We start from the raw sequence: 135,854 nt of genomic DNA, 5'->3' as shown, positions 1-135,854 counted from the left end.
GTACTTCAGTTTGGAAAAAGTGTGTGATGTTGATTCACATTTAAAAAAAAATAATAAAATTTACAAGTGTCAGAGTTAGAAATTGTAATACTAATTTTAATCTGATCTTAAATTCAACATAATGTTTTATTTGCTTCCTCAGTTGCTGCCAGTTCTTTTAACTTTTCAAAACAGAAATTTAGTTCTGCCCTCAGCTGCGATGTAAGAAATTAATTACAGAGTAGGTTCTAGTATTTCAACAGTAGGAGAGAGATGAGTAGTAAGACTTAATCTGAATTTGTTTTGATAGCATGTTCAAAAATGTCAGGTGAAGTGAGGTAATAATTGCGTTTAAAATATTTTGTAGCTCCAACAGTCTGCCCTTCAGCTTATTCTCTGTAAGCCAAGCCATTTAGTAAATTTGGCTTGCCTGTGACACACAGTTTATTCCAGAGGTCCTCTGTGATGTACATTTTGGTAATAAAAGGCCTTGTCCAGAAGCTGGCAGGAACACTGTGTTTACTGTCAAATATGGAATTGAAATAGATGCCAAACTCCTTTTATGTGTACTGTGATAGTTGCATAGCTTGCTTTACCTACATTAAGCTAACTTATTAGGTATCCTGTTGTACGGGAACCATAAACCCAGATTTTTTTCAGAAGAAACAGAATAACCCTCTTTAATTGAATGCCAGGTTATTTTATATTTTAACAAAATGCAGCACAGTTTATGTCAGTTGGAAGATGTAACAGTATTGCTGCGAGAGGAAAGCGCCAAATAAACATAAATAGTTAGATTGCCTTGGTGTTCAGCATCACTAGAATACAATATTAAGTACTGGCATCAGCAAAAATAAAAAGTACAAGAGTTTCAGGTTGGTTCAGAAAAGGTCTGCAAAAAAGAATCACTATCTGGAGAACATCTGTGTCTTACAGTGATACACTTAAAAATTTCAGTCTTTGTCAGAGGAGGTTGAAGGTAGCTTGAATATAGTCTCTGAATTCTTGAAACAAAATGCTGCTGCTAGTTTCTTTTTCAGGAGGTCCTAATGGGGTGTAAATAATTGAAAGTTGAATATAAGAAAAATCTATATAAAGTACCATTGAAAGAACTTAGAAAGGATTCTTCACTGCTTTGCATATTAAGAATGTTATAATTCATAAGGTGTTCTGTGTCTTTAGCAGAAGACATTCTAGAGATCTAGAAGAAATTCTAGAGATCATTAAAATGCTTTGTTCTTTTCTTAATCTTTTGATCTGTCCCAATTTCATAGGTGGCAAGCTGCTTTTGTATAGCCATGGGTTTATAGCCCTGCTCACAAGTCTGCCTTTATCAGTGCAGTATCTATTTTTCAATCCTTATTTTTAGAAATAATTATTTACGTTACTGTTATGGTCACACAGTATGATTCATGATAAAAGTGTTGTTAAACCTGTGCATTTCTTTCAGTTCAGACCTTGAAGTTGTGACAATCACAAGCAAAGGCTGTGTGCTAAGTTTATATATCACTGTAACCAACACCTAATGCTGAAATTTTGGGTGTGTACCGTGTTCAGAAATTGTCATTTTAATATTTTTTGTTTGTTTGATAAAGGAGTTCTAATGTGGTGGTAGGCTCTTGCAGTTCTGATATTGAAGAGCCCTGCAGGCATTCTAGCTTTTATTTCATCAGTTACTGCCTTCCTTTCTGGAATTATTATAAACCTGAATTCTCAATAGTACTTTTAAAAGCGGGGGGGTTTTTCCACTCTGCATCTTGCCTGGTGAAGTAGAGGAGATTCATCCAACACTTCACTTCTCTCTACTCATTTCCTTGCTTTGTTTCCTAGAGCCTCAAGGAGTGCTTGCTTGTCTAGCTTAAAGTGCACATCCAAGTCTCTCATCCTGCTTACTTCCATGTTCCTAGTCTCCTGTCTTTGCTGGGCGAAGCCCGAGGAAAAGAGCTGTGCTCTGTTGAACTTTGTGATTAATACCGGTTGGAATCATAAGGATTTTTTCCAGGATTTAATTGGTTGTATTAAACCTTTCCCCTGTTTGTTGTGTTCCTAGCATTGAGCTCAGTGCTTGTTAGAAATAGGAGCGTTCTGTGGATACCAAAATTGTAGCCCTGACTCTTTCTAAAACAGTCCATTTGCACACTCATTGGTTGTAAGCGCTTGAGTTCTCGCTGGTTCTAAAATAATTCTAACTCGGCTGTATCTGATGCCGAAATCTAGTTTTTCTTGCCCAGCATACCTCACCTCAGACCTGGAAGCTGCCGGAATGCTGTGTGTGAATGCCCCTCCTTAAAAAGCACAGGAAGGAGGTGGCAGTGAAGTCTTTCAGGAGCTAAAAGGCGTAAGTATTGCTTTAGGCACGTCCAAGCCTCCAGCCAACATAACGATGTTCCAGTTCTTCAGTGGAATTGGAAAAAAAAAGATCCAGAGGAACAAAACTAGAATATTTATGATGTTACTGTTTTGATGGAAAATAGTTCTGCTACCAGGGAGATAGTTACCTCTTGCGAAACTCCAGTGTTTGAACTGTGAAGGAGGGTTAACGTGCTTTACTGAGTATGCCAAGAGTCAGGATCCTGAAAATGCGTTTAAAGGCTTTTTCCATGCCAAGGCACGAGGTCAGGGACTACTGCTATCATTGTGCCTTACGGGGTGAGGTATTTCTTACTCTGCTGTAGGTTTTAATGTCATCCCCTGTTGCAGAAGACACGGAAGCTGCTGCGCTTAAGCCTCAGGAAGAACATTAAGGAGAAACACATTCCAAGAAATACACCTAAACAAATTTTTACAGGAACCTACTGTTTTAAAAATGTTTAGGTTAACAGCTGTTGTAGCTCAAGTCAAGTTTACACCTTTTCCCTAAGGCTTCTTTGGTTCTGTTTATTTTTGTTCCTTTACATATATGTGTTCTCTAGGTTGTTGTGGGGGTTTTTAAAAGACATTTACTTCTGTCTGAGTAATTTTTATAAAACAGAAAATTGAAGTGTAACGGACTGTCCAGTGCACAGACCAAAGGTGGAGGACAGAAAGTTTTTAAGTTAAGTAAGTTAACTTGCAGAGTAGAGGAGAGAGAAGAGAACCTTTGTGGACTTTAAAGAACAGATATGATTACAAAGCTCCCCAAAATATTTCAGAGAGTTTTTTTGACTAACCTTTTAGTTGCATTGTACTTAAATAAATCCAAGCCACTGAAACTAGTGCTTCACTTCTTTGCAAGAAATCGGTTTGGATTGACTTGTTTAAGAAGAGGAGGATGGTCTTCCAGCAGAAGTCCAACGAGTAGAATGGAAGCAGTTTGTTTTCTGATTTTGGCATTGTCATGGGCATCAAATAGTTAGATAAGAAAACTGTGCTTCCATTTTCTAGAAAAGGTAGAAAATATACATAACAGTGAACAATGCTAGCAAGGTTCGCTGGTGAAAGAGACTCTATAAAAATACAGACTACAAAGTAGATCAAGATCTTTTTAGTCTGGGAATTCTGTTATGCTTTACTAATTGACTTTTACACTGTCTTGCTTTAAAGTCGAATTTGCGTACACCTTGCAAAATCGTTAAGGTTAAATTACCGTTACCTCATTGCTTTATATCCATAGGTGGTTATACTAAAAAAACCCAACTGAACAGTCCTTATAGCTTAATAAAATACATCAGCAATTTCTAACCTACAGGGTTTTTTAGAAATCATATATAGCTGTGGTGCTTGCAGTCTGAACACTTCAGATGTTGGTAGTATCTGAGAAGGAAAAAGAAAATCTGACAACTGAAAAACTTAATTTACTTTGAAGTGAAAGTACATCACAAAGTCGAGCAAAATGTGAAAAATAACATAGAGTGAAAATTTTACTTGACTGTAAGATGGTCCAAGCTTTTGTCACTGCTACTCCATTTCTTCCCCCTGAAGTCCTCAGAAATTTTAAGATGGGAAAGATAACCTAAGTTGTGCCCAAACTTTTAAAATGCAAGTTAAATTTAAATTTTCATATTGAAGATTTTCTCCTTTGGATTGTAAAGAGGGGTCCTTCTTTAGATTGTGTTACATTTCACATAGTCTTAGTCCCTTTTTTGATACGTGTGGGGTGTTTTTCTGAACTAAAGAGATGACGTGTAGAATAATACTGCTGTCTTCAAGGGGAGCTGTACCTCATGGAATCTGTCTATTTTAACTGTAGATCTACTCTATAGCCCCTTCTCTTAAATAATTATAACTGAGACTCCCAGAAATATAAAAATACTTGCCTTCCAAAAGAAGTGTGCTTGGTTCTCTGTCCCAGAGAAAACAACTTGATATTGGAGGTTGCTCTGTCAAGGCTGTGACCGTCCAAGAGTCCTCTTCTGTAATTTCAATCTTGAAAAGCTTATTTTTTTTAGCCAATGCTTATATTTTGATACGTCTCCTAACAGCTGAAGGAAGCCCTAGCAAAGGTTCCACCTAATCACGTTGGAAAACCTTTACTGAAGAAACAACTGGGACCAGCTCACTGGGTCAGTAGTTGCAGGTGTTAGAGCCCGTTTCCCTTTTTCAGGTACATAAAAGTATTGATCTTGATTCTGTGTGTAATGTTGCAAGATGATTTTTCTCATCTCTTTCTGAAGATAAGACAATTTCTTGCAGTATTTTACCTATATGTTGGTACAGTAAGTGTTCAGCAACTGACAAGATCTTGGGTTCGTTAATCTGTATGTCCAGATGCAGGCAAAAGTTTTCCAAAATAAAGGAGATTTACGGTGGTGGTGCTGACCTGCATGCTTGTGCAGTAGCTTAAGCCTTCCTCTCCTGCTCCTTGCCAGCACTGTCTGTGTGACCTAGCCTTGCTGAGATGGTGTCACATCCCCTCCTGTGGCTTCTTTCCAGCTAACCTGTGGGTCTCCCCATTGGTTCCTCGTCTCTTTCTGTCCTGCTGGAGTAGCCTGCTTCCTTCATAGCCTCTTCTCCAAGAAGCAGTGAGTGTGCAGGTGGAAGGGGGAGAGGCTGTACACCCAGGTGGCAGAGGCACAATCATCTCCAGCTGGGTTTTGTCACCTGCTCTTCTAGAATGATGGTGCCTGGGTTAGATACTGCTGCTGCACCAGCACAAAGCTATGGCTACTGCTGTGAGACTGCGAGTCTCTCTTGTGTCTCTTGCTTAAGGTTGAAGCTCTTCTGCTCCCAACAGTCGGCTTCCTTCAGTGCTTGTATTGAGGCTGAAAGTGGGCCCTGTTCTAAGTTCTTGGCCCCTTTAAAACTCTCGGTGGCGATACCTGCAGCGCGCTTGGAGGGGATCAAAGTACAAGAGCTGGAAGTTGGGTCGTGACGACGTCTTGGAAATTGGCGGTACTTAAGTAGAGAATATGCTGATAACAGGAGCGCAAAAAGCATACCTTGAGATTAGACACGTTGAGTTGGCCTTGGTGGTCTTACCTTTGGAGAGAAACAGGGTGCAGCAGTCTGTGCAGCAAACTGCATCATCAGTGATGAAGGTTGTTGTGCTGCTCCTTCTCCCGAGCCCCCCAAAACCCACAAGTACTATTACATTTTGGCCCCACGTAGCAAACCCAGTACCCACCAAGGGCTTACTTCTCTTGTGGGTGGCTCTGTCAGATGAAGCACGCTGGGTGAGTTGTGGTGGGTGGGTTTTATTTTTTGTAACGTGGGGTGGTCTTTCCTTCTATAGTGTAGATTCTTTGGAGAGCCTGTGGTAGAAGCTGGTGTTGAAAACGGTGCGAGCCGCATTGACGTCTGTGGAGAACCCCAGGTACGTGACCGTAGAAAAATGCTACCTTCTATCAAAGAGCTGTTAAAGGGGTATTTGTGTAGTATTTTTTCTGCTAACGTTGCTGAGCGTGAAGACAAATTTTGCCTCCTGCTCTGCTGGTTTACGATGCATTACTTGTTTTTAAGTACATTAATGTGTATTAGTTGGATAGTTTTCTTACTTGGAGACAAGAGCCTCTCGGGTTCTCTCTGGAAATCCAAAATGCTTGAGTTCTGCTTCGAGTCTGGGTTGTGATTCTACATGGGAATTTTGTGCAGGCCACCTTTCTTTGCACTGCTGTGATACTTTCATGCCGTAAAACAGGAGTAGTATGTATCTGTCTTAAAGATGCTTGTAAGTGTTTTGAAGTATGCGGGGTGCTGTGATAAGACAGTAAAGCGCTGATGGCTCATATTGGGTGTGGCCGAGTACAGAGTTCTGCTTAAAATACTTGTTCTGACTGTGTTTTAGTTTCTGGAAGGAATGTGCCTGAAATACAATGAAAAAGCTGCGGAAAAGGGAGCGTATGTCATTGGAAGCTGTGGCTTTGACTCTATACCAGCTGATATGGGAGTACTGTGCACCAGAGACAAGTTGAAAGGTGACTTATTTAAGTGTGACCTTATGCGGAAAAAGAAGTGCAGACCATGCTTTCATCTGGCTTCCCAAAGCAGCAATGCTTATGTGGAGACTCCTTCAGTCTCTCTTTTTGCCTGCCTTTACCAGCTGATCAGTTTCGACCAAACCTGGTAAATAAAAATTGAGAAGTAAATCATATTCCCATTAGCTTGGAGAAGATTGGTCATTAGGTGAAGGAGGGATTCAAGGTAATGCTGCTCGCTGAGAGAACAGAACCTGCAGCTGTCAGCAGCAGGCTGTTGAGCCAGGCTGTGGACATCCCTAGGCAAGGCTCAGCGCACTGCCCCTTGTGCAGTGCGGATCTTGTAGGGAAAAGACAGTGGGGACAGGAAGGCTGCGGGAGAGGGATTGGAAATTAGTGGGTGATCCGGTTTCCTAGGTTTTCTTTCTCTACTGGAAGCCCTGAGAAGCCATTGTCTGAGTGTAAGTAGACAGCCAGTGCCGTGCCGTGCCTTTGTCTTAAAGAGCAGCCAGACAGTAACTGAAAGAGGATAAATATATTTGAGGGAAGATGCGAGATGATTCCATTCTGTGCAAATAGTACTTGCTCCCAATCTCAAATGCGGATACTTCGTTCGTCAGGTCTGACTTGCAGTTGGAAGGGCTGATGAAAGCATCCGAATGTTTTGCTTTTATGTACCGTTAGAAGTGCTATGAAGTGGGATTGCTTTACGTTGGAGCGTGTCATCAGCTTTCAGTTTAATAAAACTCAATCTGGATCTGATTGAAGGGAGAGGAGAGGCGTGGAAATGAGGATCTGGTTGTTCGCGGGGTTATAATTTGATGTCGGATACTTGATTTGAAGAAAGATGTCTTTTATATCTTCCTGTTTGGCCTTTAGGGTATTACCAGCTGTCTGTCCAGTTGCTTGCTATATTGACATTTGCCCCCACAAGTACAGTCTTAATGCTCTCAGAAGGAACTGAGCAAAGCAAAACAAAGCGGAATTTGGAGGAGTTGTTTTGTTTTGCTATTCATCACAACTAAGCATGCTTTGCAAAACACAAGCTATGCTAAACTTAAAGGTTTTAGGCTATCTTGTGTGTTTGGAGGTTTGGGGGAGGGGGTTGGGGGGGTGGTTTGTTTGGTTTGGGTTTTTTTGTAGTTAAGGTCTACCAAAATCTGTAAGTCCATCTCAGTTTTCACAGCCTACGTCATCCTTAATTTTGAAACTTGGAGGAAAACTGAATATGGCTCTTAATATTCCTTTCCTTTATTTTTTTTTTTGGTGTGTATTATTTTTATTATGTCATTAAGTGGATAAGACAAATGAAAAATGTAGCGAGTAAAGCTAATATTGGTGACGCTTCTTGAAGTACTTTATGTAAGAAGTTTGATACTTGCTAACTAAAAGAGCTGTGGAACTTAATCGTAGTTTATTTTACTTTGAGGTAAAGATGTGACTCTGCCTTTTCAACTAACAGTGTCAGTGGCCTGCTGTTTGAGTCTACCAGAGTGTACTCTGGCTTTGTGAACTAATGACTGTATATGCCAAGTCATGTTTTCTCCTCCCTTAAAGGTACCTTAACTGCTGTTGAAAGTTTCCTGAAGGTGAAATCTGGGCCTGAGGTTGGTTGGTTTACGCCTTCTTGGAAACTGAGAGGTATTTGTGGTGACTTCACTGTAGCCCATTAGAATAACTGTTGTTACATTAATTCAGACCAAGGAACAAGCTGGCAGGTCTTTGGTGATGGCTCTAAGAACTTTAGGAGCTAACAGAAGTATGCCGAGCAAACACGCTTTTGTAAGGTTCGTTTGCATAGGCTGTCTACCTAAAGTTTGCTGTGTTAAGCCATTTCAGGAAATAATATTTGCAGAGATGTCGGAAGGATTCATACATAAATAAACTGTAACAGATACATAGTGTGTTGCCAGTAATCCTAGTGTTTGGCCGTTTGGTGGGTTTTTTTGCTTGCTTGCTTGTTTTGTTTGGGGGGTATGTTTCAAGGTACATGTATTAGCATTACAGGCATTAAAGTATAATAATTGCAACAAGGTGTAATGTATGTAATAACTGTAAGGTCATTATTGAAATAATGCAACGATGACCCAAACCAAGACAGTGTTGGTGCCCAGCAATGGAACATACTGCTTCTCCTGTCCTGTCCTGAGCACCCATATTGCCAGATGGGGCCCAAGTCATAGCCTGTTCTTATGAGCATTGGGAGGAGAGGAGGAAGTGCGTGGATTGGGAGAGTAATATCTGTCTGTTAAAGGACAGGGAATAGTAGTTAATGAGAGTGTATAAATCTGTATGTTGGGTATAAAGGTGGTTTAAGTATGTAGGATAAGTTGTAAGTGCTGGTAAGAAGGGATTTAGTAACGAGAATTAAATACAATGGGGCAGTTTTTTATATATATAGAAAAATAAATATAAAATCTTCTCTGTATTAACTTCCGTGGGACCTGAGCATGACACAAATGGTATGGCGTAAGGGGTGGAGATTGCATTGGGTCTGGCTGAGATGGAGTTAATTTTCCCCGTAGCAGCCCTCATCGTGCTGTGCTCTGTACTGGTGCTAGAAAGGTGCTGATAACACACCAGCGTTCTGGCTGCTGCTAAGCAGTGCTCGCACAGCATCAAGGCTGGCTCTCCAATATTTCCCCCCGCCCTCACCCAGTAGTCTGGGGGTGGGCAAGATTCTGGGAGGGGACACAGCCAGGGTAGTGACCCAAACTGACGAAAGGCGTATTCCGTACCATATGATGTCTGCTCGGTGATAAAAGCTACGAGAAAGGAGGAGGGGTGGGGGGCATGTGTTAGTACAAGGTTTGCCTCCTGGAGCAACTGCTCTGTGTCCTGAAGCCCTGCTTCCCGGGAAGTGGCTGGACATCGCCTGCTGATGGGAAGTAGAGAATAAAGCTTTTGTTTTCCTTTGCTTCTGCATGCGGCCTTTGCTTTTGCTTTAGTAAACCGCCTTGATCTTGACCTATGAGGGGTTTTTTCCCATATGATTTTCTCCTCTCCCTGTCCTACTGAGGAGGGAAGTGATAGAGCGGCTTGGTGGGCACCTGGCATTCAGCCAAGGTCAATCCACCGCATTTCAATGTACTTTTATGCGTGTAATCGTAATACATCTATGTAATAATGTGTAATATATGTAATAATTGTAAGGTCATTATTAAAATAATACATGAAACCTTCAGATGCTGAATTAACTACGGTTTCATGGTATGTTGCCAGGGCTCTTGTGCACATGATGGGACCTGGAAGTCAGCGGTTTATGGCCTTGCGGATCAAGACAACCTGAGGAAGCTTCGAAAAAAGATAGGATATGCCCCTGTTCCAGTAGTTGGTGCAAAACTTAGAAGCAGGTATAAGAAGCGTAAGACGTGAAACACGCTGTCTTCTAACAGCTCCAGTATTCACTACATAGGTTGGCAACATATTGCTTTGCTAAATACTAAAAAGATGCATTTAGGACTTCAGTGTAATATGAATGGATAGATACTCATCTAGTAGAATTGAAGATAAGTTCAGTTTTACTGATTTGTTCCTATTTTACTGAAAAAAAAGAGAACATGTCCCAGCATTTACGGGCTCTCAAAGTTAACTTGTTCTAAGAGACTTTTGTTGACATGGCAAACTTTTGTGTTTGATTTCAGAAGCGATTGGTAGGAGGAAAAAAGAAATGTGAGGAGAGTATTATTTTGATTATCAAATTCATCCTCGCTGTAGTGCATGGGATTTTGAGTTGAGCCAGGGATAAATTTGGAATGGTTTGCTTTCAGTGGAAGGAGGTGAAGTCATAGAAATGCTTGAGGAAAAAGCCAGTATGGGTAGGGCTGTTATGATCTGTTTCTTTCAGCACGCGTGAACATGTGAACATTTTTTCTGACTTTCTTTTTTCCATTGGCAGAGGACTTGTGTTTTACAATCAGGAATTCAAAGAGTACTCCATTCGATTCATGGGATCTGATGGTTCCGTTGTGAAACGGTCTCAGTGTTACTTGCACACAGAGTTGCAGGAAACACCTGTAAGTTACTGGTTTTGGTATACTATGTCCTTAGTAGCATTTTCAGCGCATCTTTCCTTTATGTGATAACTGTTCTTAGTGCAGATCTGCGTAGTAGGGCTTCTGCAGTTAGGTAAATAGTAACGAACTGCGATGTGCTTCTGCTTCTGTAAAGAAGGAGGCTGGTGCTGTTGGTCTCCTTTGCAAGCTGTTTGACCTGATGTGGTCCAGGTTCTTCTGGGTGCACGGGCCTCTTTCATACTACTCGATGCTCTGCCTGATGAGCTTGCTTATTGCTGCTAGCATAATAGATACGAGAGTCTCTCGTAGGGTTCTTATGCTATCTGATTTCTGGGCCTGTATTTGTAGGGAATGGAAGCCTTGAGTCACGGAAATATTTGAAAGGTAGGCTTCCTTATTTTGGGGAATGATGAATACGTTAAATTCTGTTCCTGTGCAGAGGCTTTTCTTGTTTTAATCAGTGGAGCTTCTAAAAGCATTGTAATTGTAGTCTGTGCAACTATGGTCAGGTCAGGTCAGTGTAGTAAACATTCTGATAAAGAATTCGTATGCTGCTCATTTGTATCTGGAGACGTCTTTGATGCTTGGGTCTCTGGTGTGCAGAGTAAAGGCAAGGTGAAGCGGTGGTCGTGTTTAGTTTTTGTTTTCCATGGTTTCCTGAGAGGAGACCAGCCCCAACAACGTATAGAACAGCTGTGCAGAATCACAGGCATCAGTTAAGAGATGAAGGTGAGACAGTGCTCTGAAAATATACTTGGAAACTACTCATGAGAAAGGCTTCCCATTGCTATTCCAAAATTCTAAAGGAAGGCGTCAGTTTGTCTTAAACTAAAGCAGTAAGGGGAGGAAAGGAAGATCTTGGGAAAGCAGCCTGGAATTGGATACCAAAATGCACCTTTCTTTAAAGTGTTCCACTCTTGTTTACCATGCTCGCTCCCTCGCCATTCTGTAGTTACACTGTCTTCTCATAATGAATTACAAAGTGAAGCATTATTCAGAGAGTTGCTTAGAACCAAGACAATTGTCTAAGGCCCGATTTAAACAGCTATCTATTGTATCAAGCAGTTGCATCCTAATGTGGGGGGGTAGATTCATTTTTACAAATGAACTGATGCAAAAATTTTAATGTAAATTCTACCACTGGAAATATGGTTTTGCCTCAGGTGCAGTATGGCGCTTATGTGAACATAGGTGGTCTTGGCTCTGTTATCAAGCTGATGTTTGCTGGCATTTTATTTCTTCTTCTTGTGAAGTTGAGCTTTGGAAGAAAACTTCTGACAAAAGTAAGTGTTCAGAACACAAAAGAATTAAGTGTTTGGATATTTTTTCCCCCTCTAGTTTACTGTTGTTTGTTTGGTTTTTTCCCCTGTTCTTATATAGTACCCGGAATTTTTCTCTGCTGGATTCTTCACAAAGAAAGGACCAACCCAGAAACAGGTAGCTGACTGTTTTCCATCACAATTACTGAATAGATTTGTTATGATAATGGTGGACTAGTAATCTAGAGTCAGCTGCTTAGTCCCAAAGAAATAATTTCTAAATGCACATTGTGTGTGCCTGTTCAGTTAGCTTTGAATATTTAAATCATCATGCCTTCTGCTATTAGACATCAGAGTATGTGCAACTCATACCAGGAGAAAATGGGTCATGTTGCTGGGTCTGATGTATTTACAGGGATGGCTCACAGCACTCACATCTGTCAACGGTGATGACAGGGGGAGACTGAGTAGTACAAACCCAGGACTGAAAGCCCTGAGAGAATAAATGGACTTTAGGACAGTAACAGTTCCAACAAAGGGGAAGTGATTACAAATTTAGATGAGATTGTACCTTTTAAGCAATAACTCCCAATAACTCTTCTCATATTTAGATAGATGATAGTATTTGTGGCATAATAGACACCTGTATTTACTACTTGTGCTTGCCTGATAGAAGTGAGTTACTGTTTTGGTGGCCACGTTTGTCTTGTCCACTACAGATGGATGGAACCTCTTTTACAATGACTTTTTTTGGCGAGGGTTACAGTGAGGGGCAAGACCCCCAGTATGGCAAACCAAATGTCAAGATCTGCACTGAAGTGAAAGGACCAGGTATGTATGTCAGTAGCAGCTTACTGCTTTTGCCTTACATTCCCTGCTTGAAAAGAAGTTTATGGTTCCACTGCTACTCACCCTTGAGGAGCGCTTGCAGCATGGACAAAGTCAGCAGCCTTTACAGAGTATTACCTTGGATAGTAGCATTCACAGCCACTTCATTTGCTGCCTTGTCATTCGCTTTCCTTCTGACTTTCCCTGTTCCAATTTTTCATTTTTGCAGAGTAGAGCAGTTAAAGGGAGAGTGCTTTAAGGTTAGTTTTCAGTTGTTGCAGCCTGGACTTACTACTTGTTTATTTCCAGTCCCCTGTGAGTGAACGGAAGCAGATCTGGCATAGTATCATTTCTAGCCATAACATACCTGTGTTCAGGTCATTCCTTTGAGGGGAGGTGACACCTGAAGTCAAGTTTGGAGACAGCAAGAATGTGCATTCAGAAAGGAGTTAATGAAGCATAGCTTCTTTAAATAACTGCTGAATGCAACAGTCTCACAGCAAAAGTCTGAATTTAAGCACAGAATGGGGAAAGCTCTTGCTGTAATGGAGAGCCCTCTCTCACCTGTGAGGTGATTGCTCATGCTTGTTGTGTGGTTATAGGCCTGTAGTTGAAGCAGTATTTGTCCAGATTAGATCTTAAGGACTTCACCAGCTACTTGGGATGGTTACAAGGTAAAAAAGCTGTTCTTAAATGGGGAAGGCTGTTTTGTTGCCAAAGAGATTATTCTTCAGCACGCTGTGGGTAAGAGCGAGATTACATTCTACATTTCAACACGCTGTACATTGTTTGTTTGGGGTTTTTTGTTTTGTTTTTTTTTGTTTGTTTGTTTGTTTGTCAGAGCCTGGCTATGTTGCTATACCAATTGCAATGGTTCAAGCAGCTGTATCTCTTCTGGAGGATGCAGCTTGTCTGCCTAAACGGTAAGTACTTTCCCATGCAGAACAGCTTGATCTCCCCTAAAACTACTATATGTGTATGTTTCTCTTGGAAACTACAGATCTCATAACCCTGTGGATTTTTGTCTTGCCTCACCCAAATGGCTGTGCAAGGGAGATAACTTCACACACTTTGCTTTTGCTTTATTAAACCACCTTGATCTTGACCTATGAGGGGTTTTTTTCCATATGATTTTCTCCTCTCCCTGTCCTACTGAGGAGGGAAGTGACAGAGCTGCTTGGTGGGCACCTGGCATTCAGCCAAGGTCAGTCCACCGCATTTCAGTATACTTCTATGCGTGTAATCGTAATACACCTATGTAATAACGTGTAATATATGTAATAATTGTAAGGTCATTATAAAAATAATACGTGAAACCTTCAGATACTGATTCACAGCCATTTACTCTTCATCTGCCTTTCAGTTTGAAAAGATGTAGTCATACATAGAAATGCTTTTGCTGCATCTGTTGCATCAGTGTCTGCATTTCCAGTTAATGGAATGGTTTCTCTTGAGTTTGCTGGCTGCAGAAACGAACCTATGAATATAACCAGCTTGCTAAATTCTGCACACGCTCTCCTGTGGGAGAGAGTGGCTTTTTCTTTCTCAGGCAGTGAAATACATCCTTGACTTAAAAATAAATAAAAGGTCTCACTCACTCACTGTACCACTACTGTTTTTCTCTTTTGATTTTCATTAACAGGGGTGGTGTATATTCTCCAGGAGCTGCTTTCTCCAAAACAAAACCGATCGATCGCCTCAACAAACGTGGTGTTGAGTTCTCTGTTATTAGCAAGCCTGAACTCTGAAGTCAAAACATAACTGTATGAACTAACCCCTTTCCTGGGTCTAACTCCAATAAAACTCATTTGGCTGTAAAAGCCTAATCATAAAATGGTTTCAGTGTGCTATTGTTTACAGCAGAAACAGAAGAAAAATGGAGTTAAAAGTTACAGTACTATTTGCTATAGCGAGCAAGCCCATGAAGGGGCTTGAGTTTTAGTTCCCAAGCATATTAAATCAGTGACTTATTGGGTACTAGTTCTAGAATTTTCTTTGATCTCTTCTAGCTAAATTTTAAGCTACTACTTAAGAGAACCACTATGGCATCTGCTTCACAATCAGCCACAGCCTTCTTGCTTGGCCCCAGTCTGCAACTATTAAAAGCAGGCAGGCCCTGGATAACAAGTGCCTTAGCAGATGAAACAACTAGTTACTCCTCATGCCTGTTTGGGAGGGGCGCTATTGCTTTGTGGTGTTCTTGCTTTCAAAGCCCTAGTGCCCATAGTGAAATAAAAGAGTAGTTGTTGTTTCTCAGAGCTTAAGGAACAGTTTTGTCTCCTTTTTCCCCCTGGGTTATTATAGAGACCAGGTGACTCTGTACTGTTGTCATAAGGTATGTTGACTTTCATTCTTACTAGCTTGCCTGTAGTGACTTGCACTAAAATAGAAGAGAAAGCACAAAGAGTAGGGTTTGTCAATGAGACCGTCATCAGCAACACGGCAGTTCTTCTCCCCATGGTGGCCAGCGGTGCCAGGGCTGGGAGGCCTGAGTGGCCCTACAAGCTGGTGGTGGTTCAGGGTTTTTCTGGGTGGGGTGTTTGGTGGTGGTGGTTGTTGGGGGTGTTTTTGTTGTTGTAGCTAAGGTCTACCAAAACCGGTTAAGTCCATCTCGGTTTTTACATTCTACATCATCCTTTATTTTGAAACTTGGAGGAAAACGGAATATGGCTCTTAATAGTATTTTCCTTTTGGTTGATTACTTGCATTATGTCATTAACTAGGTAAGACAAATGAAAACTGTAATGAGTAAAGCTAATATTGGTGACCCTTACTGAAGTACTTTACATAAGAAATTTTCCTCCTAAAGTTCTGAAAATTACTCTTTTGAGATAGAAAAAATCTCTTCATCTCCCACAGCTGCATCACATTCACCATCTCTATTACCAGGCAAATCCCATGCAACTGTTGCTCTGTAGTATCACAGCTGTATTGAAGATTGAGATCACAACTATTCTGTTCAGGTAGGCAAAGCCAAAAAGATCAGCACCAAGAAGATTGGTCAGTTATGTCCTTACATGAAAAGAGTCTGATGGCAGTGAATGGAAAGACAGTTTAAGACAAGTAAAATTCCTACAAAAAGCCATCACTGAATTTGATGGAGACTGAGATTGCTTAACTGGCCTCGCTTAGGTTGTCATTCCCTTAAATGGATTAAGAAACATATACATTCTTGCTTGTGGGCACGCAAGTCAAACTCTACAGAGCCATTGAGCACTTAAATAATGAGACGGTTAAGCTACAAATTGCATCTCTAACGGCTTAAGTATATTGAGAAGTCCAATGTTAACTTACTTTGTTCCCTGCAATAAACACGAGTGTATTTCAGAAAGCTATGGGACAATGTGCGTACTGCAGTTAACTTAGAACTAAACTTCCCCTCTTCAAGACTGTTCCCAACGTCCTGCTTCCAAAAGGATTCTACATACGCTTGTGCTGTTGGTGCTCATACAAATCACACACCTACCTCCTCACCTTTCTCTCTCTGTGTATTGAAGTTGCAGTCGTAGTACCAAAATACAAGCAATCAGTCATTCACTAAGAATTCACGATTTAGGCTGGATTGAAACCAAGTTCAACAGCAACGCGCACCACACCAATGACTGCTGTGGGATAAGCCTGCTCTTGGACCTTGCCAGGTCAGAGTCACAGCCAAGGAGTGAGTGACCTGAACGAACAAGCCACATCAGTGACCGTAACTTGCATTTTTCCCACTACCTCACAGATTGGTCATCCACACAGCACAGTGCATTGGAAAATGCATTGCATTTTAGGAACAGCTTTAATTCAAAAGGAACTGCGGTACATTTATCTCCAGGCTTATCAAAGAGACTCATGATCTTGACTGCTTTGGTGAAAACAAGCATTCCTGGAATGGAAACCTGGAAGTTTTGCATAGAAGACAAAAGTACAAAGAGAATAGGAAACAAATGCTGTCTTATTACTTGAAATCCTATTCTCTCTTCATATTTTCAGATTGGCCTAGACTAATAGGTTACAAGTATTGCCTAACAACTCACAAGAAACTATGGACCGGTTTCTGCCTGTAGCTTGGTTTTTTCCCCACCAGAAATCAACACCTAGGCTATTTCTGATTAGTTACATGGGAACCGATGAAATTCCAGGAAATAAATGTATTGCACTGACAACCCTGAGAGTTATCTGCGCCTTTATTTACACACTAGGCATGTTCTTGTAATACGATCCATTACAGATCTTATTATTGCAGCACATTTTGATGGGTTTCTCTCTTCTAGCATCAAAGGACTGCCAGCAGGTCCTTGGGGGAAGGCCTCCTCCCCTGTGCTCTCCTCCAATACTAATCGTCTCTTTCTGCCCCGACGTCCTGTTCCTACTGTAGTCCTGGGTGTGCTTGATTCCTCGTTTGGCTGGGCAGCTCTTTGCTCAGGAGCATCCGTTTTTTCTAGTTTAGCATGTGGGACTCCTCTTATTCTTCTCTCAGGAGTATCAAGGATTCCCACTTTCCCACCTGCACACATGTCTTCCTGAGCAGAGGGAGATTCTGTGTCTGCCAGGAGATTTTGTGCCTGCTTCCTGGCCCTTCTTCCCGGAGTGACGGGAAGTTTGAATTCTGTTTGAGGAAGCGATGATTTAGACAGATCAAGGTCAGAATTTTCTGAATCTTCTGATGAACTCATCTTTCTTCTTCTGCCTCTTTTAGCTGGCACCGGTAAAAGGTGTTGCGCACTAGGCTGCACCTCTTGATCCTTGACAATATTTTGCATAAATTGTAAATTAACGCTTTTCAGTTTTCTTGTACTTCTGCTGGGACTGACTGACGTTTTTATCTTATGACCAGTGTCAATCTGGCCAGTGTCTTGACCTCCCGCTGAACTTTTCCCTCCTCTAGTCCTTTGGGAAGTAGCAGAAGCGATAATGCTACCTTCAGCAAGAGAAGTTTCCTCATTAGCCTCTCCCAAGAGTTCAGCTGCAGCTTCCTTTGCTCTCCTTAATCTTCTTCTTGGAGTAGCGGCTACGGACTGTGTAGGGAGGGACAATGTTCGTCCATCAGAAAGACTGCTTTCTACTTTTTCTGCACTACTTGGTTTAGGCTTCCTGCCTTTCCTAGGAGTAACAGGTATCACAAGCATTTGCTCCTCTTGAGCATTTTCTTCTGTTTGAAGACTAGAAGTCTCAGGCGCTTCTTTTGTTTGCCTGGTATTTCTCCTAGGAGACAGTGCAAACAGACCTGGTTTGCCTGTCTTCAGTAGCTGCTGAGTGCCTGCCGATGGAGCACTTAGACTTCTACTCAGCTGTCCCCTTGTACGTGTTCTAGGAGCGATGCCGTGCTCTACTTGACGTACGCTGGTTTCGTCTTCCACTCCTTCTGGCACAGTTCTTAAGGGAGCTTTTGCCTTCTGGAATCCAGTTACCTTTTTACCTGTGGTTTCATGAATAGATTGTTCTACAACTTCAGATGTAAATTCTTTACTTCTTGTGTCTTTGATTGCATCCAGTAAGTTCTCAGCAATAGCTGCCTTAATGGGTTCAGGCACATACGGGAGCGACTCTGCCATATTTTGAGATGCCTGATAACTAGTTACAGTGGACACCGAGTTGGTAACATGTTCTTGGGTTTCAGTATTTCCTAAACTGTTGACAGGTTTTTCCTCTGTTGTTGTGCCAGCTGCTTTAGAAGCATCTACTAATGTAGGGTCTCCCATCTCTGCTTCACCTTCTTCTCCTTCCAAGACTAAAGTAGAATTACTCTGGGATAGAAAAAGCTCTCCATCTCCCTCAGCTGCATCACATTCGCCATCTCTGTTATCAGGCAAATGACATGCAAGCTGTTGCTCTGTAGTATCATGGCTGTACTGAAGATTGCCTGAGGGATGTATTTCACTATATGGTGATGTTTCAGGTGCTGCTTCTGAGGTTTGTGCCTTAACCGCACCATCTTCAATAACCTAAAGTTAAAAAATGTCTCTTAATGCATTATCAGTTACCAAACAGACTAACTTCAGGCTGAGCTAGATGAAGCTGAGGACAGTGAAATGCTGCTTTTCCTTTCAGATCGCCACCAAACGTAAAGTTAGAAACATACAAGGTACTCTCTACTACAGATAAAAGTTTATGCGTCTAAGGGACAGAGAACAGAGTATTCCGTGTATACAATCACATGCTCCATTTCTGATACTTCTGTTCCTGACTAACGATTTGCCACCCCCCGTGAACAAAGTGAGCAGTTTTACAATACAAGCTGTATACCCAGCTGGCAGCAATCATCACATTGCAGTACTTTCCGGACTGACTACAAATCCACACAGAGTGACCGACTCTGCATCTAACGAACGGGGCAAAGTACAACGATGTCCCCCAAGCTTAAAGTTTCGGTCATCATAGTTGTCACCGCAACACTTGTAGTCAAACTGGCCAGGTATCACATCGCACAACTCAACACCGCACTTTAAGGAATCACTTGGATTGCAGGAGACAACACATAGATTCTAAGTACCTCCCTCTCAGCCTTTGTAGCTCCCCATACTGAGCAATTATTCTCTCCTGCTAGAGCCACATGAGACACTCAAGCTTTTATGTTGAGAACAAAAGTAGTCTCTGTTATGTATTTCAAGTGACTCAGATGGCCAAGATAATTTAATCAACGCGTGAAGACCTTTGCCCAACCCTCTAAGTTACAGTGCTAGCCGAAGAGGGCAGAAGGAAGAAGCCACTCAGCGGGAGCCTCCATAGAATCTGCTTATTTTCTTGCCTCCTGCCTTGTCAAAAGTTGCTAAAGCATCATCTTTTATCGTATTCTTAAACAGTTGTTCAACCCTAAACAAGACCCGAACGACATGCAGGAGACCTCGCATAGGACCATGCTGGTTTCAGCAGCCCAAGGATATGCAAATTTTCAAAGTCCTCAAACACTATTGTAATTAGCCTGGCAGAGAAGGGGAAGATGCGGGCAGATTTCTCCTCCCTAGGCTGGCTCCCCAAGGAGAAAAGGTAAACAGTGTAATCATTAACAGTCTCCAGGCGATGGCACCCCAAGTACGGAGATGCCCCCCATAGGCGGGCTCGCCGAGGAAAAAAGCTAAAAGCTGTAATTACTAATAGTTTCCGATGGATGGCTCCCGAAGTATGAAGGTGACGGCAATACCGAGTACAAATACCAGACTAGTTTCACGACCACCAGCAATTCTACCCTGTCATAAGCCGGCGTTACGAAGTACAACAGGGTAACTCCAGCCCGGTTCCCACCGGCCATTAACAGCACGGCAGGGAGCACAGACCGCAAGCGAGGTATTAGCGCAAATTTGAGAACAAGTGCATGTAGTTGCGCAACACGCATCTAGCAACGTGCCACGCTTCAAAGCTAAATTCGAGAAACACTAGTCATAGAATCGTAGAATCGTAGAATCATTTAGGTTGGAAAAGACCATCAAGATCATCGAGTCCAACCATTAACCATGCCCACTAAACCATGTCCTGAAGTACCCTGTCCACTCGCTTTTTGAATATCTCCAGGGATGGTGACTCAACCACTTCCCTGGGCAGCACAGTTCAATGTTTGACAACCCTCTCAGTCTGCATAAACTTTCCTTTTATGCTTATAAATCTACGACCAAGACAGTAGGAAGTAGTTTGTCCTAAATTCAGTGAAGGTAGACAAGCCAAAAAGACACCTTTACGTATAGCTCAGTAAGAACCAGTCATAACGAAAACAGGAAAACCTTCACTCTACTGCTACAGGAATGGCTGCAGCAGCTTTGTGACCGTCTCACATGCCGGCTCCCTTCTTCCCATCACAAATTTTCCATTTACTCCCATAAGGGCGTGATTTATGTATTCCCAAGTCTATAATCATCTTCTCTAGAGCATTGTCCTAAACCCCAAAGCCGAGACGAGCTACGCAAGCGACTGCCTATTCAACTTCATCTGAAATCTGGGACACTGAAAAGCATCTTCTGTTGCTTGAGACCAATCTAGTTGTGCTATGCCTACCTTTCAGTTTGTATTTCACTCTAACTATTACTAATTCCTGTGAGAACAACCCTACAGGAAATCGACAGCATACTCTATATGCTACTTAGAGGACATCCACAATGAATCCAAATCACTCCTCGGCCCCAGCAGAAGTGAGAACAATGGGGACAACCTGCGACAACTGAGGAATCTCCGGCTCTGATTTTCAGCCCTTGTGAACAACCTTTTAAAATTCATATTTTACAAAGTTGAGATGTTAAAACCCCCACATTTTCACACACACACAAAAAGAGTTTTAGGTAGCTGGAAATATCTTGACACTGAAATTAACTCATTACTGGGAATTCTCTTTATGTTAATAAGGAACAAATAGCAAAGGACCTAAGCACCCAAATCATTCTGAAAATGAGTTTGGTTCCCACGTCATTTTGTCATTTGCTAAACGGCCTCCGGTATTGAAAAGCTGCGCTCCCCAACTTTTCTTATTGTCTTCAACATTAAAAACTATTTCTTTTTTTAAGTCAAATAAGAAACATTTACATTCTAGCAAACCAAATGAAGGCATGGTGATTTTAAAGAATATTTAGGCGGGTTTTAGCACTCCTACAGCTCTCAAAGGCCCAAGTCTTGGCAGGTTCTATTCTGTGTTCTAGGTACAGCAAATGCATAGGAGAAAAACCTATCTGCCCTTACCCAACGAGGTTTGGACTTGTGTTACCCAGCTAAAGAAACTGAGACGGTTTTGCGTGCCTTCTAATTGTCAGTTAGACAGGACTGTCCTCAATTTGCAAGGTGTTTTCTCTTTTGTAGAAAATGGGAAAATAGTTTACTTACATTAATTTCCTCAGTTTTAGGAAGATTGTTACAAACAGTTACTTCTTCCTGTGGAAGAGGAACGTTTCCTTCATCTTCAGCTGCTTCTGGGTTACGTTCTTCAGGTAAATCCACACACTTCCCCTCAAGGCAATTTTCTGAATGAGTACTGACCACATCCTCGCTGTCAAGGGTACGTATCACAGCTGGAAGAGATTTATATGATTTTAACTTAACTGCTCTACAAATGAGATGCGTTTAAGCAACAGGAAGTAACAGAGGGAGCAGGAGCCAAGAATACAGTTCTCCATCCTGCCACATACATCGGGCTTTCCCCAAACGCTAGAAACCAGAACCATCTACCTGGTAGCTAGTTATTCTTCACAGCCGGAATAGTGAGGGATGCATCATCTTTCAAAATAGTAACTCAAGCAGCAGATCCCATAGCACACAAATTAGTAGTGGTGTACAACACCGAAATAAACACTGATCTCTCCTTCTAATATTTTACATTCTACCAGTGTTCTCAGTACCTTTATCCAGAACAGGAACATTGGCTATGCATTTTCTACAAGGACTTTCTCTGAGGAGGGTATTCTTCTCTCTACGGTTTAATGAAAGGTAGCAGTAACATGCTAGTACTACTTCAGTCTGAGACGCCTGTAGCGCTATGGCAAACTGCACGTTTTACTTGAGGCGTTCAGCTACCTTAACTCACATAACATCTCCCACATACTGTTACGTACATTCACCCTCTGCCTGCAGGGATTCAGAAAGCTGTGGGTTTGTTGCAACTGGTATGGCTTTTTCTGCTGATGAAGAGGACATTTTGGACTCCTGCTGGTTTGCTTCACTGCATGAACAGAAAGAGAGAAATCCATCATAAAGCTTCAAAACAAACCTTGAAGAGCTTTACAAATTACTTTCTCACTGTAAAGTCTTCAAGTTTCCAAACAGAAAAAAATTAAGAAAAATTAGAAATTCCTTTACCAACACATCGACATTCAATTCCCGACTCATCTTGTGCAACGAATCAAGTACTTAACATTCTTCCCAGCTATCTCACACTGGATAATAACATAACAACAGAGTTGTATTAAAGAATAATATATTATTTGTCTTCTGTAGAAAGAGTGCAGCTGCCATACTCGAGGTCTAGAAGCAACTGAACAAAAGTGTGTGCCACTGTAAGTTACCACGTGAAATTAAGGGTTATTTCATCGCTAACGTCTCTCACTAAGCAGTTGCAGCTTTTCAAGTACCTGGTGAGAAAACTGCTTCCCTTTCCAGAAACAAATAGATGCTAATTGACCACACACAGAAAATAGAAATTAAGTGTATAAAATACTGCCAGAAAGTATTCAAGCCGCACAATAAACCCACTAAAGTTACAGGAATCTCAGGTGTAATTTTCACCGACATAACATTCCGACAAAAGCAGGGCTTCTCTTCACAGTATCTGCTTAGTAGCCCCCTCAAACTGTAGAAAGGTGCATACAGCCTGCTGAATGAAGTCCTCAGCCCACTACTTTGGGGTCTGCAATGATTTGAGAAAAAAGGCTCAAAGTGACAGCTCGTCAATTTCACTTCTATTCACACCACATTAGTTCTGTCCACAGACAGAAAGGGACAGGAAACCTGTTGTATTTAAGAACACAGGACAGAACCAATACCAGCTCAAAAATCATAGTTTTCAAACACAGGAAAGCCAGCAGTCACACGTTGTGTGAACCTAAAGGTGTCTCGATTTCATAAACTTACCCTTCACTTGCAGTCCCAGAAGTAGCAGCCTCAGCAGCTTGAAACAACCATTTACCATCCTCAGGAAGGGTAAGACGTTCAGCATTTGATTCTTCCACAAATCCTACAAAAACAGACAGATGGGTGACTTCCCTGTTGCACTTAACATCATTTCTTTTAAAATGCTCATATGATTTTCAAGAGAGCCGGCAACGCATTTCACCTAGGATGGTGACCTAACAAAATAACGCTACCAAGACTTCAAATGCACAGAAGGTCTGAATTCTTCTTTCCAGTAAAAGAAGAAGTCTGACGCGTAATTTCCGTCAAGAAAACAGCATGGCCATTGACATTCTGTTTACAAACTCAACTTGATATGTTACTGACCTAATACATAAAAACCTCAGGAAACATCCCTCCTTCTTAAAATCGGGTCATAAGTTTTTCTTATTTCTCTTTGGATATTTAACTCATCCCAGCAATGCTTCTTTCCTCTCTTGATTTCGTTTGCCCTCTTCTACAAGAATGCATCTAAGGTCGTCTCCCGTTCTTTTCTCTAGCGATTGACTGGTGCTGTTGAAACCCAACTGCTTGCTAGCCTGTTTTTCTCTCAACAGGCCAAATTTTAGAAACACCCTCCTCCTTTTCTTCTTTGTTTCTGCCGTCTGCTTCCTCCAGATCCAACAATTACCTTTGCAGACAGTACGCAGGACTGGGATAATTTTGCTAGCTCAGGCCAAACAAGAGCTATACTGACTGCCCTCTAACGCTTCCAGAGTACTGAAATTGTACAGAACTCTTTGTACCATAGTCCGGCAATGACAAACTTTCTTCATAAGGTTATTCTTTAATGATTAGGACCTCATCATTGTTTTTAAGGAAAAGCACCCTTGATTTCTTGTCCAAACACAGGGCAGCTAAAATCAGACAGGCAAATGTTTTGACCTGTCTTACTAGAAACACTCAGACCTGGAGAACCCCAGGTCTGAATTCCCATATACACGGAGCCCCTGTCTGGGCACTCCTCTTATTGAAAAAGAAGAGGAGCTGAGGAACTTCAGGAGCAGCAGTCACTCTCCAGGATCCTCCGGAATCATCTCGGGCTTAGGACTGAATCAGGCTGCATATGATGCACTGATACCGGAGTACACGCTCCCCACTACAAACTGTTTCGAGACCTCGGACGCAGAACTCCGACACTTGCATACCTCTCCCAGGAATAGCAAACTTCTGTTATAAGGAGCTGAGCGGACTGAGCTCTGTTTGTCCAATCCTGACTGTAGCTGTGTTTACACATCTTCTCCCTGTTCCTGCACTACTGTCATTCCCAGCTCTTCATCACTGCTCACCACCTAGTGAGTGACATCTCTTCTAACCTGCCAGCAGACCTGCTCATATGAACACATCCTCAGCAGCTGCACTGGCTTGAATGAGTTGAATGGAGCTCAATTACCAAAGACCAGCTGAAATAGGTTTGGAAAAGGCTGCATAAGCTGTTGAGCCAGCAAAAGGAGCAAGCATAGCTGTAATGAGAAGCAGATACACAAGCAGACTCACTTCCCAAAGAAAACTATTTAACTGAGCACTAACGAGGGGGGTAAAAAAACAAAAGAACAACAAAAAATTACCTATCTAGTCAAAGCACGCCATACGCTAAACGTGCTGTAAAAAAACCTGCAGCCTACAGAAGTACCCCTAAAACAGAACCAGAAGCCTAAGTTTTCAACTTGTACCCCTCTCAAAACTCCCACAAGTCACTGCTGCCTCTCCGCTGCAATTACACACAAGAAGTGCCCGCCAAAAGCAGTATACATTCAGAATGTCCACGAGACCTAAAAAAGGACTCAAAACACAGTGGCAAGTTTAAAAGCCTAGGACAAGGAAGTGCCTGGGACATTTGTGAATGCTCATCATGGACTGTTGCACCCATCAGTAATTTAGCCTTTTGAAGACATCTGAGAAATGCAGAAGCTTACGTTATCATACCAGGAAACATACCAGCTGCTTTTCTTAGTTCTGATGAATCTGGTTGTTCCATCGGGAAGGGTTTCTCTTCAACTATTTCACTGTCTTCCTCCTTCTCCAGTTCTTCAAAATCGGCAGTTTCTTCAGTGGAAGAATTAGCTGGATTAACAGCTATAAAGATGACTTCATCTTCAAAATCGCCAGGTGATTTTGCATCATGATACTCCAAAGCAGCTTGGTCTGACCTGGCAGAGAAGTTACTCTTTTCTTTGCTGACATCCATTTTCTCCAAACCATCTCCAGACTCTTCTACTTCAGCACCATCTTCCTCGGGATTGCTCAGAGGAAACAGAGTTGGTTCATCTCTACTTTCCTCCACCACTCCGTGATGATGCTCAGATGAAACTCCAGATGGTGCTTTATTATCTTCCGTCACCTTTATTTTTTAAAAAGAAAGTTCACAATCAAGATCACACATATACTTTTTGTCAAAGCCAGACAAAAAAAAGAACAAATATATACCAATATTTGTCAGTTTTACAAGTGTCACCTCAAGCAAGGTGCTACAAAATTAGTTCTCCTTCTAGCGCTATCTTGGCTTTTAAAGCGGAGTGTAAAAACCAATCACACTGTTGACTGCTTATTGAGTTTCCACAGCCTTGGAGAATTAAGATGAAGTGGGCCTTGTAAGTGCGTGCTTACCCTGTCATCTCAAGGCTGTTCATTGGGTTCACTACTGTGTTTTCAAGAAGAGGGAGCTTTGCATACCTAAAATCGTAACTCCAAGATTTCTCTTTTTTTATGCTTGCCTTTTCAGCTTGTATGCACTACTAACATATTTTAGCGTTCACTATGCCTGTGGCGTGGAACAAGGAAATTAATCCGGCCACGCTGCACTATTACTAAGAACTTCCTACAGGAGAGAGAGCCTCTTCTTACAGTTGAGTAGCTCTTTCTAACAGGCAATAACAGGTACGATAAAAACAGGTTAAGACAATTTGTTAGCACAGGTGCGGAAAGCTCCTACAGGTAGATACTAGCACATGCCCCCATCCGTTTGGTACGTTACTCTGGCAACTCCATGACGAGCTGAATCAGGGAAGCCACCCGACAGAACAAAAGGAGGAGCAGAAGGGGGCAACTTCCAGGTGGACAGACTTCATTTGACAACTATACGAATGCTATCGCTGGTGCAAGGCAAGAAGCAAAACCGAGAACTTTAGGGCTAGAGAAGAGACAGCCATACAGCTCTCTTCATCGGCAGTCTATTTTTACCATAACTTAAGGAAACCCAGTCCTTGCAAAAAGAGAGACTGAAAGTAAATGCAGCTCATGACTTTTGTTGCTTTCAGAGGTGTTTCGTTCACAAAGCTTAACGAACCCAAACAACTGACTCAATCTGTATTCCTTACCTTCCTGCCATACCACCGTTTCGAAAGGTATAGCGGGAAGCTGCACACATGCAATCTGGAACAACCACAGCGCCTAGCGATGCTGCAGTAAAAACCACCAAGGTCCCTGGTATTTGTTATGAATATGTTCCTGCAGGCAGGTGATGTTACAGAAGGTCTAACATAACCTTTTTTGACCAAATTCAAGTCTGCCGTTCTGATTTGCTATTCCAGTTCTCAATATAAGGAGTTTTGGAAAACTTGAAAAAACCTAAATCAAATCACAGTCTGTAAAGCCTTTAACTATAAAGATCACTAACTACAGGCCAGCTTACCCCAACAGTCCATTTTGCATTCAAGTTCTCTTCCCTGAAAGATATTCTGTGCTCCTTTGCTTGTAGAGGAGGAGTAACTGATTGTCCTGGAGATGCAGAAGGAGTTGCTAGGGGTGTAGTGTGAAGGCTGGATCTGAGCATAGACTGAGGAGTAAACGCAGGAAAACCAGAAGCAGCTGTGGCCAAAACTTTAGCTCCCTATGAAAAAAAATAATAATTTAAGACCTGCTAAATCTTCAAAAGAGAAGACTTCACTTGTCAAAAGTATTAGTTCAAATTAAACTGACTTTGTACCAGCAGAGAGGACAAAGATTAGCCTCTGCACTGCTCTTTTTCCAAAGGGACAAAAAACTTAATGGTATAAAAACCATGCGTTTTATGTTTCTTATGACTCTTTTGGCTTCTTTCTTCTTCTTTTTTTTTTTAATTAATGCAACATAAAATGTTAGTGTTCAAATTAATTTTCTGAAGAAACAAGGATATGGCATCTTCTTGTCTGCAATGCTATCTCCCATCCCAGTAACTTTTGCCATATCTACACTGCTCTTCTACAAGGCATACAGCTTCAAATGCTACCCCAGATACAGCAACTGAAAACACTGCCATGAGAAATGGCAATCGGCAAAGCAACAGCGATACCTTCTTTCTTCTCTGATTAATCAATCCACGCACTGGACTGAATGAAGTGACACTGCTGTAAACATACCTACACATCTTCATCTAGAAGCGTTCAGGTCTCCTTACGTCAGCTCAGAAAAGATTTTACAGTATTGAATGGGTTTAAAAGGAAGAGAATGAAACCAGCTTAACGATATGGACAATAGTTAGTAAGAAGAAAAAGGTTATAATTCAGAGAGATCACTACTATTCTGTTCAGGTAGGCAAAGGCAAAAAGAGCAGCACCAAGAAGATTGATTGGTCAGTTGTTATTTCCTTACATGAGGAGAGTTTGATGGCGGTGAATGGAAAGAGAGTTTAACACAAGCATCAATACGTAGAATCCCTGCAAAAAGCCATCACTGAATTTGACAGAGACTGACATCGCTTAACTGGCATCCCTTACGTTGTCATTCCCTTAAGTGGATTAAGAAACGGAAGCATATACATTCTTGCTTGTAGGCATGCAAGTCAAACTCCACAGAGCTATTGAGCACTTAAACAATGAGATGGTTAAGCTACAAATTGCATCTCTAAGGATCTATGTGTACTGAGAAGTCCAATTTATAACCTACACTCGTTTTTATTGCATGGAGCAAAGTATTTCACGAAGCTATGGGACAATGTGCGTACGGCAGTTAACTTAGAACTAAACTTTCCCTCTTCAAGACTGTTCCCAACTTTGTCCTGCTTCCAAAAGGATTCTACGTCCAATAACCACACGCATGCTGAAAATATTCCACAGTCTGAATCCAACAGGGTCTGTGTTAAATACTGTGGTGGTTTCATGTGAAACAAAGTTTACAGGCTTTTGGTTCGGTTGGTTGATCCTGTTTTTTAAAACACAAACCTTAACCACAAGAGGTGTCTCCAGTAAATTCAGCTCTGATGCTCCTGAAAAATTCTTTTGTGAGATGGAACCAAGCATATTTGGTTTCAGCGGGCTGGGTGCCATGAATGAAGTAGAAGCGCTGCATGGTGACTGCCAGCTATCACCCTGTGCTGCAGAACTTGAAGGAACAGGACGAACCACCAAATCCAGCGATCTGTGAAGAGACACAATTGAAACTGTGAACATAAATAAATACCTGAAATAAAATCATGCTGCGCTCAAGACATCTGAGGTGATACTTAACAAAGACATTCAAGGAACAAGAAATACAGGTGAACCCTCACTGCTGGGCTGATGTATCAGGCCCATGAACAAGTTACAGGCCTTCTCTTGTTTTTTCATTATTTCGTGACATGTCACACTTAATTTCCTAAATCCCTGCCATCTGAGGCAAGAGTAATGCAATTTTACGTGGCACAAGTGATGTGTAATTCTCATGTCAGAAGAAAATTCCTCTGCATTTCACTGCTGGGGCCACTTCAAATTCTCCACTTAGTTGTGTCCCCAAGCTGACCTTTTCTTTAACAGGTACAAAGCTAAATTTTGTTAACGGGTGTCCCAACAAATGCATCGGGCAGCTCCGCATCAGGGAGAGGACGTGCTATGACTGGTGGTTCTGTAGCTCTAGGCCTAGAATTAGACGGAAAATGTAACTGACTTTCACTCCCCTCAAGTCCAAACGTACCAGAATTCAAGTTTCACCTTGAATATACCACCTCTAGGAAAATCATCTGACAACTGCTAGCTTCTTTTTTGCTCTTTATAATTCTGCCTGGTTTTGAGTAAAAAAAAACAAAACAAAAGGCAGAAACGAAGCAGAAACTGGGCCCAAAGTGGTAAAAGATTACTATTTGATCACACAATCAAGTCTACCAAAACCTGTACACCAACAGCTTGTTGGCAACCATGGTTTTCGTTTCAGCTACCTTAAATTCTGTAAACACATTTACTGTAATGTAAATAGATGTATTTGCACAAATGAGATTATCATAGCAGAAGAACTCTCGCTCCAAGTATTACTTACGATGAATTGATTCTCAAATGTTATATCTTGTAGGTGCAAAAAAGCCAAAGGAAGCTTTATTCAGGTGCCCCTTCCCTCCAAAACACTAACATAATTCAAGTGGATTTCTCTCTCTCTCTCTCTCTCTCTCTCCAGACACGCAGCTCAAGACTAAACTTTCTTAAAAGGCTGCTTACCTATCACGGCGTGAGCAACTGGTTTTCTGCTCATTTCCTACCCCTACTTCTCCACTTTTGGACAATATATTACTGATGAATGTTGCACTTGTATGCACATTTCCTGCATTTGCTTGTTTTGTTACTGTTGATAACGGCTTTGGTCTTGCGACTGTAAAGCAAGAGGGGAAAAAATATCAGCCTTGTGTGATCAAAGTCGTGGTCAGTTGTCCATTGTATTTCCCTCCCCTAAAAATTACCTTCTCTTGAGACCGATGAAGGCAAGTGGTAAGGCTTGGCTCTCTCTCTGGCCAGCTTCCTTTGAACTCTAGGAAGGATCTTGCCACACTGGTCCAATCTAGAACTTCTGGCAACTGCTCTCTCTCTCAAGCGAGGCTCACCATCATTCTGATGAACAAAAAGCATAAAGCAGGAAGGTAACTGATTACAAGAAGTTCATTGCACACAACTAAAGTATTAGCTCAAATTAAACTGACTTTGTACCAGCAGAGAGGACAAAGATTAGCCTCTGCACTGCTCTTTTTCCAAAGGGACAAAAAACTTAATGGTATAAAACCCATGCGTTTTATGTTTCTTATGACTCTTTTGGCTTCTTTCTTCTTCTTTTTTTTTTTAATTAATGCAACATAAAATGTTAGTGTTCAAATTAATTTTCTGAAGAAACAAGGATATGGCATCTTCTTGTCTGCAATGCTATCTCCCATCCCAGTAACTTTTGCCATATCTACACTGCTCTTCTACAAGGCATACAGCTTCAAATGCTACCCCAGATACAGCAACTGAAAACACTGCCATGAGAAATGGCAATCGGCAAAGCAACAGCGATACCTTCTTTCTTCTCTGATTAATCAATCCACGCACTGGACTGAATGGAGTGACACTGCTGTAAACATACCTACACATCTTCATCTAGAAGCGTTCAGGTCTCCTTACGTCAGCTCAGAAAAGATTTTACAGTATTGAATGGGTTTAAAAGGAAGAGAATGAAACCAGCTTAACGATATGGACAATAGTTAGTAAGAAGAAAAAGGTTATAATTCAGAGAGATCACTACTATTCTGTTCAGGTAGGCAAAGGCAAAAAGAGCAGCACCAAGAAGATTGATTGGTCAGTTGTTATTTCCTTACATGAGGAGAGTTTGATGGCGGTGAATGGAAAGAGAGTTTAACACAAGCATCAATACGTAGAATCCCTGCAAAAAGCCATCACTGAATTTGACAGAGACTGACATCGCTTAACTGGCATCCCTTACGTTGTCATTCCCTTAAGTGGATTAAGAAACGGAAGCATATACATTCTTGCTTGTAGGCATGCAAGTCAAACTCCACAGAGCTATTGAGCACTTAAACAATGAGATGGTTAAGCTACAAATTGCATCTCTAAGGATCTATGTGTACTGAGAAGTCCAATTTATAACCTACACTCGTTTTTATTGCATGGAGCAAAGTATTTCACGAAGCTATGGGACAATGTGCGTACGGCAGTTAACTTAGAACTAAACTTTCCCTCTTCAAGACTGTTCCCAACTTTGTCCTGCTTCCAAAAGGATTCTACGTCCAATAACCACACGCATGCTGAAAATATTCCACAGTCTGAATCCAACAGGGTCTGTGTTAAATACTGTGGTGGTTTCATGTGAAACAAAGTTTACAGGCTTTTGGTTCGGTTGGTTGATCCTGTTTTTTAAAACACAAACCTTAACCACAAGAGGTGTCTCCAGTAAATTCAGCTCTGATGCTCCTGAAAAATTCTTTTGTGAGATGGAACCAAGCATATTTGGTTTCAGCGGGCTGGGTGCCATGAATGAAGTAGAAGCGCTGCATGGTGACTGCCAGCTATCACCCTGTGCTGCAGAACTTGAAGGAACAGGACGAACCACCAAATCCAGCGATCTGTGAAGAGACACAATTGAAACTGTGAACATAAATAAATACCTGAAATAAAATCATGCTGCGCTCAAGACATCTGAGGTGATACTTAACAAAGACATTCAAGGAACAAGAAATACAGGTGAACCCTCACTGCTGGGCTGATGTATCAGGCCCATGAACAAGTTACAGGCCTTCTCTTGTTTTTTCATTATTTCGTGACATGTCACACTTAATTTCCTAAATCCCTGCCATCTGAGGCAAGAGTAATGCAATTTTACGTGGCACAAGTGATGTGTAATTCTCATGTCAGAAGAAAATTCCTCTGCATTTCACTGCTGGGGCCACTTCAAATTCTCCACTTAGTTGTGTCCCCAAGCTGACCTTTTCTTTAACAGGTACAAAGCTAAATTTTGTTAACGGGTGTCCCAACAAATGCATCGGGCAGCTCCGCATCAGGGAGAGGACGTGCTATGACTGGTGGTTCTGTAGCTCTAGGCCTAGAATTAGACGGAAAATGTAACTGACTTTCACTCCCCTCAAGTCCAAACGTACCAGAATTCAAGTTTCACCTTGAATATACCACCGCTAGGAAAATCATCTGACAACTGCTAGCTTCTTTTTTGCTCTTTATAATTCTGCCTGGTTTTGAGTAAAAAAAAACAAAACAAAAGGCAGAAACGAAGCAGAAACTGGGCCCAAAGTGGTAAAAGATTACTATTTGATCACACAATCAAGTCTACCAAAACCTGTACACCAACAGCTTGTTGGCAACCATGGTTTTCGTTTCAGCTACCTTAAATTCTGTAAACACATTTACTGTAATGTAAATAGATGTATTTGCACAAATGAGATTATCATAGCAGAAGAACTCTCGCTCCAAGTATTACTTACGATGAATTGATTCTCAAATGTTATATCTTGTAGGTGCAAAAAAGCCAAAGGAAGCTTTATTCAGGTGCCCCTTCCCTCCAAATCACTAACATAATTCAAGTGGATTTCTCTCTCTCTCTCTCTCTCTCCAGACACGCAGCTCAAGACTAAACTTTCTTAAAAGGCTGCTTACCTATCACGGCGTGAGCAACTGGTTTTCTGCTCATTTCCTACCCCTACTTCTCCACTTTTGGACAATATATTACTGATGAATGTTGCACTTGTATGCACATTTCCTGCATTTGCTTGTTTTGTTACTGTTGATAACGGCTTTGGTCTTGCGACTGTAAAGCAAGAGGGGAAAAAATATCAGCCTTGTGTGATCAAAGTCGTGGTCAGTTGTCCATTGTATTTCCCTCCCCTAAAAATTACCTTCTCTTGAGACCGATGAAGGCAAGTGGTAAGGCTTGGCTCTCTCTCTGGCCAGCTTCCTTTGAACTCTAGGAAGGATCTTGCCACACTGGTCCAATCTAGAACTTCTGGCAACTGCTCTCTCTCTCAAGCGAGGCTCACCATCATTCTGATGAACAAAAAGCATAAAGCAGGAAGGTAACTGATTACAAGAAGTTCATTGCACACAACTAAAGTATTAGCTCAAATTAAACTGACTTTGTACCAGCAGAGAGGACAAAGATTAGCCTCTGCACTGCTCTTTTTCCAAAGGGACAAAAAACTTAATGGTATAAAACCCATGCGTTTTATGTTTCTTATGACTCTTTTGGCTTCTTTCTTCTTCTTTTTTTTTTTAATTAATGCAACATAAAATGTTAGTGTTCAAATTAATTTTCTGAAGAAACAAGGATATGGCATCTTCTTGTCTGCAATGCTATCTCCCATCCCAGTAACTTTTGCCATATCTACACTGCTCTTCTACAAGGCATACAGCTTCAAATGCTACCCCAGATACAGCAACTGAAAACACTGCCATGAGAAATGGCAATCGGCAAAGCAACAGCGATACCTTCTTTCTTCTCTGATTAATCAATCCACGCACTGGACTGAATGAAGTGACACTGCTGTAAACATACCTACACATCTTCATCTAGAAGCGTTCAGGTCTCCTTACGTCAGCTCAGAAAAGATTTTACAGTATTGAATGGGTTTAAAAGGAAGAGAATGAAACCAGCTTAACGATATGGACAATAGTTAGTAAGAAGAAAAAGGTTATAATTCAGAGAGATCACTACTATTCTGTTCAGGTAGGCAAAGGCAAAAAGAGCAGCACCAAGAAGATTGATTGGTCAGTTGTTATTTCCTTACATGAGGAGAGTTTGATGGCGGTGAATGGAAAGAGAGTTTAACACAAGCATCAATACGTAGAATCCCTGCAAAAAGCCATCACTGAATTTGACAGAGACTGACATCGCTTAACTGGCATCCCTTACGTTGTCATTCCCTTAAGTGGATTAAGAAACGGAAGCATATACATTCTTGCTTGTAGGCATGCAAGTCAAACTCCACAGAGCTATTGAGCACTTAAACAATGAGATGGTTAAGCTACAAATTGCATCTCTAAGGATCTATGTGTACTGAGAAGTCCAATTTATAACCTACACTCGTTTTTATTGCATGGAGCAAAGTATTTCACGAAGCTATGGGACAATGTGCGTACGGCAGTTAACTTAGAACTAAACTTTCCCTCTTCAAGACTGTTCCCAACTTTGTCCTGCTTCCAAAAGGATTCTACGTCCAATAACCACACGCATGCTGAAAATATTCCACAGTCTGAATCCAACAGGGTCTGTGTTAAATACTGTGGTGGTTTCATGTGAAACAAAGTTTACAGGCTTTTGGTTCGGTTGGTTGATCCTGTTTTTTAAAACACAAACCTTAACCACAAGAGGTGTCTCCAGTAAATTCAGCTCTGATGCTCCTGAAAAATTCTTTTGTGAGATGGAACCAAGCATATTTGGTTTCAGCGGGCTGGGTGCCATGAATGAAGTAGAAGCGCTGCATGGTGACTGCCAGCTATCACCCTGTGCTGCAGAACTTGAAGGAACAGGACGAACCACCAAATCCAGCGATCTGTGAAGAGACACAATTGAAACTGTGAACATAAATAAATACCTGAAATAAAATCATGCTGCGCTCAAGACATCTGAGGTGATACTTAACAAAGACATTCAAGGAACAAGAAATACAGGTGAACCCTCACTGCTGGGCTGATGTATCAGGCCCATGAACAAGTTACAGGCCTTCTCTTGTTTTTTCATTATTTCGTGACATGTCACACTGAATTTCCTAAATCCCTGCCATCTGAGGCAAGAGTAATGCAATTTTACGTGGCACAAGTGATGTGTAATTCTCATGTCAGAAGAAAATTCCTCTGCATTTCACTGCTGGGGCCACTTCAAATTCTCCACTTTAGTTGTGTCCCCAAGCTGACCTTTTCTTTAACAGGTACAAAGCTAAATTTTGTTAACGGGTGTCCCAACAAATGCATCGGGCAGCTCCGCATCAGGGAGAGGACGTGCTATGACTGGTGGTTCTGTAGCTCTAGGCCTAGAATTAGACGGAAAATGTAACTGACTTTCACTCCCCTCAAGTCCAAACGTACCAGAATTCAAGTTTCACCTTGAATATACCACCTCTAGGAAAATCATCTGACAACTGCTAGCTTCTTTTTTGCTCTTTATAATTCTGCCTGGTTTTGAGTAAAAAAAAACAAAACAAAAGGCAGAAACGAAGCAGAAACTGGGCCCAAAGTGGTAAAAGATTACTATTTGATCACACAATCAAGTCTACCAAAACCTGTACACCAACAGCTTGTTGGCAACCATGGTTTTCGTTTCAGCTACCTTAAATTCTGTAAACACATTTACTGTAATGTAAATAGATGTATTTGCACAAATGAGATTATCATAGCAGAAGAACTCTCGCTCCAAGTATTACTTACGATGCATTGATTCTCAAATGTTATATCTTGTAGGTGCAAAAAAGCCAAAGGAAGCTTTATTCAGGTGCCCCTTCCCTCCAAAACACTAACATAATTCAAGTGGATTTCTCTCTCTCTCTCTCTCTCTCTCTCCAGACACGCAGCTCAAGACTAAACTTTCTTAAAAGGCTGCTTACCTATCACGGCGTGAGCAACTGGTTTTCTGCTCATTTCCTACCCCTACTTCATCACTTTTGGACAATATATTACTGATGAACGTTGCACTTGTACGCACATTTCCTGCATTTGCTTGTTTTGTTACTGTTGATAACGGCTTTGGTCTTGCGACTGTAAAGCAAGAGGGGAAAAAATATCAGCCTTGTGTGATCAAAGTCGTGGTCAGTTGTCCATTGTATTTCCCTCCCCTAAAAATTACCTTCTCTTGAGACCGATGAAGGCAAGTGGTAAGGCTTGGCTCTCTCTCTGGCCAGCTTCCTTTGAACTCTAGGAAGGATCTTGCCACACTGGTCCAATCTAGAACTTCTGGCAACTGCTCTCTCTCTCAAGCGAGGCTCACCATCATTCTGATGAACAAAAAGCATAAAGCAGGAAGGTAACTGATTACAAGAAGTTCATTGCACACAACTAAAGTATTAGCTCAAATTAAACTGACTTTGTACCAGCAGAGAGGACAAAGATTAGCCTCTGCACTGCTCTTTTTCCAAAGGGACAAAAAACTTAATGGTATAAAACCCATGCGTTTTATGTTTCTTATGACTCTTTTGGCTTCTTTCTTCTTCTTTTTTTTTTTAATTAATGCAACATAAAATGTTAGTGTTCAAATTAATTTTCTGAAGAAACAAGGATATGGCATCTTCTTGTCTGCAATGCTATCTCCCATCCCAGTAACTTTTGCCATATCTACACTGCTCTTCTACAAGGCATACAGCTTCAAATGCTACCCCAGATACAGCAACTGAAAACACTGCCATGAGAAATGGCAATCGGCAAAGCAACAGCGATACCTTCTTTCTTCTCTGATTAATCAATCCACGCACTGGACTGAATGGAGTGACACTGCTGTAAACATACCTACACATCTTCATCTAGAAGCGTTCAGGTCTCCTTACGTCAGCTCAGAAAAGATTTTACAGTATTGAATGGGTTTAAAAGGAAGAGAATGAAACCAGCTTAACGATATGGACAATAGTTAGTAAGAAGAAAAAGGTTATAATTCAGAGAGATCACTACTATTCTGTTCAGGTAGGCAAAGGCAAAAAGAGCAGCACCAAGAAGATTGATTGGTCAGTTGTTATTTCCTTACATGAGGAGAGTTTGATGGCGGTGAATGGAAAGAGAGTTTAACACAAGCATCAATACGTAGAATCCCTGCAAAAAGCCATCACTGAATTTGACAGAGACTGACATCGCTTAACTGGCATCCCTTACGTTGTCATTCCCTTAAGTGGATTAAGAAACGGAAGCATATACATTCTTGCTTGTAGGCATGCAAGTCAAACTCCACAGAGCTATTGAGCACTTAAACAATGAGATGGTTAAGCTACAAATTGCATCTCTAAGGATCTATGTGTACTGAGAAGTCCAATTTATAACCTACACTCGTTTTTATTGCATGGAGCAAAGTATTTCACGAAGCTATGGGACAATGTGCGTACGGCAGTTAACTTAGAACTAAACTTTCCCTCTTCAAGACTGTTCCCAACTTTGTCCTGCTTCCAAAAGGATTCTACGTCCAATAACCACACGCATGCTGAAAATATTCCACAGTCTGAATCCAACAGGGTCTGTGTTAAATACTGTGGTGGTTTCATGTGAAACAAAGTTTACAGGCTTTTGGTTCGGTTGGTTGATCCTGTTTTTTAAAACACAAACCTTAACCACAAGAGGTGTCTCCAGTAAATTCAGCTCTGATGCTCCTGAAAAATTCTTTTGTGAGATGGAACCAAGCATATTTGGTTTCAGCGGGCTGGGTGCCATGAATGAAGTAGAAGCGCTGCATGGTGACTGCCAGCTATCACCCTGTGCTGCAGAACTTGAAGGAACAGGACGAACCACCAAATCCAGCGATCTGTGAAGAGACACAATTGAAACTGTGAACATAAATAAATACCTGAAATAAAATCATGCTGCGCTCAAGACATCTGAGGTGATACTTAACAAAGACATTCAAGGAACAAGAAATACAGGTGAACCCTCACTGCTGGGCTGATGTATCAGGCCCATGAACAAGTTACAGGCCTTCTCTTGTTTTTTCATTATTTCGTGACATGTCACACTGAATTTCCTAAATCCCTGCCATCTGAGGCAAGAGTAATGCAATTTTACGTGGCACAAGTGATGTGTAATTCTCATGTCAGAAGAAAATTCCTCTGCATTTCACTGCTGGGGCCACTTCAAATTCTCCACTTTAGTTGTGTCCCCAAGCTGACCTTTTCTTTAACAGGTACAAAGCTAAATTTTGTTAACGGGTGTCCCAACAAATGCATCGGGCAGCTCCGCATCAGGGAGAGGACGTGCTATGACTGGTGGTTCTGTAGCTCTAGGCCTAGAATTAGACGGAAAATGTAACTGACTTTCACTCCCCTCAAGTCCAAACGTACCAGAATTCAAGTTTCACCTTGAATATACCACCTCTAGGAAAATCATCTGACAACTGCTAGCTTCTTTTTTGCTCTTTATAATTCTGCCTGGTTTTGAGTAAAAAAAAACAAAACAAAAGGCAGAAACGAAGCAGAAACTGGGCCCAAAGTGGTAAAAGATTACTATTTGATCACACAATCAAGTCTACCAAAACCTGTACACCAACAGCTTGTTGGCAACCATGGTTTTCGTTTCAGCTACCTTAAATTCTGTAAACACATTTACTGTAATGTAAATAGATGTATTTGCACAAATGAGATTATCATAGCAGAAGAACTCTCGCTCCAAGTATTACTTACGATGCATTGATTCTCAAATGTTATATCTTGTAGGTGCAAAAAAGCCAAAGGAAGCTTTATTCAGGTGCCCCTTCCCTCCAAAACACTAACATAATTCAAGTGGATTTCTCTCTCTCTCTCTCTCTCTCTCTCCAGACACGCAGCTCAAGACTAAACTTTCTTAAAAGGCTGCTTACCTATCACGGCGTGAGCAACTGGTTTTCTGCTCATTTCCTACCCCTACTTCATCACTTTTGGACAATATATTACTGATGAACGTTGCACTTGTACGCACATTTCCTGCATTTGCTTGTTTTGTTACTGTTGATAACGGCTTTGGTCTTGCGACTGTAAAGCAAGAGGGGAAAAAATATCAGCCTTGTGTGATCAAAGTCGTGGTCAGTTGTCCATTGTATTTCCCTCCCCTAAAAATTACCTTCTCTTGAGACCGATGAAGGCAAGTGGTAAGGCTTGGCTCTCTCTCTGGCCAGCTTCCTTTGAACTCTAGGAAGGATCTTGCCACACTGGTCCAATCTAGAACTTCTGGCAACTGCTCTCTCTCTCAAGCGAGGCTCACCATCATTCTGATGAACAAAAAGCATAAAGCAAGAAGGCAACTGATTACAAGAAGTTCATTGCACACAACTATCTCTGCTATTTCTAATTAGTGAATACATTTCCTCCACAGATACTGTACAATACCGCCACTGCACAGAGGAGCAGCAAGTTCTACTCCTCGGCACACACCAATTCCACCCGGTAATTTCAGCAAAGGGCAAGGCAGACTAGGATAAGAACAGAACCTACAACTTCTGGTTGAAACAATTCCGGCACTCGGCAGAACCTTACTCCGATCCTCTTGTTCTCACCTGCAATTTTCAAATGCCTTACGAAATAGCAGGCTTTCCCTTGTTTTTCCTGTAACACCAATGTCCGAGATGACTGAATATTCAGGACAACTGCAAATTACAGTGGACGCAATGATGTGAATATTAAAACAGGTAAGAAAAGGCTACCTACACACACCTTCTGCCTGAAGTAAAGTTTTCAAATGCAGGACCTAAACCTTCCAAGACCACTTTATAAGTGCGATCCACTGGAAAACTATGGTTCCGGAAAACAGAACATGTATCACAGATTCATAACAGAAGTTCGCCAAACGCAAAATTTGTTCTGGCTGTTTTGAGAAATAGAAGTTAGATAGGAATTTCTGTCATCAAAGGGGTAAACCAGAAGTTGCGGATTCGCAGAGCTCATGCTATACCTGGAGGAAATAAAAAGAAAACCAAACCAGCACACAGATTTTACCTGTGGATTGGCATCCAGACTGCTGTCAGCTAGAAAAATAAAGTTGTGTGCAAGATTCAAGAGATGACATACAACATACTCTTCAGGCCACAGAAAGGAGTGACACAAACAGCGTTCAGCATTCTAAACCATTATTCCTTAGATGCAAACAAACTATGTTAAGTGGAGTTGACAATGGTCTGCAACACTTAATTTATAACTTCACGCAGTAGCTTTGGAGTAGTGAAATATTTTGTTCAACTTTTAGGTTCAGCTGTAACGGAAAGTGTAGAAACTTATTCCTAGTATTTCAAAGAATGGTATAGAAAACAAAGCATTGATTTTTATTTTATTTACTACCAAAAATGGTTAGTAACACCCAACAGAAACCTGCACACTTGACAGAACTTTCATGCTTACCGTAAGATTAACGTTCATTGAACGATTCGACTGCAGCGCTGGGATATAGTTGGCACGCTGCACATGGTGGTCTAAAGGAAATCTAGGATTCCGAACAGCAGCGTCGCTCTGTAAAATCTTCTCCAAACACTCCTATGCGAAATAACACATTTCAAAAATCTGTTATGATTCTGCCTCTTCTCTTTTCAAAGAGACCATTAAGATTTTTGTCGTGTCCACACTTACTTGTTCAGTGCCTGTGAAAGGTAGCTTCAGTAAGTCTTCCATTAGTCCCATCTCCTGACAGATTTCATACACGTGTTTTAACAGCTCTTCGATGTTTAACCTGGTGGCATGTTGCTGCAACAGACCCCAGGCCTCCACCACACACCTGTAATTAAATTTTTTGAGACGTAAAGGCTTATTACTAGTATAACCAAAAAGATGCCCCCAAACTACTGTCTTCAGAGTTTAAAGGGAATTTAGGGGATGGTGATTCGTATTATTTGTTCTCCACCTTTCACAATATTTGAATGCCAAAACGGTGGGACAGGTTTCTTTACCTATTGGACAACAACACAGCGAGGAAAAGCCGCACTTCACTGCTGCTTGGCATTGCTGGCTTCATCATCTGTAGGTATCTGAGGGCTCGCCTATGCTCTCCTTGGCACATCAGGGATTGAATAATTCTCCTGTGCTGCCATGACACAGTTTTGATTGTAGCTGGATGAAAGAGCAGGGCCAGTGAATTCTGTAGAGGTTAGAGGTCAGGTGTATTACGATATGCACATGCACGCACACCACAAGAACATTCAAAAGTACCTTAAGTAAGGGTGGACGTGTCTTAAATAAACTGAGATGACTAACTACTGTAAATAAAAATTCTCAAGTATTTGCAAAAAAGAAATCCAGTTAGCCGTACAGAACAAAGCGAGTGTTTTAAAAGGAGTAGTTCACACTTTTCCAGAGTAACCAAATCTCTGTGTACAAACACCACTTTTTATAAATACATTACCAAATAATAAGCTGTTCTCCCAGACAAACAGATATATTAACTTCGTGACAGGCAAAGAACAACCTTCAGCATCAGAAAGAACATGAATTAGGTTGAACAGTCACTTCTGCAGTCTTCTGCCTCAAACCTTGCTGCTATGATCGTCGTTTTAGTATTTAAAGTACCTAAAACACTGTCTTTGAGAAAGCGCTCCATCGGTCTGCTGAAAACAACCTAAATGGATGGCTTTGAAAATTCAAGTATCAAGCATTATTAAAGTTGATTTCTTCTTTGTTTTAATCAATTTCCTGTCAAAGTGGCTAAAAGAAAATTTCAGATTATAACTTATTGCTGAACATGTCGTAGCAGTATGACAAAAGGGCTTCTAATGTTGTAGCACCTGTTATTAGCTAAGCACCGATTTTTTTAAAATCATTTTACAGATTACAGCTTTGGACTGTAGGGGATGTCTAACTGAACTGTAACGTACTTACTTCGTAATCATTGTGATCTAGAAGCCAAAAGCCTTCAACAAGCTTAACAAGTCCCCAGGGGATAGCAAAGGCAGTTGGGAAGGAGTCGATTGAAGTCTCTGTTTTATTCGGAAAGGAATGCGTGATATCTAGCAGCAAGTAAATTGTCTGACATCAAGTATCTAGTTAAGGCTAATAAATTTGGAAGACCAAACATTTATCACATCACATTTTGAAAAACACAGTGAAATCAGAATATACAAGTGGTAGGAAGCAGAAAATACTGCCGTATTAGTCTGGCCATTTTGAGCTATTATAACCTGAGGACGGTCAGGTCCTAACCACAAAACTGCATTCTGAATAAATAGCCAGAAAGAAATACTCTTTGATTTCTGTAAGGCATTCAGAAAGGTTAATTTTAGATACTTAAATACTTCCGTTGTTACAAACTCAGGCTCCCTCTTTAGTCACTGGAGCTACCAGCTGGACATTAAAAACACCTGAACATCCAATGCTTAATTATTAAAGCAAACAATTTCTACCGTTGGTTTTTTCCCTCATTTCCAGAGTATATAGGACAATGGAAATTAAGGTGTCCTTACAAGAGAACCTAGCACTGAATGATTGACACTGGATTTAAAACAGTATGCGGATCACTCATCAGTAGTGTCATTTTCTCTTTCTGACATCCGTTTTTAGGGACATATTCTAACAAGACAGCTCTGGGGTACAACCCTTTTTAAACCCCTTGCTCTCTAGGCTCCCCTCTCGGGTTAGGCAGCAAACAACAAAAAGTAATTCTGTATATTTCAGCAGCTTAAAAATTAAGTTTCTGCCCAATGACTTTTCTCTTCTCTCTCTTTCTTATTCCGTGTGCCTGCACTTCTAACAGAACAAAAGCAAGCACTGCTATCTGGGCAGGAAGACAGAAGACTTGGGCAAAAATCAGGTACCGGTCAGAAATCCTTCTGCTCTCAAGCAGCACGTATTACTGCATCATCCTAGTAAGCAGTCATTTGCTACAGACACGGGTGCTTTAAAAAATTAAAAACTGTGCTAAGTTTTGAGAAAAACCAAGGGAGATTTTTAGCTTTAACATTTCTTAGTAAACCTGTTTTCGCATGTCAGAAAAGACTTTGCAACAAATAAATCATAAAGAATCCACAGTACAAAGAAATAAAACAACGCTCCTGTCCACATCTCCATTCTAAACTAAACGTGTTCACTTGCACTGTGTTGGAAGCATAAATTCAAAAACGTTATTAAACGCGCAGGTGACAAACATTTAAGAACATTTATGTGCGTATACTGAAGGTGTAGTAAAAATAACGAGAAAGGATACAATTGCATGTTTGTAGCTTTCTTCAATGCCTTCTAGCAAATAGAGATCCAGCAGTGCCTGAAAATGAAAAATCAAAAGTTTTTTAAAAACTCCTGTCTTTCATGAATCATTGGCTTTTGGGTGGGGCTTTGGGGGGTTCGTTGCTGTTTTCAGTGAACATAACACTCACGTGTAAACTAGCAGGTGGGTATTTCCCAGTTCCTCCTTCATCTCTCCGCCACAACTTCTCAACTTGGTCTCCTAACTGGGAAACCATTCCATCAATCATCAAGCAGTCAGAATCCCATTTTCCTCTGGAACAAAAGGTAGCAAGGATTTGGAGAGTCAAACACTAATTCCAGCCTCTCAGTGTAACAGATCTCCTCCAGACAAACCAAACAAAAAAAAGCTCCCACGAGGCAAAGAAAGTGACAAACACACAAAGGCATGATTATGACTTGAAACGGCACATGAAAGGAATGTCTGAGTCAGATGAAAGATCTTTGTTAGATCATACTGAATTATTAGAGGACTTCCAAACAGACATCCTGGAAAGCTCCCCTACTAAGGGACCTTTTCGTTTTCAGGTTTTCTCTTTTGTTGTCTTGTAGTACAAAGGAAGTGTGAACTAAGTTTTTTATGTGCCAGAAATAACCACTCTCCTACTGTCTAACAGAGGAAACGCAACAGTGTCAAAATACCAGGACTATTCTTTAACGCAAGTCTAATGCCTCCCGTTGGAGTGTTCCAATACACAGCTGTGAGAAGAAGACAACACCACGGAAAGTTCAGATTTTGTTCTCAGCATCTCACTTTTGTTACTGAAAAAAAGTTGTTTTCAGAAAGCTGAGCATACAGGTGAAGTTTAGTGTCATCTTAAGCAGCATTTATGTTTCTATGCACATCCCCATTATGTTTCTATGCACAGACCATTACAACCACGGATGGGTGAACCTTTAAAAATTGCCTTCTTCACAAGTCCATCGCAATCTTTGGCTGACTGGGACACTACCCTTTCATTTCCCCATCATAAGAAGCAGAAAGAGCACACTGGAGCTTGTATGCTTCTAAGGAACACCTGAGCCGGTATGTAAGTTACTTGAGAAGTAAGCTAAGTAAGATGAACTTTAAAGTCAATAGCTACTACGCCGCAGCTTGCACCTTAACTCATCTTGCAGCATCCTCTTCTTGTTCGCGGTGCCATAGCCTAAGCTTCTTTGAGCTCTTTATTTAGTTTTCAGCACAATTTCCAAAGAAAAATCTATTATCATCCAATCCAAGGCGTATCACCTATATGCTAGTGAGCTAGCGCAGCAAAGAGAGTTCACGTTCGGCAAGTGACTTTTATCCAACAGCCAGTAGAGTGCTAGGTGGGCCAACTACATCAAACTCTGACTATCTCATTAAATCACACAAATGTACTTGTGATTTAGGCCAATACAGTTATTACCATCGCTCGCTAGTCAATAAACGAGATGAGGTTTGTTTTGTTTTTAAAACTTGCTTTCTTCTCTGTCCAAAGCACCTGTTCTGTGAACGCCGTGCTTTGCTGAACGGGAGATCGCTGACCCTCTCCTGAACACATGACCTTTTTCAGTAGTACCAAATGATACAGATTGGCTGCCGGATTAAGCACGCTACCAAGAAACGACGATGCCAACAAGTGGTACTAAGCAGAGGTATATACAAATATTGTAACACAGGAAAGTAACCTCCGTGTTCAAGAGAACGCATGCATCACTGAAGTGAAGAGGATTGCTGGCAACTGCATTAAGCAGAGCAAATACCAACTGTCGATAGCAAAGCCACTCACTGCCACTTCTCATTTCACAGTGGAAGTGTTCTCGAGTTCTCCTGTAAGGCTTACCTTGATAAACGCTCAAGTTTCTGTCGATGACCAGTGTAGTAGCTCTGAATCAGAGGGTAATTGTAGAAAGGTCTACCCAAACGCGCATCATCATCTACAGGCAATAAAGTAAAAGCAAGTTAAAGAAGCAATATCACATTTTGAAACTGAAACGTTTGACTAAAAGACAGACGATCATATGAGCTAAGCATCAAGAAGCACACAGGCAAGCCTCCAACTTTGAAAGAAGCCGATCCTCTTTCTGCCTTTGCTAAAGGAGTGGTAAGACACAAGACTCAACTCCTTCTTCTCTCAAGTGCCATTTCAAGTTTACAATTGAGGTAGCATTTAGAACACGTACTGTAAGCGGAAGCTCACTACAGAAAGGACAATTCTCAAAGGGAATGGTTTCTTAAACATGTCCTGTGAGCATTTGTGAGACAATGAAGGCTGACGATAGACTTTATAATCCACCCAAATAAAGAAGTCTTGCTGAGGTGTATTTTTTCCTCAAGCAATGAATAAAAAGTTCCAAACACGCAGGTAATGCCTTTGCTGTAAAAACAAGCATTCCCGTATTTGTTGTGTAACAGTAATTTGTTTAAAATCCCAAGTCTTTCAAGCTGTGGACACAAGCAACTCCTTCAAGTCAGAGGCTTATTGCTCTTTCTAAGGAACATCCAGGAAAGAAACTGCTTGCATTATTCTACACTATGCATTTGAAAAAAACAGGAGAATCTCCGTTTCACCAACAGAACTTCAGCACTGACAAAACATTTACAAAAACACGGCTAAGCATGTGTTCATCGGAATCACTTACTGGATAGTCTCCCGGTTACAAATGTATTACAGTTTATGCTTACCTAAACCCTCTGGAAGGAGACTGGATCGACAGAACCAGATGACCACTCGTGCATACAAAGAAAGGAGGCCAGTTACCACCTGCTTGTTTGTCAAGTCAGTAAAACCTGAAAAAAAGGCGTAAGATGATTTTTGTTATCCAATTCCTTTCATTTTTACAAAACCCCCTTCATCATCCCAAATAGAAAGAATCAAAGGAACGCGGTAGAAATCGTGGTCTTTGCATTTCTCACTCTGTAGCACCTTCTTATTTGAAGAAAAAAAAACACATTCACCACCAAAACAAAAAAGCAACCCCTACAAAGAACCAGATCCACTAAAGGTTAAAAGAAAAAAACCCTCAAGCCAGAACTATTAAATACACTCACAAATAAGACACTTGTTCTTCACGTAGCGGGGATTTTTACCGTAGCAAAGGGATAGTCTTCTTTTCCCCTCAATATGCCAAGGACAAGTGATAACATAAAAAGCTACAGAAACTCAAGTAACTTATTTCACAAGTTACTCATTTGTGCTTCCTTTGTATTTTCTAGCAATTTGCAGTACAATATTCGCATGCAATTATAAATTGCTAGCTAAGAATTAAAAGGAATCATTTGCAGCGCTACCACATCCGGTTGCTGGAATCTCCACCCAGCTGCTTACACAGCTTCTTGCTGAATGTAGCCTCCCCTACCCACTTGCATGAACTCCACAACCAACTATTTCCCTGAAATCAACGCATATTAAGTGGTAGTCCCAACTTCTCAGATTTAAGCCCCTTCTCCCAGCTAAATTTGGCTGTCTTCCAATCATCAAAACCAACAGAAGCTCATCTTTCCACACTTACAACTCAAGCATAATTCCAAATCTGAGTAAAACATACCAAAGATTTCATAGATACGATTACAAACCTTTTCCAGTAAGCTCTTGTGCTTCTGTTAGAAAACGGGTTAAGACCACGCTAAGGTTGCTCAAAAGCAACTGGCAGTGCTGAAGAGACTGTAACGTCTGCGGGTCAACAAAGTTGCGAGAGCCATCAAACAGCGGAACACCTTTTCAAGAATAAATATTACATCATTAGCCTGCAGAGCAATTTCAGAGTTTCAAAGTACGCTTAAAGAACCCCGTGCCGTACCATATACCGCCACATTCCTGAATACGCTCAACTAGAAAGAACCATTTTATGTTTGCAGAATGACTACACTAGTACTCACATATTTGGTCAAACTCATCTTTTGCATAGATCACTTTGTTCCATGTCCACTCAAGAACAAACCGTAAATTAGCAGCAGAACTTGGCTGCGCTTTAAAAAAAGAAAACAAAAAAGAAATGAATCGACAATTGCAAACTAGAAAAATAGATAACATAAGAACAACGTAAGAAATATTACCTTCAGATGCCCAGTGTTTAATGCATCCAGTCAGAAGTTCTAAAGAACCTGTCTGGACAGCAGCTGACAATACCGCTTCTAACTGCTCCTCCTAAACGTAACCGACAAAATAAACTGAGAATCTTACATGTTTTCAATATCTGAACCAGCAACAGCAAGCGTTTGTTTCTAACTGTACACTCATTCAGGCATCACACAGTCCGCTAGTACACACACAGCTAATTCCACGTTCCTTTTCTTGACTCTAGCCACAGGCTGCACTGCTTGTTGGTCTGAGAAACACGTTAAACTCTTCCTCTAACATTGCAACTTACTGAAGGCTGATTCTAACCTTTATTTGCATGCCTCTGCAGCATAGTCTCAGTTTACCGAGTTCCAATTAACTGTTTCCGGTAACATCCTCTGCTAATACCCGTCACGCATTTTGCACATAGAAGTTTGCCATCAGGAATGCGTGAAGGGGACAGAGCAAAGACAACGGTGCAACGCTTGCACGGAAACAGTGAAGCTAAGGTCAAGCAGCTTCCTAGACTCTGAAGACATGAAGCAGTTCAGACACCCAAAACTTTATCATTTTCTAAAATGACAGAAAAAGACGTGAAACATTTAAATTCTAATAGGTTTAAATTTTAGGCTGCTCAAATACTGTATTATAATGCAGTGGTAATCCTTGAGCAGGATAATGCACAGCTATGCACAGACGTGCGATTATTAAGTAGCAGCTAATTTCAGCTGGTGTTGTGATACTTCTTTCAGGTGAAATGAGCCTTCATAAAATTTTACTTTTTTCTTTTTGTTTTTTTCTTTGTTTGTTTTTTTTTTAATGTGTTTTTTTTAAAGACATTCAAAAGTAGCTTTCCCTTCTAGGCAAAATCATTACATTCAAAGCAATTTCTACCCATTAGAATACACATATGATATGTCCATCTTTTTCTGAAAATGGGTTTCAGACGAGGAAACACACCAGATACTACTTATGGTGGCAAACAAAACTCCAAACCCAGCTTCTTGACCCTAACTCTGAAATTTGTCTTACTAACTTTCAAAAGAAATCCCTGCTCAAATGCATAACAAGTCTCTGAATGATATGGCCACAATTCAGCAAAGGTTCTTAAAACGCGTCTTGATTTCCCAAGCTATTTCCAAACCGGAGCTGACATCAGAACATCCCATTTGAATGCAAGAGTCTACGTCAGGCTTGCAAAATAAGCAGTCTGTGGGCTAGGGCAGCTTGCCAAGAAACTTATTTTAGCTACCACACTGTGCAGAAGTGTTATTTGCCTTAACGCATTTCCACAAATCTGGTGAACAATCCAGTAGACAGGAAGATGAGGGCAGTGAGAAGACCGCTCTCCCCTTCCTACCAATGGCTCCACTGTGTGACGACCAGCTAGCTAATCGTTTAGCTTGGATCCTGCCTGGGTGAAGAGGGGCTGTTCATCACAAAGGCTCCGTCTCTCATGAAACTCTTCAGATGAGAGAGAAAGGTTGGTGCACTGCAAATGGAAAACCTGTGACGAGGGGGGTGGAGTCCCTATGGGGGGACAAAGCAGAGAGAAGATAGTGGGTGTCATGAGATAAAGGCGATGCAGGTGTTGCAGCAACAAGGGGGCACTCTAAGCAGAGTAAATTGGGCTACGAGGCTACAGAGGTGAAGATCTGCTTTGAGAGGCTGCAGGAAAGCCTACTGATGAAGGGAAGATGAGGGGGAGCGGTGATGAAGTTGTCGGGCAGAGCTGACAAGAGTAATTGTTTACCACAGCCCAATTCCTTGGAAGCAAGTGATCACGTCTAGTGCAGCAAGCTGATGTTTGCAACAGCTCGCATCCGAGTGAGACACCCCCATAGTCAGCTACTGCATGAACATAATGCTTTGAGAAACCGATGGGGTGAAGGTTGTTGTGAGGGAAAGATGCTTTATGTTGCGCATGACCAGCACTGCCTGCACGCTTCCTTGTGCCCATCTGTGGCACGGAATTAAGAGATGGGTCTCTCAACGCAGATCTCTTAGGGCTGCCCCCACTCAAACTCGGTAGTTTGGATTGAAGAATACTGTAACTTCTGCTAACTCAAGTCAACACCTGCATTTCAATGCAACTTGCGAATAATAGGAAAATCAGATTATCATGTCTTGTAGCCTCTACAGCCCTGTCAGACAAGATGGATGTATTTCCCCCTTGATTCCCTGATACGCACTCACCTGACTCAAACTGGATGGCTGGACATCAACGCGTCTTGGAGGCAGCAAGCCAGCTACAAGACACCTCTTGTAGCTATCATGAATGGCTTCACTTCTTAAAGGACCACATTTCTTTAAAAAATTCAAGGCCTGAAACATTAATCAAAAACTACGGATTAAGACAGCAGTGTTATCCAGTCACTAAGGTTCTGAATAATCGCTAAGAGAAATAATACAAATGTTCGCTTAAATTGTTAGAAAGCTTGCATCGGTAAGCACTACTAGGTAGAGTCTTAAAGACGGCAGCCAAACTAACCGCTACGGTTTATAAAAAATATCCTGTAAAACAAAAGGTCAGCCCTTGCAATGCTTAATTAAGTATTCTCTAGCTTCTCTGTCAATACACAGACCTTTTTTGACCCTGAACACTGACACAAAATATATTCTGTATAAGCTAAAGCTAGCACACAACTCCAAATCACGCTTTGGAAGACCCTTTCTGTGCTTGTTTGTGCACAAGTCGATTTATGTTGGAAACACTTAGTGAGCTGAAATTTAATTCAAAATTATTTGTCACAAGCTGTGCAGTGGCTTGGAAGTTTCAGTTTGGCCAAGTGCGGGAGAAAAAAAAATCATTTTTCTCAAACAGTTAAGTAATATTTCATTTTCTCCATTCTGCCCTCCTTTTTCAAGTTAATCAGGCATCAAAACCCTAACTCAAGACTATGGACGCAGTTCCACTGATGGGTAATGCAGAAGTAACAGCTTTCCCCAACTTCCACAACATTTTTGTTCTTGCTCCTACAACAGCAACGTTGTATTCCGCTCTAGACATTCAATCCCTCAGCGTGCTTCAACAGGAGACAGTGGTAGTTTTACAGTCCCAAGAGTGGACCTAAAATGTTACCATTTGCATAAAACTGGCAGGACACAATTGCCGTCATGCGTGTGGATGGGCAGGATGGGCATAAAATGATCTCCGACACTGAAAGCAGTGCAATAGAAAACAGAGGAAAGGTTCATCTCTTGCCATTCTCAATAGAGATACAGTAAAAGATCACCTCCTTCTGGAAGCCGATGCAAGTCATATGAACAACTCCGGAGTTCAGCAAGCACGTACCACCTGCAGAGACAATGAACGTTTGACAGCCTTCCATACTCTCGCACTTAGCTTATGACCAGTTTACGTTTTGTAAATAGCAGTATCTGGAAAGCTGTAACTGAGTACCCATTTTCTTCGTCAGATCACTTCCAAACTTATTTTTTTGAAAATAATTACTGCGTGTAGAAATTTTATCTCTAGTGCTAGCGAGGTGCTCTGCTCTGAGCTTCAGTTCAACCTCATTTCATTTGATGACCATCACCACTTCACAGGCTACATTACAAAAGCACCATAACCCAAACCTCAGCAGACTGTCAGGTATGTGTCACAGCATTAAACACCTTGTTAGTACAACGTAATCAAGGGTTGAGCTTGTGAGGGTTTGGGGCTTTTTGGTTTCGGATGGGTTTTGAGTGACAAACAATGAACAGGAGAACCAATAAATGGCATTTGACCTCACTTTAAGCTTATCACTATCAAAAGCAGTGAAATACCTACCAAAATTGTAGGAGCTTGGATGAAAAAACTGCTCAGGTAGTGGATGAGAAAGAGGAACTCCCCGACTTAGACTCCGCTCGTGTACCAGAATATCCAAAAGGGGGTTTGGAGAAGTCATGCTTATTACAGTATCCAGTGACCACAACGCAAAATAGGGGCAATGATGAAGGAGTTCTTCTGGCCTGAAAGCAAGCAAGTGCATGAGCTAAACACCGACTTTCAAATGATCGATTTGTAGGGATATTGAAAACAACTTAATAAAAATATACCTTAGTGAATCTGGCATGTGAGCATGATACCAGCAATTAATGTCAAATACACCCAAGTAAGCAGATGGTTTTCCCTGACCACATGTATTCACTTGCCAGCTGAAGACTGATACACTGGTGTCAGGCGATACTACTGTAAAAGACAAGACATTGTTTCTTGTTTGTAGAAAATAACGCTATAGCTGATATGTTTAAAACACCACTTCCTATTTTGGCTTAATTCTGTTATATCACTCACGAAGCACAACACTCACTGAGAATAACAAAAAAATGTACGGAATAGCAAACATCTCTGTGACAGGTTTCAGTCATACTGCCCCCTCTTCTTGTATCACTCAGCAGGCACTATTAATTTCCAGATTGGACTCAATTACAGGTTTTAAGAATAGCTCCTTTCCAGCACATTCAGAATGAACGAACACAATTATCACACAAAACAAGTACAAAAACCCCAAACCCAACAAACGGGAAATTGGAATAAAGATTTTAACATAAAACATTCACAATGTTATACTCCACTTCTCTCAATAAGTGGAATGGTTTGTCTTCTCTGGGGAGAACGCATTCTCCAGATGGAAGCAAAGGATGTGGTATATCATTTACCCTAGTAGAGTAAGGAAGGGGGCGACAGTTTGTTTGGCAAAATGTTTCTCTGTTCTCTGCTGAATTCATCATTACGTTTAGGGATCCTCACACACTTTACTACGTTTCATTGTGAACACCTGTGCCGCTTCCGTTTTGTAGCTGCTGCAAGTGCCTTTGAAGATACCAATTAATTTCATAATTCAGAAGACAGCTTCGTTGCTAGCCTCAACCCACATCCAACAGCAGCTCCTGTGTGCCTAGAACTTCACTTGAACAGATTCTGAATAAGAGCTAATTAGAAACCATCAGAGAAATTACAGGTATTTCTCCATGCCTCATGCTTCATAAAAAGGAGACAGAAAGGGGCTTTGTTGTTCTTATTTTGGTTTGGGTTTTTTTTTGTCGGGTGTGGTGGAGTGGTGGTGTGTGTTTGTTTTTAACAAGCTTTTAGGAGGCACTCTCCTCAGAAACGTGACACGAGTGGAGAAAATCCAAAGGGGTTTTTGTTAGATTTGGACACACTGTTGACAGAGGGTGGCATCACAAAAGAGATGCAAGTTGCCGCTTCAGGACTAAGTCAAAGATGATAAACAGAAGTAGCCTAGAAAGATCATGCAAGTGTCTTCTTTGTAAACATCATACATCAGTAAAGGCCAGTAAGAAGAGAGGGAAGGTGAATAATGCAGTCAAAACAAAGGGCCATGAAAGTTATCACTGCAGCGGGCTCAAAAATATGGTCAGAGCATAAGAGAAGTTGTAAACCCAGAGATGGACATTTAATTATTGCAAGATAATGAAAGACGTCGTAGGAGTTTTAACTGTGCATATGGACAAGGAAAGCTATTGCTTTAAGAACTTGCAGGTGTAGGAACCTATTAGATTTAGAGAGGAAGAAATGGACAGGCAGATCATAGAATCATAGAGTTGCTTAGGTTGGAAAAGACCTTTATGCTCATTGAGCCCAACCCTAAACCCAACTGCCAAGTCCGCCACCAAACCACGTCCCTAAGCGCCACGTCTCCCTGTCTTTTACATACCTCCAGGGATGGCGACTCACCCCCGGGCAGCCTGTTCCAATGCTTCGTAACCCAGTCAGTGAAGAAATTTTTCCTAATATCCAACCTGAACCTCCCCAGGCGCAACTTGAGGCCATTTCCTCTCGTCCTATCACTTGCTACCTGGGAGAAGAGACCAACACTACACCTCGCTACAACCTCCTTTCAGGTACTCGTAGGGAGCGGTAAGGTCTCCCCTCAGCCTCCTCTTCTCCAGGCTAAACAACCCCAGTTGCCTCAGCTGCCCCCCGTAAGACTTGTTCTCCAGACCCTTCACCAGCTCTGTTGCCCTTCTTTGGATGCACTCCAGCACCTCAATGTCTTTCTTGTAGCGAGGGGCCCAAAGCCAGGCAGCTTTCCAGCCACTCCTTCCCAAGCCTGTAGTGTTGCATGGGGTTCTTGTGACCCAAGAGCAGGACCTGGCACTTAGCCTTGATGAACCTCATACAGTTGGCCTTGGCCCATTGAGCCAGCCTGTCCAGATCCCTCCACAGAGCCTCTGTAGACCCTCAAGCAGATCAACACTCCCACCCAACTTGGTGTCATCTGCAAACTTACTGAGGGTGCACTCAATCCCCTTGTCCAGATCATTGACAGAGATATTAAACAGAACTGGCCCCAATACCCAGCCCTGGGGAACACCACTTGTGACCGGCCACCAGCTGGATGCAGATGCAGACATAGGTTGGAACAGGGAAAGAAAAATTCAGGTAACACTCCTAAGCAATGGGGAGCATCATCTTATTGTTCAAAGATGACAGCTGGAGGAATAAAACGACTGGCAAGCATCATGCAGGTGACTCCACCATACATTGCTATAGCATGTCAGCAAGCATAAAATACAACTTATTTTTTCCTTTGAAGAAGTCCCATATAACTTAAGCACCCATTTTAAATAAGCCCAACAAGCTAGTCTGTAAAGGTATTCAAGACTCACAGACTGGGGTACAGAACAGCATTCATTGCTTAGATTCCAAAACTACTTATTTTAGAATAACCAAACAGGGACATTAGAACAAACCTGCATTAACGCTATCCTCTCCGTCGACACATTTGGGAAGTTTTTCTACAGTCTGACAGCTAAGTAATTTAATATCGCTGGCCCGCCCGCTCAAGGGAAAGACTCCACCTGTGAGACCTAAACTGTATCTTTCGACACAGTATTCCAGACCCTGGGGAAAAAATAAAAGGAGAGAGAAAAGGTCATTTTGAGATAAAAACATACATTACAACTAAATACGAAAGAATGTGGATATGTATAATATAATATGCCTATTGTACTGTATATTTCCCACGAGCTTATTTCTGACGGCAAATAGAAACTATACCTGGCATGCAAGAGAATGAAGCGTCAAATAGTAACGGGCTTTGCACATTTTCAAAATTTAGCATTTCCCTAGCTAAAATTTGCTCTGAAGTATGCACAGTTCATTCTACTTTATCAAGTAACTTTGGAAATAACAGACACGTGCAGAGTAGATAGGAAAAATCTAAACCATCTCTTCGAAAAACTAGCATGAAGCCTAAGCAAAGAATCCCATTTTTATTGCAGAAGGAATAATCACCAAACACAGTTTATCATAAAAGATGTCCTGAACAGGTCCACCATGCCAAAAGACCCTTTCGTCGGATAAAGTACTACAACTCCATCAACCTCTTGGAGATGAATTTTAACCGCTAGAAATTTCAACTTTTATTCATCTAGGAAGAGCCAGTCCCTCCCAAAGTTAGGGCTGAGGGGAAGGGAAAAAAGATATCAAACCATTCCTGCCTAAGACAACTTCTGAAGCAAAACAGTGTATTTTAAGCTCTCCACTGGGGCAAGCAAATCTAAGTTAAGGAACTCCACTGCATGGAAGATGTTAAATAATGACTTTATTGACCCGTAAAATCTGAAGACAGTTTTCAAATGAGATGCACTCGTCAGACTCTGATGTGGAAGTGGAGGCTGTATACTCTATCCACCTGCAAGCATCACGTAGGACAAACGTAAAGGTGCGCTCCACGACCGTGCCTGGATGCACTAGATTTCAAGCTTTCTTTCAAGCTTCTGTGCACCCTCTTCAACGAACAAGGGTCAACAGGAGATTCCTCCTCCTTTACTCAAATTTGGCCTGGCAACTGGGAACAACTCTTAAATTTTCTGCCACGGAAGACGGACAAGAAACTTGACTCAGCCAGTCACGCAGGCAGACAGTCACGTAGTACTGACCAACCTGTGACTACAGGGAAGTATTCCGACACTCCAAGTGTCCTCTGTAGAACACAGATCCTGTACTAATGCTTCTTTTATGTTTTTTTTCCGGGGGGGGGGGGGGGGGGGGGGTTGTTTGGGGCGGGGTTTGGCAGTAGGTGTTAGCAAGACTTGGTATGAAGCTACATGTGTTAAGTGGCTCATCTGGAAGCTAGCTGAAGAACCTGACTTTTCCCCCCAGAGGTCCAGCTGTTTAGTTCTCTCTTCAACTACCTTGTGAGATTGGTTCCTGTTTCAACCTTGCACAATGCTCATCACAGGAACGCAGGAACAGCAGGGGAGTAAAATATCTCAAAGCCAGAAACTGGTGCCTGACACCTCTTAGAAGCCTGTGAATGTATTACTGGTTGCACCGTCTGTAGAGGGTTAAAAGTCTTACACTAACGACACCACAGCCTTCTCAGGTCACAAACGCAAACCACATAATTTAATCACTTTGTGTGCTTTTTTTAAAACTGGAGTTTTTAGTAGACCCATTTTTCAAAGCTGCTGAAACATTTCAACCCTCTGAGGTGAAATCTGACACTCGTCACACCTTATTCAGGAAAATAAGATGACCGAGACAAAGCATTGCCAAATAGTAAAAGGTCCCCCATTTTAACATTAAAGCGTTGAGACAGAACAAAGTAGCCACGTGAGGAATGGCTATCGACGTCTGGGTGTTCTTCCAAAGCAGCACACAGGACAAGGTATTGTCTTTGCCACTGCTAAGACTGTAGCTACAAATAACTTTTACAAGAGGATAAAGCAAAGCAGAAGTTCAAAAGTGAAACTGGAGAACGATTAAAGCATCTTTCTCCAGTCGACCTGCCCAAGTGCTTAGAGCACTACAAGAGATGCAGCAGTATAAAACATGCCCAAGAAGACTCAGCAAAAGATTGGGTTTTCAGTCACCGCTGAATTTTGATGGTAAAAATCACCCCTGACAACTTAACTGATACTCACATAGACAAAATCACTATTTTCATCTTTTCACATACATGCACGCCTTACCTCATACATGACTTGTCCTGGGGCCAAGCGTTTTCTGTCACCAAATGCTAACTGCAACAGACGTAAACTCACAACGTCACCTTCACTGAAAAAGGTAGAAATTATGACATTTGATTACAAAGCTGCTTCAGAGGCCTTGTTATCATTTTATTAGATCTAGACTGGTGTTTTCTTGCTGAAAAGAAAAACACCACTTCCCAAACCATCAGATAACTGGTCATGTGTAGCCGCTATAACACCAAGGAGGACATTTGGACACTAACAGCTTCAGGGGCAAATGCTAACCACACAATCTGAAAGCTTTAATATGTTGTATGGACTACAAATTGCTGCTTTAAAGTCAAACTTAAGAAGACTGCCACTCTGTGAACAGCTGAGCTGATTAAATAGCTTGCTGATGCTGAAAGAGAGAGATCTTTCTCCCCTTCCCTTCCCTTCCCACCAAAGTTCCAGCCCCTCTCTTGCATACACACACTGCACCCTTCCACATACGGATTTGGGTCATTAGCCCAGCAGGAAACCATTGACTTTGCTGCTGAACAGTGATCGGTCTCCGCCAGGTGAGCTGACCTGGCTCACAAAGGCTCCAAAGACCGCGCAAGTTGGCACAAGGTAATCCGCAATACTGTCACCTCCCTCCTTTAGGGGCAGCCGGCTGTCACATTGGCACGTTTAGCGCTCGGGATCTGCAGCCCCAACTACTTGTAATGGTATTTTAATCCCATGGTGCGAGTACCAAACAAATCGTGAAGCAGTCCTCAAGAAACAAAGGAAATCGTTTCAGAATGCAAGCACAAAAATATAGCCACTGTTGCTCTGCCTTCTTTCAGAAGGTAGGCACTAGTAGGTCCCTCTTCACATCTGTTAAATCCTTTAAAAATTGCATTGTAAGCTTAACACCTTCCATACCTGAGAGAATCTCCTGCACAGCTACATAAACAAAACAAATATACATGTATCAACTGTATGTGAACAAAGATACAAAAAAATTTAAATGCATTCCGTGGCTTATCGTAACTTTTTATTCACCTTTCTTGTGTAGACTGAACAGCCCACAAGTAGCAACAATGGCGAGGATCATTCTCAGGCTCCTGAAAAGTAACAGCATAGACAGGAATCCTTCCTCCTTCAAGCTGAGAGTGGTGCCTACGTGTTTGGGGGGGGCGGGGGGGGGGGAAGAAGAAAGAAAAAAAATGAAAAAAAGAAAAAGGAAAAGGGGAAAAGGTAGGAAATAAAACCCCTGTGAGCCTACGATGGGCCCTAACTGTTTGTGGAAGGGTAGAAGCATCTTCTGAGAAAAGAGCTTATCCTTCCATGCTTATCCTCAAAGTACAGAAGGTCACACTTCCATCTCAAGACAGGTGAGTCAGGGAAGCGACTGCTTTTTATGCAACAGTCAAGAGCTGAGGAAATTACTGTCCATCAAGTGCAATAACCTGGGTTTATATCCTCCTCTGCCTAGGGAGGAAGAACATAAATGATTACTTCAGCTGCCAGGCAAAAGATTGTTCCTCCTGTTCCAGCCGACTTCAATATTGAACTTAAAATGCAGCCTATCTTCTGAACAAATCTAGGACAGTGCCAAACACAAGTACTTTCTCATTTCTTCACTCGGATGCTACGTAAAGCATTTTTCCTCCAGACTTCTGAAACTTACGTGTATCTTCACAATCTATTCTTGCCACCCAATTAGTCCTCCACTGTCTATTTATGCATCCAACAGTTTCTGGTGAGTCACTGCACGTTTGCTTAAGCCAATCCCTATCTGAATTTGGTCACATATTTCACGTGCGATTGCTCCTTGGCAGATATAAAATCGTCTCTTAATTTTTCTATTGCTTATAGATTTACATGCCCCTTATCCTCATCTCCAAGTGTTCCAAGCAAATTTTCATTCACACACAACGTTGCCTCCTAGTTTGGACAAGGCTGACATGTAGGAAAGAATATCTTGTCAGGCACAGATCAGCTATTGATATTTCGTGTCTCACTAGTTTCATCCTGGACACTTTAAAGAATATTACCACCAAACCCACATTATTAACATACTTAAGCTTCACAATGTATGCCCTAATTGCAGTAACTGGTTCTGCAAAATCATTCCTAAAACCTGGTTCATCAAAATACACACATTTCCTGGCTTCACTGAACACTACTGATCGGACAAAGCGTCTTAGAAAAATGAGCTCTACCGCATCCTAAACTGCTTGACGTAACCCAAAGAAGCATGCTTTCCACAATCCCTCGAGCCACAGGCACAAGAAGGAAAACAATCCTAGTCCACTGGGGAGAAGGCGGTCCATTTAATCCATGTTTGACTTTTCATAGTTATTTCAGAAGAGGATTTCTAAACATTCCAAGATTATACCCAAAATTTCAGTCCCTAAAATGTTCTCTTTCGTGAACATGCTTCCGTAAGCAAACAATTGAGACCCCTGCACCTCCAGGCATGGCCAGGTGTAAAGGCCTACTTACTCCCTCTTCAAAGTTTTCATATTCCACAGTGACAGGCAGCCATCTGAAAAACCCACAACGAGCTGATTGCTTCTGCTTATGTAGTACAGGGTTGATATTGCTGTTCCTGAAGGATTTTGTAGTTGAAAGCAGAGATGTCTCCCTTCTCTGGTCACAGCTTCTCTTCTTTGTGGAACTTCAGCAGGAATTCTAGTGGCAACTTCTAGACCTACACACACAAAACCACGCCATGAATTAATGTGTTAGGCCATTTAGGCTGCATTTTGAACACTGATGTGACAACACATCTCATCCAATTCTACCGCCCCGGGCAAAATACCCATTTATGCAACGCTTTCTTTTGCATGTTTCCAAAGAACAGAGGAACTCTCTGATCGGACAGGTATTCTCAATCGTATTATAAAACCAGGTAAAAGCGTAACCTTCGTAGACAAATTCTTCCTGGACTCTATAATAATCACGCGTTTGGGCCTCATGATGAAGCTGTCTGAAGCGACACCAACTCCTGAAGCCACTCTTGTAATAGCCAAAACAGCGCATGCAATCCGAATATGCAAATTAGAGAATCCCGTCATCCAAAGGCACGATTTTTGACAAGTCGGATTCATTTTAACAAGCAAGCCTAAAATTTGCCCCAAGTCAATTCACAGAAGCAGAAGAACATTCCCAAGAAATAGGGCGCCTCTGACACCACTTCCTCTCAGGCAGCTGCATTGACAAAACGTGGTAAAATTCCTACACCTCACCGGCAAGCATCATAGTGACATACGGATCTTGGTGGCAGGGGGGCATTTATCACATTAGAAGGAGTATTAAGTCACTCCCGTTTTTAAGCAGGTCAGGACTACACCAAGTCAAACCGCCACCTGTAATCAGCAGTCAGAAATGCCTGCACACTAGTGTCTTCCAAGTGGGATGCATATTGTTTATACACAAGTTTTCTCACTCTCAAATTCAAGTTTAAAAACTGCAGGCTTACCCGAGGCTTGTGTTTCATTCTGATTGCAAGAGAAATCCAAACAAAGGTCCACCAGAAGTAGATGACCAACATCTGTAGCCACTGCTGCCACTCCAAAGAACCATCGCAGACTCTGATGTAGGTGCCGAGTGCTCACGCTGGGTCCTCCGTGATTAGTTATGGGTTCTATAGCAGTTACCTACAGGAAAACTGCAAGCTAGCATTTAAGCTCTTTGACAAGCTAAACAGAAATCATTCAAAAGTGAAGCCAGAATTAGCACATCAGAAACAAGAAAGTAACTACAGAGGACCATAAGACTTAAAACCAAAGCATTGTTTCCAGTTATATCAAGAAAAAAACAATATAGTGAATCTTGATGTTCTATTAACTTGCACTGATCCTTGTTTACATTCAGATAATGAGACTAGGGGACATTACATCATTGGACTTCCTGGGTTATAGAAGACAGAAAAAAAGGAGTAACATTCCACCAGCCTCTCCCATCTACACAAACACAATATTCAATAAGCAGAGATTCAAGGACTGCAAGCTGAAAGTCAATCTTTCGACAGTCCATCAGTAACTCCCTAACGGCTCTTCTTTCCTATCCTAAGTCAACATAAAAATCTGTTCTGCTCTAAAGCCACCTGCTTGCTAGTCCGAGATTCTGGGGAATGTGTCTAAGTCATTTACAGCACAACTATGGAAGTTTCAGATATTTTAAAGACACTATTTCTATCATATATAGAAATCAAGCATTTAGGAAATGTATGTTACAAACACTGGGAACAGGGGGTTTTGGTTTTTTTCTTTTTCACTCTGGCCAAAAAAAGATAGTTCTCAATGCCTTTTTGTGGCAGTGGAGAATTAGGTAACTATGTGCTCTACCATAAACTCAGAAAACTTGTTTTACCATCAGTAAGCTCAAAAGATAATGGTACCATTAAGCCCAAGAGTTCGCACCAAGGCTCTCTCGACTGGATACTCTGAAGTGACAGTCTGCACTAATGCAAGATAGAAGAAATACCGCCTGCAAAGAGACGCTCCAAAGCTTCTCCTGAAACAGGATTACGCAGCACCTGACAACGCAAAAGCTTCGTTCCTCCGATTAAAGAGTACATACCCTTCCTGGGAGAACAACTGCTTTAACCACTCTCGATATTCCAAGGTCGTACAGACAGAGAACACTTCCCTCTGCTTCTTCCAACCCAACCAGCAGTCCCGTTCTCTTCTGCCAGGAAAAATCCTTCACCACACGAATGGTGGGAGGCTTTTTCTTTACTCCACGGAAACGGTAAGCAGAGCGCCGCTCTCCCGTCACATAGTTCACTACCTCCAGTTGAGGACCACACGCCAACCATGCCAAGCCACTTCTCCCTGTAAGAGAAAAGAAAGCTAACTAAAGCAAATTTCCAACACAAGATTGCAAACAACGGAAAAATTGCAGCCACTGCCCCTTTCCTTCAATTAAAGTACCCCAAAGGGAAGACCGACTTCCCTAGTTGTGGTCAATTATTTAAAATCACCCATGGAGATCCGCCAGCACTACCTCTTAATGTTAACAACCTCATTATTTTGCACTTCTACTTGTCATTCCCGCACTGAAGGATTTTGACTGTTTGGGATGAAGATGACAACATATTGATCTAGAGTCTTCATCCCATATTCGGCTTGTTTTGGCTAGAAATCGTCTAAATACATACGGGAATACGAGTCTTAAAGCATACTTCAAAGTTAACAAATCTAAACCAATTCATTTCTAGTTTATTAATTTTACTTGACACACGCCTACTTGGGGCAGGGATTTGGATGGCAGCAAGAAATTATTGTAAAATGGGCACTGCATGAGTAAATCTAATCTTTTACACGGGCTGATGGCAGAAAGAATTTAACACATTTTCTTTCACTGAACAAACTCGGAGGAAGTATTAACTCAATTACTGCACTTTCAGTCAGGTAGATGGATTCCACCTGGTCTAACAGAAGCCTAGACAACCAGACAGGTACCCAGCTAGCTCTACTTGCGGATCGCCTAGAAAGTCAACTACCTAATCTGCTTAGCCACTTTCAGCAGCTCTCCCTGGGTACTCATCTGCACCCTGTTAAATACGTTGGAAATATGGCTGCAGCGCTTAACAGTGTTATTCTCTTCCTTTGCTGTTTGTATTCACACTAGGAAAAGACAAAGCCTCTGTAACGGGGGGGTGCCTCTGTAACGGGGGGGTGCCTCTGTAACGTTGTAGAAGAACTAGTTCAGCATGTGGTGTTACGATGGTAATAGAGCTTGAGCTGGTACAAATAAATAGGGCCCAAACCAACACTATTACTTTTTTGAAAACTGCCTTTTATTTAATTAAAAATTGAGTGACCACGACATTGAGGAAGGCCTGCTGACTCAGCATGCTTAAGTAAATTATTTGAGTAGCACAAGACTGGTGAAGGTTGCTGTAATTTCAAAGTTTAACTCTACTAGTTGTAAAGTTTTAACATCAGCATTTTTAATAGTTAAAACTTCCTTCCTTGCTGTTCTCTCGAAACCTGATGCATCTTAACAGCACCAGCCTGACACAGTCGATACTGTGACCCTGTGCTTCAGGTAACCTCCAGGCAACAAGAACTTCAGACCGAGACCAAATTTAAAGGAGAATGCTCACCTCCAGAAAACTTCCCGCGCAGCACAGAACCTAGGGTTATCTCATCTTCCCCAAGTGCCTGAGTAGTCACCTCTGGAAATTGCAGCAGACTGCTCGTTACCTGAGCAGATAGGTGTTGCATTCTTCACTGTAAATAAAGAAAAAAATGCAAAAATAGACTCATGTCAGCCATAACTGAGATTTGCTTTCTGAGATTGACAGAAGTTTCATCAGTATGCCGCAAATAATCCCTATACAGCTCCTGTAGCTCTTTTCCTTCAAAAAATGGCACTCAGGACAGTTTTTGATCTCACAGCAGAGCAAAAGGACAATGCTTTTACTTTTCTAATGCCTATGAGATCACCAACAAAAAGTGACACAGGGGTATTGATAAGGTCAATAACAGGAAAAAAACCAATACACCGAGTTCAAGTCTACTCAGATATGTAAGTCTGTAGTAAGATGCGGTCCGAGAAAAAGCGTATTTCAATTAGCGCTGCAGTAAGAGGTATGAGTTTCCATTTGTCCTTGCTCTTGATTTTGTACTTCATTATTTATTGCCAATTGTCTTCTAGTAGATTTCAGGCATCATTTGTGTCTTGTTCACTTCTTGTGTGTTTATTTTGAACTTTAAGGAATACTAAGTCCTTAACTACTTTCACTCTCAAACTCTTCCAGATAATGTACTGTTGATGTTTCCACATCACAAGCAATACAGACTTTCATAGCTCATCAGCTGGAAAGTAGTTTTCCGTACACTTATCACCTGAACGTAACACAGCACCTTAAAACACGGATTCTTTTCTACACTTAAATCCCCATATTCCTTATTCCAGTCCTTTCCTTCCTATTGCCAGTCCTTATCACATCTCTGCAGTATTTTACAAAAACTTCGAGGCCTTTCAGTTTCCACACCTCTATCGGTGCTCCACAGACAGTTCACATTTCACCATGTCAAGACAGATTTGGGGGGGACACACACACTTAAAAGCTCAGGTGACTTACAAGATTGAATAGGAGGCTAAAGAAGAGATATGCCACACACGTGGAAATACAAACTACTTTAGCTCACTACGTCTTGCAAGTTCTGTGGGTTATCGAAAAAGCCTCCGGAAGACAAGACAGGTTCAAGCATCTCTTCAAATAGCACTGCTTTCTCCATGGAGTCTCAGAAGGAAGATATTCTACGTAGCTCGCTGTTCCTGGGCGTTACACGTGCCGACCAATTCGGGCATCAAACAGAACCCTTACCCTATGCCACAAACCAGTACAGCCAGCCACTTCAATGGGCACACAAAGCCCACTGCATTAACTGTAGCACACACGTTCTCCCGCAAACAAAGTTTTATGGTTGCTCCTTGCAGCGTGCACTAATAACCTATTTTCCTTACGGCATAGGAGGTTACAGCTAGTTCTGAAGACCAGACTCTGGGAGCAACACAAAGTTATTCAAGGGAAACGCTTATAAATAATACCATTTACACAAATTGTACTTCTGTGGAGAAAGGTTATGCTCTAAAGCCTGGGCACTGGAATCTACTATATTTCAGGCCACAAGCACTCTACCTGAGAACACGTTCCAGTATCTTCTGCCAGCATGAAAACAACGAGCGCGTGAAACACAGGCAGTGTGAGCCAGGGTCCTGCACTAAGCGCAAGTCAACCCTCGGAAAAAAAGGTTGCCGATGGCAAAGCCAGTATCGCAGGGTGCTGCTGCAGCCAGCCAGCCTGACCGCCCTGCCAGCATTCACAACTAGCACAGGTCAAGTTCCAAGTGGGACAACTCATTTGCAGCACTTTTCTCGCATTTGCTTTTTGGTACTTGCCATCCTTCCACAGTGACAGCGCGATGAACTTTTGCACTGCATCCAGGGGCTCCAGAGAGTAAAAAGCCCCACAGTTTGACCAGCCTTCTGGCTCAGTTTAATTGTAATGATTTAATCAATATGTTTTATGAGTAACCCATAATACCAAATACAAATACAGATCTATTGGGGTGGTGAATAGCATCTCTCAAAGGCCTTCAACGTCCAACTGTTTTGATAGGTGCCTTCAGCAATACCGTGATGCTGAATAAGAAAGGAGGAATGACCAGAGAAGATTATCACGGGAAGAAATTTCAGAAGAGGAAGAACAAGAGTCACCCTGCGTCACCCTGCCTTTGCCACTGCCTACCTGGACAGGCCAAGAGCACAGAACCTTGCGTGGCCAAATTGCACATCAAATTTTAAGATACTCTACTGGGGAGAGTTGAGCGTAAAAACAAACTACTCGCCACCCCAAACTCCCCACCAAATCAGAAAGAATTCTTCTCTGGTGGAAAGCTCGCACCTTGACACAGTGTACTCCTGCCTACAGTACACATCAAATGTGCTTATCAGGCCCATACCACCGCTAAGAACCACCAAATATGTAGCACTCCAATGCCCGGACCGTTCATGGAACTTTAAATTTAATTCCACTGCAGTTATTAACTGCGTAGAAAAGCACGTGAAAACGCTACACCATCAGGCATGCCCAGGTTTCCTCCAGTATGCCAATGGGCATTTGAAACATTTTGTTCCTAGGCATCTGGCTTGGCAATATGGAACTAGGAAGATAAACTCCATAATAAAGCCTGAACTGTATATACAGTGACCTGGCTATTAGGATGTTTGACTTGCATCATTCTGCTAAGTTAAACCAAGGATTACTGGCAAATCCACACAGTGGGAAAATAGTTAGATAGAACCAGGTTAAAGGCATGAAGCCTCTCCTTTAAGAGAGATATCCAACGCTAACTGCACCTCTGCTCTCTTTGAAAACAACAACTACAGTCACATTCCTCCTTCTGTCTGGTAGAAAACGGACCAGTGTAAAACGCCACAGGCCTACTCCATGTTCAGGAGGAAGCCAGAATCCAACCTCCCAGCTGTATCCGACACCAAAGTGGTCTGCGCACAAGTTGCCAAAATTACCGTTCTTCTTCACCCTTGCTACTTATGACCTCTAAACACCATGAACTGTTTCCAAAGAAAGGAACATGCCACAAGTCATAGACTGATGACAGACTTCTGGATTAAAAATCCCCAGGAAAAAAAAAAAAAAAAAAAAAAGAGAGAAATTACATGTTCAAGTGGAATCACATACAGCCAAGTCAGAGTTCTGCGATGTCAGTTCTGACTGACGGTAGTCCAGGAAAATCAAAGGCCAACAATGTTACAGGCTTACTGAAGAAAAAGCTAAAAACACGCTCAGTCGCAGCTGAAGATACGGCTTCACAAGACACGTTGCCTTCACTGCCGCCGGAAGAGAGGCCTTGCTGCCGCCTCCCATCTCTCCATCTGCTCCTTTGTTCTCCTGCTGTATTCCTGTGGCTTACCTTGCACTGACTTGAGCACTTTTTAGAGCACTTTACGAGCCAGGTTAACTGCCTAAGCAGACGGGAAACGAACCCAGAAGAGGAGCTAGTTTTCCACCAGCTTAGAGAGTTAAACTGGCTGGCAGAGAGAACGAGCAAGCATGAAAGTTGGCACAAGGAAGGAGGCAGGACAGCGCGCTGGGAAGAAGGAGAGGGAATTCGTCCGTCTCCATTTGGTGGCAGTAAGCCGTTATGCTAGCTCATACACGTGTGAAACTACGCACGCAGTTTGCAAGGAGAGCTGCAGAACCCTTTCCTTTTAGAAAGGACACCACCCGAGACACAGCCAGTCAACTTTTAACTCCCTCGTGCGCGTAGAGACTCACTGTCTCACTGAGAAAGGCTGCAGCTGACAGGCGTCATTCTTTCATTCAGCCAGATGTGGAAGCTAAAGCGATTTCAGGGAAGTGCTACCTGCCGATCAGAGAACGGACAACAGTGTGCGACACGATTCAGGTCACATTTTCCAAGGAAACAGGACAAAGAGTGGGACGAAGCCAAAGAAGAAGAAACGGAAGAAAAACTAAGTTTTTTTGAGAAAAACAGCATCCACTTTGTTTAATAACGCGTAAAGATGACAATGACAGAATTTTCTGAATTATAATTAACGACTGGTTCAATGACATTTTCCCCAGAAAAGCAGGAGGCAGCTCACAAGTGCTGGAGGAGCAGTGGACGGAAAAGACACTTTCTGCACCTTAGTAGTCGGGTTCAGTGAATTTGTGCTTTGCCATATTTTACTCCTGCCGAAAGAGGATTTAGTGAGTGAGTTAGCAGGTGACTTTGTGAGTACCACAGGGTCATTTCTTTCCCACTTAGGCAGAAACACCCCCCCGCCCCGATGCTTTAGGCAACAACCCTACATTTAATCCAAGGCCTAAGTTCTAGTCTAAAAAGCCACCAGCGAAACAGAGACGGTCTGTATCGGAACTCCACAACCAGGCTTATTTCACTCAAGTGCAGCCTACAGATTCTCCTGCAGAGTTTGTGCGGATGCTCCACAAGCCCAAACCTACAGCAGAAGGCCAGGAGAAGGAAGAATTTCAGCTCTCTATCCCAACAACCCCCAACAGCTAAGACCATAGATTTGACTTCCCCTCAAATGAAAACACAAACAAAACCAACACAGCTCAGAGTTTGACACTGGAGCCAGTTTACCCAGCCACCTCCTATGGTTATTCTCTAACACGACCATACTTGCATTCAAGAGTCGAAGCCCCTGTCTAACGTGGCTAAGCTAGCAAAAGTTCCTCAAGCCCCTCCTGAACTTACGCTCTTTTTACATTGCTTGGCGTACCTGGACAGACATAGGTGCCAAGTGTCTCAGTAAAGAACACAGGCGCAGCCTTCCTAAGAGAGGGAGACAGCAGCTGACGTTTCCAGCATACCACACCGGTGTGCCATCGCCCTGGTGCTTGCCCCTCCCAGCACAAATTCTAGAATCACAGAATCACAAGGAAGAGAACTTCCAGAAGTTCTCTTCTGGAAGAAGAAGGCCTTCCAGAATCACTGGAGGCCATCTGTTCCAAGCCCCTGCTCAAGCAGGGTCACCTAGAGCAGCCTGCCCAGCACCACATCCAGACGGCTTCTGAGTATCTAGCTCTGAAACGTACTTGGACAAACAGCAACCTGACAAGCTGAACCGCAGAAACATTGGCAACACGTGCAACAGGCCCAGGCTTTTCGTGACTCTCTCCTACCAATTTAAGTATTCTCTCCACCACACAGGTGAAAAAATACCACACCAGCAAAGGCTTGTCACCATTACTTCTCTAAAACTATATCCAACAGCTTGCTAGGGAGAAGACACAGAACTAATAAGAAGCCCAATTAAGTTCATTTCACCGTCTTCAAAAAGCAAACCCTAGGCAAATCAATGCAGGAAAACGAGCTGATGCAGCAAGTGGATGAGGAGCTGTCCTCAGCAGAACAGGGTACTGCCCTGTGTGCCCAAACACCTGTGACAGCTGCCAGGCAAGACTGATGCCATCACCCAGACCGATGGGCCTAAGGCGGCACTTGAACTACCACGTTTAGCCGTACACCCTACACGGGGTTCAGCATTCCCGACAGAATGCAGCCCCTGAATTTCCCCTAGTTTTACCAAACACCATCAGCAAGCAATTACTAGAGCTGAAAGACTGACTCCACGCTTCCTTCTATTGGCAGAAGCTCCAGACCTCGAGGCCAGAAGAAATCAAGCACTTTTGTTTAAGTCAGCAACTTTGCCGCGTGATGCAGGCTTCATGCAAAAATCAAGAGACCCCCACAAAACGCGCTGGATTCCTGTAAAGCTCTGCTCCCCCCATTAAACCCAGCCCTCTTCCCACAATCAATCGCCGCTCTATGCAGAGAGCCAATTTCCCAGCTCCTCTGTTTGGCAGTTACCCATGTTGAAGCAATAAAATGGTTCGTGAAAAGCAGCTGGGAGGGGAGCAGCGTATGGCCTTTCAGTGAAGGTGTGCCTTGAACGACTTATTCATCAAGTCACCACCAGGCCCCTTCTTTCCCAGAGCAGCCCGTCATGCACTCCTTGGCTCTTACACACCGCCACCGCCTCCTACTGAGATGCTTCTCTCTGGCTAAGTCATGTGAACTTTGGTTGCTTTCAGAAACATGCCCAAAACTAAAAGGGGGGGAGGGGGTGTTGGGTTTGGGGGGTTTGGTTGTGGGGGTTTTGGTTTGTTGTTGCATTTGGTTTTTTCTTTCAGAAAGTGCAAAGAACACATCTGCCCCAAGTTCTAGGGTGTTCATCTCATGACTGGTTTTAAAGTGAAAACCTCTGGTTCTGCCTGTCAAGGACTTTGAAGCGACCCAAGCCTGAGCTGCTTTGACATGGCTCGGTACATTCACTGGCATCTTTTATTTCAGTCATGATTTCTCACAACTACAAAATGAAACCAAGAAACCGTAAGGTACTTAGAAGTAGACAGAATATTCTGTTATCTGAACTCATGCGAGATTTGCTATTATATTGTGGACCCTTAACCCAGGACTACGTTATTGCCAGTTTACCCAGGCTGAAAAGCCCCTGGAGGGTCTCGTCGGGGCATTGCTGGCAGAGAAGCGTGTGAGTAACGAGTCTTAAAATGACAAGAAGGGGAAAACATCGGAAGCAGAAGAGCAGAGGTTAAGGTATCTGGCCACGATGCCCATTACTGGGAAACTCGCCAGAGCCACTGCAGCGTGCTGGTGCTCCCACTCCTTCTGGGCTTCCTCCAGCCGGGACTCCCACGTCGCCTGCGTGCTCCAGATCTGCCATTTGTTCTCAGCCAGCAAAAACCACACCTCTTGTGAACAGCAAGACAGCTTTAACCAGAGTACCTACGTGTAAAATATCAAACCCCGTGAGAGACGAGGACCAGCAGCGAGGAAGCCATGCAGTGGGAGGCGGTCTGGCCTCTTGCAGAGCAAGCCCTTCCAACCCAAACCTCCTGGGGACCGTATGGCACGTGGGGACACAAACTCACCTCGCTGCGGAACAGCGGAGATGTTTGTTGCTGCTGTCAGCATCCTGAACTGAAAATGAAAGCTGCCATCTTCCTTGTCCTCTTCTAACCAGAAGGTGATCAACAAAACACGGCGCCCAGAGCGTGCACAGGAGCCAACCCCGGCGAATCCTCCTCAGCTCCATGCCCACCATACTTCTTCAGCGTTACAGATTACCAAAAATGCCTCCTGATAATGTTTTGGGAAGTCAAAATCTGCTTGCTATTCATAGCTGTATTTATGCTGAAATACGTACGTGTTCCATCGGCTGTTGGTCGCCCTGTGCTCCCGAGCCCAGCCAGTCTGGACAACAGTTTGTTATTTTCAGCCTGCGGTTGGTTCTCTTAGAAGCTTCTCACTGGGACTTGCATTTACCACTGCTTTGTTCCTCACCCGTTTTGCCCTTTTAAATATGGAAATACATAAAAGACAAAAAAGAAGCTGTTACCCAGACAATCCCAGCAAACGACAACGTTTCCAACCAAACGTGACTTTGGGGTTTGTTTTGTTTTGTTCTTTTCCCTGTTCGGAAATTTCCCATGTAGCTCTGGAACTTCACAAGCGAAAAAGTCTCACAGCCACTTTGCTCCTTCGGTGGAAACACCCGATGCCCTCTCTTGTACCGCTACCAGCAATCACAGCCTGGTTTGGTTTTGCCCCTGCCAGCCCACGAAAGCCCTTCTCTTCTCCAGCTAACCCTAACTTGCAGCAATGTAGCCATAGCCGCTCTGCCTCTAGTATGCGGGGCAAGATGGGATGGGATACTTCAAAACCACACCTCACCCACTCTAAGCGTGGGTACAGCAGGGAGGCAGGCAAAGCACAACTCCAGCTGCCCCTGCACGGAGCTGGCTCAGGCGTGGGGAGTTTGCTGGTCTGCGTTCATATCGGCACATGAAAGCAGTTCAGCTCTCCGCAGGACTGAACTGCTGCTGGAGACATTAAACCTTCTGCTCCTGACACCTGCGAACAGCCAGGCTGCTGCGGCTACAAGGTCACTGAGCCCTCATCCGCTTTGGGATAACGGACTGGGGTGTAAGTGCCTGACCTCTTTTTATGGGAGAGGGAATAAGAAGGCATTAGTGCTGGCGTCCCAGCAAAAGCCTGACTGAAAGGACTGCAAAGAGAGCGGTTTTCAGTCCTGAGGCCCAGGAAGCGCAGGAGGAGAGCAAAGGGGAGCAGAGAGGGAACCTTCTCCTCCAGAAGGAGCTGACGGACTGGGAAAGTGGCCGGGAAAGCAAGCTGCTCCTGGGCAGGAAGGAATAGCTCTGTGTGGTACTGTCGCTGGGCTCTGGGATTGGGAAGCAGAGGCGACAAATGCCTGGCAGCAGGCTTCACTTCTACGTTCTACGTTTCAACCACGGTTGGGCTGTGGGACCCCAAACCTCAGCTTAGTTTTAGAGGTGCTGTGTTCCTGGGAGAGGAAGGGGAGGAAAGAAGCTCAATTAAGTCACACATATGAGGGAGACCTGGAATTCTGAGGAAATAGAGTTACCTCTGTCGCACAACTTAGGTGTAAAAACATATGCCGTTCGTTAATAAGGGTAAAGAATAAGCTCTTAATGTGCCGCCCCTGCCTATGGACAGATTCACCCTTTCTTCCTTCCAAGCTGTCAGTCCCGTTGAACTGGTATCCTCTGTCATTTTGCCCAGCACCTGACCGCAATGTGCACCAAGACCAGAAAGGGGAAACTTATGAAAGCGTACCTTTCAGCATATCGTAAGGTTGACAAAGTTTCTTCGTAACAGATGTCTGCTGGACTCAACGGCCGCAATCTCTAAGCAGATGAAAAGTATTAACTGACATTAGATTTTGAAGGAGGGTTTTTAAAATAGTTTTAAACACTACCAAAAACCAGATAGGGATTAACGTGGAAAGATAGACCATTAAGTGCTCAAATAGAAAAGGAGAACCCAGGTATCTTAGCAATCTGGCCATATATTAACTCTTTCTAACACTTGTGCCAGAAGAGAAATGAGACAGAAAGGAAGATGAGAAGACAGAGGTGGTTTTTGCAAAAATTGATACTGAAGGCGCTCGAATCCTGCTAACTCTGCCTTAATGTTCTCACAAACCCAAAAAAAAAAAAAAAAAAAAAAAAAAAGGCGCAAAACCACTTTGATGGTATTTGTACAAGTAGTAATTGAGGAATCTGTCCTTCAATTTGTTCAAAACATCTTCGATGAATTACGCAAGTTAGCATTTGAAGAAACCCAGGTAAGCTGTTTTGAGAGTATCAGCATTTACAGTCAACCTTTTCACATGTGCACATTTTCTGTTCATATTCTTCCATCTTTCATTTAATTGCACTTCCTATTTAAAAACTACCTCTTCAAAGATGCTGGAGCATACAGTTAATTCACCTGAGACAAGGAAGAACCTAGGGGAGTTTCATCTCATTTAGGCATGCAACCGCTGGTGCACAGCACAAACAATAATCTCAGAATTCAGGGAAAAAAGGACTTGTTTCATAATGCTGCCTAGTTTTAGGTAGGTAAAGAACACGGCTTTTATATAAAACAGGTGCTTCTGAGTTTTATAGCTACATTTACCTAGATGTCGATAAATTTTCACAGATGTGCAGAAAACTCTTTCAGAAGAAACGGAGGTTGTATCTCTAACGTAGACAGAGATATCTCTTTTGTGCCAGCCACATTTCTGTTCCGAAAACAGAAGTGCTCTCCATTTGAGTAACGCGTTTAGTAGTGGCTAGAAGCTTTTGAGACCAGCAGAGGGGATCTCCCCTTTATGTTGCACAGGAAGCAAGGTCAACTTTTAAACTACACTCCCTTTCACCAATGTCCGAGCCGCACAATTCTATTTCAATGGGCAAAGCGGGTTATAAATTCAAGAATCAATTTACCATGATGGTCCTGCTGCTTCCCCCCTGAGCAGACTGCAGGAGTCTCGTCAGGACCAAGTCCCTGTATGGGATATGCACCGCCCTCTTTCCTGCAGCGACCTCAGCCAGAGCACTAAGGGAAAATAAAGTGAAAAGTAGAAGCATGACTATGAAAAGCAAATCTGGGGGGCTGGCGGCGGGGAAGAGGCTACCAGATTAGAAACTTCCGTATATTCATGCTTAGGCACATGCTTCAGTATGTTTGCGCTTATGGACATCTCAGGCTTTATTCATTTAAGTAACTTCATTAGCCAGACGGCAAGGAATCCTGAAAGGAGGGAAAACTATTTTTCACCTGCAGGAATTTAATTTTTACTTCACAGGAAAGGATTTTAAAAACAAACAAACAAACAAACAAACAACAAACAAAAAAGAGGAAGAAAAATACCTGGTGACATTTCCTAATGTGGTTAGACTTAGATTTACCCACCTGCCTTCCTTCAGCCTGTCTCCTGCAGGTCCTTCAGAGGATTTCTGCCTTTCGCTTCCTGCCAAGTCCGCCAGATTTGTAACTGGCTGTTTGGCGATTGCTCCATCGAGAAAAATCTGTTACAATACGGTATCAACAGCAGGAAAAATTACCAAATCCGTCGCTCAGACATTATGAAGGAAGATACAGAAAACGGTACTCCGCAGAAACGCAGAGGAAATAGGTTGTGACAGTTACCGCTATCGGAACACCTGACATACGACGAATTGCTTTAAATACGAGGACCACAAAGCAAACGACCTACCGTCTCTCAGGATTAAGCAGCAGACAAAGCCGCTCATCCCCTGCACCCGCGGAAAGGGGGTATGGAAGCACCGCTGGCTCCCAACCTCCCCCGGCTGCAAAGACGACGTCTCCCTCCCATCCCCGTCCCAGAGGAGCCCAGGACTGGCCGGGCCTGCCAGGGCTGAGCAGCTTTCGGAGCTGCCTGCGCCAGCAGCCGTGGGGAGCTGAGCTCGCGTGTGCTCCAGAGACGGGTCACGCACGTCCGGGCCAGCCGGAGCCCCCTCCTCCTCAACCAGCCCCAGCCCGGGCTCGTCCTGCGTAAGCGGCTCTGCAGACCCCTCTCCAGCTCTGTCGACAGGGGACTTCAGCGAAAACGGTAGTTCCGGTGTCAGTCTCCCGAGGAGAAGCGTTGGGGGAGCGACGACAGCAGCAAGGCCCGCTGTCCGGAGCAGAGCCGCGAGCAGTCGCCTCCCCCGGCCCGGCTGCTCTGAGGTGGTTCAGCCGCCCGTCAGCAGCAGCACCAGGCTCACCCAGCACCCCTCCGCCTGGCCGGGGGCACACACAGCGAGGACAGCAGGATTCGGGCCACGGCGACCCTCTGGGGTCACGTCTTTGCCACCGCCGCGCTGCGGCCTTCCCTCACGCGGGCTCGGGGCGGTGCCGCAGACTGCCCCGCCCTTGTGCCGTGCCCTGTGAGCTTGCTCCCTGCAGGGCTGCTGGTTAGCGCGAGCCCAGGAGTTCTGCCGAGCGCTCACGGGCAAGCAGCAGCTGCCAGAGAGAAACAGGGACCACCGTAGGTTATTTCTGGACACCAGCGAGAGATTTTCAAAGACCGCCTGTAATCTCTGGCACACAGAGGATCTTAAAGACGGAGCCAACCTGCAGGCAGGCAGTGGTTTCGGACACCTCTGCCTTCGGCGATCCCCGCTCCGAGAGCAGCAGTGGCGGGCAGCGTGCAAGCGCCGAAAAGGTGGGCTGGCAAGGCTGGCCCTGCAGCCCGGGGTGAGGCAACCCGACAGGCTCTCACCTGCTCGCTGTCGTGGAGGTGCCAATAAACAAGGGTGGGTCTAGGTAAAACAGAGCCACCCTGCGTTTTGCGTCTGCACGAACTTCCACGAGTTCCTCTGACGGTGCATCTAAGAGGACCGAGTTCATTCAGAGTGCTAAACAGCTATCCTGAACGGTGGAAACAGTGCCTGCACACTACACCTCTTCCAACTGGATGGTGACGACCCCCTGAGGCCGACGGCTGGTGGCATTCACGGTAGTCGTAGCTGCTCTTCTCATCTTATTCCCGTGTTCCATTAACCTCTCCACCTGTGCGTAAATAGCCCAGGGCACCAGCTTCAAACCGTCCACTTAAAAACCTCGCTGCTGCTCTTCTCTTACCTTGAGCCCACCAGGCTTCCTGGTTTTAGAGAGCCAAAATGTGTGACCAGCACAAGAAAAAAAACCACGTTACGCTTAGTAAGGATAGAACAAAAATTAAGATCGACTATGGCGGAGCACGGGGGAGTTGTTGGGGCTTTACCATGGTGAGAAGTTCATTCCCGGAGAGTTCCACTTGCCAGGCAAATTTAATCTGCACTGAGAGCTCACATCTGTAGACTTAAGACGTTTGCAACGTTCAGGATAAAGGCGTCATTTGCCTCTGCTTCTGTCATCGCCATTAGACAAGGAGTTTAAACAAGCTTATTCCATGAGCCGCTAAAGTGAATGAGGTCTGTCTTCCCCTGTGCTCATTTTTTTCCTGTTTTTTTCCTGCCCATTGCATCAAACCTGTCTGAAATTGGCCACGTGGCTCCAGACCAATGAGGAGGAAGGTACAGGGGAAAGTAGTTCGCAGGCAAGTGGCAAACTGCATAAACCTTAGAAGGAAAGCTAAAAATTCAGTGCTCTGACACATACACCATCTTCAAAATCCCCTCCCAGCTCAAGAGAAACAGATTACCCATTTCCAATTAGCAACAAGTCCCGTGTCTGCCAACATCAGAGACTAACGAGACGAGGAGCAGCGGGGAAAGAGAGCAGATAAAAATGCTAACTTTCTTCTTAACCCCTTTCTTCTTCACCAAGGAGCAAAATACAGAAAGAAGAGAAGTACTACAAGGGATGAAACAGCTTGGCCAGTGGCACGGCAGAGCAGCCGGGCAGCAAAAAGCAGCACAAAGGTGCTGGTTTGGGTTTTTTTGTAGTTAAGGTCTACCAAAATCTGTAAGTCCATCTCAGTTTTCACAGCCTACGTCATCCTTAATTTTGAAACTTGGAGGAAAACTGAATATGGCTCTTAATATTCCTTTCCTTTATTTTTTTTTTTGGTGTGTATTATTTTTATTATGTCATTAAGTGGATAAGACAAATGAAAAATGTAGCGAGTAAAGCTAATATTGGTGACGCTTCTTGAAGTACTTTACGTAAGAAGTTTGATACTTGCTAACTAAAAGAGCTGTGGAACTTAATCGTAGTTTATTTTACTTTGAGGTAAAGATGTGACTCTGCCTTTTCAACTAACAGTGTCAGTGGCCTGCTGTTTGAGTCTACCAGAGTGTACTCTGGCTTTGTGAACTAATGACTGTATATGCCAAGTCATGTTTTCTCCTCCCTTAAAGGTACCCTAACTGCTGTTGAAAGTTTCCTGAAGGTGAAATCTGGGCCTGAGGTTGGTTGGTTTACGCCTTCTTGGAAACTGAGAGGTATTTGTGGTGACTTCACTGTAGCCCATTAGAATAACTGTTGTTACATTAATTCAGACCAAGGAACAAGCTGGCAGTTCTTTGGTGATGGCTCTAAGAACTTTAGGAGCTAACAGAAGTATGCCGAGCAAACACGCTTTTGTAAGGTTCGTTTGCATAGGCTGTCTACCTAAAGTTTGCTGTGTTAAGCCATTTCAGGAAATAATATTTGCAGAGATGTCGGAAGGATTCATACATAAATAAACTGTAACAGATACATAGTGTGTTGCCAGTAATCCTAGTGTTTGGCCGTTTGGTGGGTTTTTTTGCTTGCTTGCTTGTTTTGTTTGGGGGGTATGTTTCAAGGTACATGTATTAGCATTACAGGCATTAAAGTATAATAATTGCAACAAGGTGTAATGTATGTAATAACTGTAAGGTCATTATTGAAATAATGCAACGATGACCCAAACCAAGACAGTGTTGGTGCCCAGCAATGGAACATACTGCTTCTCCTGTCCTGTCCTGAGCACCCATATTGCCAGATGGGGCCCAAGTCATAGCCTGTTCTTATGAGCATTGGGAGGAGAGGAGGAAGTGCGTGGATTGGGAGAGTAATATCTGTCTGTTAAAGGACAGGGAATAGTAGTTAATGAGAGTGTATAAATCTGTATGTTGGGTATAAAGGTGGTTTAAGTATGTAGGATAAGTTGTAAGTGCTGGTAAGAAGGGATTTAGTAACGAGAATTAAATACAATGGGGCAGTTTTTTATATATATAGAAAAATAAATATAAAATCTTCTCTGTATTAACTTCCGTGGGACCTGAGCATGACACAAATGGTATGGCGTAAGGGGTGGAGATTGCATTGGGTCTGGCTGAGATGGAGTTAATTTTCCCCGTAGCAGCCCTCATCGTGCTGTGCTCTGTACTGGTGCTAGAAAGGTGCTGATAACACACCAGCGTTCTGGCTGCTGCTAAGCAGTGCTCGCACAGCATCAAGGCTGGCTCTCCAATATTTCCCCCCGCCCTCACCCAGTAGTCTGGGGGTGGGCAAGATTCTGGGAGGGGACACAGCCAGGGTAGTGACCCAAACTGACGAAAGGCGTATTCCGTACCATATGATGTCTGCTCGGTGATAAAAGCTACGAGAAAGGAGGAGGGGTGGGGGGCATGTGTTAGTACAAGGTTTGCCTCCTGGAGCAACTGCTCTGTGTCCTGAAGCCCTGCTTCCCGGGAAGTGGCTGGACATCGCCTGCTGATGGGAAGTAGAGAATAAAGCTTTTGTTTTCCTTTGCTTCTGCATGCGGCCTTTGCTTTTGCTTTAGTAAACCGCCTTGATCTTGACCTATGAGGGGTTTTTTCCCATATGATTTTCTCCTCTCCCTGTCCTACTGAGGAGGGAAGTGATAGAGCGGCTTGGTGGGCACCTGGCATTCAGCCAAGGTCAATCCACCGCATTTCAATGTACTTTTATGCGTGTAATCGTAATACATCTATGTAATAATGTGTAATATATGTAATAATTGTAAGGTCATTATTAAAATAATACATGAAACCTTCAGATGCTGAATTAACTACGGTTTCATGGTATGTTGCCAGGGCTCTTGTGCACATGATGGGACCTGGAAGTCAGCGGTTTATGGCCTTGCGGATCAAGACAACCTGAGGAAGCTTCGAAAAAAGATAGGATATGCCCCTGTTCCAGTAGTTGGTGCAAAACTTAGAAGCAGGTATAAGAAGCGTAAGACGTGAAACACGCTGTCTTCTAACAGCTCCAGTATTCACTACATAGGTTGGCAACATATTGCTTTGCTAAATACTAAAAAGATGCATTTAGGACTTCAGTGTAATATGAATGGATAGATACTCATCTAGTAGAATTGAAGATAAGTTCAGTTTTACTGATTTGTTCCTATTTTACTGAAAAAAAAGAGAACATGTCCCAGCATTTACGGGCTCTCAAAGTTAACTTGTTCTAAGAGACTTTTGTTGACATGGCAAACTTTTGTGTTTGATTTCAGAAGCGATTGGTAGGAGGAAAAAAGAAATGTGAGGAGAGTATTATTTTGATTATCAAATTCATCCTCGCTGTAGTGCATGGGATTTTGAGTTGAGCCAGGGATAAATTTGGAATGGTTTGCTTTCAGTGGAAGGAGGTGAAGTCATAGAAATGCTTGAGGAAAAAGCCAGTATGGGTAGGGCTGTTATGATCTGTTTCTTTCAGCACGCGTGAACATGTGAACATTTTTTCTGACTTTCTTTTTTCCATTGGCAGAGGACTTGTGTTTTACAATCAGGAATTCAAAGAGTACTCCATTCGATTCATGGGATCTGATGGTTCCGTTGTGAAACGGTCTCAGTGTTACTTGCACACAGAGTTGCAGGAAACACCTGTAAGTTACTGGTTTTGGTATACTATGTCCTTAGTAGCATTTTCAGCGCATCTTTCCTTTATGTGATAACTGTTCTTAGTGCAGATCTGCGTAGTAGGGCTTCTGCAGTTAGGTAAATAGTAACGAACTGCGATGTGCTTCTGCTTCTGTAAAGAAGGAGGCTGGTGCTGTTGGTCTCCTTTGCAAGCTGTTTGACCTGATGTGGTCCAGGTTCTTCTGGGTGCACGGGCCTCTTTCATACTACTCGATGCTCTGCCTGATGAGCTTGCTTATTGCTGCTAGCATAATAGATACGAGAGTCTCTCGTAGGGTTCTTATGCTATCTGATTTCTGGGCCTGTATTTGTAGGGAATGGAAGCCTTGAGTCACGGAAATATTTGAAAGGTAGGCTTCCTTATTTTGGGGAATGATGAATACGTTAAATTCTGTTCCTGTGCAGAGGCTTTTCTTGTTTTAATCAGTGGAGCTTCTAAAAGCATTGTAATTGTAGTCTGTGCAACTATGGTCAGGTCAGGTCAGTGTAGTAAACATTCTGATAAAGAATTCGTATGCTGCTCATTTGTATCTGGAGACGTCTTTGATGCTTGGGTCTCTGGTGTGCAGAGTAAAGGCAAGGTGAAGCGGTGGTCGTGTTTAGTTTTTGTTTTCCATGGTTTCCTGAGAGGAGACCAGCCCCAACAACGTATAGAACAGCTGTGCAGAATCACAGGCATCAGTTAAGAGATGAAGGTGAGACAGTGCTCTGAAAATATACTTGGAAACTACTCATGAGAAAGGCTTCCCATTGCTATTCCAAAATTCTAAAGGAAGGCGTCAGTTTGTCTTAAACTAAAGCAGTAAGGGGAGGAAAGGAAGATCTTGGGAAAGCAGCCTGGAATTGGATACCAAAATGCACCTTTCTTTAAAGTGTTCCACTCTTGTTTACCATGCTCGCTCCCTCGCCATTCTGTAGTTACACTGTCTTCTCATAATGAATTACAAAGTGAAGCATTATTCAGAGAGTTGCTTAGAACCAAGACAATTGTCTAAGGCCCGATTTAAACAGCTATCTATTGTATCAAGCAGTTGCATCCTAATGTGGGGGTAGATTCATTTTTACAAATGAACTGATGCAAAAATTTTAATGTAAATTCTACCACTGGAAATATGGTTTTGCCTCAGGTGCAGTATGGCGCTTATGTGAACATAGGTGGTCTTGGCTCTGTTATCAAGCTGATGTTTGCTGGCATTTTATTTCTTCTTCTTGTGAAGTTGAGCTTTGGAAGAAAACTTCTGACAAAAGTAAGTGTTCAGAACACAAAAGAATTAAGTGTTTGGATATTTTTTCCCCCTCTAGTTTACTGTTGTTTGTTTGGTTTTTTCCCCTGTTCTTATATAGTACCCGGAATTTTTCTCTGCTGGATTCTTCACAAAGAAAGGACCAACCCAGAAACAGGTAGCTGACTGTTTTCCATCACAATTACTGAATAGATTTGTTATGATAATGGTGGACTAGTAATCTAGAGTCAGCTGCTTAGTCCCAAAGAAATAATTTCTAAATGCACATTGTGTGTGCCTGTTCAGTTAGCTTTGAATATTTAAATCATCATGCCTTCTGCTATTAGACATCAGAGTATGTGCAACTCATACCAGGAGAAAATGGGTCATGTTGCTGGGTCTGATGTATTTACAGGGATGGCTCACAGCACTCACATCTGTCAACGGTGATGACAGGGGGAGACTGAGTAGTACAAACCCAGGACTGAAAGCCCTGAGAGAATAAATGGACTTTAGGACAGTAACAGTTCCAACAAAGGGGAAGTGATTACAAATTTAGATGAGATTGTACCTTTTAAGCAATAACTCCCAATAACTCTTCTCATATTTAGATAGATGATAGTATTTGTGGCATAATAGACACCTGTATTTACTACTTGTGCTTGCCTGATAGAAGTGAGTTACTGTTTTGGTGGCCACGTTTGTCTTGTCCACTACAGATGGATGGAACCTCTTTTACAATGACTTTTTTTGGCGAGGGTTACAGTGAGGGGCAAGACCCCCAGTATGGCAAACCAAATGTCAAGATCTGCACTGAAGTGAAAGGACCAGGTATGTATGTCAGTAGCAGCTTACTGCTTTTGCCTTACATTCCCTGCTTGAAAAGAAGTTTATGGTTCCACTGCTACTCACCCTTGAGGAGCGCTTGCAGCATGGACAAAGTCAGCAGCCTTTACAGAGTATTACCTTGGATAGTAGCATTCACAGCCACTTCATTTGCTGCCTTGTCATTCGCTTTCCTTCTGACTTTCCCTGTTCCAATTTTTCATTTTTGCAGAGTAGAGCAGTTAAAGGGAGAGTGCTTTAAGGTTAGTTTTCAGTTGTTGCAGCCTGGACTTACTACTTGTTTATTTCCAGTCCCCTGTGAGTGAACGGAAGCAGATCTGGCATAGTATCATTTCTAGCCATAACATACCTGTGTTCAGGTCATTCCTTTGAGGGGAGGTGACACCTGAAGTCAAGTTTGGAGACAGCAAGAATGTGCATTCAGAAAGGAGTTAATGAAGCATAGCTTCTTTAAATAACTGCTGAATGCAACAGTCTCACAGCAAAAGTCTGAATTTAAGCACAGAATGGGGAAAGCTCTTGCTGTAATGGAGAGCCCTCTCTCACCTGTGAGGTGATCGCTCATGCTTGTTGTGTGGTTATAGGCCTGTAGTTGAAGCAGTATTTGTCCAGATTAGATCTTAAGGACTTCACCAGCTACTTGGGATGGTTACAAGGTAAAAAAGCTGTTCTTAAATGGGGAAGGCTGTTTTGTTGCCAAAGAGATTATTCTTCAGCACGCTGTGGGTAAGAGCGAGATTACATTCTACATTTCAACACGCTGTACATTGTTTGTTTGGGGTTTTTTGTTTTGTTTTTTTTGTTTGTTTGTTTGTTTGTCAGAGCCTGGCTATGTTGCTATACCAATTGCAATGGTTCAAGCAGCTGTATCTCTTCTGGAGGATGCAGCTTGTCTGCCTAAACGGTAAGTACTTTCCCATGCAGAACAGCTTGATCTCCCCTAAAACTACTATATGTGTATGTTTCTCTTGGAAACTACAGATCTCATAACCCTGTGGATTTTTGTCTTGCCTCACCCAAATGGCTGTGCAAGGGAGATAACTTCACACACTTTGCTTTTGCTTTATTAAACCACCTTGATCTTGACCTATGAGGGGTTTTTTTCCATATGATTTTCTCCTCTCCCTGTCCTACTGAGGAGGGAAGTGATAGAGCGGCTTGGTGGGCACCTGGCATTCAGCCAAGGTCAGTCCACCGCATTTCAGTATACTTCTATGCGTGTAATCGTAATACACCTATGTAATAACGTGTAATATATGTAATAATTGTAAGGTCATTATAAAAATAATACGTGAAACCTTCAGATACTGATTCACAGCCATTTACTCTTCATCTGCCTTTCAGTTTGAAAAGATGTAGTCATACGTCTTTAGAAATGCTTTTGCTGCATCTGTTGCATCAGTGTCTGCATTTCCAGTTAATGGAATGGTTTCTCTTGAGTTTGCTGGCTGCAGAAACAAACCTATGAATATAACCAGCTTGCTAAATTCTGCACACGCTCTCCTGTGGGAGAGAGTGGCTTTTTCTTTCTCAGGCAGTTATATACATCCTTGACTTATAAATAAATAAATAAATAAATGAAAGGTCTCACTCACTGTACCACTACTGTTTTTCTCTCTTGCTTTTCATTAACAGGGGTGGTGTATATTCTCCAGGAGCTGCTTTCTCCAAAACAAAACCGATCGATCGCCTCAACAAACGTGGTGTTGAGTTCTCTGTTATTAGCAAGCCTGAACTCTGAAGTCAAAACATAACTGTATGAACTAACCCCTTTCCTGGGTCTAACTCCAATAAAACTCATTTGGCTGTAAAAGCCTAATCATAAAATGGTTTCAGTGTGCTATTGTTTACAGCAGAAACAGAAGAAAAATGGAGTTAAAAGTTACAGTACTATTTGCTATAGCGAGCAAGCCCATGAAGGGGCTTGAGTTTTAGTTCCCAAGCATATTAAATCAGTGACTTATTGGGTACTAGTTCTAGAATTTTCTTTGATCTCTTCTAGCTAAGTTTTAAGCTACTACTTAAGAGAACCACTATGGCATCTGCTTCACAATCAGCCACAGCCTTCTTGCTTGGCCCCAGTCTGCAACTATTAAAAGCAGGCAGGCCCTGGATAACAAGTGCCTTAGCAGATGAAACAACTAGTTACTCCTCATGCCTGTTTGGGAGGGGCGCTATTGCTTTGTGGTGTTCTTGCTTTCAAAGCCCTAGTGCCCATAGTGAAATAAAAGAGTAGTTGTTCTTTCTCAGAGCTTAAGGAACGGTTTTGTCTCTTTTTTCCCCCTGGGTTATTATAGAGACCAGGTGACTCTGTACTGTTGTCATAAGGTATGTTGACTTTCATTCTTACTAGCTTGCCTGTAGTGACTTGCACTAAAATAGAAGAGAAAGCACAAAGAGTAGGGTTTGTCAATGAGACCGTCATCAGCAACACGGCAGTTCTTCTCCCCATGGTGGCCAGCGGTGCCAGGGCTGGGAGGCCTGAGTGGCCCTACAAGCTGGTGGTGGTTCAGGGTTTTTCTGGGTGGGGTGTTTGGTGGTGGTGGTTGTTGGGGGTGTTTTTGTTGTTGTAGCTAAGGTCTACCAAAACTGGTTAAGTCCATCTCGGTTTTTACATTCTACATCATCCTTTATTTTGAAACTTGGAGGAAAACGGAATATAGCTCTTAATAGTATTTTCCTTTTGGTTGATCACTTGCATTATGTCATTAACTAGGTAAGACAAATGAAAAATGTAATGAGTAAAGCTAATATTGGTGACCCTTACTGAAGTACTTTACATAAGAAATTTTCCTCCTAAAGTTCTGAAAATTACTCTTTTGAGATAGAAAAAATCTCTTCATCTCCCACAGCTGCATCACATTCACCATCTCTATTACCAGGCAAATCCCATGCAACTGTTGCTCTGTAGTATCACAGCTGTATTGAAGATTGAGATCACAACTATTCTGTTCAGGTAGGCAAAGCCAAAAAGATCAGCACCAAGAAGATTGGTCAGTTATGTCCTTACATGAGAAGAGTCTGATGGCAGTGAATGGAAAGACCGTTTAAGACAAGTAAAATTCCTACAAAAAGCCATCACTGAATTTGATGGAGACTGAGATTGCTTAACTGGCCTCGCTTAGGTTGTCATTCCCTTAAGTGGATTAAGAAACATATACATTCTTGCTTGTGGGCACGCAAGTCAAACTCTACAGAGCCATTGAGCACTTAAATAATGAGATGGTTAAGCTACAAATTGCATCTCTAACGGCTTAAGTATATTGAGAAGTCCAATGTTAACTTACTTTGTTCCCTGCAATAAACACGAGTGTATTTCAGAAAGCTATGGGACAATGTGCGTACTGCAGTTAACTTAGAACTAAACTTCCCCTCTTCAAGACTGTTCCCAACGTCCTGCTTCCAGAAGGATTCTACATATGCTTGTGCTGTTGGTGCTCATAGAAATCGCACACCTACCTCCTCACCTTTCTCTCTCTGTGTATTGAAGTTGCAGTCGTAGTACCAAAATACAAGCAATCAGTCATTCACTAAGAATTCACGATTTAGGCTGGATTGAAACCAAGTTCAACAGCAACGCGCACCACACCAATGACTGCTGTGGGATAAGCCTGCTCTTGGACCTTGCCAGGTCAGAGTCACAGCCAAGGAGTGAGTGACCTGAACGAACAAGCCACATCAGTGACTGTAACTTGCATTTTTCCCACTACCTCACAGATTGGTCATCCGCACAGCACAGTGCATTGGAAAATGCATTGCATTTTAGGAACAGCTTTAATTCAAAAGGAACTGCGGTACATTTATCTCCAGGCTTATCAAAGAGACTCATGATCTTGACTGCTTTGGTGAAAAAAGCATTCCTGGAATGGAAACCTGGAAGTTTTGCATAGAAGGCAAAAGTAAAAGAGAATAGGAAACAAATGCTGTCTTATTACTTGAAATCCTATTCTCTCTTTGTATTTTCAGATTGGCCTAGACTAATAGGTTACAAGTATTGCCTAACAACTCACAAGAAACTATGGACTGGTTTCTGCCTGTAGCTTGTTTTTTTCCCCACCAGAAATCAACACCTAAGCTATTTCTGATTAGTTACATGGGAACCGATGAATTTCCAGCAAATAAATGTATTGCACTGACAACCCTGAGAGTTACCTCCGGCTTTATTTACACACTAGGCATGTTCTTGTAATACGATCCATTACAGATCTTATTATTGCAGCACATTTTGATGGGTTTCTCTCTTCTAGCATCAAAGGACTGCCAGCAGGTCCTTGGGGGACGGCCTCCTCCCCTGTGCTCTCCTCCAATACTAATCGTCTCTTTCTGCCCCGACGTCCTGTTCCTACTGTAGTCGTGGGTGTGCTTGATTCCTGGTTTGGCTGGGCAGCTCTTTGGTCAGGAGCATCCGTTTTTTCTAGTTTAGCAGGTGGGACTCCTCTTATTCTCCTCTTAGGAGTATCAAGGATTCCCACTTTCCCACCTGCACACATGTCTTCCTGAGCAGAGAGAGATTCTGTGTCTGCCAGGAGATTTTGTGCCCGCTTCCTGGCCCTTCTTCTCGGAGTGATGGGAAGTTTGAATTCTGTTTGAGGAAGCGATGATTTAGACAGATCAAGGTCAGAATTTTCTGAAACTTCTGATGAACTCATTTTTCTTCTTCTGCCTCTTTTAGCTGGCACCGGTAAAAGGAGTTGGGCACTAGGCTGCACCTCTTGATCTTTGACAATATTTTGCATAAATTGTAAATTAACGCTTTTCAGTTTTCTTGCACTTCTGCTGGGACTGACTGACGTTTTTATCTTATGACCAGTGTCAGTCTGGCCAGTTTCTTGACCTCCTGCTGAACTTTTCCCTCCTCTAGTCCTTTGGGAAGTAGCAGAAGCGATAATGCTACCTTCAGCAAGAGAAGTTTCCTCGTTAGCCTCTCCCAAGAGTTCAGCTGCAGCTTCCTTCGCTCTCCTTAATCTTCTTGGAGTAGCGGCTCCGGACTGTGTAGGGAGGGACAATGTTCGTCCATCAGAAAGACTGCTTTCTACTTTTTCTGCACTACTTGGTTTAGGCTTCCTGCCTCTCCTAGGAGTAACAGGCATCACAAGCATTTGCTCCTCTTGAGCATTTTCTTCTGTTTGAAGACTAGAAGTCTCAGGTGCTTCTTTTGTTCGCCTGGTACTTCTCCTTGGAGACAGTGCAAACAGACCTGGTTTGCCTGTCTTCAGTAGCTGCTGAGTGCCTGCCGATGGAGTACTTAGACTTCTACTCAGCTGTCCCCTTGCACGTGTTCTAGGAGCAATGCCGTACTCTACTTGACGTACGCTGGTTTCGTCTTCCACTCCTTCTGGCACAGTTCTTAAGGGAGCTTTTGCCTTCTGGAATCCAGTTACCTTTTTACCTGTGGTTTCATGAATAGATTGTTCTACAACTTCAGATGTAAATTCTTTACTTCTTGTGTCTTTGATTGCATCCAGTATGTTCTCAGCAATAGCTGCCTTAATGGGTTCAGGCACATACGGGAGCGGCTCTGCAATATTTTGAGATGCCCGATCACTAGTTACAGTGGACACTGAGTTGGTAACATGCTCTTGGGTTTCAGTATTTCCTAAACTGTTGACAGGTTTTTCCTCTGTTGTTGTGCCAGCTGCTTTAGAAGCATCTACTAATGTAGGGTCTCCCACCTCTGCTTCACCTTCTTCTCCTTCCAAGACTAAAGTAGAATTACTCTGAGATGGAAAAAGCTCTCCATCTCCCTCAGCTGCATCACATTCACCATCTCTGTTATCAGGCAAATGACATGCAAGCTGTTGCTCTGTAGTATCATGGCTGTACTGAAGATTGCCTGAGGGATGTAGTTCACTATATGGTGATGTTTCAGGTGCTGCTTCCGAGGCTTGTGCCTTAACCGCACCATCTTCAATAACCTGAAGTTAAAAAATGTCTCTTAATGCATTATCAGTTACCAAACAGACTAACTTCAGGCTGAGCTAGATGAAGCTAAGGACAGTGAAATGCTGCTTTTCCTTTCAGATCGCCACCAAACGTAAAGTTAGAAACATACAAGGTACTCTCTACTACAGATAAAAGTTTATGCGTCTAAGGGACAGAGAACAGAGTATTCCGTGTATGGAATCACATGCTCCATTTCTGATACTTCTGTTCCTGACTAACGATTTGCCACCCCCCGTGAACAAAGTGACCAGTTTTACAATACAAGCTGTATACCCAGCTGGCAGTAATCATCACATTGCAGTACTTTCCGGACTGACTACAAATCCACACAGAGTGACCGACTCTACATCTAACGGGGTAAAGTACAACGATGTCCCCCAAGCTTAAAGTTTCGGTCATCATAGTTGTCACCGCAACACTTAGTCAAACTGGCCAGGTATCACATCGCACAACTCAACACCGCACTTTAAGGAATCACTTGGATTGCAGGAGACAACACATAGATTCTAAATACCTCCCTCTCAGCCTTTGTAGCTCCCCATACTGAGCAATTATTCTCTCCTGCTAGAGCCACATGAGACACTCAAGCTTTTATGTTGAGAACAAAAGTAGTCTCTGTTATGTATTTCAAGTGACTCAGATGGCCAAGATAATTTAATCAACGCGTGAAGACCTTTGCCCAACCCTCTAAGTCACAGTGCTAGCCAAAGAGGGCAGAAGGAAGAAGCCACTCAGCGGGAGCCTCCATAGAATCTGCTTATTTTCTTGCCTCCTGCCTTGTCAAAAGTTGCTAAAGCATCATCTTTTATCGTATTCTTAAACAGTTGTTCAACCCTAAACAAGACCCGAACGACATGCAGGAGACCTCGCATAGGACCATGCTGGTTTCAGCAGCCCAAGGATATGCAAATTTTCAAAGTCCTCAAACACTATTGTAATTAGCCTGGCAGAGAAGGGGAAGATGCGGGCAGATTTCTCCTCCCTAGGCTGGCTCCCCAAGGAGAAAAGGTAAACAGTGTAATCATTAACAGTCTCCAGGCGATGGCACCCCAAGTACGGAGATGGCCCCCATAGGCGGGCTCGCCGAGGAAAAAAGCTAAAAGCTGTAATTACTAATAGTTGCTGATGGATGGCTCCCGAAGTACGAAGGTGACGGCAATACCGAGTACAAATACCAGACTAGTTTCACGACCACCAGCAATTCTACCCTGTCATAAGCCGGCGTTACAAAGTACAACAACAGGGCAACTCCAGCCCGGTTCCCACCGGCCATTAACAGCACGGCAGGGAGCACAGACCGCAAGCGAGGTATTAGCGCAAATTTGAGAACAAGTGCATGTAGTTGCGCAACACGCATCTAGCAACGTGCCACGCTTCAAAGCTAAATTCGAGAAACACTAGTCATAGAATCATAGAATCGTAGAATCATTTAGGTTGGAAAAGACCTTCAAGATCATCGAGTCCAACCATTAACCATGCCCACTAAACCATGTCCTGAAGTACCCCGTCCACTCGCTTTTTGAATATCTCCAGGGGTGGTGACTCAACCACTTCCCTGGGCAGCACATTTCAATGTTTGACAACCCTCTCAGTCTGCATAAACTTTCCTTTTATGCTTATAAATCTGCAACCAAGACAGTAGTAAGTAGTTTGTCCTAAATTCAGTGAAGGTAGACAAGCCAAAAAGACATGTTTACGTATAACTCAGTAAGAACCAGTCGTAACGAAAGCAGGAAAACCTTCACTCTACTGCTACAGGAATGACTGCAGCAGCTTTGTGACCGTCTCACATGCCGGCTCCCTTCTTCCCATCCCAAATTTTCCATTTACTCCCATAAGGGCGTGATTTATGTATTCCCAAGTCTATAATCATCTTCTCTAGAGCATTGTCCTAAACCCCAAAGCCGAGACGAGCTACGTAGGCGACTGCCTATTCAACTTCATCTGAAATCTGGGACACCGAAAAGCATCTTCTGTTGCTGAAGACCAATCTATTTGTGCTACGCCTACCTTTCAGTTTGTATTTCACTCTAACTATTCCTAATTCCTGTGAGTACAACCCTACAGGAAATCGACAGCATACTCTATATGCTACTTAGAGGACATCCACAATGAATCCAAATCACTCCTCGGCCCCAGCAGAAGTGAGAACAATGGGGACAACCTGCGACAACTGAGGAATCTCCGGCTCTGATTTTCAGCCCTTGTGAACAACCTTTTAAAATTCATATTTTACAAAGTTGAGATGTTAAAACCCCCACATTTTCACACACACACAAAAAGAGTTTTAGGTAGCTGGAAATATCTTGACACTGAAATTAACTCATTACTGGGAGTTCTCTTTGTGTTAATAAGGAACAAATAGCAAAGGACCTAAGCACCCAAATCATTCTGAAAATGAGTTTGGTTCCCACGTCATTTTGTCATTTGGTAAACGGCCTCCGGTATTGAAAAGCTGTGCTCCCCAACTTTTCTTATTGTCTTCAACATTAAAACTATTTCTTTTTTTAAGTCAAATAAGAAACATTTACAGTCTAGCAAACCAAATGAAGGCATGGTGATTTTAAAGAATATTTAGGCCGTTTTTGGCACTCCTACAGCTCTCAAAGGCCCAAGTCTTGGCAGGTTCTATTCTGTGTTATAGGTACAGCAAATGCATAGGAGAAAAACCTATCTGCCCTTACCCAACGAGGTTTGGACTTGTGTTCCCCAGCTAAAGAAACTGAGAGGGTTTTGTGTGCCTTCTAATTGTCGGTTAGACAGGACTGTCCTCAATTTGCAAGGTATTTTCTCTTTTGTAGAAAATGGGAAAATAGTTTACTTACATTAATTTCCTCAGTTTTAGGAAGATTGTTACAAACAGTTACTTCTTCCTGTGGAAAAGGAACGTTTCCTTCATCTTCAGCTGCTTCTGGGTTACGTTCTTCAGGTAAATCCACACACTTCCCCTCAAGGCAATTTTCTGAATGAGTACTGACCACATCCTCGCTGTCAAGGGTACGTATCACAGCTGGAAGAGATTTATATGATTTTAACTTAACTGCTCTACAAATGAGATGCGTTTAAGCAACAGGAAGTAACAGAGGGAGCAGGAGCCAAGAATACGGTTCTCCATCCTGCCACATACATCGGGCTTTCCCCAAACGCTAGAAACCAGAACCATCTACCTGGCAGCTAGTTATTCTTCACAGCCGGAATACTGAGGCATGCATCATCTTTCAAAATAGTAACTCAAGCAGCAGATCCCATAGCACACAAGTTAGTAGTGGTGTACAACACCGAAATAAATACTGATCTCTCCTTCTAATATTTTACATTCTACCAGTGTTCTCAGTACCTTTATCCAGAACAGGAACATTGGCTATGCATTTTCTACAAGGACTTTCTCTGAGGAGGGTATTCTTCCCTCTACGGTTTAATGAAAGGTAGCAGTAACATGCTAGTACTACTTCAGTCTGAGACGCCTGTAGCGCTATGGCAAACTGCACGTTTTACTTGAGGCGTTCAGCTACCTTAACTCACATAACATCTCCCACATACTGTACGTACATTCACCCTCTGCCTGCAGGGATTCAGAAAGCTGTGGGTTTGTTGCAACTGGTATGGCTTTTTCTGCTGATGAAGAGGACATTTTGGACTCCTGCTGGTTTGCTTCACTGCATGAACAGAAAGAGAGAAATACATCATAAAGCTTCAAAACAAACCTTGAAGAGCTTTACAAATTACTTTCTCACTGTAAAGTCTTCAAGTTTCCAAACAGAAAAAAATTAAGAAAAATTAGAAATTCCTTTACCAACACATCGACATTCAATTCCCGACTCATCTTGTGCAACGAATCAAGTACTTAACATTCTTCCCAGCTACCTCACACTGGATAATAACATAACAACAGAGTTGTATTAAAGAATAATATATTATTTGTCTTCTGTAGAAAGAGCGCAACTGCCATACTCGAGGTCTAGAACCAACAGAACAAAAGTGTGTGCCACTGTAAGTTACCACTTGAAATTAAGGGTTATTTCATCGCTAACATCTCTCACTAAGCAGTTGCAGCTTTTCAAGTACCTGGTGAGAAAACTGCTTCCCTTTCCAGAAACAAATAGATGCTAATTGACCACACACAGAAAATAGAAATTAAGTGTATAAAATACTGCCAGAAAGTATTCAAGCCGCGCAATAAACCCACTAAAGTTACAGGAATCTCAGGTGTAATTTTCACCGACATAACATTCCGACAAAAGCAGGGCTTCTCTTCACAGTATCTGCTTAGTAGCCCCCTCAAACTGTAGAAAGGTGCATACAGCCTGCTGAATGAAGTCCTCAGCCCACTACTTTGGGGTCTGCAATGATTTGAGAAAAAAGGCTCAAAGTGACAGCTCGTCAATTTCACTTCTATTCACGCCACATTAGTTCTGTCCACAGACAGAAAGGAACAGGAAACCTGTTGTATTTAAGAACACAGGACAGAACCAATACCAGCTCAAAAATCATAGTTTTCAAACACAGGAAAGCCAGCAGTCACATGTTGTGTGAACCTAAAGGTGTTATCTATTTCCTAAACTTACCCTTCACTTGCAGTCCCAGAAGTAGCAGCCTCAGCAGCTTGAAACAACCATTTACCATCCTCAGGAAGGGTAAGACGTTCAGCATTTGATTCTTCCACAAATCCTACAAAAACAGACAGATGGGTGACTTCCCTGTTGCACTTAACATCATTTCTTTTAAAATGCTCATATGATTTTCAAGAGAGCCGGTAACGCATTTCACCTAGGATGGTGACCTAACAAAATAATGCTACCAAGACTTCAGATGCACAGAAGGTCTGAATTCTTCTTTCCAGTAAAAGAAGAAGTCTGACGCGTAATTTCCGTCAAGAAAACAGCATGGCCATTGACATTCTGTTTACAAACTCAACTTGATATGTTACTGACCTAATACATAAAAACCTCAGGAAACATCCCTCCTTCTTAAAATCGGGTCATAAGTTTTTCTTATTTCTCTTTGGATATTTAACTAATCCCAGCAATGCTTCTTTCCTCTCTTGATTTCGTTTCCCCTCTTCTACAAGAATGCATCTAAGGTCGTCTCCCGTTCTTTTCTCTAGCGATTGACTGGTGCTGTTGAAACCCAACTGCTTGCTAGCCTGTTTTTCTCTCAACAGGCCAAATTTTAGAAACACCCTCCTCCTTTTCTTCTTTGTTTCTGCTGTCTGCTTCCTGCAGATCCAACAATTACCTTTGCAGACAGTACGCAGGACTGGGATAACTTTGCTAGCTCAGGCCAAACAAGAGCTATACTGACTGCCCTCTAACGCTTCCAGAGTACTGAAATTGTACAGAACTCTTTGTACCATAGTCCGGCAATGACAAACTTTCTTCATAAGGTTATTCTTTAATGATTAGGACCTCATCATTGTTTTTAAGGAAAAGCGCCCTTGATTTCTTGTCCAAACACAGGGCAGCTAAAATCAGACAGGCAAATGTTTTGACCTGTCTTACTAGAAACACTCAGACCTGGAGAACCCCAGGTCTGAATTCCCATGTACACGGAGCCCCTGTCTGGGCACTCCTCTTATTGAAAAAGAAGAGGAGCTGAGGAACTTCAGTAGCAGCAGTCACTCTCCAGGATCCTCCAGAATCATCTCGGGCTTAGGACTGAATCAGGCTGCATATGATGCACTGATACCGGAGTACACGCTCCCCACTACAAACTGTTTCGAGACCTCGGACGCAGAACTCCGACACTTGCATACCTCTCCCAGGAATAGCAAACTTTTGTTATAAGGAGCTGAGCGGACTGAGCTCTGTTTGTCCAATCCTGACTGTAGCTGTGTTTACACATCTTCTCCCTGTTCCTGCACTACTGTCATTCCCAGCTCTTCATCACTGCTCACCACCTAGTGAGTGACATCTCTTCTAACCTGCCAGCAGACCTGCTCATATGAACACATCCTCAGCAGCCGCACTGGCTTGAATGAGTTGAATGGAGCTGAATTACCAAAGACCAGCTGAAATAGGTTTGGAAAAGGCTGCATAAGCCGTTGAGCCAGCAAAAGGAGCAAGCATAGCTGTAATGAGAAGCAGATACACAAGCAGACTCACTTCCCAAAGAAAACTATTTAACTGAGCACTAACGAGGGGGGTAAAAAAACAAAAGAACAACAAAAAATTACCTATCTAGTCAAAGCACGCCATACGCTAAACGTGCTGTAAAAAAACCTGCAGCCTACAGAAGTACCCCTAAAACAGAACCAGAAGCCTAAGTTTTCAACTTGTACCCCTCTCAAAACTCCCACAAGTCACTGCTGCCTCTCCGCTGCAATTACACACAAGAAGTGCCTGCCAAAAGCAGTATACATTCAGAATGTCCACGAGACCTAAAAAAGGACTCAAAACACAGTGGCAAGTTTAAAAGCCTAGGACAAGGAAGTGCCTGGGACATTTGTGAATGCTCATCATGGACTGTTGCACCCATCAGTAATTTAGCCTTTTGAAGACATCCGAGAAATGCAGAAGCTTAGGTTATCATACCAGGAAACATACCAGCTGCTTTTCTTAGTTCTGAGGAATCTGGTTGTTCCATTGGGAAGGGTTTCTCTTCAACTATTTCACTGTCTTCCTCCTTCTCCAGTTCTTCAAAATCGGCAGTTTCTTCAGTGGAAGAATTAGCTGGATTAGCAGCTATAAAGATGACTTCATCTTCAAAATCGCCAGGTGATTTTGCATCATGATACTCCAAAGCAGCTTGGTCCGACCTGGCAGAGAAGTTACTGTTTTCTTTGCTGACATCCTTTTTCTCCAAACCATCTCCAGACTCTTCCACTTCAGCACCATCTTCCTCGGGATTGCTCAGAGGAAACAGAGTTGGTTCATCTCTACTTTCAGACCAAGCATCCTCCACCACTCCGTGATGATGCTCAGATGAAACTCCAGATGGTGCTTTATTATCTTCCGTTACCTTTATTTTTTAAAAAGAAAGTTCACAATCAAGATCACACATATGCTTTTTGTCAAAGCAAGACAAAAATAGAACAAATATATACCAATATTTGTCAGTTTTCCTTAAGCAGGGCGCTACAAAATTAGTTCTCATTCGAGCACTATCTTAGCTTTTAAAGCAGAGTGTAAAAACCAGTCACACTGTTGACTGCTTATTGAGTTTCCACAGCCTTGGGGAATTAAGATGAAGTGGGCCTTGCAAGTGCTTGCTTACCCTGTCATCTCAAGGCTGTTCATTGGGTTCACTACTGTGTTTTCAAGAAGAGGGAGCTTTGCATACCTAAAATCGTAACTCCAAGATTTCTCTTTTTTTATGCTTGCCTTTTCAGCTTGTATGCACTACTAACATATTTTAGCGTTCACTATGCCTGTGGCGTGGAACAAGGAAATTAATCCGGCCACGCTGCACTATTACTAAGAACTTCCTACAGGAGAGAGAGCCTCTTCTTACAGTTGAGTAGCTCTTTCTAACAGGCAATAACAGGTACGATAAAAACAGGTTAAGACAGGAAAGCTCCTACAGGTAGATACTAGCACATGCCCCCATCCGTTTGGTACGTTACTTTGGCAACCGCATGACGAGCTGAATCAGGGAAGCCACCTGACAGAACAAAAGGAGGAGCAGAAGGGGGCAACTTCCAGGTGGACAGACTTCATTTGACAACTATACGAATGCTATCGCTGGTGCAAGGCAAGAAGCAAAACCGAGAACTTTAGGGCTAGAGAAGAGACAGCCATACAGCTCTCTTCATCGGCAGTCTATTTGTACCATAACTTAAGGAAACCCAGTCCTTGCAAAAAGAGAGACTGAAAGTAAATGCGGCTCATGACTTTTGCTGCTTTCAGAGGTGTTTCCTTCACAAAGCTTAACGAACCCAAACAACTGACTCAATCTGTATTCCTTACCTTCCTGCCATACCACCATTTCAAAAGGTATAGCGGGAAGCTGCACACATGCAATTTGGAACAATCACAGTGCCTAGCGATGCTGGAGTAAAAACCACCAAGGTCCCTGGTATTTGTTATGAATATCTTCCTGCAGGCAGGTGATGTTACAGAAGGTCTAACATAACCTTTTTTGACCAAATCAAGTCTGCCGTTCTGATTTGCTATTCCAGTTCTCAATATAAGGAGTTTTGGAAAACTTGAAAAACACTAAATCAAATCACAGTCTCTAAAGCCTTTAACTATAAAGATCACTAACTACAGGCCAGCTTACCCCAACAGTCCATTTGGCATTCAAGTTCTCTTCCCTGAAAGATACTCTACGCTCCTTTGCTCGTAGAGGAGGAGGTAGAGATTGTCCTGGAGATGCAGAAGGAGTTGCTTGGGGTGTAGTGCGAACGCTGGATCTGAGAATAGACCGAGGAGTAAACGCAGGAAGACCAGAAGCAGCTGTGGCCAAAACTTTAGATCTCTATGAAAAGAAATAAAAATATTTAATTGAAGACCTGTTAAATCTTCAAAACAGAAGACTTCACTTGTCAAAAGTATTAGTTCAAATTAAACTGAGTTTGTACCAGCAGAGAGGACAAAGTTTATCCTCTGCACTGCTCTTTTTCCAAAGGGACAAAAAACTTAATGGTATAAAACCCAGGCGTTTTATGTTTCTTATGACTCTTTTGGCTTCTTTCTTCTTTTTTTTTTTCTTTTTTGTTAATGCAACATAAAATGTTAGTGTTCAAATTAATTTTCTGAAGAAACAAGGATATGGCATCTTGTCGTCTGCAATGCTATCTCCCATCCCAGTAATTTTTGCCACAGCTACACTGCTCTTCTACAAGGCATACAACTTCAAATGATACCCCAGATACAGCAACTGAAAACACTGCCATGAGAAATGGCAATCGGCAAAGCAACAGCGATACCTTCTTTCTTCTCTGATTAATCAATCCACGCACTGGACTGAATGAAGTGACACTGCTGTAAACATACCTACACATCTTCATCTAGAAGCGTTCAGGTCTCCTTACGTCAGCTCAGAAAAGATTTTACAGTATTGAATGGGTTTAAAAGGAAGAGAATGAAACCAGCTTAACGATATGGACAATAGTTAGTAAGAAGAAAAAGGTTATAATTCAGAGAGATCACTACTATTCTGTTCAGGTAGGCAAAGGCAAAAAGAGCAGCACCAAGAAGATTGGTCCGTCGTTATTTCCTTACATGAGGAGAGTTTGATGGCGGTGAATGGAAAGAGAGTTTAACACAAGCATCAATACGTAGAATCCCTGCAAAAAGCCATCACTGAATTTGACAGAGACTGACATCGCTTAACTGGCATCACTTACGTTGTCATTCCCTTAAGAAACGGAAGCATATACATTCTTGCTTGTAGGCATGCAAGTCAAACTCCACAGAGCTATTGAGCACTTAAACAATGAGATGGTTAAGCTACAGATTGCATCTCTAAGGATCTATGTGTACTGAGAAGTCCATTTTTTAACTTACACTCGTTTTATTGCATGGAACAAAGTATTCACAAAGCTATGGGACAATGTGCGTACAGCAGTTAACTTAGAACTAAACTTTCCCTCTTCAAGGCTGTTCCCAACTTTGTCCTGCTTCCAAAAGGATTCTACGTCCAATAACCACACGCATGCTGAAAATATTCCACAGTCTGAATCCAACCGGGTTTGTGTTAAATACTGTGGTGGTTTCATGTTAAACAAAGCTTACAGGCTTTTGCTTCGGTTGGTTGATCCTGTTTTTTAAAACACAAACCTTAACCACAAGAGGTGTCTCCAGTAAATTCAGCTCCGATACTCTTGAAAAATTCTTTTGTGAGATGGAACCAAGCATATTTGGTTTCAGCGGGCTGGGTGCCATGAATGAAGTAGAAGCGCTGCATGGTGACTGCCAGCTACCACCCTGTGCTGCAGAACTTGAAGGAACAGGATAAACCAGTGAATCCAGCAATCTGTGAAGATACACAATTGAAAATATCAACATATAATAAAATAAATGAAATAAAATCACGCTGCGCTCAAGACATCTGAGGTGATACATAACAAAAACATTCAAGGAACAAGAAATACAGGTGAACCCTCACTGCTGGGCTGATGTATCAGGCCCATGAACAAGTTACAGGCCTTCTCTTGCTTTTTCATTATTTCGTGACATGTCACACTGAATTTCCTAAATCCCTGCCATCTGAGGCAAGAGTAATGCAATTTTACGTGGCACAAGTGATGTAGTTCTCACGTCAGAAGAAAATTCCTCTGCATTTCACTGCTGGGGCCACTTCAAATTCTCCACTTAGTTGTGTCCCCAAGCCGACCTTTTCTTTAACAGGTACAAAGCTAAATTTTGTTAACGGGTGTCCCAACAAACGCATCGGGCAACTCTGCATCAGGGAGAGGACGTGCTATGACTGGTGGTTCTGTAGCTCTAGGCCTAGAATTGAAAGGAAAATGTAACTGACTTTCACTCCCCTCAAGTCCAAACGTACCAGAATTCAAGTTTCACCTTGAATATACCACCTCTAGGAAAACCATCTGACAACTGCTAGCTTCTTTTTTGCTCTTTATAATTCTGCCTGGTTTTGAGTTAAAAAAAAAAACAAAACGGCAGAAACGAAGCAGAAACTGGGCACAAAGTGGTAAAAGATTACTATTTGATCACACAATCAAGTCTACCAAAACCTGTACACCAATAGCTTGTTGGCAATCACGGTTTTCATTTCAGCTACCTTAAATTCTGTAAACACATTTACTGTAATGTCAATAGATGTATTTGCATAAATGAGATTATCATAGCAGAAGAACTCTCGCTCCAAGTATTACTTACGATGAATTGATTCTTAAATGTTATATCTTGTAGGTGCAAAAAAGCCAAAGAAAGCTTTATTCAGGTGCCCCTTCCCTCCAAAACACTAACATAATTCAAGTGGATTTCTCTCTCTCTCTCTCTCTCTCTCTCTCCCCCTCCAAACACGCAGCTCAAGACTAAACTTTGTTAAAAGGCTGCTTACCTATCACGGCGTGAGCAACTGGTTTTCTGCTCACTTCCTACCCCTACTTCTCTAATTTTTGCCAATACATTACTGATGAACGTATGCACATTTCCTGCACATGCTTGTTTTGTTACTGTTGATAACGGCTTTGGTCCTGCGACTGTAAAGCAAGAGGGGAAAAAATATCAGCCTTGTGTGATCAAAGTCGTGGTCAGTTGTCCATTGTATTTCCCTCCCCTAAAAATTACCTTCTCTTGAGACCGATGAAGGCAAGTGGTAAGGCTTGGCTCTCCCTACGGCCAGCTTCCTTTGAACTCTAGGAAGGATCTTGCCATATTGGTCCAATGTAGAATTTCTGGCAACTGCTCTCTCGCTCAAGGGAGGCTCACCATCATTCTGATGATCAAAAAGCATAAAGAAAGAAGGTAACTGATTACAAGAAGTTCATTGCACACAACTAAAGTATTAGTTCAAATTAAACTGAGTTTGTACCAGCAGAGAGGACAAAGTTTAGCCTCTGCACTGCTCTTTTTCCAAATGGACAAAAAACTTAATGGTATAAAAACCATGCGTTTTATGTTTCTTATGACTCTTTTGGCTTCTTTCTTCTTTTTTTTTTCTTTTTTATTAATGCAACATAAAACATTAGTGTTCAAATTAATTTCCTGAAGAAACAAGGATATGGCATCTTCTTGTCTGCAATGCTATCTCCCATCCCAGTAACTTTTGCCATATCTACACTGCTCTTCTACAAGGCATACAGCTTCAAATGCTACCCCAGATACAGCAACTGAAAACACTGCCATGAGAAATGGCAATCGGCAAAGCAACAGCGATACCTTCTTTCTTCTCTGATTAATCAATCCACGCACTGGACTGAATGAAGTGACACTGCTGTAAACATACCTACACATCTTCATCTAGAAGCGTTCAGGTCTCCTTACGTCAGCTCAGAAAAGATTTTACAGTATTGAATGGGTTTAAAAGGAAGAGAATGAAACCAGCTTAACGATATGGACAATAGTTAGTAAGAAGAAAAAGGTTATAATTCAGAGAGATCACTACTATTCTGTTCAGGTAGGCAAAGGCAAAAAGAGCAGCACCAAGAAGATGGGTCCGTCGTTATTTCCTTACATGAGGAGAGTTTGATGGCGGTGAATGGAAAGAGAGTTTAACACAAGCATCAATACGTAGAATCCCTGCAAAAAGCCATCACTGAATTTGACAGAGACTGACATCGCTTAACTGGCATCCCTTACGTTGTCATTCCCTTAAGTGGATTAAGAAACGGAAGCATATACATTCTTGCTTGTAGGCATGCAAGTCAAACTCCACAGAGCTATTGAGCACTTAAACAATGAGATGGTTAAGCTACAGATTGCATCTCTAAGGATCTATGTGTACTGAGAAGTCCATTTTTTAACTTACACTCGTTTTATTGCATGGAACAAAGTATTCACAAAGCTATGGGACAATGTGCGTACAGCAGTTAACTTAGAACTAAACTTTCCCTCTTCAAGGCTGTTCCCAACTTTGTCCTGCTTCCAAAAGGATTCTACGTCCAATAACCACACGCATGCTGAAAATATTCCACAGTCTGAATCCAACCGGGTTTGTGTTAAATACTGTGGTGGTTTCATGTTAAACAAAGCTTACAGGCTTTTGCTTCGGTTGGTTGATCCTGTTTTTTAAAACACAAACCTTAACCACAAGAGGTGTCTCCAGTAAATTCAGCTCCGATGCTCTTGAAAAATTCTTTTGTGAGATGGAACCAAGCATATTTGGTTTCAGCGGGCTGGGTGCCATGAATGAAGTAGAAGCGCTGCATGGTGACTGCCAGCTACCACCCTGTGCTGCAGAACTTGAAGGAACAGGATAAACCAGCGAATCCAGCAATCTGTGAAGATACACAATTGAAAATATCAACATATAATAAAATAAATGAAATAAAATCACGCTGCGCTCAAGACATCTGAGGTGATACATAACAAAAACATTCAAGGAACAAGAAATACAGGTGAACCCTCACTGCTGGGCTGATGTATCAGGCCCATGAACAAGTTACAGGCCTTCTCTTGCTTTTTCATTATTTCGTGACATGTCACACTGAATTTCCTAAATCCCTGCCATCTGAGGCAAGAGTAATGCAATTTTACGTGGCACAAGTGATGTAGTTCTCACGTCAGAAGAAAATTCCTCTGCATTTCACTGCTGGGGCCACTTCAAATTCTCCACTTGGTTGTGTCCCCAAGCTGACCTTTCTTTAACAGGTACAAAGCTAAATTTTGTTAACGGGTGTCCCAACAAATGCATCGGGCAGCTCTGCATCAGGGAGAGGACATGCTATGACTGGTATGACTAGGCCTAGAATTGAAAGGAAAATGTAACTGACTTTCACTCCCCTCAACTCCAAACGTACCAGAATTCAAGTTTCACCTTGAATATACCACCTCTAGGAAAACCATCTGACAACTGCTAGCTTCTTTTTTGCTCTTTATAATTCTGCCTAGTTTCAAGTAAAAAAAAAACAAAACGGCAGAAACGAAGCAGAAACTGGGCGCAAAGTGGTAAAAGATTACTATTTGATCACACAATCAAGTCTACCAAAACCTGTACACCAATAGCTTGTTGGCAATCACGGTTTTCATTTCAGCTACCTTAAATTCTGTAAACACATTTACTGTAATGTCAATAGATGTATTTGCATAAATGAGATTATCATAGCAGAAGAACTCTCGCTCCAAGTATTACTTACGATGAATTGATTCTTAAATGTTATATCTTGTAGGTGCAAAAAAGCCAAAGAAAGCTTTATTCAGGTGCCCCTTCCCTCCAAAACACAAACATAATTCAAGTGGATTTCTCTCTCTCTCTCCCTTCAAACACGCAGCTCAAGACTAAACTTTGTTAAAAGGCAGCTTACCTATCACGGCGTGAGCAACTGGTTTTCTGCTCACTTCCTACCCCTACTTCTCCAATTTTGGACAATATATTACTGATGAACGTTGCTCTTGTACGCACATTTCCTGCACGTGCTTGTTTTGGTACTGTTGATAACGGCTTTGGTCCTGCGACTGTAAAGCAAGAGGGGAAAAAATATCAGCCTTGTGTGATCAAAGTTGTGGTCAGTTGTCCATTGCATTTCCCTCCCCTAAACATTACCTTCTCTTGAGACCAATGAAAGCAAGTGGTAAGGCTTGGCTCTCCCTACGGCCAGCTTCCTTTGAACTCTAGGAAGGATCTTGCCATATTGGTCCAATGTAGAATTTCTGGCAACTGCTCTCTCGCTCAAGGGAGGCTCACCATCATTCTGATGATCAAAAAGCATAAAGAAAGAAGGCAACTGATTACAAGAAGTTCATTGCACACAACTATCTCTGCTATTTCTAATTAGTGAATACATTTCCTCCACAGATACTGTACAATACCGCCACTGCACAGAGGAGCAGCAAGTTCTACTCCTCGGCACACACCAATTCCACCTGGTAATTTCAGCAAAGGGCACGGCAGACTAGGATAAGAACAGAACCTACAACTTCAAGTTGAAACAATTCTGGCACTCGGCAGAACCTTACTCCGATCCTCTTGTTCTCACCTGCAATTTTCAAATGGCTTACGAAATAGCAGGCTTTCCCTTGTCTTTTTCCTGAAACACCAGTGTCCGAGATGACTGAATGCACAGGGCAACTGCAAATTACGGTGGACGCAATGATGTGAACATTAAAACAAGTAAGAAAAGGCTACCTACACACACCTTCTGGCCGAAGGAAAGTTTTCAAATGCAGGACCTAAATCTTCCAAGACCACCTTATAAGTGCGATTCACTAGAAAACTATGTTTCCGGAAAACAGAAAAAGTATCACAGATTCATAACAGAAGTTTGCAAAACGCAAAATTTAATCTGGCTGTTCTGAGAAATAGAAGTTAGATAAGAATTTCTGTCATCAAAGGGGTAAAACAGAAGTTGTGGAATCCCAGAGCTCATGCTATAACTGGAGGAAATAAAAAGAAAACCAAGCCAGCACACAGATTTTACCTGTGGATTGGCATCCAGACTGCTCTCAGCTAGAAAAATAAAGTTGTGTGTAAGATTCAAGAGGTGACATACAACATACTCTTCATGCCACAGAAAGGAGTGACACAAACAGCGTTCAGCATTCTAAACCATTATTCCTTAGATGCAAACAAACTATTCTAAGTGGAGTCGACAATGGTCTGCAACACTTAATTTATAACTTCACGCAGTAGCTTTGGAGTAGTGAAATATTTTGTTCAACTTTTAGGTTCAGCTGTAACAGAAACTTATTCCTAGTATTTCAAAGAATGGTACAAAAAACAAAGCATTGATTTTTATTTTATTTACTACCAAAAATGGTCAGTAACACCTACCAGAAACCTGCACACTTGACAGAACTTTCATGCTTACCGTAAGATTAACGTTCATTGAACGATTCGACTGCAGCACTGGGATATAGTTGGCACGCTGCACATGGTGGTCTAAAGGAAATCTAGGATTCCGAACAGCAGCGTCGCTCTGTAAAATCTTCTCCAAACACTCCTATGCGAAATAACACATTTCAAAAATCTGTTATGATTCTGCCTCTTCTCTTTTCAAAGAGACCATTAAGATTTTTGTCGTGTCCACACTTACTTGTTCAGTGCCTGTGAAAGGTAGCTTCAGTAAGTCTTCCATTAGTCCCATCTCCTGACAGATTTCATACACGTGTTTTAACAGCTCTTCGATGTTTAACCTGGTGGCATGTTGCCGCAACAGACCCCAAGCCTCCACCACGCACCTGTAATTAAATTTTTTGAGACGTAAAGGCTTACTAATAGTGTAACCAAAAAGATGCCCCCAAACTACTGTCTTCAGAGTTTAAAGGGAAGTTAGGGGATGGTGATTCGTATTATTTGTTCTCCACCTTTCACAATATTTGAATGCCAAAACGGTGGGACAGGTTTCTTTACCTATTGGACAACAACACAGTGAGGAAAAGCCGCACTTCACTGCTGCTTGGCATTGCTGGCTTCATCATCTGTAGGTATCTGAGGGCTCGCCTATGCTCTCCTTGGCACATCAGGGATTGAATAATTCTCCTGTGCTGCCATGACACAGTTTTGATTGTAGCTGGATGAAAGAGCAGGGCCAGTGAATTCTGTAGAGGTTAGAGGTCAGGTGTATTACGATATGCACATGCACGCACGCCACAAGAACATTCAAAAGTATCTTAAGTAAGGGTGGACGTGTCTTAAATAAACTTAGATGACTAACTACTGTAAATAAAAATTCTCAAGTATTTGCAAAAAAAAAATCCAGTTAGCCGTACAGAACAAAGTGAGTGTTTTAAAAGGAGTAATTCACACTTTTCCAGAGTAACCAAATCTCTGTGTACAAACACCACTTTTTATAAATACATTACCAAATAATAAGCTGTTCTCCCAGACAAACAGATATATTAACTTCGTGACAGGCAAAGAACAACCTTCAGCATCAGAAAGAACATGAATTAGGTTGAACAGTCACTTCTGCAGTCTTCTGCCTCAAACCTTGCTGCTATGATCATCGTTTTAATATTTAAAGTACCTAAAACACTGTCTTTGAGAAAGCGCTCCATCGGTCTGCTGAAAACAACCTAAATGGATGGCTTTGAAAATTCAAGTATCAAGCATTATTAAAGTTGATTTCTTCTTTGTTTTAATCAATTTCCTGTCAAAGTGGCTAAAAGAAAATTTCAGATTATAACTTATTGCTGAAGATGTCGTAGCAGTATGACAAAAGGGCTTCTAATGTTGTAGCACCTGTTATCAGCTAAGCACCGATTTTTTAAAATCATTTTACAGATTACAGCTTTGGACTGTAAGGGATGTCTAACTGAACTGTAACGTACTTACTTCGTAATCATTGTGATCTAGAAGCCAAAAGCCTTCAACAAGCTTAACAAGTCCCCAGGGGATAGCAAAGGCAGTTGGGAAGGAGTTGACTGACGTCTCTGTTTTATTCGGAAAGGAATGCGTGATATCTAGCAGCAAGTAAATTGTCTGACATCAAGTATCTAGTTAAGGCTAACAAATTTGGAAGACCAAACATTTATCACATCACGTTTCGAAAAACACAGTGAAATCAGAATATACAAGTGGTAGGAAGCAGAAAACACTGCCGTATTAGTCTGGCCATTTTGAGCTATTATAACCTGAGGACGGTCAGGTCCTAACCACAAAACTGCATGTAATTCTGTATATTTCAGCAGCTTAAAAAATAAGTTTCTGCCCAATGACTTTTCTCTTCTCTCTCTTTCTTATTCCATGTGCCTGCACTTCTAACAGAACAAAAGCAAGCACTGCTATCTGGGCTGGAAGACGGAAGAATTGGGCAAAAATCAGGTACCGGTTAGAAATCCTTCTGCTCTCAAGCAGCACGTATTACTGCATCATCCTAGTAAGCGGCCATTTGCTACAGATACGGGTGCTTTAAAAAATTAAAAACTGTGCTAAGTTTTCAGAAAAACCAAGGGAGATTTTTATCTTTAACATTTCTTAGTAAACCTGTTTTCGCATGTCAGAAAAGACTTTGCAACAAAACATTAAAAAAAAAACAACCATCAAGAATCCACAGTACAAAGAAATAAAACAACGCTCCTGTCCACATCTCCATTCTAAACTAAATGTTTTCACTTGCACTGTGTTGGAAGCATAAATTCAAAAACGTTATTAAACGCGCAGGTGACAAACATTTAAGAACATTTATGTGCGTATACTGAAGGTGTAGTAAACATAACGAGAAAGGATACAATTGCATGTTTGTAGCTTTCTTCAATGCCTTCTAGCAAATAGAGATCCAGCAGTGCCTGAAAATGAAAAATCAAAAGTTTTTTAAAAACTCCTGTCTTTCATCAATCATTGGCTTTTGGGTGGGGCTTTGGGGGGTTCGTTGCTGTTTACAGTGAACATAACACTCACGTGTAAACTAGCAGGTGGGTATTTCCCAGTTCCTCCTTCATCTCTCCGCCACAACTTCTCAACTTGGTCTCCTAACTGGGAAACCATTCCATCAATCATCAAGCAGTCAGAATCCCATTTTCCTCTGGAACAAAAGGTAGCAAGGATTTGGAGAGTCAAACACTGATTCCAGCCTCTCAGTGTAACAGATCTCCTCCAGTCAAACCAAACAAAAAAAAGCTCCCACGAGGCAAAGAAAGTGACAAACACACAAAGGCATGATTATGACTTGAAACGGCACATGAAAGGAATGTCTGAGTCAGATGAAAGATCTTTGTTAGATCATACTGAATTATTAGAGGAATTCCAAATAGACATCCTGGAAAGCTCCCCTACTAAGGGACCTTTTCGTTTTCAGGTTTTCTCTTTTGTTGTCTTGTAGTACAAAGGAAGTGTGAACTAAGTTTTTTATGTGCCAGAAATAACCACTCTCCTACTGTCTAACAGAGGAAACGCAACAGTGTCAAAATACCAGGACTATTCTTTAACGCAAGTCTAATGCCTCCCGTTGGAGTGTTCCAATACACAGCTGTGAGAAGAAGACAACACCACGGAAAGTTCAGATTTTGTTCTCAGCATCTCACTTTTCTTACTGAAAAAAAGTTGTTTTCAGAAAGCTGAGCATACAGGTGAAGTTTAGTGTCATCTTAAGCAGCATTTATGTTTCTATGCACATCCCCATTATGTTTCTATGCACAGACCATTACAACCACGGATGGGTGAACCTTTAAAAATTGCTTTCTTCACAAGTCCATCGCAATCATTGGCTGACTGGGACACTACCCTTTCATTTCCCCATCATAAGAAGCAGAAAGAGCACACTGGAGCTTGTATGCTTCTAAGGAACACCTGAGCCGGTATGTAAGTTACTTGAGAAGTAAGCTAAGTAAGATGAACTTTAAAGTCAATAGCTACTACACCGCAGCTTGCACCTTAACTCATCTTGCAGCATCCTCTTCTTGTTTGCAGTGCCATAGCCTAAGCTTCTTTAGCTCTTTATTTAGTTTTCAGCACAATTTCCAAAGAAAAATCTATTATCGTCTAATCCAGGGCATATCACCTATATGCTAGTGAGCTAGCGCAGCAAAGAGACTTCACGTTCAGCAAGTGACTTTTATCCAACAGCCAGTAGAATGCTAGGTGTGCCAACTACATCGAACTCTATCTCATTAAATCACACAAATGTACTTGTGAATTAGGCCAATACAGTTATTAGCCTTGCTCACTAGTCAATAAACGAGATGAGGTTTGTTTTGTTTTTAAAACTTGCTTTCTTCTCTGTCCAAAGCACCTGTTCTGTGAATGCCGTGCTTTGCTGAACGGGAGATCGCTGACCCTATCCTGAACACATGACCTTTTTCAGTAGTACCAAATGATACAGATTGGCCGCTGGATTAAGTACGCTACCAAGAAACAAGGATGCCAACAAATGGTACTAAGCAGAGGTATATACAAATATTGTAACACAGGAAAGTAACCTCTGTGTTCAAGAGAACGCATGCATCGCTGAAGTGAAGAGCAAATACCAACTGTCGATAGCAAAGCCACTCACTGCCACTTCTGATTTCACAGTGGAAGTGTTCTCGAGTTCTCCTGTAAGGCTTACCTTGATAAACGCTCAAGTTTCTGTCGATGACCAGTGTAGTAGCTCTGAATCAGAGGGTAATTGTAGAAAGGTCTACCCAAACGCGCATCATCATCTACAGGCAATAAAGTAAAAGCAAGTTAAAGAAGCAATATCACATTTTGAAACTGAAACGTTTGACTAAAAAGACAGACGATCATACGAGCTAAGCATCAAGAAGCACACAGGCAAGCCTCCAACTTTGAAAGAAGCCAATCCTCTTTCTGCCTTTGCTAAAGGAGCGGTAAGACACAAGACTCAATTCCCTCTTCTCTCAAGTGCCATTTCAAGTTTACAATTGAGGTAGCATTCAGAACACGTACTGTAAGCGCAAGCTCACTACCGAAAGGACAATTCTCAAAGGGAATGGTTTCTTAAACATGTCCTGTGAGCATTTGTGAGACAATGAAGGCTGACGATAGACTTTATAATCCACCCAAATAAAGAAGTCTTGCTGAGGTGTATTTTTTCCTCAAGCAATGAATAAAAAGTTCCAAACACGCAGGTAATGCCTTTGCTGTAAAAACAAGCATTCCCGTATTTGTTGTGTAACAGTAATTTGTTTAAAATCCCAAGTCTTTCAAGCTGTGGACACAAGCAACTCCTTCAAGTCAGAGGCTTATTGCTCTTTCTAAGGAACATCCAAGAAAGAAACTGCTTGCATTATTCTACATTATGCATTTGAAAAAAACAGGAGAATCTCCGTTTCACCAACAGAACTTCAGCACTGGCAAAACATTTACAAAAACACGGCTAAGCATGTGTTCATTGGAATCACTTACTGGATAGTCTCCCGGTTACAAATGTATTACAGGTTATGCTTACCTAAACCCTCTGGAAGGAGACTGGATCGACAGAACCAGATGACCACTCGTGCATACAAAGAAAGGAGGCCAGTTACCACCTGCTTGTTTGTCAAGTCAGCAAAACCTGAAAAAAAGGCATAAGATGATTTTTGTTATCCAGTTCCTTTCATTTTTACAAAACCCCCTTCATCATCCCGAATAGAAATTGTAAAAGCAATGCGGTAGAAATCGTGGTCTTTGCATTTCGCGCTCTGTAGCACCTTCTTATTTGAAGAAAAAAAACACATTCACCACCAAAACAAAAAAGCAACCCCTACAAAGAACCAGATTCACTAAAGGTTAAAAGAAAAAAACCCTAAAGCCGGAACTATTAAAAACACTCACGAATAAGACACTTGTTTTTCACATAGCGGGAATTTTTACCGTAGCAAAGGGACAGTCTTCTTTTCCCCTCAATATGCCAAGGACAAGTGATAACATAAAAAGCTACAGAAACTCAAGTAACTTATTTCACAAGTTACTCATTTGTGCTTCCTTTGTATTTTCTAGCAATTTGCAATACAATATTCACATGCAATTATAAATTGCTAGCTAAGAATTAAAAGGAATCATTTGCAGGGCTACCACATCCGGTTGCTGGAATCTCCACCCAGCTGCTTACACAGCTTCTTGCTGAATGTAGCCTCCCCTACCCACTTGCATGAACTCCACAACCAACTATTTCCCTGAAATCAACGCATATTAAGTGGTAGTCCCAACTTCTCAGATTTAAGCCCCTTCTCCCAGCTAAATTTGGCTGTCTTCCAATCATCAAAACCAACAGAAGCTCATCTTTCCACACTTACAACTCAAGCATAATTCCAAATCTTAGTAAAACGTACCAAAGATGTCATAGATAGGATTACAAACCTTTTCCAGTAAGCTCTTGTGCTTCTGTTAGAAAACGGGTTAAGACCACGCTAAGGTTGCTCAAAAGCAACTGGCAGTGCTGAAGAGACTGTAACGTCTGCGGGTCAACAAAGTTGCGAGAGCCATCAAACAGCGGAACACCTTTTCAAGAATAAATATTACATCATTAGCCTGCAGAGCAATTTCAGAGTTTCAAAGTACGCTTAAAGAACCCCGTGCAGTACCATATACCGCCACATTCCTGAATAAGCTCAATTAGAAAGAACCATTTTATGTTTGCAGAATGACTACACTAGTACTCACATATTTGGTCAAACTCATCTTTTGCATAGATCACTTTCTTCCATGTCCACTCAAGAACAAACCGTAAATTAGCAGCAGAACTTGGCTGCGCTTTAAAAAAAGAAAACAAAAAAGAAATGAATCGACAATTGCAAACTAGAAAAATAGATAACATAAGAACAACGTAAGAAATATTACCTTCAGATGCCCAATGTTTAATGCATCCAGTCAGAAGTTCTAAAGAACCTGTCTGGACAGCAGCTGACAATACCGCTTCTAACTGCTCCTCCTAAACGTAACCGACAAAATAAACTGAGAATCTTACATGTTTTCAATATCTGAACCAGCAACAGCAAGCGTTTGTTTCTAACTGTACACTCATTCAGGCATCACACAGTCCGCTAGTACACACACAGCTAATTCCACGTTCCTTTTCTTGACTCTAGCCACAGGCTGCACTGCTTGTTGGTCTGAGAAACACGTTAAACTCTTCCTCTAACATTGCAACTTACTGAAGGCTGATTCTAACCTTTATTTGCATGCCTCTGCAGCATAGTCTCAGTTTACCGAGTTCCAATTAACTGTTTCCGGTAACATCCTCTGCTAATACCCGTCACGCATTTTGCACATAGAAGTTTGCCATCAGGAATGCGTGAAGGGGACAGAGCAAAGACAACGGTGCAACGCTTGCACGGAAACAGTGAAGCTAAGGTCAAGCAGCTTCCTAGACTCTGAAGACATGAAGCAGTTCAGACACCCAAAACTTTATCATTTTCTAAAATGACAGAAAAAGACGTGAAACATTTAAATTCTAATAGGTTTAAATTTTAGGCTGCTCAAATACTGTATTATAATGCAGTGGTAATCCTTGAGCAGGATAATGCACAGCTATGCACAGACGTGCGATTATTAAGTAGCAGCTAATTTCAGCTGGTGTTGTGATACTTCTTTCAGGTGAAATGAGCCTTCATAAAATTTTACTTTTTTCTTTTTGTTTTTTTCTTTGTTTGTTTTTTTTTTTAATGTGTTTTTTTTAAAGACATTCAAAAGTAGCTTTCCCTTCTAGGCAAAATCATTACATTCAAAGCAATTTCTACCCATTAGAATACACATATGATATGTCCATCTTTTTCTGAAAATGGGTTTCAGACGAGGAAACACACCAGATACTACTTATGGTGGCAAACAAAACTCCAAACCCAGCTTCTTGACCCTAACTCTGAAATTTGTTTTAGTAACTTTCAAAAGAAATCCCTGCTCAAATGCATAACAAGTCTCTGAATGATATGGCCACAATTCAGCAAAGGTTCTTAAAACGCGTCTTGATTTCCCAAGCTATTTCCAAACCGGAGCTGACATCAGAACATCCCATTTGAATGCAAGAGTCTACGTCAGGCTTGCAAAATAAGCAGTCTGTGGGCTAGGGCAGCTTGCCAAGAAACTTATTTTAGCTACCACACTGTGCAGAAGTGTTATTTGCCTTAACGCATTTCCACAAATCTGGTGAACAATCCAGTAGACAGGAAGATGAGGGCAGTGAGAAGACCGCTCTCCCCTTCCTACCAATGGCTCCACTGTGTGACGACCAGCTAGCTAATCGTTTAGCTTGGATCCTGCCTGGGTGAAGAGGGGCTGTTCATCACAAAGGCTCCGTCTCTCATGAAACTCTTCAGATGAGAGAGAAAGGTTGGTGCACTGCAAATGGAAAACCTGTGACGAGGGGGGTGGAGTCCCTATGGGGGGACAAAGCAGAGAGAAGATAGTGGGTGTCATGAGATAAAGGCGATGCAGGTGTTGCAGCAACAAGGGGGCACTCTAAGCAGAGTAAATTGGGCTACGAGGCTACAGAGGTGAAGATCTGCTTTGAGAGGCTGCAGGAAAGCCTACTGATGAAGGGAAGATGAGGGGGAGCGGTGATGAAGTTGTCGGGCAGAGCTGACAAGAGTAATTGTTTACCACAGCCCAATTCCTTGGAAGCAAGTGATCACGTCTAGTGCAGCAAGCTGATGTTTGCAACAGCTCGCATCCGAGTGAGACACCCCCATAGTCAGCTACTGCATGAACATAATGCTTTGAGAAACCGATGGGGTGAAGGTTGTTGTGAGGGAAAGATGCTTTATGTTGCGCATGACCAGCACTGCCTGCACGCTTCCTTGTGCCCATCTGTGGCACGGAATTAAGAGATGGGTCTCTCAACGCAGATCTCTTAGGGCTGCCCCCACTCAAACTCGGTAGTTTGGATTGAAGAATACTGTAACTTCTGCTAACTCAAGTCAACACCTGCATTTCAATGCAACTTGCGAATAATAGGAAAATCAGATTATCATGTCTTGTAGCCTCTACAGCCCTGTCAGACAAGATGGATGTATTTCCCCCTTGATTCCCTGATACGCACTCACCTGACTCAAACTGGATGGCTGGACATCAACGCGTCTTGGAGGCAGCAAGCCAGCTACAAGACACCTCTTGTAGCTATCATGAATGGCTTCACTTCTTAAAGGACCACATTTCTTTAAAAAATTCAAGGCCTGAAACATTAATCAAAAACTACGGATTAAGACAGCAGTGTTATCCAGTCACTAAGGTTCTGAATAATCGCTAAGAGAAATAATACAAATGTTCGCTTAAATTGTTAGAAAGCTTGCATCGGTAAGCACTACTAGGTAGAGTCTTAAAGACGGCAGCCAAACTAACCGCTACGATTTATAAAAAATATCCTGTAAAACAAAAGGTCAGCCCTTGCAATGCTTAATTAAGTATTCTCTAGCTTCTCTGTCAATACACAGACCTTTTTTGACCCTGAACACTGACACAAAATATATTCTGTATAAGCTAAAGCTAGCACACAACTCCAAATCACGCTTTGGAGGACCCTTTCTGTGCTTGTTTGTGCACAAGTCGATTTATGTTGGAAACACTTAGTGAGCTGAAATTTAATTCAAAATTATTTGTCACAAGCTGTGCAGTGGCTTGGAAGTTTCAGTTTGGCCAAGTGCGGGAGAAAAAAAAATAATCATTTCTTCTCAAACAGTTAAGTAATATTTCATTTTCTCCATTCTGCCCTCCTTTTTCAAGTTAATCAGGCATCAAAACCCTAACTCAAGACTATGGACGCAGTTCCACTGATGGGTAATGCAGAAGTAACAGCTTTCCCCAACTTCCACAACATTTTTGTTCTTGCTCCTACAACAGCAACGTTGTATTCCGCTCTAGACATTCAATCCCTCAGCGTGCTTCAACAGGAGACAGTGGTAGTTTTACAGTCCCAAGAGTGGACCTAAAATGTTACCATTTGCATAAAACTGGCAGGACACAATTGCCGTCATGCGTGTGGATGGGCAGGATGGGCATAAAATGATCTCCGACACTGAAAGCAGTGCAATAGAAAACAGAGGAAAGGTTCATCTCTTGCCATTCTCAATAAAGATACAGTAAAAGATCACCTCCTTCTGGAAGCCGATGCAAGTCATATGAACAACTCCGGAGTTCAGCAAGCACGTACCACCTGCAGAGACAATGAACGTTTGACAGCCTTCCATACTCTCGCACTTAGCTTATGACCAGTTTACGTTTTGTAAATAGCAGTATCTGGAAAGCTGTAACTGAGTACCCATTTTCTTCGTCAGATCACTTCCAAACTTTTTTTTTTGAAAATAATTACTGCGTGTAGAAATTTTATCTCTAGTGCTAGCGAGGTGCTCTGCTCTGAGCTTCAGTTCAACGTCATTTCATTTGATGACCATCACCACTTCACAGGCTACATTACAAAAGCACCAAAACCCAAACCTCAGCAGACTGTCAGGTATGTGTCACAGCATTAAACACCTTGTTAGTACAACGTAATCAAGGGTTGGGCTTGTGAGGGTTTGGGGCTTTTTGGTTTCGGATGGGTTTTGAGTGACAAACAATGAACAGGAGAACCAATAAATGGCATTTGACCTCACTTTAAGCTTATCACTATCAAAAGCAGTGAAATACCTACCAAAATTGTAGGAGCTTGGATGAAAAAACTGCTCAGGTAGTGGATGAGAAAGAGGAACTCCCCGACTTAGACTCCGCTCGTGTACCAGAATATCCAAAAGGGGGTTTGGAGAAGTCATGCTTATTACAGTATCCAGTGACCACAACGCAAAATAGGGGCAATGATGAAGGAGTTCTTCTGGCCTGAAAGCAAGCAAGTGCATGAGCTAAACACCGACTTTCAAATGATTGATTTGTAGGGATATTGAAAACAACTTAATAAAAATATACCTTAGTGAATCTGGCATGTGAGCATGATACCAGCAATTAATGTCAAATACACCCAAGTAAGCAGATGGTTTTCCCTGACCACATGTATTCACTTGCCAGCTGAAGATTGATACACTGGTGTCAGGCGATACTACTGTAAAAGACAAGACATTGTTTCTTGTTTGTAGAAAATAACGCTATAGCTGATATGTTTAAAACACCACTTCCTATTTTGGCTTAATTCTGTTATATCACTCACGAAGCACAACACTCACTGAGAATAACAAAAAAATGTACGGAATAGCAAACATCTCTGTGACAGGTTTCAGTCATACTGCCCCCTCTTCTTGTATCACTCAGCAGGCACTACTAATTTCCAGATTGGACTCAATTACAGGTTTTAAGAATAGCTCCTTTCCAGCACATTCAGAATGAACGAACACAATTATCACACAAAACAAATACAAAAACCCCAAACCCAACAAACGGGAAATTGGAATAAAGATTTTAACATAAAACATTCACAATGTTATACTCCACTTCTCTCAATAAGTGGAATGGTTTGTCTTCTCTGGGGAGAACGCATTCTCCAGATGGAAGCAAAGGATGTGGTATATCATTTACCCTAGTAGAGTAAGGAAGGGGGCGACAGTTTGTTTGGCAAAATGTTTCTCTGTTCTCTGCTGAATTCATCATTACGTTTAGGGATCCTCACACACTTTACTACGTTTCATTGTGAACACCTGTGCCGCTTCCGTTTTGTAGCTGCTGCAAGTGCCTTTGAAGATACCAATTAATTTCATAATTCAGAAGACAGCTTCGTTGCTAGCCTCAACCCACATCCAACAGCAGCTCCTGTGTGCCTAGAACTTCACTTGAACAGATTCTGAATAAGAGCTAATTAGAAACCATCAGAGAAATTACAGGTATTTCTCCATGCCTCATGCTTCATAAAAAGGAGACAGAAAGGGGCTTTGTTGTTCTTATTTTGGTTTGCGTTTTTTTTTGTCGGGTGTGGTGGAGTGGTGGTGTGTGTTTGTTTTTAACAAGCTTTTAGGAGGCACTCTCCTCAGAAACGTGACACGAGTGGAGAAAATCCAAAGGGGTTTTTGTTAGATTTGGACACACTGTTGACAGAGGGTGGCATCACAAAAGAGATGCAAGTTGCCGCTTCAGGACTAAGTCAAAGATGATAAACAGAAGTAGCCTAGAAAGATCATGCAAGTGTCTTCTTTGTAAACATCATACATCAGTAAAGGCCAGTAAGAAGAGAGGGAAGGTGAATAATGCAGTCAAAACAAAGGGCCATGAAAGTTATCACTGCAGCGGGCTCAAAAATATGGTCAGAGCATAAGAGAAGTTGTAAACCCAGAGATGGACATTTAATTATTGCAAGATAATGAAAGACGTCGTAGGAGTTTTAACTGTGCATATGGACAAGGAAAGCTATTGCTTTAAGAACTTGCAGGTGTAGGAACCTATTAGATTTAGAGAGGAAGAAATGGACAGGCAGATCATAGAATCATAGAGTTGCTTAGGTTGGAAAAGACCTTTATGCTCATTGAGCCCAACCCTAAACCCAACTGCCAAGTCCGCCACCAAACCACGTCCCTAAGCGCCACGTCTCCCTGTCTTTTACATACCTCCAGGGATGGCGACTCACCCCCGGGCAGCCTGTTCCAATGCTTCGTAACCCAGTCAGTGAAGAAATTTTTCCTAATATCCAACCTGAACCTCCCCAGGCGCAACTTGAGGCCATTTCCTCTCGTCCTATCACTTGCTACCTGGGAGAAGAGACCAACACTACACCTCGCTACAACCTCCTTTCAGGTACTCGTAGGGAGCGGTAAGGTCTCCCCTCAGCCTCCTCTTCTCCAGGCTAAACAACCCCAGTTGCCTCAGCTGCCCCCCGTAAGACTTGTTCTCCAGACCCTTCACCAGCTCTGTTGCCCTTCTTTGGATGCACTCCAGCACCTCAATGTCTTTCTTGTAGCGAGGGGCCCAAAGCCAGGCAGCTTTCCAGCCACTCCTTCCCAAGCCTGTAGTGTTGCATGGGGTTCTTGTGACCCAAGAGCAGGACCTGGCACTTAGCCTTGATGAACCTCATACAGTTGGCCTTGGCCCATTGAGCCAGCCTGTCCAGATCCCTCCACAGAGCCTCTGTAGACCCTCAAGCAGATCAACACTCCCACCCAACTTGGTGTCATCTGCAAACTTACTGAGGGTGCACTCAATCCCCTCGTCCAGATCATTGACAGAGATATTAAACAGAACTGGCCCCAATACCCAGCCCTGGGGAACACCACTTGTGACCGGCCACCAGCTGGATGCAGATGCAGACATAGGTTGGAACAGGGAAAGAAAAATTCAGGTAACACTCCTAAGCAATGGGGAGCATCATCTTATTGTTCAAAGATGACAGCTGGAGGAATAAAACGACTGGCAAGCATCATGCAGGTGACTCCACCATACATTGCTATAGCATGTCAGCAAGCATAAAATACAACTTATTTTTTCCTTTGAAGAAGTCCCATATAACTTAAGCACCCATTTTAAATAAGCCCAACAAGCTAGTCTGTAAAGGTATTCAAGACTCACAGACTGGGGTACAGAACAGCATTCATTGCTTAGATTCCAAAACTACTTATTTTAGAATAACCAAACAGGGACATTAGAACAAACCTGCATTAACGCTATCCTCTCCGTCGACACATTTGGGAAGTTTTTCTACAGTCTGACAGCTAAGTAATTTAATATCGCTGGCCCGCCCGCTCAAGGGAAAGACTCCACCTGTGAGACCTAAACTGTATCTTTCGACACAGTATTCCAGACCCTGGGGAAAAAATAAAAGGAGAGAGAAAAGGTCATTTTGAGATAAAAACATACATTACAGCTAAATACGAAAGAATGTGGATATGTATAATATAATATGCCTATTGTACTGTATATTTCCCACGAGCTTATTTCTGACGGCAAATAGAAACTATACCTGACATGCAAGAGAATGAAGCGTCAAATAGTAACGGGCTTTGCACATTTTCAAAATTTAGCATTTCCCTAGCTAAAATTTGCTCTGAAGTATGCACAGTTCATTCTACTTTATCAAGTAACTTTGGAAATAACAGACATGTGCAGAGTAGATAGGAAAAATCTAAACCATCTCTTCGAAAAACTAGCATGAAGCCTAAGCAAAGAATCCCATTTTTATTGCAGAAGGAATAATCACCAAACACAGTTTATCATAAAAGATGTCCTGAACAGGTCCACCATGCCAAAAGACCCTTTCGTCGGATAAAGTACTACAACTCCATCAACCTCTTAGAGATGAATTTTAACCGCTAGAAATTTCAACTTTTATTCATCTAGGAAGAGCCAGTCCCTCCCAAAGTTAGGGCTGAGGGGAAGGGAAAAAAGATATCAAACCATTCCTGCCTAAGACAACTTCTGAAGCAAAACAGTGTATTTTAAGCTCTCCACTGGGGCAAGCAAATCTAAGTTAAGGAACTCCACTGCATGGAAGATGTTAAATAATGACTTTATTGACCCGTAAAATCTGAAGACAGTTTTCAAATGAGATGCACTCGTCAGACTCTGATGTGGAAGTGGAGGCTGTATACTCTATCCACCTGCAAGCATCACGTAGGACAAACGTAAAGGTGCGCTCCACGACCGTGCCTGGATGCACTAGATTTCAAGCTTTCTTTCAAGCTTCTGTGCACCCTCTTCAACGAACAAGGGTCAACAGGAGATTCCTCCTCCTTTACTCAAATTTGGCCTGGCAACTGGGAACAACTCTGAAATTTTCTGCCACGGAAGACGGACAAGAAACTTGACTCAGCCAGTCACGCAGGCAGACAGTCACGTAGTACTGACCAATCTGTGACTACAGGGAAGTATTCCGACACTCCAAGTGTCCTCTGTAGAACACAGATCCTGTACTAATGCTTCTTTTATGTTTTTTTTCCGGGGGGGGGGGGGGGAGAGTTGTTTGGGGCGGGGTTTGGCAGTAGGTGTTAGCAAGACTTGGTATGAAGCTACATGTGTTAAGTGGCTCATCTGGAAGCTAGCTGAAGAACCTGACTTTTCCCCCCAGAGGTCCAGCTGTTTAGTTCTCTCTTCAACTACCTTGTGAGATTGGTTCCTGTTTCAACCTTGCACAACGCTCATCACAGGAACGCAGGAACAGCAGGGGAGTAAAATATCTCAAAGCCAGAAACTGGTGCCTGACACCTCTTAGAAGCCTGTGAATGTATTACTGGTTGCACCGTCTGTAGAGGGTTAAAAGTCTTACACTAACGACACCACAGCCTTCTCAGGTCACAAACGCAAACCACATAATTTAATCACTTTGTGTGCTTTTTTTAAAACTGGAGTTTTTAGTAGACCCATTTTTCAAAGCTGCTGAAACATTTCAACCCTCTGAGGTGAAATCTGACACTCGTCACACCTTATTCAGGAAAATAAGATGACCGAGACAAAGCATTGCCAAATAGTAAAAGGTCCCCCATTTTAACATTAAAGCCTTGAGACAGAACAAAGTAGCCACGTGAGGAATGGCTATCGACGTCTGGGTTTTCTTCCAAAGCAGCACACAGGACAAGGTATTGTCTTTGCCACTGCTAAGACTGTAGCTACAAATAACTTTTACAAGAGGATAAAGCAAAGCAGAAGTTCAAAAGTGAAACTGGAGAACGATTAAAGCATCTTTCTCCAGTCGACCTGCCCAAGTGCTTAGAGCACTACAAGAGATGCAGCAGTATAAAACATGCCCAAGAAGACTCAGCAAAAGATTGGGTTTTCAGTCACCGCTGAATTTTGATGGTAAAAATCACCCCTGACAACTTAACTGATACTCACATAGACAAAATCACTATTTTCATCTTTTCACATACATGCACGCCTTACCTCATACATGACTTGTCCTGGGGCCAAGCGTTTTCTGTCACCAAATGCTAACTGCAACAGACGTAAACTCACAACGTCACCTTCACTGAAAAAGGTAGAAATTATGACATTTGATTACAAAGCTGCTTCAGAGGCCTTGTTATCATTTTATTAGATCTAGACTGGTGTTTTCTTGCTGAAAAGAAAAACACCACTTCCCAAACCATCAGATAACTGGTCATGTGTAGCCGCTATAACACCAAGGAGGACATTTGGACACTAACAGCTTCAGGGGCAAATGCTAACCACACAATCTGAAAGCTTTAATATGTTGTATGGACTACAAATTGCTGCTTTAAAGTCAAACTTAAGAAGACTGCCACTCTGTGAACAGCTGAGCTGATTAAATAGCTTGCTGATGCTGAAAGAGAGAGATCTTTCTCCCCTTCCCTTCCCTTCCCACCAAAGTTCCAGCCCCTCTCTTGCATACACACACTGCACCCTTCCACATACGGATTTGGGTCATTAGCCCAGCAGGAAACCATTGACTTTGCTGCTGAACAGTGATCGGTCTCTGCCAGGTGAGCTGACCTGGCTCACAAAGGCTCCAAAGACCGCGCAAGTTGGCACAAGATAATCCGCAATACTGTCACCTCCCTCCTTTAGGGGCAGCCGGCTGTCACATTGGCACGTTTAGCGCTCGGGATCTGCAGCCCCAACTACTTGTAATGGTATTTTAATCCCATGGTGCGAGTACCAAACAAATCGTGAAGCAGTCCTCAAGAAACAAAGGAAATCGTTTCAGAATGCAAGCACAAAAATATAGCCACTGTTGCTCTGCCTTCTTTCAGAAGGTAGGCACTAGTAGGTCCCTCTTCACATCTGTTAAATCCTGTAAAAATTGCATTGTAAGCTTAACACCTTCCATACCTGAGAGAATCTCCTGCACAGCTACATAAACAAAACAAATATACATGTATCAACTGTATGTGAACAAAGATACAAAAAAATTTAAATGCATTCCGTGGCTTATCGTAACTTTTTATTCACCTTTCTTGTGTAGACTGAACAGCCCACAAGTAGCAACAATGGCGAGGATCATTCTCAGGCTCCTGAAAAGTAACAGCATAGACAGGAATCCTTCCTCCTTCAAGCTGAGAGTGGTGCCTACGTGTTTGGGGGGGGGCGGGGGGGGGGGGAAGAAGAAAGAAAAAAAATGAAAAAAAGAAAAAGGAAAAGGGGAAAAGGTAGGAAATAAAACCCCTGTGAGCCTACGATGGGCCCTAACTGTTTGTGGAAGGGTAGAAGCATCTTCTGAGAAAAGAGCTTATCCTTCCATGCTTATCCTCAAAGTACAGAAGGTCACACTTCCATCTCAAGACAGGTGAGTCAGGGAAGCGACTGCTTTTTATGCAACAGTCAAGAGCTGAGGAAATTACTGTCCATCAAGTGCAATAACCTGGGTTTATATCCTTCTCTGCCTAGGGAGGAAGAACATAAATGATTACTTCAGCTGCCAGGCAAAAGATTGTTCCTCCTGTTCCAGCCGACTTCAATATTGAACTTAAAATGCAGCCTATCTTCTGAACAAATCTAGGACAGTGCCAAACACAAGTACTTTCTCATTTCTTCACTCGGATGCTACGTAAAGCATTTTTCCTCCAGACTTCTGAACCTTACGTGTATCTTCACAATCTATTCTTGCCACCCAATTAGTCCTCCACTGTCTATTTATGCATCCAACAGTTTCTGGTGAGTCACTGCACGTTTGCTTAAGCCAATCCCTATCTGAATTTGGTCACATATTTCACGTGCGATTGCTCTTTGGCAGATATAAAATCGTCTCTTAATTTTTCTATTGCTTATAGATTTACATGCCCCTTATCCTCATCTCCAAGTGTTCCAAGCAAATTTTCATTCACACACAATGTTGCCTCCTAGTTTGGACAAGGCTGACATGTAGGAAAGAATATCTTGTCAGGCACAGATCAGCTATTGATATTTCGTGTCTCACTAGTTTCATCCTGGACACTTTAAAGAATATTACCACCAAACCCACATTATTAACATACTTAAGCTTCACAATGTATGCCCTAATTGCAGTAACTGGTTCTGCAAAATCATTCCTAAAACCTGGTTCATCAAAATACACACATTTCCTGGCTTCCCTGAACACTACTGATCGGACAAAGCGTCTTAGAAAAATGAGCTCTACCGCATCCTAAACTGCTTGACGTAACCCAAAGAAGCATGCTTTCCACAATCCCTCGAGCCACAGGCACAAGAAGGAAAACAATCCCAGCCCACTGGGGAGAAGGCGGTCCACTTAATCCATGTTTGACTTTTCATAGTCATTTCAGAAGAGGATTTCTAAACATTCCAAGATTATACCCAAAATTTCAGTCCCTAAAATGTTCTCTTTCGTGAACATGCTTCCGTAAGCAAACAATTGAGACCCCTGCACCTCCAGGCATGGCCAGGTGTAAAGGCCTACTTACTCCCTCTTCAAAGTTTTCATATTCCACAGTGACAGGCAGCCATCTGAAAAACCCACAACGAGCTGATTGCTTCTGCTTATGTAGTACAGGGTTGATATTGCTGTTCCTGAAGGATTTTGTAGTTGAAAGCAGAGATGTCTCCCTTCTCTGGTCACAGCTTCTCTTCTTTGTGGAACTTCAGCAGGAATTCTAGTGGCAACTTCTAGACCTACACACACAAAACCACGCCATGAATTAATGTGTTAGGCCATTTAGGCTGCATTTTGAACACTGATGTGACAACACATCTCATCCAATTCTACCGCCCCGGGCAAAATACCCATTTATGCAACGCTTTCTTTTGCATGTTTCCAAAGAACAGAGGAACTCTCTGATCGGACAGGTATTCTCAATCGTATTATAAAACCAGGTAAAAGCGTAACCTTCGTAGACAAATTCTTCCTGGACTCTATAATAATCACGCGTTTGGGCCTCATGATGAAGCTGTCTGAAGCGACACCAACTCCTGAAGCCACTCTTGTAATAGCCAAAACAGCGCATGCAATCCGAATATGCAAATTAGAGAATCCCGTCATCCAAAGGCACGATTTTTGACAAGTCGGATTCATTTTAACAAGCAAGCCTAAAATTTGCCCCAAGTCAATTCACAGAAGCAGAAGAACATTCCCAAGAAATAGGGCGCCTCTGACACCACTTCCTCTCAGGCAGCTGCATTGACAAAACGTGGTAAAATTCCTACACCTCACCGGCAAGCATCATAGTGACATACGGATCTTGGTGGCAGGGGGGCATTTATCACATTAGAAGGAGTATTAAGTCACTCCCGTTTTTAAGCAGGTCAGGACTACACCAAGTCAAACCGCCACCTGTAATCAGCAGTCAGAAATGCCTGCACACTAGTGTCTTCCAAGTGGGATGCATATTGTTTATACACAAGTTTTCTCACTCTCAAATTCAAGTTTAAAAACTGCAGGCTTACCCGAGGCTTGTGTTTCATTCTGATTGCAAGAGAAATCCAAACAAAGGTCTACCAGAAGTAGATGACCAACATCTGTAGCCACTGCTGCCACTCCAAAGAACCATCGCAGACTCTGATGTAGGTGCCGAGTGCTCACGCTGGGTCCTCCGTGATTAGTTATGGGTTCTATAGCAGTTACCTACAGGAAAACTGCAAGCTAGCATTTAAGCTCTTTGACAAGCTAAACAGAAATCATTCAAAAGTGAAGCCAGAATTAGCACATCAGAAACAAGAAAGTAACTACAGAGGACCATAAGACTTAAAACCAAAGCATTGTTTCCAGTTATATCAAGAAAAAAACAATATAGTGAATCTTGATGTTCTATTAACTTGCACTGATCCTTGTTTACATTCAGATAATGAGACTAGGGGACATTACATCATTGGACTTCCTGGGTTATAGAAGACAGAAAAAAAGGAGTAACATTCCACCAGCCTCTCCCATCTACACAAACACAATATTCAATAAGCAGAGATTCAAGGACGGCAAGCTGAAAGTCAATCTTTCGACAGTCCATCAGTAACTCCCTAACGGCTCTTCTTTCCTATCCTAAGTCAACATAAAAATCTGTTCTGCTCTAAAGCCACCTGCTTGCTAGTCCGAGATTCTGGGGAATGTGTCTAAGTCATTTACAGCACAACTATGGAAGTTTCAGATATTTTAAAGACACTATTTCTATCATATATAGAAATCAAGCATTTAGGAAATGTATGTTACAGACACTGGGAACAGGGGGTTTTGGTTTTTTTCTTTTTCACTCTGGCCAAAAAAAGATAGTTCTCAATGCCTTTTTGTGGCAGTGGAGAATTAGGTAACTATGTGCTCTACCATAAACCCAGAAAACTTGTTTTACCATCAGTAAGCTCAAAAGATTATGGTACCGTTAAGCCCAAGAGTTCGCACCACACCAAGGCTCTCTCGACTGGATACTCTGAAGTGACAGTCTGCACTAATGCAAGATAGAAGAAATACTGCCTGCAAAGAGACGCTCCAAAGCTTCTCCTGAAACAGGATTACGCAGCACCTGACAATGCAAAAGCTTCGTTCCTCCGATTAAAGTGTACGTACCCTTCCTGGGAGAACAACTGCTTTAACCACTCTCGATATTCCAAGGTCGTACAGACAGAGAACACTTCCCTCTGCTTCTTCCAACCCAACCAGCAGTCCCGTTCTCTTCTGCCAGGAAAAATCCTTCACCACACGAATGGTGGGAGGTTTTTTCTTTACTCCACGGAAACAGTAAGCAGAGCGCCGCTCTCCCGTCACATAGTTCACTACCTCCAGTTGAGGACCACACGCCAACCATGCCAAGCCACTTCTCCCTGTAAGAGAAAAGAAAGCTAACTAAAGCAAATTTCCAACACAAGATTGCAAACAACAGAAAAATTGCAGCCACTGCCCCTTTCCTTCAATTAAAGTACCCCAAAGGGAAGACCGACTTCCCTAGTTGTGGTCAATTATTTAAAATCACCCATGGAGATCCGCCAGCACTACCTCTTAATGTTAACAACCTCATTATTTTGCACTTCTACTTGTCATTCCCGCACTGAAGGATTTTGACTGTTCGGGATGAAGATGACAACATATTGATCTAGAGTCTTCATCCCATATTCGGCTTGTTTTGGCTAGAAATCGTCTAAATACATACGGGAATACGAGTCTTAAAGCATACTTCAAAGTTAACAAATCTAAACCAATTCATTTCTAGTTTATTAATTTTACTTGACACACGCCTGCTTGGGGCAGGGATTTGGATGGCAGCAAGAAATTATTGTAAAATGGGCACTGCATGAGTAAATCTAATCTTTTACATGGGCTGATGACAGAAAGAATTTAACACATTTTCTTTCACTGAACAAACTCGGAGGAAGTATTAACTCAATTACTGCACTTTCAGTCAGGTAGATGGATTCCACCTGGTCTAACAGAAGCCTAGACAACCAGACAGGTACCCAGCTAGCTCTACTTGTGGATCGCCTAGAAAGTCAACTACCTAATCTGCTTAGCCACTTTCAGCAGCTCTCCCTGGGTACTCATCTGCACCCTGTTAAATACGTTGGAAATATGGCTGCAGCGCTTAACAGTGTTATCCTCTTCCTTTGCTGTTTGTATTCACACTAGGAAAAGACAAAGCCTCTGTAACGGGGGGGTGCCTCTGTAACGGGGGGGTGCCTCTGTAACGTTGTAGAAGAACTAGTTCAGCATGTGGTGTTACGATGGTCATAGAGCTTGAGCTGGTACAAATAAACAGGGCCCAAACAACACTATTACTTTTTTGAAAACTGTCTTTTATTTAATTAAAAATTGAGTGACCACGACATTGAGGAAGGCCCGCTGACTCAGCATGCTTAAGTAAATTATTTGAATAGCACAAGACTGGTGAAGGTTGCTGTAATTTCAAAGTTTAACTCTACTAGTTGTAAAGTTTTAACATTAGCATTTTTAATAGTTAAAACTTCCTTCCTTGCTGTTCTCTCGAAACCTGATGCATCTTAACAGCACCAGCCTGACACAGTCGATACTGTGACCCTGTGCTTCAGGTAACCTCCAGACAACAAGAACTTCAGACCGAGACCAAATTTAAAGCAGAATGCTCACCTCCAGAAAACTTCCCGCGCAGCACAGAACCTAGGGTTATCTCATCTTCCCCAAGTGCCTGAGTAGTCACCTCAGGAAACTGCAGCAGACTGCTCGTTACCTGAGCAGATAGGTGTTGCATTCTTCACTGTAAATAAAGAAAAAAATGCAAAAATAGACTCATGTCAGCCATAACTGAGATTTGCTTTCTGAGATTGACAGAAGTTTCATCAGTATGCCGCAAATAATCCCTATACAGCTCCTGTAGCTCTTTTCCTTCAAAAAATGGCACTCAGGACAGTTTTTGATCTCACAGCAGAGCAAAAGGACAATGCTTTTACTTTTCTAATGCCTATGAGATCACCAACAAAAAGTGACACAGGGGTATTGATAAGGTCAATAACAGGAAAAAAAACAATACACCGAGTTCAAGTCTACTCAGATATGTAAGTCTGTAGTAAGATGCGGTCCGAGAAAAAGCGTATTTCAATTAGCGCTGCAGTAAGAGGTATGAGTTTCCATTTGTCCTTGCTCTTGATTTTGTACTTCATTATTTATTGCCAATTGTCTTCTAGTAGATTTCAGGCATCATTTGTGTCTTGTTCACTTCTTGTGTGTTTATTTTGAACTTTAAGGAATACTAAGTCCTTTACTACTTTCACTCTCAAACTCTTCCAGATAATGTACTGTTGATGTTTCCACATCACAAGCAATACAGACTTTCATAGCTCATCAGCTGGAAAGTAGTTTTCCGTACACTTATCACCTGAACGTAACACAGCACCTTAAAACACGGATTCTTTTCTACACTTAAATCCCCATATTCCTTATTCCAGTCCTTTCCTTCCTATTGCCAGTCCTTATCACATCTCTGCAGTATTTTACAAAAACTTCGAGGCCTTTCAGTTTCCACACCTCTATCGGTGCTCCACAGACAGTTCACATTTCACCATGTCAAGACAGATTTGGGGGGGACACACACACTTAAAAGCTCAGGTGACTTACAAGATTGAATAGGAGGCTAAAGAAGAGATATGCCACACACGTGGAAATACAAACTACTTTAGCTCACTACGTCTTGCAAGTTCTATGGGTTATCGAAAAAGCCTCCGGAAGACAAGACAGGTTCAAGCATCTCTTCAAATAGCACTGCTTTCTCCATGGAGTCTCAGAAGGAAGATATTCTACGTAGCTCGCTGTTCCTGGGCGTTACACGTGCCGACCAATTCGGGCATCAAACAGAACCCTTACCCTATGCCACAAACCAGTACAGCCAGCCACTTCAATGGGCACACAAAGCCCACTGCATTAACTGTAGCACACACGTTCTCCCGCAAACAAAGTTTTATGGTTGCTCCTTGCAGCGTGCACTAATAACCTATTTTCCTTACGGCATAGGAGGTTACAGCTAGTTCTGAAGACCAGACTCTGGGAGCAACACAAAGTTATTCAAGGGAAACGCTTATAAATAATACCATTTACACAAATTGTACTTCTGTGGAGAAAGGTTATGCTCTAAAGCCTGGGCACTGGAATCTACTATATTTCAGGCCACAAGCACTCTACCTGAGAACACGTTCCAGTATCTTCTGCCAGCATGAAAACAACGAGCGCGTGAAACACAGGCAGTGTGAGCCAGGGTCCCGCACTAAGCGCAAGTCAACCCTCGGAAAAAAAGGTTGCCGATGGCAAAGCCAGTATCGCAGGGTGCTGCTGCAGCCAGCCAGCCTGACTGCCCTGCCAGCATTCACAACTAGCACAGGTCAAGTTCCAAGTGGGACAACTCATTTGCAGCACTTTTCTCGCGTTTGCTTTTTGGTACTTGTCATCCTTCCACAGTGACAGCCGGATGAACTTTTGCACTGCATCCAGGGGCTCCAGAGAGTAAAAAGCCCCACAGTTTGACCAGCCTTCTGGCTCAGTTTAATTGTAATGATTTAATCAATATGGTTTATGAGTAACCCATAATACCAAATACAAATACAGATCTATTGGGGTGGTGAATAGCATCTCTCAAAGGCCTTCAACGTCCAACTGTTTTGATAGGTGCCTTCAGCAATACCGTGATGCTGAATAAGAAAGGAGGAATGACCAGAGAAGATTATCACGGGAAGAAATTTCAGAAGAGGAAGAACAAGAGTCACCCTGCGTCACCCTGCCTTTGCCACTGCCTACCTGGACAGGCCAAGAGCACAGAACTTTGCGTGGCCAAATTGCACATCAAATTTTAAGATACTCTACTGGGGAGAGTTGAGCGTAAAAACAAACTACTCGCCACCCCAAACTCCCCACCAAATCAGAAAGAATTCTTCTCTGGTGGAAAGCTCGCACCTTGACACAGTGTACTCCTGCCTACAGTACACATCAAATGTGCTTATCAGGCCCATACCACCGCTAAGAACCACCAAATATGTAGCACTCCAATGCCCGGACCGTTCATGGAACTTTAAATTTAATTCCACTGCAGTTATTAACGGCGTAGAAAAGCACGTGAAAACGCTACACCATCAGGCATGCCCAGGTTTCCTCCAGTATGCCAATGGGCATTTGAAACATTTTGTTCCTAGGCATCTGGCTTGGCAATATGGAACTAGGAAGATAAACTCCATAATAAAGCCTGAACTGTATATACAGTGACCTGGCTATTAGGATGTTTGACTTGCATCATTCTGCTAAGTTAAACCAAGGATTACTGGCAAATCCACACAGTGGGAAAATAGTTAGATAGAACCAGGTTAAAGGCATGAAGCCTCTCCTTTAAGAGAGATATCCAACGCTAACTGCACTTCTGCTCTCTTTGAAAACAACAACTACAGTCACATTCCTCCTTCTGTCTGGTAGAAAACGGATCAGTGTAAAATGCCACAGGCCTACTCCATGTTCAGGAGGAAGCCAGAATCCAACCTCCCAGCTGTATCCGACACCAAAGTGGTCTGCGCACAAGTTGCCAAAATTACCGTTCTTCTTCACCCTTGCTACTTATGACCTCTAAACACCATGAACTGTTTCCAAAGAAAGGAACATGCCACAAGTCATAGACTGATGACAGACTTCTGGATTAAAAATCCCCAGGAAAAAAAAAAAAAAAAAAAAGAGAGAAATTACATGTTCAAGTGGAATCACATACAGCCAAGTCAGAGTTCTGCGATGTCAGTTCTGACTGACGGTAGTCCAGGAAAATCAAAGGCCAACAATGTTACAGGCTTACTGAAGAAAAAGCTAAAAACACGCTCAGTCGCAGCTGAAGATACGGCTTCACAAAACACGTTGCCTTCACTGCCGCCGGAAGAGAGGCCTTGCTGCCGCCTCCCATCTCTCCATCTGCTCCTTTGTTCTCCTGCTGTATTCCTGTGGCTTACCTTGCACTGACTTGAGCACTTTTTAGAGCACTTTACGAGCCAGGTTAACTGCCTAAGCAGACGGGAAACGAACCCAGAAGAGGAGCTAGTTTTCCACCAGCTTAGAGAGTTAAACTGGCTGGCAGAGAGAACGAGCAAGCATGAAAGTTGGCACAAGGAAGGAGGCAGGACAGCGCGCTGGGAAGAAGGAGAGGGAATTCGTCCGTCTCCATTTGGTGGCAGTAAGCCGTTATGCTAGCTCATACACGTGTGAAACTACGCACGCAGTTTGCAAGGAGAGCTGCAGAACCCTTTCCTTTTAGAAAGGACACCACCCGAGACACAGCCAGTCAACTTTTAACTCCCTCGTGCGCGTAGAGACTCACTGTCTCACTGAGAAAGGCTGCAGCTGACAGGCGTCATTCTTTCATTCAGCCAGATGTGGAAGCTAAAGCGATTTCAGGGAAGTGCTACCTGGCGATCAGAGAACGGACAACAGTGTGCGACACGATTCAGGTCACATTTTCCAAGGAAACAGGACAAAGAGTGGGACGAAGCCAAAGAAGAAGAAACGGAAGAAAAACTAAGTTCTTTTGAGAAAAACAGCATCCACTTTGTTGAATAACGCGTAAAGATGACAATGACAGAATTTTCTGAATTATAATTAACGACTGGTTCAATGACATTTTCCCCAGAAAAGCAGGAGGCAGCTCACAAGTGCTGGAGGAGCAGTGGACGGAAAAGACACTTTCTGCACCTTAGTAGTCGGGTTCAGTGAATTTGTGCTTTGCCATATTTTACTCCTGCCGAAAGAGGATTTAGTGAGTGAGTTAGCAGGTGACTTTGTGAGTACCACAGGGTCATTTCTTTCCCACTTAGGCAGAAACACCCCCCCGCCCCGATGCTTTAGGCAACAACCCTACATTTAATCCAAGGCCTAAGTTCTAGTCTAAAAAGCCACCAGCGAAACAGAGACGGTCTGTATCGGAACTCCACAACCAGGCTTATTTCACTCAAGTGCAGCCTACAGATTCTCCTGCAGAGTTTGTGCGGATGCTCCACAAGCCCAAACCTACAGCAGAAGGCCAGGAGAAGGAAGAATTTCAGCTCTCTATCCCAACAACCCCCAACAGCTAAGACCATAGATTTGACTTCCCCTCAAATGAAAACACAAACAAAACCAACACAGCTCAGAGTTTGACACTGGAGCCAGTTTACCCAGCCACCTCCTATGGTTATTCTCTAACACGACCATACTTGCATTCAAGAGTCGAAGCCCCTGTCTAACGTGGCTAAGCTAGCAAAAGTTCCTCAAGCCCCTCCTGAACTTACGCTCTTTTTACATTGCTTGGCGTACCTGGACAGACATAGGTGCCAAGTGTCTCAGTAAAGAACACAGGCGCAGCCTTCCTAAGAGAGGGAGACAGCAGCTGACGTTTCCAGCATACCACACCGGTGTGCCATCGCCCTGGTGCTTGCCCCTCCCAGCACAAATTCTAGAATCACAGAATCACAAGGAAGAGAACTTCCAGAAGTTCTCTTCTGGAAGAAGAAGGCCTTCCAGAATCACTGGAGGCCATCTGTTCCAAGCCCCTGCTCAAGCAGGGTCACCTAGAGCAGCCTGCCCAGCACCACATCCAGACGGCTTCTGAGTATCTAGCTCTGAAACGTACTTGGACAAACAGCAACCTGACAAGCTGAACCGCAGAAACATTGGCAACACGTGCAACAGGCCCAGGCTTTTCGTGACTCTCTCCTACCAATTTAAGTATTCTCTCCACCACACAGGTGAAAAAATACCACACCAGCAAAGGCTTGTCACCATTACTTCTCTAAAACTATATCCAACAGCTTGCTAGGGAGAAGACACAGAACTAATAAGAAGCCCAATTAAGTTCATTTCACCGTCTTCAAAAAGCAAACCCTAGGCAAATCAATGCAGGAAAACGAGCTGATGCAGCAAGTGGATGAGGAGCTGTCCTCAGCAGAACAGGGTACTGCCCTGTGTGCCCAAACACCTGTGACAGCTGCCAGGCAAGACTGATGCCATCACCCAGACCGATGGGCCTAAGGCGGCACTTGAACTACCACGTTTAGCCGTACACCCTACACGGGGTTCAGCATTCCCGACAGAATGCAGCCCCTGAATTTCCCCTAGTTTTACCAAACACCATCAGCAAGCAATTACTAGAGCTGAAAGACTGACTCCACGCTTCCTTCTATTGGCAGAAGCTCCAGACCTCGAGGCCAGAAGAAATCAAGCACTTTTGTTTAAGTCAGCAACTTTGCCGCGTGATGCAGGCTTCATGCAAAAATCAAGAGACCCCCACAAAACGCTCTGGATTCCTGTAAAGCTCTGCTCCCCCCATTAAACCCAGCCCTCTTCCCACAATCAATCGCCGCTCTATGCAGAGAGCCAATTTCCCAGCTCCTCTGTTTGGCAGTTACCCATGTTGAAGCAATAAAATGGTTCGTGAAAAGCAGCTGGGAGGGGAGCAGCGTATGGCCTTTCAGTGAAGGTGTGCCTTGAACGACTTATTCATCAAGTCACCACCAGGCCCCTTCTTTCCCAGAGCAGCCCGTCATGCACTCCTTGGCTCTTACACACCGCCACAGCCTCCTACTGAGATGCTTCTCTCTGGCTAAGTCATGTGAACTTTGGTTGCTTTCAGAAACATGCCCAAAACTAAAAGGGGGGGAGGGGGTGTTGGGTTTGGGGGGTTTGGTTTTGGGGGTTTTGGTTTGTTGTTGCATTTGGTTTTTTCTTTCAGAAAGTGCAAAGAACACATCTGCCCCAAGTTCTAGGGTGTTCATCTCATGACTGGTTTTAAAGTGAAAACCTCTGGTTCTGCCTGTCAAGGACTTTGAAGCGACCCAAGCCTGAGCTGCTTTGACATGGCTCGGTACATTCACTGGCATCTTTTATTTCAGTCATGATTTCTCACAACTACAAAATGAAACCAAGAAACCGTAAGGTACTTAGAAGTAGACAGAATATTCTGTTATCTGAACTCATGCGAGATTTGCTATTATATTGTGGACCCTTAACCCAGGACTACATTATTGCCAGTTTACCCAGGCTGAAAAGCCCCTGGAGGGTCTCGTCGGGGCATTGCTGGCAGAGAAGCGTGTGAGTAACGAGTCTTAAAATGACAAGAAGGGGAAAACATCGGAAGCAGAAGAGCAGAGGTTAAGGTATCTGGCCACGATGCCCATTACTGGGAAACTCGCCTGAGCCACTGCAGCGTGCTGGTGCTCCCACTCCTTCTGGGCTTCCTCCAGCCGGGACTCCCACGTCGCCTGCGTGCTCCAGATCTGCCACTTGTTCTCAGCCAGCAAAAACCACACCTCTTGTGAACAGCAAGACAGCTTTAACCAGGGTACCTATGTGTAAAATATCAAACCCCGTGAGAGACGAGGACCAGCAGCGAGGAAGCCATGCAGTGGGAGGCGGTCTGGCCTCTTGCAGAGCAAGCCCTTCCAACCCAAACCTCCTGGGGACCGTATGGCACGTGGGGACACAAACTCACCTCGCTGCGGAACAGCTGAGATGTTTGTTGCTGCTGTCAGCATCCTGAACTGGAAATGAAAGCTGCCATCTTCCTTGTCCTCTTCTAACCAGAAGGCGATCAACAAAACACGGCGCCCAGAGCGTGCACAGGAGCCAACCCCGGCGAATCCTCCTCAGCTCCATGCCCACCATACTTCTTCAGCGTTACAGATTACCAAAAATGCCTCCTGATAATGTTTTGGGAAGTCAAAATCTGCTTGCTATTCATAGCTGTATTTATGCTGAAATACGTACGTGTTCCATTGGCTGTTGGTCGCCCTGTGCTCCCGAGCCCAGCCAGTCTGGACAACAGTTTGTTATTTTCAGCCTGCGGTTGGTTCTCTTAGAAGCTTCTCACTGGGACTTGCATTTACCACTGCTTTGTTCCTCACCCGTTTTGCCCTTTTAAATATGGAAATACATAAAAGACAAAAAAGAAGCTGTTACCCAGACAATCCCAGCAAACGACAACGTTTCCAACCAAACGTGACTTTGGGGTTTGTTTTGTTTTGTTCTTTTCCCTGTTCGGAAATTTCCCATGTAGCTCTGGAACTTCACAAGCGAAAAAGTCTCACAGCCACTTTGCTCCTTCGGTGGAAACACCCGATGCCCTCTCTTGTACCGCTACCAGCAATCACAGCCTGGTTTGGTTTTGCCCCTGCCAGCCCACGAAAGCCCTTCTCTTCTCCAGCTAACCCTAACTTGCAGCAATGTAGCCATAGCCGCTCTGCCTCTAGTATGCGGGGCAAGATGGGATGGGATACTTCAAAACCACACCTCACCCACTCTAAGCGTGGGTACAGCAGGGAGGCAGGCAAAGGACAACTCCAGCTGCCCCTGCACGGAGCTGGCTCAGGCGTGGGGAGTTTGCTGGTCTGCGTTCATATCGGCACATGAAAGCAGTTCAGCTCTCCGCAGGACTGAACTGCTGCTGGAGACATTAAACCTTCTGCTCCTGACACCTGCGAACAGCCAGGCTGCTGCGGCTACAAGGTCACTGAGCCCTCATCCGCTTTGGGATAACGGACTGGGGTGTAAGTGCCTGACCTCTTTTTATGGGAGAGGGAATAAGAAGGCATTAGTGCTGGCGTCCCAGCAAAAGCCTGACTGAAAGGACTGCAAAGAGAGCGGTTTTCAGTCCTGAGGCCCAGGAAGCGCAGGAGGAGAGCAAAGGGGAGCAGAGAGGGAACCTTCTCCTCCAGAAGGAGCTGACGGACTGGGAAAGTGGCCGGGAAAGCAAGCTGCTCCTGGGCAGGAAGGAATAGCTCTGTGTGGTACTGTCGCTGGGCTCTGGGATTGGGAAGCAGAGGCGACAAATGCCTGGCAGCAGGCTTCACTTCTACGTTCTACGTTTCAACCACGGTTGGGCTGTGGGACCCCAAACCTCAGCTTAGTTTTAGAGGTGCTGTGTTCCTGGGAGAGGAAGGGGAGGAAAGAAGCTCAATTAAGTCACACATATGAGGGAGACCTGGAATTCTGAGGAAATAGAGTGACCTCTGTCGCACAACTTAGGTGTAAAAACATATGCCGTTCGTTAATAAGGGTAAAGAATAAGCTCTTAATGTGCCGCCCCTGCCTATGGACAGATTCACCCTTTCTTCCTTCCAAGCTGTCAGTCCCGTTGAACTGGTATCCTCTGTCATTTTGCCCAGCACCTGACCGCAATGTGCACCAAGACCAGAAAGGGGAAACTTATGAAAGCGTACCTTTCAGCATATCGTAAGGTTGACAAAGTTTCTTCGTAACAGATGTCTGCTGGACTCAACGGCCGCAATCTCTAAGCAGATGAAAAGTATTAACTGACATTAGATTTTGAAGGAGGGTTTTTAAAATAGTTTTAAACACTACCAAAAACCAGATAGGGATTAACGTGGAAAGATAGACCATTAAGTGCTCAAATAGAAAAGGAGAACCCAGGTATCTTAGCAATCTGGCCATATATTAACTCTTTCTAACACTTGTGCCAGAAGAGAAATGAGACAGAAAGAAAGATGAGAAGACAGAGGTGGTTTTTTGCAAAAATTGATACTGAAGGCGCTCGAATCCTGCTAACTCTGCCTTAATGCTAGCACCAACGCAAAAAAAAAAAAAAAAAAAAAGGCGCAAAACCACTTTGATGGTATTTGTACAAGTAGTAATTGAGGAATCTGTCCTTCAATTTGTTCAAAACATCTTCGATGAATTACGCAAGTTAGCATTTGAAGAAACCCAGGTAAGCTGTTTTGAGAGTATCAGCATTTACAGTCAACCTTTTCACATGTGCACATTTTCTGTTCATATTCTTCCATCTTTCATTTAATTGCACTTCCTATTTAAAAACTACCTCTTCAAAGATGCTGGAGCATACAGTTAATTCACCTGAGACAAGGAAGAACCTAGGGGAGTTTCATCTCATTTAGGCATGCAACCGCTGGTGCACAGCACAAACAATAATCTCAGAATTCAGGGAAAAAAGGACTTGTTTCATAATGCTGCCTAGTTTTAGGTAGGTAAAGAACACGGCTTTTATATAAAACAGGTGCTTCTGAGTTTTATAGCTACATTTACCTAGATGTCGATAAATTTTCACAGATGTGCAGAAAACTCTTTCAGAAGAAACGGAGGTTGTATCTCTAACGTAGACAGAGATATCTCTTTTGTGCCAGCCACATTTCTGTTCCGAAAACAGAAGTGCTCTCCATTTGAGTAACGCGTTTAGTAGTGGCTAGAAGCTTTTGAGACCAGCAGAGGGGATCTCCCCTTTATGTTGCACAGGAAGCAAGGTCAACTTTTAAACTACACTCCCTTTCACCAATGTCCGAGCCGCACAATTCTATTTCAATGGGCAAAGCGGGTTATAAATTCAAGAATCAATTTACCATGATGGTCCTGCTGCTTCCCCCCTGAGCAGACTGCAGGAGTCTCGTCAGGACCAAGTCCCTGTATGGGATATGCACCGCCCTCTTTCCTGCAGCGACCTCAGCCAGAGCACTAAGGGAAAATAAAGTGAAAAGTAGAAGCATGACTATGAAAAGCAAATCTGGGGGGCTGGCGGCGGGGAAGAGGCTACCAGATTAGAAACTTCCGTATATTCATGCTTAGGCACATGCTTCAGTATGTTTGCGCTTATGGACATCTCAGGCTTTATTCATTTAAGTAACTTCATTAGCCAGACGGCAAGGAATCCTGAAAGGAGGGAAAACTATTTTTCACCTGCAGGAATTTAATTTTTACTTCACAGGAAAGGATTTTAAAAACAAACAAACAAACAAACAAACAACAAACAAAAAAGAGGAAGAAAAATACCTGGTGACATTTCCTAATGTGGTTAGACTTAGATTTACCCACCTGCCTTCCTTCAGCCTGTCTCCTGCAGGTCCTTCAGAGGATTTCTGCCTTTCGCTTCCTGCCAAGTCCGCCAGATTTGTAACTGGCTGTTTGGCGATTGCTCCATCGAGAAAAATCTGTTACAATACGGTATCAACAGCAGGAAAAATTACCAAATCCGTCGCTCAGACATTATGAAGGAAGATACAGAAAATGGTACTCCGCAGAAACGCAGAGGAAATAGGTTGTGACAGTTACCGCTATCGGAACACCTGACATACGACGAATTGCTTTAAATACGAGGACCACAAAGCAAATGACCTACCGTCTCTCAGGATTAAGCAGCAGACAAAGCCGCTCATCCCCTGCACCCGCGGAAAGGGGGTATGGAAGCACCGCTGGCTCCCAACCTCCCCCGGCTGCAAAGACGACGTCTCCCTCCCATCCCCGTCCCAGAGGAGCCCAGGACTGGCCGGGCCTGCCAGGGCTGAGCAGCTTTCGGAGCTGCCTGCGCCAGCAGCCGTGGGGAGCTGAGCTCGCGTGTGCTCCAGAGACGGGTCACGCACGTCCGGGCCAGCCGGAGCCCCCTCCTCCTCAACCAGCCCCAGCCCGGGCTCGTCCTGCGTAAGCGGCTCTGCAGACCCCTCTCCAGCTCTGTCGACAGGGGACTTCAGCGAAAACGGTAGTTCCGGTGTCAGTCTCCCGAGGAGAAGCGTTGGGGGAGCGACGACAGCAGCAAGGCCCGCTGTCCGGAGCAGAGCCGCGAGCAGTCGCCTCCCCCGGCCCGGCTGCTCTGAGGTGGTTCAGCCGCCCGTCAGCAGCAGCACCAGGCTCACCCAGCACCCCTCCGCCTGGCCGGGGGCACACACAGCGAGGACAGCAGGATTCGGGCCACGGCGACCCTCTGGGGTCACGTCTTTGCCACCGCCGCGCTGCGGCCTTCCCTCACGCGGGCTCGGGGCGGTGCCGCAGACTGCCCCGCCCTTGTGCCGTGCCCTGTGAGCTTGCTCCCTGCAGGGCTGCTGGTTAGCGCGAGCCCAGGAGTTCTGCCGAGCGCTCACGGGCAAGCAGCAGCTGCCAGAGAGAAACAGGGACCACCGTAGGTTATTTCTGGACACCAGCGAGAGATTTTCAAAGACCGCCTGTAATCTCTGGCACACAGAGGATCTTAAAGACGGAGCCAACCTGCAGGCAGGCAGTGGTTTCGGACACCTCTGCCTTCGGCGATCCCCGCTCCGAGAGCAGCAGTGGCGGGCAGCGTGCAAGCGCCGAAAAGGTGGGCTGGCAAGGCTGGCCCTGCAGCCCGGGGTGAGGCAACCCGACAGGCTCTCACCTGCTCGCTGTCGTGGAGGTGCCAATAAACAAGGGTGGGTCTAGGTAAAACAGAGCCACCCTGCGTTTTGCGTCTGCACGAACTTCCACGAGTTCCTCTGACGGTGCATCTAAGAGGACCGAGTTCATTCAGAGTGCTAAACAGCTATCCTGAACGGTGGAAACAGTGCCTGCACACTACACCTCTTCCAACTGGATGGTGACGACCCCCTGAGGCCGACGGCTGGTGGCATTCACGGTAGTCGTAGCTGCTCTTCTCATCTTATTCCCGTGTTCCATTAACCTCTCCACCTGTGCGTAAATAGCCCAGGGCACCAGCTTCAAACCGTCCACTTAAAAACCTCGCTGCTGCTCTTCTCTTACCTTGAGCCCACCAGGCTTCCTGGTTTTAGAGAGCCAAAATGTGTGACCAGCACAAGAAAAAAAACCACGTTACGCTTAGTAAGGATAGAACAAAAATTAAGATCGACTATGGCGGAGCACGGGGGAGTTGTTGGGGCTTTACCATGGTGAGAAGTTCATTCCCGGAGAGTTCCACTTGCCAGGCAAATTTAATCTGCACTGAGAGCTCACATCTGTAGACTTAAGACGTTTGCAACGTTCAGGATAAAGGCGTCATTTGCCTCTGCTTCTGTCATCGCCATTAGACAAGGAGTTTAAACAAGCTTATTCCATGAGCCGCTAAAGTGAATGAGGTCTGTCTTCCCCTGTGCTCATTTTTTTCCTATTTTTTTCCTGCCCATTGCATCAAACCTGTCTGAAATTGGCCACGTGGCTCCAGACCAATGAGGAGGAAGGTACAGGGGAAAGTAGTTCGCAGGCAAGTGGCAAACTGCATAAACCTTAGAAGGAAAGCTAAAAATTCAGTGCTCTGACACATACACCATCTTCAAAATCCCCTCCCAGCTCAAGAGAAACAGATTACCCATTTCCAATTAGCAACGAGTCCCGCGTCTGCCAACGTCAGAGACTAACGAGACGAGGAGCAGCGGGGAAAGAGAGCAGATAAAAATGCTAACTTTCTTCTTAACCCCTTTCTTCTTCACCAAGGAGCAAAATACAGAAAGAAGAGAAGTACTACAAGGGATGAAACAGCTTGGCCAGTGGCACGGCAGAGCAGCCGGGCAGCAAAAAGCAGCACAAAGGTGCTGCGAGGTCCAGGTAGCACCCCCACACTTCAGCCAACGTGCCCAGAAGGCTCATGTTAAGATAGCAGAACGGATGACTTTCCAATTGCAGTAAGCAAAAAAAGAGAAATAAATGTACACAGAAAACTAAGGTTTGTTAATGCTGAAACAAAGCGAGTTCATCACCTGTTGGTTAGAAGTTCCCAGCATACTGGAAGTAATCTGTAAAGACTTGAAGTGACTAGAAGGTAACACGTGTTTGGGCAAAAACCCACCAACTTCACAGAGTGTCATCCCACTGTAAAAATAACACAGGTTACACAGATGAAAACTTGCCTTCATCCCAAACCATTACATAAGCTTACTTCATGCAGCTATTGATCAGATCCGTACCGTTTCATCCCAGCTCTCTTTCTTCTCCAGCATTTCTCCAACCTACTCTTACGTGCATAATCCTTATCGCCGTCTAGGTAGACGCCATCAGAAGGTGCATTTCAAGAAGGCATTTTACTTAGAAATTAAGTTATGCAGCATCTAGACAGCTATGCAGAAAATTCAAGAAGGACAAATGTTAATTTTTGATAGCTGGGCATGGTGGTTCAACCAGTACTTATTTTCGAGGCTGTTTTAAGAAAGAAAAAGCCAATGGTTCTGATTTCTGGATGAACAGCTGCAGCCATACGTATTACCTGCGTAAGGGTATACGTGTGACGTGAGAGCATCTGCTACCTCACGGCGATCAGATCGCACGAGGGTCCCCGAGCCAGCAACTGGTGGGACCATGGGTCACGGTTAAGCGTCAGCAACCCAAGTCAGGTCACGGGTGACAGAGGCCCGTGTGTCTGCGGTGTCCGCAAGCGGGGCGGTGAGGGTCTCGGTGCCAGCAGCTGGACGGGGGACCGCAGTCATGGGGCGCAGGCGCCCGAGGTGCCAGCAAGGGGAGGGAGCAGGTGATTGTATTTTCCCCTAGCCGTAGGCGCACGTGTACATGGCTAGCAGAGTCTGGGGTGGGCTAGGCAGCGAGCGGGAGGAAAACCCCGCTCTGGAGAGACTCGGTGTCTCAGCCAGAGGGGAGCGAGGGAGCCCAGGGTGGGGGCACAGACGGCACCTGGGCTCGAGGCTGTGCTGACCTTCCGGGGCTCTGGAAACATGGGCATGCGTGGGAACCTGCAGGGTGACAGCATGCCTCTGGTGTCACCCGTGAGCTTCAACGGCAACGAGCCGAGCCGGGGAGAAGGCTTGCGAGTTGAGTTAACTGCAGTTAACTTAGAACTAAA

The 135,854-nt window shown here is 42.9% G+C and overlaps 3 protein-coding genes and 1 pseudogene across 3 annotated transcripts; 2 read left to right on the top strand and 2 right to left on the bottom strand.

Annotated features, from left to right (window-relative positions):
* Window positions 1-905: 905 nt before the first annotated feature.
* On the top strand, window positions 906-14,248 carry LOC126051525 (saccharopine dehydrogenase-like oxidoreductase). The gene is made up of 11 exons (XM_049830851.1): window positions 906-1,519; window positions 4,380-4,460; window positions 6,182-6,311; window positions 7,869-7,918; window positions 9,534-9,664; window positions 10,210-10,327; window positions 11,491-11,610; window positions 11,708-11,764; window positions 12,306-12,417; window positions 13,256-13,337; window positions 14,057-14,248. Exons 1-11 carry the CDS (start codon window positions 1,505-1,507, stop codon window positions 14,160-14,162), a joined length of 1,002 nt encoding a protein of 333 aa, XP_049686808.1. The 5' UTR covers window positions 906-1,504; the 3' UTR covers window positions 14,163-14,248.
* Window positions 14,249-16,583: 2,335 nt separating this feature from the next.
* On the bottom strand, window positions 16,584-61,670 carry LOC126051805 (protein ELYS-like; annotated as a pseudogene).
* A 13,034-nt stretch (window positions 61,671-74,704) lies between these two features.
* LOC126051526 (saccharopine dehydrogenase-like oxidoreductase) lies at window positions 74,705-81,033 on the top strand. Its single transcript, XM_049830852.1, has 7 exons — window positions 74,705-76,440; window positions 76,986-77,103; window positions 78,265-78,384; window positions 78,482-78,538; window positions 79,080-79,191; window positions 80,029-80,110; window positions 80,842-81,033. Exons 1-7 carry the CDS (start codon window positions 76,295-76,297, stop codon window positions 80,945-80,947), a joined length of 741 nt encoding a protein of 246 aa, XP_049686809.1. The 5' UTR covers window positions 74,705-76,294; the 3' UTR covers window positions 80,948-81,033.
* A 2,333-nt stretch (window positions 81,034-83,366) lies between these two features.
* LOC126051804 (protein ELYS-like) lies at window positions 83,367-122,066 on the bottom strand. Its single transcript, XM_049831496.1, has 32 exons — window positions 121,946-122,066; window positions 120,416-120,669; window positions 119,308-119,485; window positions 118,329-118,536; window positions 116,881-116,997; window positions 115,852-115,936; window positions 113,629-113,779; window positions 110,968-111,100; window positions 110,699-110,880; window positions 110,160-110,221; window positions 109,116-109,244; window positions 106,915-107,005; window positions 106,738-106,827; window positions 106,435-106,575; window positions 105,545-105,649; window positions 104,702-104,795; window positions 103,057-103,180; window positions 102,888-102,944; window positions 101,992-102,138; window positions 101,068-101,255; window positions 100,751-100,895; window positions 100,526-100,657; window positions 96,348-96,495; window positions 96,118-96,259; window positions 95,454-95,540; window positions 94,869-95,088; window positions 93,367-93,564; window positions 91,692-92,106; window positions 89,715-89,817; window positions 88,699-88,805; window positions 87,975-88,159; window positions 83,367-85,121 (listed from the first exon to the last, which is right to left on the bottom strand). Exons 1-32 carry the CDS (start codon window positions 122,064-122,066, stop codon window positions 83,367-83,369), a joined length of 6,294 nt encoding a protein of 2,097 aa, XP_049687453.1.
* Window positions 122,067-135,854: the final 13,788 nt, after the last annotated feature.

The sequence above is a fragment of the Accipiter gentilis genome, chromosome 28 (assembly GCF_929443795.1).
Source record: "Accipiter gentilis chromosome 28, bAccGen1.1, whole genome shotgun sequence".
Taxonomy (NCBI): Eukaryota; Metazoa; Chordata; class Aves; order Accipitriformes; family Accipitridae; genus Astur; species Astur gentilis.
Note: the sequence above shows the minus strand (reverse complement) of the source record. Positions and strands in the feature narration are given on the sequence as shown.

Excerpts from the sequence above, each read along its gene's own strand:
- LOC126051525 (XM_049830851.1), top strand. Across the intron at positions 11,611-11,707 it reads GAAGAAAACTTCTGACAAAA|TACCCGGAATTTTTCTCTGC; the intron begins GTAAGTGTTCAG and ends GTTCTTATATAG. Across the intron at positions 11,765-12,305 it reads AAGGACCAACCCAGAAACAG|ATGGATGGAACCTCTTTTAC; the intron begins GTAGCTGACTGT and ends TGTCCACTACAG.
- LOC126051526 (XM_049830852.1), top strand. The coding sequence starts at position 76,295 with ATGGTATGTTGCCAGGGCTCTTGTGCACATGATGGGACCTGGAAGTCA. Across the intron at positions 78,385-78,481 it reads GAAGAAAACTTCTGACAAAA|TACCCGGAATTTTTCTCTGC; the intron begins GTAAGTGTTCAG and ends GTTCTTATATAG. Across the intron at positions 79,192-80,028 it reads CACTGAAGTGAAAGGACCAG|AGCCTGGCTATGTTGCTATA; the intron begins GTATGTATGTCA and ends TTTGTTTGTCAG.
- LOC126051804 (XM_049831496.1), bottom strand. The coding sequence starts at position 122,066 with ATGCAACACCTATCTGCTCAGGTAACGAGCAGTCTGCTGCAGTTTCCT. Across the intron at positions 104,796-105,544 it reads TCTCCTTCCAGAGGGTTTAG|ATGATGATGCGCGTTTGGGT; the intron begins GTAAGCATAACC and ends TATTGCCTGTAG. Across the intron at positions 88,160-88,698 it reads CCTGCAGGCAGAGGGTGAAT|CTGTGATACGTACCCTTGAC; the intron begins GTACGTACAGTA and ends AATCTCTTCCAG.